General features: G+C 46.0%; 1 protein-coding gene across 3 annotated transcripts; it reads left to right on the top strand.

Moving 5' to 3' along the window:
- The first annotated feature begins 5,456 nt into the window (after nt 1–5,456).
- On the top strand, nt 5,457–119,806 carry LOC119437328 (thiopurine S-methyltransferase). Of its 3 annotated transcripts, none has more exons than XM_049660442.1 (9): nt 5,457–5,584; nt 19,530–19,640; nt 80,174–80,266; nt 80,319–80,466; nt 81,593–81,645; nt 100,480–100,557; nt 104,903–104,988; nt 106,057–106,101; nt 119,249–119,806. In XM_049660442.1, the coding sequence occupies exons 1-9, from the start codon at nt 5,574–5,576 to the stop codon at nt 119,347–119,349; spliced, it is 726 nt and encodes a 241-aa protein (XP_049516399.1). In that variant the 5' UTR covers nt 5,457–5,573; the 3' UTR covers nt 119,350–119,806. The 3 variants fall into 3 exon arrangements, with proteins under 3 accessions (XP_049516399.1, XP_037560305.2, XP_049516400.1); XM_037704377.2 differs by having other exon boundaries at nt 80,337–80,466; nt 119,249–119,626; XM_049660443.1 differs by lacking the exon at nt 5,457–5,584 and adding an exon at nt 19,282–19,374 and having other exon boundaries at nt 119,249–119,805.
- The last annotated feature ends 24,373 nt before the right edge of the window (nt 119,807–144,179 follow it).

Below are 144,179 nucleotides of genomic sequence, written 5' to 3' on the forward strand. Positions count from 1 at the left end.
TGGACGTTAGCTTCAGGCCTCGCAGCACACCGCACATCGCCGAACCAAGAACTAGGAAGAGCGACGTCTGGCGCACCGCAGACTACAAGCCCCTTTGTTACCATTGTGGCGAAGCCGGGCACATCTACAGAATGTGTCCTTATCGTCATGTGGGGCTCCGAGGATTCGCCCCAAATACACCTCGTCCACGACCTGGTGAGCGGCCGCCGGAAATAGAGAGTTTCGTCGCGAATCGTCGCAATGGTGATCAACGATGGCACGAGCCCCGTTCGTCATCTCCTGCTCGTTACAGGTCACCATCACCAAGCCAAGCCTTCTCTCGCGGCGCTCTCAGACACCGCTCGCCTAGCCCGGCGGCTCGGGAAAACTGAGTTCAGCGACCTCCGGAGGTGAGGCCGCTGACGTCGACTGTGCGCAAGATCCTCCACTACGACGACAACGACGAAAACAGAACGACGCAGACGTACAGACGCAGTCAAACACAGTACGAGAGGGAATAACGTCGAACATTCCCGTCACCGTAGACGACGAAGAAATAACAGCATTAATCGACACTGGAGCGGACACCTCAGTTATGAGCATGGACCTTGCCTGCAAGCTGAAGAAAGTTTCTACCGAGTGGACTGGGTCGCAGATTCGCACTGCAGGAGGCCATCTGCTAACCCCGGTAGGAAGATGCACAGCGCGAGTGAACATTCGTGGATTTACGTACCTCGGAGATTTGGTTATCCTCCCAAGCTGTTCGAGGGACCTAATTCTGGGAATGGACTTTCTGCAGACTAATGCAGCCGTGATAAACTTACAAAAGTCGCTGGTAACGTTTTCAACGGCACAGGCCTTAGCAGGGAGCAGCACTGACGACACGTATGTCAACTCCTTGAGGATTGTCGGCGAGAACATCACGGTACCGCCAAGGAGCAGCGTATTGACCCTCGTAACCTGCGACGCATTCGACGACTATGAGGGTATTGCCGAGGCAAATATCCCGCTGTTGCTCGAAAGACACATCTGCATCGCCCGGGGCCTTGTTCGAATACAGAATAAGTGCTCGCAAGTTTTGTTGACAAATTTCCGCCATGAGTATCAGCACGTCCCTCAAGGTACAGCTGTGGCCTTTCTGAACGACATTGCTGACTTCTCCGACGTCGGCACGTTCCAAGTGACTTCACCGGATGCAACAGCTCACGCCAGCCTGAGTACCCGCGTCCACATTAATGCTGACTTAGCAGATGTACAGAAGGATCAGCTACTGGGCCTAGTGACAGAATTCTCTGGCTGTTTTTCCACAGAATCTAAAGTCCAGCGCACCTCCATTACGCAACACCGGATAGTTACAGAGGAGTCGGCGCGGCCTGTTCGTCAGCACCCGTACCGCGTGTCACCTATGGAGCGGGAGGCGATTAAGCGTCAAGTTGAAGAAATGCTCAATAATGACGTCATCCAGCCGTCGACAAGTCCGTGGGCGTCGCCTGTCGTACTAGTAAAAAAGAAAGACAACTCGCTCCGCTTCTGCGTTGACTACAGACGGCTTAACCGAGTCACCAAACGCGGCGTTTACCCCCTGCCACGGATCGATGACGCTTTGGACCGTCTGCGTCATGCTGAGTTCTTTACTTCATTAGACCTAAAGTCAGGGTACTGGCAAATCGAAGTGGACGAGAGTGACCGTGAAAAAACCGCCTTCGTGACTCCCGACGGGCTATACGAATTTAAAGTCCTGCCTTTCGGTCTCTGTTCCGCTCCTGCTACGTTTCAACGAATGATGGACACTGTACTCGTCGGACTAAAGTGGCAGACGTGTCTAGTGTACCTAGACGACGTTGTTGTGATTTCCAGCACGTTCGATGAACATCTCACCCGACTACGAAGTGTCCTTACCGCAATACGCAAGACAAACCTCACCATCAAGCCTGAAAAATGTTACTTTGGCTTCCGCGAACTCAAGTTTTTAGGCCACGTGGTCAGCTCCCAAGGAGTACGACCAGACCCAGAAAAGCTCGCTGCCGTTGCCGAGTTTCCTCACCCTAAAGACAAGAAGGCTGTTCAGTGGTTCCTGGGCCTCTGCGCTTACTGCCGCCGTTTCGTTGAAGGCTTCTCGAGGATTGCTGAACCTCTCACGAGACTGACGCGACAAGATGTGCCCTTTGCCTGGACGGAAGACCAAGAGCAGGCCTTCACCGAATTGCGCAAACGCCTTCAATCCGCTCCAGTGCTGGCGCATTTTGATGACACCGCGGCAACTGAAATTCACACAGACGCAAGCAACGTAGGACTCGGGGCTACTCTGGTTCAATGGCAAGACGGAGCAGAACGTGTAATTGCGTACGCGAGCCGTAGTCTCACAAAAGCAGAAGCTAATTATTCAACCACCGAAAAAGAATGTTTAGCAGTCGTATGGGCCATCAGCAAGTTCCGACCTTACTTATACGGCCGGCCATTTTGAGCGATCAGTGACCACCATTCGCTCTGCTGGCTTGCCAATCTACGAGACCCGTCAGGTCGCCTCGCTCGTTGGAGCCTCCGCCTCCAGGAATACGGCATGACTGTTGTCTACAGATCTGGCCGTAAGCATAGCGACGCTGACTGCTTGTCACGTTCTCCTATTCCCTTGACATCCTCCGACTTGGAGCTAGATTTGCCGTTTCTTGGTGTAGTCGACGTGGTGCGCATGGCTGACTACCAACGAGCAGACTCTGAACTGCTGCCAGTCATCCGATATCTCGAGGGAGCTGACATTGTTGTCCCACGCCCACTTTCACGAGGATTGACATCGTACTGCCTGCGGAACGATGTCCTGTACAAGAAAAATTTCGAGAACAGCCAAGAAACGTTCCTTCTCGTCGTTCCGATGGCGCTGCGCGAGGAAGTTTTACAGGCGTGTCATGACGATCCCTGTGCCGGCCACTTAGGCTTCGCGAGGACATTAGCGCGCATACGGCAGAAATACTATTGGCCACACCTATTTTCGTCGGTTCAGCGCTATGTGCGAACGTGCCGTGATTGTCAGAGGCGTAAAGTCCCACCCGTCAAGCCTGCCGGCCTCCTTCAGCCTTTGGATCCGCCTCCGGCGCCGTTCCAGCAAGTGGGAATGGACCTTCTTGGTCCGTTCCCCACGTCTTCCTTGCAAAACAAGTGGATAATCGTGGCAACCGATTATTTAACTCGCTATGCGGAGACAAAAGCTTTGCCGCGGGGAACTGCTGCTGAAGTCGCCAGCTTCTTCGTCCACAACATCGTGCTTTGTCACGGTACACCCACTGTGCTCATTACTGATCGCGGTGCAGCGTTTACAGCGGCGTTGTTGCAACAAGTCGTCACGCTGACGCATACTGACCACCGAAGGACCACAGCCTATCATCCCCCGACTAACGGCTTAACAGAGCGCCTGAACAGAACATTGGCTGACATGCTATCCATGTACATTGATGTGGAACACAAGGCATGGGATGAAATTTTGCCATACGTGACGTTTGCTTACAATACCGCTGTACAAGAGAACACCGAGTTTACACCATTCGAGATCGTTTACGGACGTCGCGTTACAACCCCCTTAGACGCCATGCTCCCGGTAGACCACGGAACCACAAGGAATGACACCACTGAAGAGTTCGTCGAGAAAGCAGAGGAAGCTCGCCAGCTTGCTCGGAATCGCATCCGCACCCAGCAGAATACCGACGCCGGCCGTTACAACCGGACCCGACGGAACGTCCAGTACTCACCATGCGACCGCGTGTGGGTGTGGACATATATCCGACACCGTGGGCTCTCGGAGAAATTGTTGCGCCGCTATTTCGGCCCCTACGAAGTTGTACGCCGCCTCAGTGATGTGAACTATGAGGTGGTGCCTCAAAGCTCGGATCCTAGTTCGAACCGACGCCGTCCCCGTGCTGAAGTCGTCCACGTAGTACGGATGAAGCCGTACTACGCACGCGAGGGATAAGCAACCCTCACAAACCGCTTCAGCATTGTGTACATTCCTGTATGTTTTTTTTTTCTTTTCATGTTGGCACTCTTGCCCATATTGCTCGCCCCATGCCGTTGAAGCGACCGGGTCGGTCTCTTTTGAGAGGGGAGCAATGACGCGAATTAAGTTGGCACATGGTGACACTGGCCCCTTGAGGGGAGAACGACGAAGTTCGTGGTTGCGCGCGCGCTCTCCGAGGTCCAACCATTATTAAAGGCTGACGTGTTTTTTGCCTCTCTGTTGCTGGTCAACTATTCTAGCTGTACTAGCTGGGTGACAACATCATCCGCGTATAGCGTGTGATGCAGTCCTTAGATTTGATGCAATTGGTCGGGTAACGCCATCAGGACGAGATTGAAGAGCATCGGCGAGATCACCGAGCCCTGCGGGGTGTCCGAGCTCTCGATGTTGGTTTGTTCCGAGTCTAGTTGTCCCACTTGCAAGCGAGTGGTTCTTCCCGTGAGGAAGTCTCTGACGTAGTTGTACGTTCGCAGTCCGAGATTTAGCTTGTATATTTGTCGCAATATGGCATCTTGGCGAATGTTATCGAAGGCCTTCTTCAAGTCCAGCTCGAGGATGGCTTGCGTCGAGCGCCCCGAATTGTCTATGATTTGATGTTTTAGTTGCAGAAGGGCGTCTTGCATGGAGAGATGTCTTCTGAACCCATGAAATCATGATGTGTGGAAATAATTCGTTGTCCTCGAGGTAATCCGTGTGTCTATTAAGAAACGCATGCTCCATCAACTTGCCCACGCAGGACGTGAGGGAGAGGGGGCGCAGGTTCTCCAGCTGTAATTTCTTGCCCGGTCATGGTATCAGTATGATCTGTGCTTCTTTCCATTGCTGGAGTAGCTTGCCGTGCGCCCAAAACTCGTTTATGTATTTGGTGAGTTTCGCGATCGATCCGTAATCGAGATTGCGTAGTGCCCTGGTGGATCTTCGATCGGGGCCAGAGGCCGACTTGGTGTTGAGTTTGACGAGGGCCGCCTGGATTTCGGCAACGTAGAATTGGATTTCGGCAAAGCAGGTTGGCGTTGCTTTCTTCCGTGTAGTCCGAATGTATTTGCGGTGGCGTTTGGGATATGTAAAGCAGTTCTGCATCCTGTAGGAATTGTGGCTCCGTTGCCCCATAAGCGTGTATGATTTTGTATATGCCTTGACTGTGTGTGGTCTTGGTGTTGGCGGGATCTATCAGGTACCGCTGTATCTGCCACGTGAAACACATGGTGAGTTGACCGTCCATCTCCGCGCATTTCTCTTCCCATTTTTGGTGTTGCCGGGTAAGCGCGTGTATTTCTATTTCCTTGTTGAGCTGCACAATCCGTTTACGCAGTTTCCAATTCTGTCTGATGTTTCCATCGGTGCTGTAGGAGGTTTTTCGCCTCCCACATGTGCAGTAACCGGGAGTCAATTGTGTGGAGCCCAGCTGTCGACGGGTTCCTTTGCGTCACGCGCTCGATGTCCCGCCGCAGTTGGCCGGTCCATTGTTCTATCTATGTCTTTGATGTCTACCACCTGTTGCTCGTCCCGATGTTTGCTTAGCTGATTCCAGTTGGTGATCTTCATTTGGTGACCGGCATTGTGTTCCTGCGGACCGCCTTCTGCTTCTATGGAAATAAGGTAGTCATCGCTTCTCAAGTCTTGCATGGTGTTTGTCCAAGTGACTTTGCGTGTGTTGCACGCGAGCGCGGATCCAGGGAGGATGTCCAGATCTCCTGATCCCCCCCCCCCTCAGATTTATCCATGACCCCTCACTGACAGGGTAATGGCCCTGTCGCGAAAAATATGGCCACCAGCATTCTTCAAAAGTATTTTCGCGGCTACCAATGGTAGCATCCATGTAAAGCTAGCTCGCTCACAAGCTTAGCTGTTTTCCATAGGGGTGTGGTGTCGCGAAGTTGCCGTAGTTATTTTTTCTCATGAACTTGGACCTCCTGGCGTCGGCCGTGCCTTACTCGTCCTGTCGGCGGCGTCGAGCGTACGAGTGGACGTCCCTGTTGTCAAGCACGCCGACGTCCGCGCGAGCGCCTTCGCGCCTGATTAACTTAGTCATCCTTGGGGTCTCCTCAGTTGCCTCTTAAGGCATTACCGTATTTTGGCCTGCCGACTGTTGGCGACAGCGTTTTCCTTCCGTTAAACCGTTGGCCACAGCGTTTTCCGTCCTGTAAACTGCTGTCGCCAACAGTGGGCAGACCAAAATCTGTGTCGTGTCTGCCTAGTGTGAATGAGCCTTTACCGTTACCTGGAAAAGACAGGGGTGCGGCATAGCGCGTTCGCCCTGGAGAAAAAAAAAGTCGCCGCTTCGCCCGAAAGGCGAAGCATCGATTGCGATAGCAAATTAGTGGACAACTGTACTAAGTACGAATAGTATTTTATCGGCCGTGTAATCTAGTAAACATAAGCACACTAACTAAATTAACAATCATGGTGTCACGCGCGCAAAATCAAACATGAACGCATCTCACTCGATGACCGCGGAAAGTCGATGTCAAAACGCTGGAGTGAGTCGGCGCAGCAGCAGCAGCGAGCGAATTGAGCTTCGTGCCGGCGCTCGCATCAACGCGATCTTAGCCGCCAAAACAGCGGACTCTGCCCCCGCCGCAGATGGCTTCCAAGATACAGCCGTGCGGGTGGGTGCTGGTGGCGCAGGATACGCCCCCCCTCCCCCGGAGCCTTGCATCCCGGCTGGACCGCGCGGCCCCTCCGCCTGCCCACCCGCCTCCCAGAGACTTCCGGCCCGGAGGGAGCGCGCGGGGTCCCTCCACCTCCCTACCCTCCTCCAGAGCGTTGTGCGTGTCTCGAAGACTGCTCGCTTCCTTCCCGCTTCCCGCCCTTTTGTGCGCGAGCCGCGATTGCCGGCTCACTGCCGCATGCATTCACTCGCACATATCGCGCACGGCGCGCTGCGACGACATTATCACCCGTGGCCTTTATACGGAACCTCACGGTGACGGCGACGGCAGAAATTCGCCTAGAGTGTCCATATAATTGCTATCGCAATAAAAAGCTAACAAAGCGGAGAGGCGTCGACAGCAGAAACGTGAATATAGAAAACGTGAACGGAGAGAGCGAAAGCGGGACTGCGCGAAAGCGAGAATGCGTCGAAGGACCATGAGTCCGAGGGTGAACGTCACCGTCTGCAGTCGCTCACGCCAGACTTCAGGAGGAACGTCTAGCCGCGCCTCCTCTCGGCGGCACATGCAACACATCAGTTCGCGCCCTCCTCTGAGCCCACTACAACACCTTCAAGTACACTGTAGCCGGACCAAGTAGAGGTGCGAAGGGCCGGACCAAGCTGAGACCACGCCGTATTTGAGTTTTATCTTGTCTCCTGTCAGAGTGCCCCAGTGTTGTTGCGACAGTCGACGGTCCGCGCGTCCACGAAGGTTCCCATGTATGGTGCCGTGCCAGGTGCCAAGAGGAGGAGTTATCCATGGTGATTAGAAAACTGTTTTATAAACACTGTACATGGTATATTACAAGATGGGCTCCATGATATTGGAGCCGTCTACGTGCTAACATATTTGCATGTAGTAGCGTTTACATCTCCGAGCGTTCTACATGGTCGAGCGTCTCTACATGGTCAAGCCTCCAGCGTCTTATCCCTTCCGCTTCCCTCTTTCACTCGACGAGGGAATGCACTTTAGTTCCTTTAGCCAATGACAGTCTTTGATCAGGTGGCCATATCCCGCACGTGATGTGTCGTCGTTTCCCGCTGGGCTCCGCCTCCAATCTTGCTAGGTCGCCCCCGAACACAGGCAGCGGTTGACACCTTGGGAACCGAACGTTGATGTCGTTCCCCCGGGATTGCCACACACGTGCCCCTTTCAAGATTCGCCTCTCCATAGCGGTCAGTTCGCGGAACCAGGTAGGGCGGTGGCTGTCTCGAAAGGCAGCAGTCGGCGTAGCGTTGTCGTGGTTCGGGCGGCGCTGGTAATTCACGGGACCGCACCAAGGGGCGACGCTGCCGTTTAGCCACGCATGAGGTAGCCCGGAGACCAACTGCTAATCCCTTAGTCCGAGGTGACAATTCTCGGCCGCGAGAAAGGGGCGCCATTTTGGCGCGTCTGAGTCGGCGCCGGCGTCCTGTGTCCCGAAGGACCGCCAGACACAACAGCACCCCCGCCGCCAGATGATGCATCGGGAGGTCGAGTTGTTTCATGCAGCTCGGCCGGTTTGATGCCTGCTTCGCTCAAAGCCATGGGGCCGCTGCTTCCAGGAATGATGATCTTCCCGCCAAAGGCCTCTTCATAGGTGGGCTCTGATTGGGCTGCAGAAATGCAAGATGACAAGCTCCAAGGAGCGACCTTTGTCAGCCACACACAATGCTGCAAGCGCCACTGCAAGCCACTCTCATCGCCAGACTCTACCAATTCCAAAAAATCTGACAACCCCCTATCTAAAGAAAACCCTGAAACACAAGGTGCTCGTTGATCCGGACAAGTACCAAAAAAAAACTTCCAATGATGTGTCTTCGGAAACAGACACCATCTGGGTTAATGTAATGAAGCTAAGTTATTATGAATTAGAGCTTCCACAGATCAGGAAGGCGAAGGGAGAACTGGCCTTCACTAATTCACATTCCGTAACACTTGCCACAAAAACGCTGCATAATCCTTACCTAATACCGAAATTGCCAAATAAACAGATGGGCAAACTATTTACGACTTATTACAAACTCGTGCAAAAGCGGAGCTCATTAACTTGCGCAACTTGCGCGTGACATGCCAAACTATATGCAAATGACATTTTGCATTTCACTTCTATAGCTGTCGTCGCGTAAACACTCCCCTTTGAATAGTTGGTCTAACCTTACTCAAAGAGGTTAACAACATAACAAAACTGCGGCATTCTTTACACCTGTCAAACATTCAACACCCATCTCCCGCAAAATGAATACAAAAGAAGAAGAAAATGCTACCCGTCTTCCTTGTTTACTTATGCTCGGGCCCCAATGGCACCCCGTTTCTTTCAAACGCACTCGAGGGGGTCGCGCATTCCGGGGATTTCGCAAGGCGCCGTCGCAAAGAAGGCAAAAGCCACTAATTCACCTGACACACCTTGTAACTGTGACTTTAAGACAACTGCCTCCAAGTACTGGGAGGGCGATACATTGACAGACCCGTGCGCGCACTTTCCAGTTATCTGCTCGGCAGACTCTTTTCTTTTCCCCTGCGAGTGATCGGCCATTGTAACAGCCTACAGGACGCTTCCCTTTGTCCCTCTGCTTACAATGCACTGTACTCGATGCGGTTAGGCGTCTGTTACCACGCCTGGATCTTCGCGAAACCCTCTTTTTCGTGACGTGCGTCACGCCGATCCCTGATCTCAGCAAACGCCTAAGCTTAGGATTTGCTCTCCGCTTTTTCACAGTCTCTGGCTGGGACTTGACCTTTGCGCATTTACCGCTGTCGCCGTGGCGCTTCGCAAGTTTGATTCTAAGCGCCTCGACCGCGTCCGCCTTTCTCGCCTTGCGCTTACGTTTTTTCTTCACCACTTGATCTGACCTATTCGAAAAATAGGCGACTTTCTCCGGCAGACTAGCTGAAATTGCCGCCTCCGTACACACTTGGCCTAAAGGGCCTTCGATATCTGATGCGGGAAAACCGCTGCTCTCTTCAGTAATTGTCTTCCCCTCGCATTCGGCTACTGACACGTATGGTTCGTTACCGCTAGCAGCTGCCTCGGGAATCGTCCCATGGTCCTCTGACCACTGCTCCATAGGGAACATGCCTATCAGTCTCCGAGTCTCTTTACGTGCTTCTGACTTTGGAGCTGCCTGACTGGAGAAAGATTCTCCTCGCTCCTTCAGAATTTGCTCCGACCTATTAGAAAATAAATAGGGGAAGTTATCTGGCAGGCTGGCCGAAATTGCCGCCTCCGTACTCAGTTGGCCGAAAGGTCCTTCGATCACCACCCTCGCTATTGGAAGGCAAAAGCTTTGCTTTTCGGCCACTTGCCGAATCCAAGCGGACTCTCCTGTGAAATCGTCGTGAGATACACAACTTGGGCGAGCTACATCCATCGTTGCCGCAGAGTCTCTCAATACTCTGCACATCCGACCATTCACTGAAAGCTGTCGTATATAAGGCCTCAACAGATGCAGGTTCTTATCGGAGTCCTGAATTGTGGCAAATACCACCTGCTTCTCACAACTCCTGGCCATGTGGCCTTTTTCTCCACAGTTGTAACAGACAACTGTTTTCCGCGTCTCAAGTGCGCGCGCACTGTCAGCGGCCGCCCTCGTATCTTGCTCTATTTTAGGTGCGTCACCATCTTTGTCTTGATGCGTGCCTGGGGAATTTGAAGTCTCCGGTTTAAATTTCGTACGGAAAGACTTCCTACCCTCTCGCTTCCCAAAACTGAATCCCGCTCTGTCGCTTCTCTCTAGTCGTCGCGGCGTACTGCGGAAACTTCGGCGCGTGCAGTAATCCTCGGCGAGTTCTGCCGCTCTGTCTACGTCTGAATTTGTCATCCGATCTTGCACGCAAAGCCTTACTTCCTCGGGAATACCTCGATAAAACTGCTCGAGTGCCATGCACTCAATTACCTTGTCGTGATCGCCGTAGACCTGTGCGCCTTTAAGCCACTCCACTAAGTTGACTTTAATCTCGTAAGCAAAATCCGGGTGAGATTCGTTTCCCTTCTTCGTGTACCTAAAGCGCTGGCGAAAAGCCTCTGCCGACAGGCGATATCTGAGCAACAATGCAGCCTTCACCTTGTCATACACTTCATAGTCCTCCTTACTCAGTCGTGCAATCACATCTGAAACTTCGCATGGTAAAAGAGTCAACAACTTCTGCGGCCAAACATCTTTACTGAAGCCTACTCTTTCACATGCCCTTTCAAAGTGTACGAGGTACAGGGCGATGTCTTCGCCCGTTCTGAAGGGATGCAGAAGGTTTTTCATCTTGAACTCGGACCTACCCTTACCCATGCGACGACCATCGTTCTCAAGTTGTTTAAGCCTGATCTCATGCTCTCTTTCTTCGCGCTTTTCTCTTTCTTCGCGCTTTCCTCGTTCTACGCGCTCCCTTTCTCGCTCTTCCCGCTCGCGCCTCTTGCACTCCTCTGCTTTTTGCTTTCTTTCAACAGTGGTTTCCCAAGACTCGTCAGCTTCCTCGACCGTCACATATTCTGCCTTCATGACGTCGAGAACTGCTTCTTTTCTTTTTGCGGAGTCGGCCGAAATGCCCAACTCCTCGCAAATTAGAAGGAGGTCCTGCACTCTGAATTTCTCCATAGCGATCTCGTTTGCCTTCAAAATTCACCCTTCCTAAAATTCGCTATTTAAAGAAGAGAAATTCCCCAAAGCGGTGCCCGCCAGAAAACACACAGTTACTCTCCTAGCAACTACCTACTTGTACTAGAGAGTTCTGGCGACATGAAGGGCAAACTCGGGCATTAAGCCCGTACTTATCGCGGCCACTTTGGGAGATTGCAAAATTTTCTCTCTTCGCTTACCAAACAATTTTCCTGGCCTCTCCGCCCTTTCCCAACTCACTTCCTCATTCTGTAAAAGCACCAATTGTTGACTTTTGCCTACCGCAGGGACAACCAAAATGCCCATCGGCTCACAACTTTTTAGGAGTTCCTGGATTTCAAACTTATCCGTATTTACAGTGCACCCTGTGTTTCTTCCCCTAAGTAACCTAGCCCACGAGACACTGTATTCTTGGTCTGCGAGATGAAATCACTAACAACACCAAACCACCATTACCGACTTAGTCACCTGCGCTAATGAGTCTGGCGAAAAGAGAAGCAAACACGTAGCACTCACCACACCGATGTAGCCAACGCCGGCCAATCCCATAAGCTGCCAGCCACTGTTGCGACAGTCGACGGTCCGCGCGTCCACGAAGGTTCCCATGTATGGTGCCGTGCCAGGTGCCAAGAGGAGGAGTTATCCATGGTGATTAGAAAACTGTTTTATATACACTGTACATGGTATATTACAAGACGGGCTCCATGATATTGGAGCCATCTACGTGCTAACATATTTGCATGTAGTAGCGTTTGCATCTCCGAGCGTTCTACATGGTCGAGCGTCTCTACATGGTCAAGCCTCCAGCCTCCAGCGTCTTATCCCTTCCGTTTCCCTCTTTCACTCGACGAGGGAATACACTTTAGTTCCTTTAGCCAATGACAGTCTTTGATCAGGTGGCCATATCCCGCACGTGATGTGTCGTCGTTTCCCGCCGGGCTCCGCCTCCAATCTTGCTAGGTCGCCCCCGAACACAGGCAGCGGTTGACACCTTGGGAACCGAAGGTTGATGTCGTTCCCCCGGGATTGCCAGACACGGGTCCCTTTCAAGATTCGCCTCTCCATAGCGGTCAGTTCGCGGAACCAGGTAGGGCGGTGGCTGTCTCGAAAGGCAGCAGTCGGCGTAGCGTCGTCGTGGTTCGGGCGGCGCTGGTAATTCACGGGACCACACCAAGGGGCGACGCTGCCGTTTAGCCACGCATGAGGTAGCCCGGAGACCAACTGCTAATCCCTTAGTCCCAGGTGACAATTCTCGGCCGCGAGAAAGGGGCACCAGGTTGGCGCGTCTGAGTCGGCGCCGGCCTCCTGTGTCCCGAAGGACCGCCAGACACAACAGTGTACAGTCTAATCTTGATCAACTTAAACAGTAAATAGATAAAATTATTATGTCCCCCTGTCCTTCGGAGTTCGTCTGCCTGCTCTTCAATGCCGGGAATCGACGGCGGGGAATTTGGCGCTACAATGTGTGGGGTCTCACACGGGCTCTTGGGACAAAGGAACGACAACACAGTAGTGCAAACAATCAAAAGGGCATTTATTGCGCCTTTCATACACTAATGCACACTAGCCGAATTACTACCAATTGAACATTCACACGGGCGCGCGACAAATCAAGGAAGTCCGACTCACCGCGACCCGATAGCGAGCGAATACGTTCGCCCCATGCTATGACACTATCGCCTAGTCGTTCACGTGTACGGTCACGCGAACGGTGGCGCGCTCGAACGATCCGTGTTCGTCCATACCGGTGTCCCGCTCTTAGCCTCGCGCGACGGTCGCGCGAAGCGGGCCGGCGCACGCGCGAAGTGTTCGTGCGTGTTCGCCGCCGATCCCAATCCAAAGAGAGAGCGCCTCCGACCTTTTTCTCCCAAGTGACCCCGCCGTTCGGTGGCGTTAGCATCGCGACACTAGCGCCATCTCTCGCAACGCGCCGCAACCACCGCTGGGCTTAGCCACGCAGAGAAGCCGGACTACAGGAGACATGCGGGGAAAACAATATCAGGGGACGCGTGAGAGTCGCGCATCCCCACAAATGTCACAGAAAAAGATATCCACATTTTTAAGGCGAACCCCTTAAATCTCTTATGTTTCAAGGTCGCTGAGAGGTACAGAAAAAGTGAGCGAGCTCGCCTCGCGCTCGTGCCACTACTCGCGCGTTCGTCGTCTTCCGCAGCTGGCTCCGACGCTGCTCATCAAGCCAGCGTTCCCATACTGCCCCTCGCGCTCAACAGAGGGCGTTGAGGGAAAGGGCAACAGCTTCACTGGGGAAGAGGAGGGAAATCTCAGCAGCAGCGCATAGGGGCGTTGAGGGCAACCGCGGTGGTGGCGCTGGGGGGAGGGTGGAAATGTCAGCGGCGGCGCCCGTAGAACGTTCCAGAAACGGCGGCAGCACGCTCGCAGCGCGCTCACGCCCCTTGTATGCATCGCCGCGTGGTCTCAGCGCTTCATTTCACATCGCTATGGGTACAACTAGGCTTCTGCCTTGACATTCTTAGAATGTTCTACGCATCCCCCGTAATTTTTTTTCTCCTGTGTCCAAGCGTTCGTTTCAAGACACTGAAGCCAGCAAAGGTAAATATGCTTACCAAAAAACCGTATAACTACGGTCTTTGTTTTCCCGATTTTCTTTTCTTTCATGTAAGTCCGCATGAATGTAATAAAAAACCAGAAGGACAAGTTGCCGTTCTTCATTTTGAATTTCGCGTCTCGATCTTCTGTCGTAGTAATGGGGAGGCCTCTGTGTTGTGTGCTAAACAGCTTGTTATGTTTCAACCTGGACCAGGTCGATCATACCTTGGACGTTTTCCACGAGGCAGCCCCTTTCATCAGCGTCGCCCAGACGGTGACAGTGCCCGACACCGACGGTGACGGGCAGACAAGCGCCCCAAATCGGCAGTGCGCATCTTTTGGCTGTTGCCCCGAGGCAGCCTTTTTCATCAGCGCCGTCCAGACGGCGACAGCACCCGACACCGACCATGACAAGCTGACCGTCACGGAGATGCCACGGATTGACGCCAGATGCCAACTTCGAGGAATTACTACCGTGGGAACAGCAACGATCTCGGTTTCCCAGATGGCCACTCAGTTGCAGCAAATGCGAGGATGCAACATTAGAGGCGGAGTTCTGTGAACAATACAGCCCTCTGATTGGCCGCACCAAGCTCATCAGATGCCCTAGTCGGTTCAACTAGAGAAGACGACTGCTTGATAAGCGGACACATTTGGTTGAGCTTCGGTATGACGTGTCCTGAGGCGAACTCAGATGTTTAGTATGCTCCTGATGGAGTGGGCTTCCGTACCAGAGGCCAGTGTAAATAATGTAAAAAACATTTTCCTTATGCCTACTACTGGACGTACTCATCAATGGGCTTGGTGGATTCTTGGCCCAAACGCCACCTCCAGCCGCGACAAGCTTCACTCGTTATCCACCTTCACAGTGCGAATGGCTCATGACTTGTTTTGGTTTACGTGAGTTCTAGCCAGTTTTACGCCAAAAACTTCATACCATGTTTTTACGCAATTTGTATTTGACATATAAATAGTATCGTGTGTTTGAGAATAATGAACGAACTACCCATCCCGTACCTTAAATCTATGACGAGCCTTTGTCAAATAAAAAACGTCGCAGTTTCGCCCGAAAGGCGAAGCATCAATTGCGATAGCAAATTGGTAGAGAGCTATTCGGAGTAGGGATAGTAGAGTAGTTTTATCGGCCGCATAAACTTGGACACATTCGCTTTCTAACTGAATTGACAAGCGTGGTGTCATCGCGCACAAGCAAACATGAATAGATCACACTGAATGACTGCAGACAACGACTGTCAAAACGCTGGCGCGGCCGCTGCAGCGGGCGAAGAATCGTGCGGTCTATCGCTTCAACGGAAACTGAGCGGCGAATGGAGAGCGCATAAAGGTCAGAGCCGTGTGGAGACACGGCCGGGCTCGACTGGTGCGCGCGCTCGCTTCTTATGAAGCGAGTGCGCGCGCCAGTCGAGCCTGGCCGTGGTGGAGATAAAGAGACGGTGCGGGCGACGGCCACCACAGCCAGTGCAAGCGTGTTTGTTGGCAGAGTAGAAGCTTCTCCCCCCGTCCATCCCACGCTGCCTCCCCGCTTTTTTTTTCTTTTGCTTTCGCGTGGGAGATTGCGTTGCCAGTTCTCCTTGCGCTGGGTTGCAAGATAAGCATTTGGTGCCGTAGCACAGCGTCGCCCCGCCTCCCTCCCCCCCACACCCCCACGGCCTTTTGGGCAACAATCGCGTTTGCTTTCCGCCGTGCGTTGGCTCTCCGTGATAGCGCGCGTCCCCCGCGCGCTTTTACTCGCGCATACGGCGCGCGGCGACGATTTTATCGCCCTTGGAATCTATACGGAACCTCACGGCGACGGCGACGGCAGAAATCCCGTTGAAGTGTCCATATAATTGCTATCCCAATAATATAAACGAAGCGAGGTCCACTCATCAGCTCTCACTGTTGCCCTCCGTGGATTGTCAGGGAACTCAGGGATTGTCAGGGAGAAAGCAGTGCACAAATGCAGCAGTAATTTTTTTATACGTTGTTTTATTCCCGTGTTGCTTTCATTCTCCGTGATAAACCGTAATAAAATATTAAACTGTTAAGCTGTGCACTGTTTATTTTTCAGAGTTGAGCATTGTGTCCGAATTATTCAAAGGAGTAACTCTCCCCGTACTCTTTTTATAACTCATCAGTTCTTCGGGAGGAGTATTCAGCTTTCAGTTTCACAAATAATGAGGTGGTTCCGTGACCAACCTGCTCAATGAAAAACATCTCTCGCTGAAATGTTCATATATAAATAATAACAACTGACAACTAAACTAAGAACTACGCATATGCAACTTTTATAACTGTAATGCTCATTGTGATCACAGTTATACACGTTGACAATATCCAGTACAAGCACAGTACCGTTCATACGCTACAAGTTTTGCATTATAACTTCGCACTGTTTTATTGTCGTACATTATAAGCATAGGCTCAAACCCACCGAATCTTTTCGTCAGAGTGGACGTTCTCGCGGAGCGGGCGAAGCCTCAAGCCGCGGCTGCGCAGTGGGGGGCGTGACGTCGGTGGCCAACGCCAGCGTGCGGTCCTAGGGTGGCGTCGCATGGTAAACAAAAGTTAAAGACACCGGAACAGATGCGCGCCTTGTGTAAAAGGATTACGTCGCGTGAGAAACAAAACACGTAGAAAAAATGTCGCAGTTTCGCCCGAAAGGCGAAGCTTCAATTGCGATAGTAAATTAGTAGAGTAAACTACTATCCCTATTTGGAATAGGGATAGTAGTTTTATCGGCTGCATAAATTTGGACACATTCGCTTAGTAACTGAATTAACAAGCGTGGTGTCAGCGCGCACAAGCAAATGTGAATAGATCACACTCGATGACCGCAGACAACCACTGTCAAAACGCTGGCAGCAAGCGCAGCCGCCGCAACGAGCGAAGGTTCGTACGGTCTATCGCTTCAACGGAAACTGAGCGGAGAATGCACAGTGCATACGAAGGTCAGAGCCGTGTGGAGATCGCTTTCAAGTTCCGGTGCGGGCGACCGCCGCAGCCGGGTAAAGTACAAGCGCAGTTGTTGGCAGAGTAGAAGCAGCGCCCCCCCTCCCTTCCGCGCTGCCTTTCCGCTTTCCTTCTTTCACGTGGGAGACTGAGTCGCCAGTTCCCCTTGCGCCCGGTTGCAAGACACGCATTTGATCCCGCATCACAGCGTCGCCCCCCCCCCCTCCTGCACTCCCATACCCCCACAGCCTTTCGCGCGAAAGTCGCGTTTGCTCTCCGCCGTGAGTTTGCTCTCTGTGATAGCGCGCGTCCCACGAGTTCACTCGCACGTACGGCGCGCGGCGATGACTTTATCGCCCTTGGACTTTATACGGAACCTCACGGCGACGACGACGGCAACGGCGACGTTAGAAATCCGCTTGAAGTGTCCATATAATTGCTATCGCAATAAAAGACGCTGACTCGCGCTCTCGGCTACTACGCCACGTCGTCCTTCTTGTAGGTGGCGCCGCGAGTGTTCATACGCGGTGCTTCGCGTATCGTAAACAACCAGCGTAGTGGTTGGCGCGTTGGAGCGGAAGCGTTAGTCCTCCAAAGCAAACCAAGGTGTCTCAGCCGAACACAAAGAAGCTGCTTGAGGAAGTCAAGGTGTCCCAACAGAACTCCTAAGACAGACCCGTGCTTAGGCACCTATAACAAATCTGCAACAGATCATCCCAAATTTTATTATCAGAAACAATACCGACTTAGATATATTATCAGGCACAGCCGCCAAGCACATGGCTGTATTGGACAACGTTCGTTTCCTATAAGTTCGGAGAAACCGATACCTGGCTTCGCTACAGCTGTTGCACTAGCCATATAAGAGGCGGGTTTATTGTGAGAAGAAACTGTGCATTTCGGTAAATAAGAAAGGCTACTTTCATCATCATCATCATTGACAGAAGCTGACCCCCCCCCCCCCTCAGAAAAAAACCTGAATCCGCCCCTGGTTGCACGTAAACTAAGTTACAGCGTTGTGTCGGTGTTGGTGCCGCGCGGCTGGTGACGAGCTCGAGTCCTGCATATTGCGCCGTTGTCCACAGATGCATGCCTTTGGGGTGATCATGCTTGTAACCCCATGCCGTGTGCACCGCGTTGTGCCGGTTACCCACGCCGTGCACCGTGCCGTGTGCAACCACGGCACACTTTGTCCTGAGGATTGAGGCACACGTCCCTGCGGTGACCGAGTCTCTCGCAGCAGTGACACATGTCGATTTGCTTGCGATACAGGGCGCAGCGAAGGAAGGCTCCACCGTACCTGACGTAGGAGGCACTCGCGGTCCTTCAAGGCCCACTATGACCATCTTGGTAATACTGAGCCGTTTGGCTGCCAGGGCTTGGGGGTTGCCTCCGTGAAAAGATGTTGGTGTGAATGGACTTGGCGTCCTCCTCCAACGGGATTCCCCTGATTATTCCCTTCACCGAGTAGTCAGCGGCCGTCTCGTAGGCACTGACCTCGTAGCGGCGATCACCGATGGTGTTGGCTTCTAATCGTCTGTACTTAGCGGCGTGAGTAGCGTGGGGTGTATTCATGACTAGGATGTTTTGGCGGTTGTTGGAGCATACCATGTCCTCCCCTGCTTCTTGCGCCGGTACGTTTGCCGCCCAGTGAATGGCCGATGCGAGGCACGCAGTTCCGGTTGTGGCAACGTCGAGGCCTCCTCTTGGTCATATCAAAATCTTGAAATCGCTTCGTAGGAGTAGAGGCATTTTGCTGTTCCGGATGACTTGCTGCTTGAAGTTACGCTGTTGCTGACGCGAACGCTGTCGGTTGCCGTTCGCTCCCTCGCCGGTGCGGAAGTGGGCTCCGTTCTGGGTGTTGCTCTGTGCGGTCGCGCGGGTAAATTGGGTCTTGGATCCGATGGTGCACCAACCGTTGCCCTTGAGAAACTCTTCGGGGAAGACGTATTCCCCGTTCACTTGGACGTGAATCGTTGATTGGGCGAAGCGAGCGCCCCCGTGAGCGAAGGGGCTCGGCGCGTCTCCTCGGGTGGCTGGTGAGCGCCTAGGCCATGTGTTCGGCCTAGTCCGGTGAGGGTTAGCGTGGAGCCGGTCGGGTGCGGGTGAAAAACCTCTCTAATTGGGAATGAAGTCGTTTCCCACCTTGAATATGGTGTCAGTAGAATCTCCTTGACTTCGTGCGTGCGCTGGTGTAAAGTTCATGGAGTGAATGACCGATAATCACTGCGAAATTGTTCTTGGAAAACGGAGCCGACGTGAGATGTGTCCGCTGCCTTCGGCGACGCTAGCGCCCCCCTTAGTAAGCGAGCGATTTTTGTATTATTAGTGCAACTACCGTTAGAATCACGGCGCCGCTAGCACGGCCTTCGAAAACCGTCCCCATTGGCTCTACGGAGAGGTCACGGGCTTACCCTCTCTGTCTTGAAGTCGCGTCGTGTTGGCGATTGATAACCGCTGCCGTCAGTGGACCGACGGACGCGCGACGTTGTTACTTTATCTGGTCGATCGTGCCTCGCAAGCAAGCTGATAAGTGTCCCCACCTAAAGAATATATATCTTACATGGTGCGCTGTAGTGAGCGACAGGTGCTCTAACCTGAAACTGGTTTAGAAGACGCCCTGGAGGTATTGCAATACAGCTCTTTATATTTCCCATAAAAAGTTATGTTTATGCGTTAGGCTTCGTTAACGTGGCCGAGTTACGAGCTGACGCGAGCGTGTGTCTTACTTTTCCTTACATGAAAGCCGGCTGATTTTGTTTGTTTGTTTGTTTGTTTTAGTTGTGCTGCGCAGACCACCATGTCACCCGAGGAAAAGAGCACTGGCGCGGAGTACTGGAGGCATCGCTGGGCAAACCACATCATTCCTTTTCACAGGCCTTCCCTTCATCCGTGAGTGAAGGGCTTGTACTGGGTGTTTCAGCGAACACTTTCAAAAAATTTTAAAGTAAGGTTACAGTTACTTTCGTGTTTCAATGCATAAAACGACGTTTTGTTAAGAAAGTAACTGGAGCACCAATGCATTTCTCCGCTAAGTTCGGGAATTATTCTCTCGAAACTGGTGGCATCCTCATAATTCGTTACAAGTGCATCCACCTTGCCAACTCCAAGGCTAGAATTTGTAAATTGCTATATGGGCCCATAAGGCGATTAGTTAAAAACATCATTACTAAATTTTTATTAATTAGCCGATTATGCATTTCAATTTTTTGCGCAAGTTTTGTCCGCTGCTTCGAGTAGACCAGCTCATGGACTAGAATTGCTCTATCTGTCACATGCAACCTTTAATTTTTTAAAGTGTTCGCTGAAACACCCGGTATATTAAGCCGGCAATGCCCTTGCCTGTCACATACAGGGTGTTTCAGCGAACACTCAAACATTTTTAAAGGTAGCCTGTGGCTGATAGCACAATTCTAATTCATGAGCTGGTCTACTCGAAGAGGCGGACATTACTTGCACAAAAAATCGAAATGCATAATCAACTAATTAACAAAAACTCGGTGATAAAATTTTTAACTAATCACCTTATGACCCTTATTTATATATACAAATTGCAGCCGTGCACTTCGCAAGGCGGATGCACTTGCAACGATTTCTCAGAATGACACCAGCTTCGAGATATTTATCCTTGAACTTTGCGGAGAAATGCATTGGCGTTCCAGGTACTTTCTTAACAAAACGTTGTTTTGTGCATTGAAGCACAAAAGTAACTCAAACGCCAATGCATTTCTCCGCAACGTTCGAGGGATAATATCTCGAAGCTGGTGTCATCCTGAGAATTCGTTCCAAGTATATCCGCCTTGCGAACTGCATGGCTACAATTTGTAAATTGAAATATGGGTCATAAGGTGATTAGTTAAAAACCTAATTACCAAGTTTTTGTTAATTAGTCGATTATGCATTTAAAGTTTTTGTGCAAGTAATGCCCGCCTCCTCGAATAGACCAGCTCATGAACTAGAATTGTGCTATCTGCCGCAGACAACCTATAAAATTTTTTGAAAGGGTTCGCTGGAACACCCGTTATATACGCTGTCTTAATAACTAAAATATAGATTTAAACACAGAGAACTCGGTGCATTGCCTATCGTATCGTTTTTTATACGCTGGAGAAAGTTCTCAGTTGTGGATACTTTAGCAATGCAATCACTAAGTATTAACTGTTAATTATTTTCTTAAAAATTAGGTTGTCACTCGAATAACATCTCAATGCTTTTTCGTACAAATGTCTCCTTGCCCATAAATAAAAGGGAGCATGTTCTAATTTTCCTTGATGTGGAAGTGTGTTCAGGCATTACAGGGTTAACCAGCGTTTCAATAAAGTCCTTAGGTCACAGCTCTTTGCCGCGCATCTCTTTGTACACTTAAGTGCGCGGTAGCATGTAAACGGAGTTTTGACGTTTTGCATGGAGTTTGTGTAAGTTTTCGTAGTTAGCGATCGTAACCGGTCTCACTTGAAACACAACGCAAAGTGGGTTTTAGGTTGTACGAAAAACACAATTTAAGCTTGTCGGCTGCCAATCCAGGGGTTCCAAGACTTAGTTTTATTTGTATTTTACTAACCACTTACAATAAAACAAACTAATTGCATCGTACAAGTTGGATTGTAAATGCAGAACAAAGCAAAACCGTGCTATTATTCTCCGCACTTAATGCTGGCACGCGAACGTGAGATGAGTAAAATATCTGGTTTCAAGAAGTAGCATAATTTGCTTGTAGCAATGTGCTTGGTGCATAGCATACGACATAGCGGCGCCAAGTTGCACGAAACAGAAACGATCGCTTCAAATGGCCGGTATTTCATTATAGCAGAGCATGGTATTACACGCAGACACCGTGCACCGTGAAAGCAATATTATTGAACCGTGTTTTTAAATAACTGATCCATGACAGTGAAACAGCTGTCGAGCTTTTACTTTACCACTACATGCATAATCATTTTTGCGGAGGATGGACATTATGCAAGGTCGCACCAAGGCGTTGACACAAAAATCAGCATTGCCCGAAACACAGCGACGGAAGCGTTGGCAAATGATATTCAATGAACTTCAATTCAAGTAACAGCACTTCAGTTCAAGGGAAACAAGCAAAGGAAATTCAATACCCTTGGTGCGCCAAGCATGCCGTACTCACAGACGAGAAAATGCAAAATATGAAAGGAAAGAAAAACAAAACCGCAGTGTGCACTAAATACGCGAACAACACGGAACAAGTACTATTGCCCTCAGTATGAGCTACAACGCGAAAGCGTATGGCAAAGCGACGGAGCTCATACTGAGCGCTATAGTACTTGCATTCCGTTTTTGCACAGCTAACACACTGTCCACACAGAGCAGATATTCCCCACGAGAAACGAAACCGAATGCAGACATAAAAGCTCTTATGAAGGTGGCGGGTATCCGCCGGCTGAGGATGATTCGTTACAAATTCCCCAGAAGCACGGCATACGCTTGGGTCATGTCGCACGTATTCGTTCGCAAGACGGTTCCACGAGCTTCCTAAGAAAGCCCAAACACAAGTAGCTCACAAAACGGTCTTTTTAGACCCCTCTTGGTGTCGTATGTAGCTTCGTCACATGTGCGCGATCAACGGTATACACGTTGTCGATAGCAACATTATTTCCTCGACGCAGACATCTCTGGGGATTCGGTCGATCAGGTGTTCTGTGGTTCGACATCTTCGTACTGCTCAAAGGGCTCTAAGCCCTACGAACTGCTTTCTATGGTTTCCCAGTATTGGCTGTATAGTCGGTCACGAGGCGTTGAGAGAGTGTATAGTGCTCTCGCCTTCACTTTTACTCTCCCATGTTTCCACTGGAAAAAAAAAAAACGTTCGGAGATGTAGCTCGCCCGTCGCATGCTCTTTGAAGGGAAGTGTAAAGTGAAAAGCGGCAGAGAGAAAAGCGTATCGTGCGCCCATCGTGTAGTTCCTTGCTTGCCGTGGCGAGCAGAAAGGCATCCCTTATGAAAAAATTTAATGTCTTTCTATAGAGAGGCTGATGTCTTTATGCAACAGAATCATTTGAGTGGCTAATGACTGTCTAATGCGCTTTCTGATGTATTCCTAATGTGAGTCTATTACAAATTGGCCACCGTATTTCTATAGAGTACCTGATGCATGAGTTTCTGATGTGCACCTGACGCATGAGTTTCTGATGTGCACCTGACGCATGAGTTTCTGATGTGCATCTGACGTACGAGTTTCTGATGTGCACCTGACGCATGCGCTTCTGATGTGTTTCCTAATGACATGCAATTGAACGTTAACATTAGGTTGACATTAAGGGCCGCAATGCAGATATCTCTATTGCTGGTCATGCAAGCGAATGTTTGCAGTACACAGGTCAATAGATTTTTTTTTGGTTCATTGCTATTCTAACACAGTGCATTAGTAACCCTTCTGAATGCCTGCACACTTGGCTTTCTATGTACTACATTAACATTCCTCAATTTGCATGGCACAAATTATCAACATGAAAGTATGGCCACTACAAAGAGTTGTAATGTAAACTCCAGCAGACCATTTCTGGCAATGAGTGGCTATCCATCGTTCTATATATGCAAGTCTACCCATGCCCATCAATCTTGGATGCCTAGCAATGCAGGCATTTGGATACAAATGCTGCACTGTTGAGCCAGCTATAAATTAAACAGGGTAATAAATGAGCAGATGTATATATAGTTGAGTTGGTTCATATTTATTTAAGAATGTGCTGACATAGAAATCGCAAACATGACTAGATAGCACATACGGGGTGTTTTCTTTAGTTGGACCAAATTTTTGAAATTAGAAAGATGTGAATCTTGGTCACGTTATCTTTACCATTCAAGTGTACGGATTGGCAGCCTCTAGATACATAGCAATTTCAGCACTTACATGCATAATTACCGAAGTTACACTAATTAATTTTCTAATTATCAACAATAGGTAGCTACAGCAAATGAGTACTGAGTACAAATGAGTACTACCTATCCCAACAGTCAAATTTTGAATAGCGGATTTCATGTGGGAGCTACGCGAACAATTAGTTCCCCTTGGCAGGCTCCTTGAAACCGAAACTGGCCGCAAAAAGAGCGTCTGTGTCGTCGCCCCCCCCCCCTTTTGTCACGTCTCCACCGGTCCAGCTCAACGAGCAGCTTGCATTATTTCCTGTCTGTCTGCAGCGGTGGCCCAGCGCTTCAATGACGGTGGGCCACCAAATTTACTTCGTCATTCTGTTGGGCATCATGTTGCGCTGTAGCGCCAACCCTGCTCCTTAAATTGGGCTTTTAGATACTGCAGGCACGGCATCATATCAGTCTGTAGCGTCGACTGCGAACACCGCAGATAGCAAGGAAATAATGCAAGCTGCTCGCGGGGCCGGACTGGCGCTTACCTCGGAGATGTTACGAAAGGCAGGGGGGCGGTGACATCGACGACACAGACGCTCTTTTTGCGGCCTAATTCGGTTTCAAGAAGCTTGCCAAAGGGAACTAATTGCTCGTGTAGCTCCCACATGAACTCCGCTATTCAAAATTTCATCGTTGGGATAGGTAGTGTCGACGTCGGGCCCCAAAGTACTCATTTGCTGTAGCCACCTATAGTTGATAATTAGAAAGTTAATTAGCTTAACTTCACTAATTACACACTTAAGTGACTAAATTGCTCTGTATCTAGAGGCCGCCAATCCGTACACTCGAATGGTAAAGCTAACGTGACCAAGGTATATATTTTTCTAATTTTAAAAATTTGGTGCAGCTAAAAAAAACACCCTGTATTTACAGGACCACCTGCTTTCCAGGCTACTTAATCTCCCTGCTTAGCATGGAGGACAGGCTGCTTTTGAGCTGCACATTTGTCGTCCTGAACTTGCTGGAGGATGTAACCTGCAAGAAACAAGATGAAAATTTAGCATAGCATTGTAGCACACTAGCAGAACAATACTAACTTTCTATATCATTCGGTGGAACGTGAACGAACAGATGCTGAACTTCAATCAGTCAGATGCATGGTGCCGCCATTATTTATGGCTGTGCACACGAAGGTAGCGAGAGTGTGTCCCCTGGTGGTCAGACGTGCGGAGTGCCTTAACGGGAAGAGGAATGGCGCATGGCAAAATTCCCGAACGACCTGCTAGTGTGTGCATATGTTTGTGAATGACCAGGTGCGTGTATAGCCACTGTGTGTGTGGGTCCACTTGCGCAGCCCTGAAAAAGCAAGGGGTGTGCGATAATGGACCAAGAGGCACCGCAATGGATAGTAGCGTGCAATACGAGCTAATTGAGTGGATGTGCACACATGAAGTGTGTTGTAAATTACACCTTTTTTAAAAAAATGTATTGTAATGCTGTTCTAATTACATTTACACTTTTCTACTTACTGTGCACTTATTTTGGTCATTGCTAACATTAACTAGCAAATAATTATAAAATTGCAGCACCTTTCTAGACACTATTTACAGAAAAATGTATAGCTAAAATTTCATTTTTTACGAACAATATTTTGCATAGGCCCCAGTAAACAATGCGCTATACAGTGTTTAATTTAGCTGCACCAAAATTGGCAGATAGCACAATTCCAATCTTTGACCTAAACTACTCAATTAGACAGCCATTACTTCCATGAGAAATCAAAATACCTAATTAAAAAATTAAAACAATTATGCTAATTAACATTTTAATTAATTCCAATACAGCACATATTTCTATATACGAATTACAGCCCGCAGGTTCGCAAGTCGATCCACTTGGAACGAATTTTTGGGACTGAACCAGTTTCGAGATAATTTTCAAAGTGTCCGACGAAATGAATGGGCATTCCAGTTAACTTTTTAAAGAAAACGCTGTTTTCTGCATTGAAGCACAAAAGTAACTGGAACACAAATGCATTTCGTCAGACACTTTGAAAGTTAATATCTTGAAACTAGCGCAGCCCAGAAAATTTGTTCGAAGTGGATACACCTTGGAAACTCATTAGCTACAGTTTGTAGATTAAGATATGTGCCGTAAATAATTAATTAAAGTTATTTATTGTAATTTGGTTAAATATTCAAATCAGCATTTTGATTTCTTACGTAAGTAATGGCCACCTCATCGAGTAGTTTAGATCAAGGATTAGAACCGTGTTATCTGCCACAGGCATTGTTCTTAATTTGATGCAGCTAAAATAAAACACCCTGTATATAAATATAGTAGTATTCTTACCAAAGTTTAGGTGCTAATAGAGCACTGTAGCAGCTACTTGGTTCATGACTTCAGGACAAAAAGTACTGTGCTAAGCAGACGAGGACGAAGTTAGACAAGAAATGACATTACAGGCGCCAACTTCCAACTGTTTATTCGGCAGAAAACACGCCGTTTTATACATGACACCGTCCAAAGTAATCATAGTAAAAATAAACGAACAGGAGTGAAGGGATCCAACAAGTGCTCGTGAGGCAGTGATCATCACAGTAGAGAGGAATGCAAAGGTTACAGCAGGGACCTAAACTGAACCGACAGGCAAGCACATAGGAACACGCGTCCATTACAGGCTCAAATCAAGTGGCATACAAACACGACAGCTGCATGTTCTAATCTTGGCGGTGATTACAGGCTATCATTAAGAACGACAATTCTTTGTCACTTAATATTATTGACTGCGTGCTAACACACTGACTGCCTGCTCTATTTATTAAGAACGCCTCGATTATTTCCATTTCAGTGCGGTTTCTTGCTTTCCTTGGAAAGGGCATTTGCTCCAGTTGTGGCACACAACCACAGCACCTGCAGTGCCCGCCCGTGTTGCTGTTGACCACCAGCATGTGTATTGGACAAATAGGACGATGCTTCAACGATCGTGCAAGAGCACTGGTTGGTGGTCAACAGCAACACGGGCGGGCACTGCAGGTGCTCTGGTTGTGTGATTTGAGCCTGTAATGGACTCGTGTTCCTATGCACTTGCCTGATAGTTCAGTTTAGGTTCCTGCTGTTACCTTTGCATTCCTCTCTACTGTGATGATCACTGCCTCACGAGCCCTTGTTGGATCCCTTCACTCCTGTTCATTTATCTTTACTATGACTACTTTGCACAGTGTGATATATAACACAGCGTGTTTTCTGCCGAATAAACAGCTGGATGTTGGTGCCCCTATATGTCATTCTTTGTCTAACCTCGTCCTCGTCTGCTTCGCGCCGTAATTTTTGTCCTCGAGCTTATGGCAATAATCACAGAGAATGACAAGACTATTTGAATAAGAAATTTAAGAAAGGTACTTTTTGTTTTAAGCAAAAGAAATCTTTAAGTTAAGAAACTGGATTGATGTGCACTGCGCTAAAATGCAGGAGAGTCACTCCACCAAAATTGAGGGCACAACTATGCAGTTATAGAATGCAATATTGCGGTTTGGCTACACTTGGTCTTGCCAGCACGCTTTTTTGTATGAACACTCAAAGAGATGTATACAACAAACATCAACACACATTTTCCCACAAAACTGTTTAAGTCATTGCATCCAACTATTCCAGATTTCTGCAAGAAACACCAGGGCTGTTTATTTCGAATAATTAAAATTACTGCTGAGTGTAGAGAGGCATATCATTCCAAATAGAGGTGGGATGGTTCATAAGGAATACATTAAAATCCTCATTCCTGCACATTGTGTGCACTGAGGCAGCTCAGGTAAAATTGTGCGTATACATCACGAATATTAAAGCTAGTTACAGCCGCACCACACTACAACAAATGCTGCGATGACAAAATTTCCGCCATAAACATTTTTTATTCACCATCAGCTGCCCACACATGATAGAAAGAAAAATGTATCATTACAAATAGCTATCAGTGAGCCATGTCTGCTTCGACAGTTCTCACAAACACAACCAGTTAGGGAAGGGGTGCTCGTTCAGGACTTCGCCAAGGATCAATGGACCATGGCAACTCGATAATTTAGCAAGGGCTGATGATTTTGGGACAGTTGGCGTGGAATGACCCACACAAATGGTGGCTTTCCTTCATGAGAGTGCAAAGGTGATTTCTGCTTGTGAGCCTCATCTACAGAAATTATGAAAGTACGCTACACTGCCCGAAAGTGCAACTTTCCCATGCAATATTATTCAGTCATCACAATGAAAATAATACATACCAATTACAGCATTCAGATGAACTGGATCCAATCCCTCCTTCACTGGGTCCTTCTTGTGCCTGTTACTGCCCTTTCCATAAAGGCTCTTGCCCTGAACCTCAGCCTCCCCAATGCGGTCGTGCATTGCCGCCATAGGACTTCAGGCCAGATAAGATTGTTCACCTATTGTCACCCACAGTGGAAAATTGACACGAGAAATCAGTGAGGCATACCGCATAAATAACGCATGTGTGAGCCAGACCCATTATTAATGCGTGAAAAAGGCCATCCTTCGTAGATAAAAAGGGATAGAAATTAGTCTATGTCTGCTTACTTTTTTCTATGCAAATACTGTTTTAATGCAAGCACACATCCAGTCTTACTTTATTTAATCCTTCCATCAAAATGCCAGTTGTTAACCGAGGTCAAGTTGTATATTTCCCTTCCCCTCCCTGTGTATACATATATAGAAACTTCATTTGACTGGAAAATGTGTTAAGGAGCGGTGTTCAAAGCCCTCAGTCCAGGGCCCCACTGGCCTCTGCAGCCTGCCTGTGTAAATTTTGTCCTGAAAAGTTAAATGAACTGACCGGCATGCTCAAAAGGACACTACAAATTTGACCTAGTGGACACGGGTGGTTCTCAGAAAATGTACAAATACAGTGATGGGTATCCGTCGGCATACTGTAGTAATAGTGGGTGCAAGCTAGCTTTGACATTGCTGGAGTACTTCAGCTGTCACACCGGCTGCACCTTCATATTTCAGTTTCAGAGAAATTCAAGCTCATCAAATGTGTATTTGCCAGTGGCAATTATTCTGAGAACAAGACAGAAATAATTGTAAATAGCAATGTTAAACAAAGGTATGCACGCTGTATGCTTAGACCTGTGGCATATTTGACACACTACACTTCGAATACTAACATGCACAAAAACTGCACATGCGTGTAGCATAAAAAGAGAAAAAAATACAGAAATAAAAGCTACAGCATCGGAAACAGTTTCAAAACAATAAAACCAAAATAAGAAGTAAAATATACTGTACGCAAAGCAAAAATAAAACTTAATTTGCAGCCAAGTGATCAAAGAGAAAAAAAAATAAATACTCAACATCAGGACATGTTACGTTTAGTTTTATATAGAACACGATAATTTGTGCATAATGTTACGAACACAAACAAGCAGCAAGTTTAATATACTTGCATAAATATTTAGCCTATTTAGTGCTCCGTTATGTAATATGTCTGTTAGCTTACACACAAATCATACCGAGATCATACTTTCAGGTACACATACACTTCATACATACCTGACGTGACATCCAGATTACACGCTGTGCTGCTGTAGCCAGGGCCACAGGTTCCCTGCCATCATGTGGACACTGCTGTGGGTCACAGCCTCACCACTACAAAATGAATTCTGTGTCAACATATATAGCACTGGCACAATAAAACTGTCATATTGTGAACACATGCAAGGTGGCAACAGAGCACAAGGTCGAGTCATTGATGAATGTTATGATAATAGGGACCCCTTCATCAAAGTAAAATTTTGAAGACGCACGCAGCAGCACATTAAAGAAATGTTTGTTTACATAACAATTCTAGGGTTTGCTTTCATGATTTGGTTTAAGCAACTTTCCCCTATCATGTTTAGATACGTCAAAGTTATGGAAACATCCCTTGTCTTTAAAAGACAGCTCTACTAATATGGCAAGCTGTGACTGCTTACTTTCCCCTAAAACTGCTCGTAAACCGAAAACCTGGTAAGCACATATTATTTACTACGTTGAAGAGTTTATAAGCGAAGAAACATAATTGCAGTAAGTATTGGTGAAGAGACTGATGGGTCGTTAAATGCAACTTCAGCAGAAAAGCGGGAGCGCACGTACAGGTGCACATGATGACCACGATTATTTCAGAACGTAATGTCTTCTCCCCCCCTCATCGTAAGAAAACGCTCATCAGGATATTCAATTGCACATCGAGGCCGAGATCATACCGAGATCATACTTTCAGGTACACATACACTTCATACATACATTTGCAAAACTAAATTCTGACAACCAGCACGCAACATGCATAAGCACAGGCGTCACTGTTGTTTCCTACGTTCGCAAGGCACCCTATGCACACACGATGAGTACGCACAACACGTGTAGTTAGCAAGCACGATTGCTTACCTTTTCAATGGCACGACGCTCTCCAAGTTGCCGGTGCTGCGTCGACGATGTTACTCCCAGCATACATGCCGCTGCGTAGTGGACGATCTGAGGCACGCTACCAATAGGAATGGTTTCTTTGCGATGTCCACCCAACTTTGCACGACAACCCGACACAAAGGCCACGGCACAAAAATCGTTGGTCCATGTTTGCCTCGCGCGCCACGCATACGGCGAGCTTGCAACGAAACACAAGGTATCTTCTGGCACTTTTGTGCACGCTAACTACGTCCCATTTCATTAAAGCAAACACAAAACCACACGATCAAGCAGCTCATACAAACGAACGGCATGCGACCGGCACGTTGAAGACGCAGGAAAAACAACAGCGCCACCTGCGTACTTGTGAGGTTGTTGTGGCCTCCGTGATGCCAAATATATTAACCAGTAAACTCGTATTTTGTGTCGTGTTGCGCCCAACTACGTATATATGTTGCGAGATAAAACAAACCACCGAACACTCCATATTTTACGCTATTGTTTATCGTAGAAAGAAATTTTATGATGTATTTTAAATTTTGAATTGCTTCTGCCGTCTGCAGCCAGCAAAAGCATGGCCTTAGAGATTGGGGTTATGTTGTCCTTTGAAAGCCATCGCTGGGGCGTGATTTGAATGATTTGTGTACCACCTTCCTTCTAGATAACTTCCTGATGTCGTTAACGTCAACTTTAGCCCCAGAAATTGTTGGAACGATCTCTGAGGTACACATGTGCAGTGTGCGATGTTTCAGTGCGCGTTGTAACTGTCGGAAAGCATCAAAGCTACGATATTCCCTCGCTCGTGTGGCGCAGGTTACACCCGTGTCGTCCGAATCTTGCTTTCGTGTTTGTGTGCGTAATGAGCATGGGATGCGCGCCTGTCGTCCGTGCCTTCTATGTTTATGTATCGTGCGACGCACGCAGATTCCTCGAAAAAGCAATGTCTCTGCAGCTTCCATGTGTCCTATGTCAACAAGAATAGCTCTTGTACTCCTGCAAAAAAAAAAAAAAACTAGATATGAAATGTGGAATACTCATTTCTTATCTATTGGTTGTTCAATGAACTATCAAAAATAATTATCGTACAATGTTCGTGCCATGGAGCTTGGACCCTTTCTGCACTATCACCAGGGTCGGCCCACTTGTTTTTTGTCAACATCTCGGATATATTTTTTTCTACATCGTAACCATAGACAGTTTTGCTGTAAAAGAAAAAAAAATGCGCGAGTTGGCGTCATACACATTTTTATGTAATGTGCTTTGACATTAGAAATAACAAAAAAAGCTGTCTACTTTTTTCATTAGAAACCTTAAGGTGCATTGTCATTCGAGTTTCTGATGTACTTGTAATGCTAAACAACATTAGACGATGCATTTCTAATGCCTGTCTGATGACACATTAGAAATGCATCAAGTCCTAATCAGAAACTCATTGTTCATTTTCATAAGGGATAGCGGAGTGCACCCGTTGCACAACGAGCGAGGAAGGCAACTACTTTTGGGGTATTGCACCGGCAACTTTAGAATAATCAATAAATACTTTACACATGTAAATGTCTGTGCAAAAGAGCACACAGAACAGGCAAGACTAGCGCTTACTGTCATGCAAACTTTATTTCAAGAAAAAACTCAATATACCTTCAGGATGAACCAACTCAACCAAATCAAGCTGTCGTTAAACATAGTAGCTTTGCGTGTGATGGGAGAAGAAACCACAGCCTCGATGAATTCTTAACTGTGCGTGACAGTTTAGAACAGATCCTCTCAACTTCTTCGTTCCAATACAAATTTTCTTGCAATGGAGCTCCAAGACTCTGTACGACAGGCGCAATCTCAACGCTAAAAGAGCCAAGAAAGGTAAAAGCAAGAGTAATTGTCTTGTTCTTGGCGTGAAATATCGCGAATTTTGTATTCGCAACGTTTATTAACAGTGAGTTTGCTAAACTACACTTATCTAACTACGCAAGTATATCAATAAATCAATTTATAAATATCGAAAGGTAAGAACGCGAGGAATAAACCAGTATCTTCGGCATATAGGGTGCATTTTGTATTCTGTCAAAATTCATTAGGTCATTTACATACACAATAATGAGCAAAGGCCATGGAATGCTACCCTGACGAACGTCTTTACTAAATTTATTAAATAGAGATATAAGTTTTTTTGTCGCATTTGCTGTATGCAGCAGCTTAGATAGCGGTTAAGAAGATTCTGAACACTTCTTCGAAAGCCGCTTGTTAAACACAAAGCTTGTAAAAATAAATCCTAAGGTTTTAGGTGCAGCTACAAATCCCGACCTGATTATGAGGCATACAATAGTGGGGGACTCAGGGATAATTTTGACCGCCTGAGCACCAAAATGTAAGCACACCTAAATCTACCTACACAAGCGTTTTTGCATTGGTACCCCATCCAAAGGCGACCGCCGCAGCCGTAATCAAACCAACAACCTCGACGTCAGCATCGCAACGCGATAATCACTTGGCTACCGCGGCGGGTACAAAGCTTGTTAGGAAGTGTGCTAAGACTGATACGGTCGAAAGCTTTGGTATAATCAATAACTACTTTAAACGGGTAAAGAGCACATTCAAACTGGCGTATAATATTTTCTTTCCGGGATAAAATTGCACTCTCAGTGGGACGTTTTTTTAGTGAAATCAAACTGCAAAGGTGTCCTAAGGCTACGCTGGGACGTACAACAAATTTACGTCACTTTACTAAGGTGGATCCACGCAGAGTCGAGATGGAATGAGACGGACACTGGGCTCTGGTAACAAAAACAAATTCAATACTTAAGGCCGGTGCCGATGTGCGAACCCAGCGTTGCAGCCCTTTGTTTACCGCGGCCGAAATGCGGCTTGGTGTCGACAACGTCGACGCTTCTCTGCAGGCAATGAAGGAACGCCGTTGTTAGTGCCTGGCGGTCTGCGTCGCCTGGGAATGAGCCGCTGCTGCTGGGTTTCGTAGTCGTCGCTCTCATCACTGCCGGAGATGGTGATCGGCTAGGTTACGTCACCGAGGGTCTGCGTCACTCGGGAACGGGCTCTTGATGCTCCGTCCAGCTGCTCCCGCCTTCGTCACTTGGCAGGGATGGATATCGGCTGTCCGTATGTTAGCCAACGAAGCGTGGTTAAATCGTCAGTCCGAGGTAGCAGCGGCGAAAAGCTCCCACGTCTTGATGTGGAGGCGCGTTCGGAGTTGCTCCTGCGCCGCTTCTGTTTGTCAGGTCCCGCGTTCAGATGGGGAAGAGGCCTGTAGCTTGTCCTTTTATTTCATCCATGAGTGAGGACTGCTTTCATCGAAAAACGCTGCACGCAGCTCTGTTCAGGTTCAACGACCAGTCACTCACTACTAGGTTGCCGGCATTATGGGGTCGCGCTCGAAGATACATAGGCCACGTGTCCCTGTGTGAATTGTCTCCGACTGTGCTCTCTCTGCTGCCGTTACAACGCTTTGTAAAGAAAAAAGGTCATTCGCGTGTGCATAACTTTTCCTACATCTTTCGAGGAACTAGAGAGAATCGATAATGATCTGTAATTCGTTTTGTTGTTTCTATCACCCCCATTCTGGATCAGATACACTCTGGAACTTGTAGACGCCGAGCAAGAGTTCCGTACAAAAAAGTTGGGTTGAGCACTCAAGTTTATCAGAGAACCTTATCAATAACGTGCTAAGGTGTCTTGCATTGACGTTTACGTTTTTTCTTTTCTTTTTTTCTGATAGCAATTGTTGTACACTGCTTTCAATATGTCATTAAAAATGTTGTAAGACAAACTCGCGTCATTGCGGTAAGCAAGACTTTCCCACTTTGGTTTAACGATGCCATTGCTACATGTTGTCATATGATCTTGTTTATGTGCTTAAAACATTTAAATTACTTGTAGAACTCCTAAAATTGAAATTCCTTTATTACAACGTTTGATTACATAGGTAGGTCGCTAAAACCCCGGTTTAAATTGGCTATATCCTACGGTTAGTAATAAATACGTCAATCACAATTAATGAGTTGGGCTGGTGTTAGGGGACCTGTATCCATCGTGAAGTATTACTGAACGAAATTTTAGCACACGAAAGCAGTGAGTCTATCTTTTCAAGCTCATTGGGGAAATGAATTACAGCAGAGATCTGTTTTTGGGACAAACATTTCCCCCCTCGGTCCATGCTTAACGTCTGTTGCTTTTTTTGCGATCGTCATGTCTAAGAAGTTTTTTAACTGCGGTTCAGGCTATGAACTGACATAAATTGGAGAGAAGTCTCCTGTCGGCCAACGTAGATAGCGCACAGCCGAAATCACCATACTTTGTCATGTTGCGTTTAGTTATAGATTGAGCTGAGGGGGTATGTCTTTTTTTTTTCTAGCACACGTCGACATCATTCGCCGACATCATAGCACACGTCGACATCATTCGCCGTAGTAGGACATGTATGGCTTCCCCGAGTATTTCAAAATTTTTCGCCAGGCTCCAATTCGAGACAAGAGCCAAATATTTTGCTTGTGTTTCTGTCTGAGAAATCTGCTCGAGGGAAGTAGTTCTTTTGAAAGTGTATGCGACTTGCTTCTTCGATTGGCGGCATTTATTTCAAATAATTTGTTTTTGTCATTTAAGTGCCGTATTTTCTTTCTCAAGAAACATGCATTGCGAGGTCATCACTTGAAACATTTTTTTTGTTTTTAGGGAAACGCTCATGTCGTGTAAATGCTGCCGTAGCTCCTTGGTGAACGTCGCCATGCCTGTGCGCGCCATGTAGCACACAGTATGCTACATACTCACTGCGGCAGCAGCAGCTACATTGAGATAGCTATTACACTAGGTAACATGACGTGTTTGTCCACCTTGGAAAATTCCGATATAGGTTTCTGTGTGCGAGCACCCAGGGCTGCCGCTGCTGCCAAAGTGCTGTTGGCATCATTGCCAAATAATTCAAACAGGTGAGTTAGCAATCTGTGAGAGGCAGGAAGATTGGGCTGATACAAAAAATAAATTGGTCTTAGCAGCTTCGACTGGAAAAAGTCGGAAGAAAAAAGAACTCAAGCTGTGCAGGAACCGGACTGCATGGAATACCGATGATGCTCAACTGGGGCCTGAAAGAATAGGAAAAAAGACAATAGAGAACAAGCAAGTCCTAAAATATTTTTTGACAGAGTCGAATAAATCAATCTGACAAAGTAAAACGAAACAGAACCAACGTTACATTCTACGAACTGATTACAAAATATGATAACTACATGATTTCAGAATTCAAGCGAAGTTGAAGTACAAAGATTGAAGTTCCAAGTATGGCCAGAACAGAATGAAAAAGTGGTAGATCTGCAGAATGGTTTTGTTCTTACATTCTATCATTTTCAGAGCTAATTTTGTAGGCATACACAAATACTCAAGAAAGTGGATGAGAGTTTGGTGCCATGGCAGCCTAATTTGTAAAGCACTGCCCACATAATGCGATAGCTGTGCGTTCGACTCCCACCTGTGACAAGTTATCTTTGCGTCCACTTTCAATTCACATTATTTTATTATCTACACATTTAAAGTAAACATATAAATAAAATTCCTTTATGATTGGATTGGCACAATTTAATGCATATGGTTGTAACTAAGAAAATATCGAGCCCCTCGGATCTTCTCATTCTATAGAAGAAGCTAGAGCAGGCAATATAATTTTACAGTTAGCTTTCTTGGAGATTAACCGATTAGGTAAACACTAATCGTAAACACCAATAAGGTCAGTGCCTCAAGGAGCGCCTGAGCCAACACCGGAATTCGATGAAAGGTAAGCCAACTTCCAACTTACCTCGGTATTGTCGGGAGTGCGGCTTCCCCCCAAGGCTGGACGAAACCAGGATTTTGTATAAACAGACAGATTAGAGCACTGCACGGGCCCGTTTTTACGTTGGGAGGACCGCCCGAGCCCGATCAAAACTTTTATGGCGAGACCAGGGCCCGGCCCGGGCCCGGAAATAATCTACGTTACCCGCCCGGCCCGGCCCGCCACCCCTTTACCTTAGGCCCAAGCCCGGCCCGAGCCCGACTCGAAACCGGCCCGAACCCGGCCCGAGACCGAAAAATAATGTTTTTTTAGAGTTCAGACACCCGAGAATAACTCGCTGCACGTCACATGCACACCACCAGAAAGCCCGAGCCTGGCCCGGGCCCGCGTCAGAAAACCCGAGCCCGGCCTGGGCCCGGGTCAAAAAGCACACGCCGTGCCCGAGCCCGGCCCGGGCTTTCGGGTAAGCCCAAGCCCGTGCAGTGCTCTAACACAGATCACCTAGCGCGGGAAATTGTTGAGACATTCTTGATAGACGACACCAAGGACACCTGTGTGAGCCAGATTTATGACTTTGCACCGTTGTGAATTAGATTTCTTGAGGCGGGACATGCGCAATCACCGGTAAATTGAGGTCTCGTAATCTTGCCTTGTCCGTTTGCTGACGAGCTGTCACTTGACATGCGTATTCATTGAGGTCTTGATATATATTTGAATTTCTAATTAAAAAACACTTTTCGGTTGTTAGTAAGCGCCTGTACTATTTCCATCAGGGTCCGTTCGCGCTTTTAGAAATAATGAACGCTCACCAAATCGCCCAGCTGGCAATTTTATTTAAACACCAAACTTACACGAGACATCCTTAAGAGTGAAAGACTGGGGGAAGGCAGCATTGCGCTACTAAAGCGAATACAGTCGAACACCTGTACAACAAAATGACCTGTATCACCAAGAATTAATTATGTCCTTGCCAAATTTCCACCTTTCATATGTAATGCCAAAAATTATACAACTAACACCACTACAAGAAATTACCCTGTGCAACGTAGGAATTTGGACGTCCCTGACGTCTGCATTGTTGCTTATCAACGAACGCCATGTAGCCGTGCTGCCTCTGCCCTCCGCAGACGCTACTCAGCTGAACTCTGCGCTATCGCTAACGGCGACGTCAGCGACGCACTTGACCAACGTGCCGATATCGGCGACAGTGCCCTATCTGGGGGGGACCTGGCGGAGGGGGCTTATCCGGTCCTGTCGTCGTCTTCATCTAGTTTTGTTGCATTTACCACTGTTTACTTTTTAGTTCAAATTCTTCATTGTGAGCAGTGCGGTGCGCGTCCTTTACGACGGCGTGACCTGCATAACGAAGTATTTCGTTCGTCCCTAACACTTCATTGTAAAGCGTTCCATTGAACTATTCGAGACTATTGCAGTAGAAACAGCATAGGAAGGACTAACTAGCAGCGAAACAGTAGGTATTCAGAAAGGCCTGCGTCAGGATTACTCATTCATGCCTCTGCTCTTGACCTGATTTTGCCGCGGACTCTTCTACTATTGAGCTGGTAGACGTACTCTTAGCAGCTCGATGGGCACGCGAACATTATACAGCCTACAATGCGAACAACAGCATTCACATTTATGGCGAGTCGCAAGCAGCATACAATGCCAGCTATAGCCCACAAAGAATTTAAGAATTTGCGCACAAATCATTGAAAACACGCTGAACTCTACTCCAAATAAAGTGGGTACACATGCCTGAAACACTAAAGGCAATCAGGGTTTTTTTTTTAATGCGTAGAATTATTTGGCTAGGGGCCTGGGGTCATTTTCTGCTCCGTTGGTCCTTCCGTTTCGTGTCCCCCCCCCCCCAAAAAAAAAACAGCACCGCCTTCTAGGCGTAAGTAGGTGAATACTTGTGGGCGCACGAACCTCCGACGCGATATTTTGTCAGCCAGAATGGGAGTGATGGTTAGTGCATATATTTGCCTAAACTTCGTCCTTCTGGCTTCAACCTGCTTCGTGACGTTGTAAACACTCATTAAGAAAAATATTGTGTCATAAATAATTCAACACCATTCAAATTGTCCAAAGCCAGGATTCGAACATAGGACGTCTATAGTACAGAAGCCGGTTATTGTTCAAACAATTACTCCACGGACGTATGCATCGACAAGCGGCATAGAACACCCTTATGAATTTCTCCCGGGCAAGCGAGTGCGGTGAGACCCTTGGCGCGTTTTGATTTGGCCTTACCGAGGCGCAGTTAGAACGCGGACGAGAGCTTGCGTGGCCAGGGAACGCGCGGAAAACATAAGCAACCAGAGAATTGTGTACGCAACGACAGGGAGAAAGAAGCTTTTGAAGAGGATGCGTTAGAACGCAGGCGAGCGTGTTGGCGGGCAAATTGTGCGCGGGAAAAGAAAAGCACTACAGCACCATTTCTATCATTTATCAAGCGCAAGATTGGTAGTAAAAATGAGTTTATTGGGAAGATCCTCATAGTGTACATGGTATTCTTTGGAGTGGCCTATATCTTAAAATACGGTAGTTTTGGTTCCGAGGGTAGAGTATGTAATGTAATCATAAGGAATGATCAGAAAGAATGGTACGCCCTGTATGGCAATTTACCATTGGGGGGTTTCTGCCTTAATTTTCTTAATCCTTTTTTTGAAGAAGGCGTGACAAATCAAACAAAAACATCACATGATAGGGTTCTTGACATATACTGAAAAGATCTTCATCTTCTGGGGGATTTCTTAAACATGCATATGCTATAAATTACAACATGTTATCGCTTCTCACACCTACAACCATGTGGAACGAAATGGCGTTTTCTTTTCAAATAATCATGGCTTTAGGAAAGGCAACTCGTGTGATACCCAGTTATTTTTATTTACAACTGACCTGCGTTTTAACATGGAAGAAAACCAGCAAGCAGATTGCTATTTTTTTTAATTCTCAAAAGCATTTGACAGTTCCACGCAGTTGGTTCTTTACTAAATTATCCACCCTTTGTCTTGATTGTCTCACAATATCTTGGTTTCGTAACTTTATCTCATTCAGTCAACAATTCACAGTTGTAAACGGCTTTTTCTCTCCACTATGTAACGTAACCGCTGGTGTACCACAGGGAAGCGTGCTCTGACCCTTACTTCTTCTAATTTACATTAACGACCTTTCCAATTACATTTCATCCCGTTTACGTCTTTTCGCAGGTGACTGTGTTTCGCAGATGACACAGATGACCATAATATCACTTCAGGGGCTGACCACCTGACCCATCAAAATGATGTTAACACAATTGTTGATTGGTGTAAAAACTGGCTCATGATTCTACACCCTACTAAATGTAAATATATGACTTTTAGCCGCAAGCATGATATTTATAATTTCCACTACTCTAATAATAACACATTCCTGTCCAAGCTATGTCGTACAGATATCTCGGAATCCACTTCCCGCCAAATCTTTCATGGTCTTGTCGCATTTCAACAATCTGCTGCAAAGCATCGAATACATTAGGTTTCATAAGCCGCAACCTGCGAAACTTGCGTAGCTCCGTTCGAAAACTAGCGTATCTAACATTTATTCATCCACACTTGGAATTCGTCATCTATGTACCATATTTACTCGCGTAATTAACTGACTCGGATAATGAACGCACCCCCGACTTTAGTCATCAAAACTTTGAGTTTTTTTTCTCCCGCGTAGTAAACACACCCTGAAGTTGCTGCCCTGAAGTAGGAGAGACACGATACGATTTGGTGTCCGATATGGCATCCGGCGGGTACGATTGTATCGGACGCCGTATATCAGACGCCGAATCGTACCGTGTATCTCCTACTTTATTGCGATAACAATCAGATGGACACTCCAGGCGCATTGCGCATTATTGCCGTCGGCGCCTACGATCGCGGCTCTATCTCCCGCGTTCCAGGGAGGAAAGCGGGGAGGAAACGCGCCGCATTCCGTCGCGCGCATGGCGCGGGTGGAGTGGAGGGAGGAGGGCGGCGCAGCAACTGCGCATTGCGTGGCCGCGCGCTCCCTATCTTGAAAGAGATCTGCGTCGGGGGCTGAGTCTAGGTACGACGCCGGCTTATACCTTTGTGCGTGCTCCGTGATCACCGTTCAGTTTGCGTTGAAGTGATACACGGCATGAAGGTAACGAGGGTCACTTCGCTCGCTGTTGCCGCCGTGCTTCCTCACGCCAGCGTTTTAACAGCGAGTGTCAGCGGTCATCGAGTGTGATGTGTTCATCTTTGTCTGCGCGCACCGACACGATGCCGGTTAAATTGCTTCGCAAGTTTATGCGGCCGATCAAACTACTATCCTTACTTCGTATAGCGGTCTGCGCATTTGCTATCTTAATCTATGGTTGCGAAACTACGACGTTTTTTGGAGGGGGCCGGGGAAAAATATTGCTCAAAATTTTACCCCGCATAATAAACGCACCCCCCAACTTTGCGCATATTTTTAGGAAAAAAGTGCATTCATTATGCGAGTAAATACGGTATTTGGTATGCCCATCAAAAATACCTCATTGAAATGCTTGAGTCCATTCCCGGTTCACTTCTAACAATTATAGTCCCCTCGCCAGTGTCTCCCAGATAAAGTACCATAATGATATACAGATACTTGAAAATCGTCGTTCTATTTCACTTTTGTGTTTATTGCATAAATATGTTCACACCCGCACTTAATTTTCGCCTCTGGAATTGCCTCCTAGATCTTCACAGCGCTTATATAATCATCTCTGCTTTAACCGCATCTACGAAAAAACTCAATCATTCAATTCATCTGCGTTATCTCAAGCAATTAAGCTCTGGAATGATCTTCGTGACAACTTAATCTTTTTATCTGACCCCGTAGAGTTCAAAAAACACCTCTGCCTGCATTTATCGCTTTAATACTGTTCTAAATGTTGTTTTCTGTTGTACTACTCTTTCAGTAGCTCTAAATGTTGTTTTATTTTGTACTACGGCTTCACTTATACTCGGTTATCACTTGTTGCCATTTTCGCGTTTGTATTGTGTTTTGTTTTGTTATCTTCTTGTTAATATCTTATTTTTACGCCAATTTTGAACCAACTTTGTATTCATTTTGTGTATTTGCTTTGTGCCGCGTTCGTTAATTGTACCGTTACTCTGGCTTATTATTTCTCTACGGTATTTCTATTGATATAGAAATCAATAGAAATACCGTAGATCAATAGAATCAATAGAAATCAAACCTCCCCCAATGCTCTTCAGGCCCTGGGAGGTGTTACTGAATGAATAAATAAATAAATAAATATATAAATAAATAAATAAATAAATAAATAAATAAATAAATAAATTCCAATAGGCCACGCAAAGCTCAAAACACAGCGAAGTTGGCCGATTGATTGCGTCTCTTGGTTGTAGCAAGGTTATCTCTTTCTTTCTCTCGCTTTCTTTCTTTCTGCCTTTCTTTCTCTCTCCTTTCTCTTTCTTTCTCCTCCTTTCTCTTCCTCTCTCGCTCATTTTCTCGCTTTTTCCCAAAGGAAGTTGTGTTGCAATCGTCAGTACAATGCAACCATCATAATCATCATCACCATCAGCCTATATTTATGTCCACTGCAGGACGAAGGCCTCTCCCTGCGATCTCCCATTACCCCTGTCTTGCGCTAGCTGATTCGAACTTGCGCCTGCGAATTTCCTAACTTCATCACTCCACCTAGTTTTCTGCCGTCCTCGACTGCGCTTCCGTTCTCTTCGTATCCATTCTGTAACTCTAATGGTTCACCGGTTATACATCCTACGCATTACATGGCCTGCCCAGCTCCACGTTTTCCACTTAACTTTCCACTCGAGCTTCTTTGTTAACTTCCAAGTTTCTGCCCCATATGTTAGCACTGGTACAATGCAATGATTGCACACTTTTATTTTCAACGACAGTGGTAATCTCCCAGTCAGGATTTGGTAATGAGTGCCGTATGCACTCCAACCCAATTTTATTCTTCTATGAAATTCTTTCTCATGATCAGGGTCGCCTATGAGTAATTGACCTAGATAAACGTACTACTTTACAGGCTCTAGAGCCTGATTGGCGATCCTGAATTCTTGCTGCCCTGCCAGGCTATTGAACATTATCTTTGTCTTCTGCATATTAATCCTTCAATCGCAGTCTCACACATTCTCGGTTAAGGTCCTCAATAATTTGCTGCAATTCGTTCCCATTGTTGCTTAATAGGACAATGTCATCTGCAAACCGAAGGATGCTGAGATATTCGTAGCTGATTCTCACTCCTAAGCCTTCCCAGTCTAAAAGCTTGAATACTTCTAAGCATGCAGTCAATAGCATTGGAGGGATTGTGTCTCCTTGCCTGACCCCTTTCTCGATATGTAACTTTCTACTTTTCTTGTGGAGAACCAATGTTGCTGTGCAAACCTTGTAGATATTTGCCAATATATTCACGTATGCATTATGTACTCCTTGGTTACGTAATGCCTCTATGACTGCTGGTATCTCTACTGAATCAAATGGTTTTTCATATTCTATGAAAGCCATATAGAGAGGTTGATTGTACTCCACAGATTTCTCTATTACCTGGTTGATGACAGGGATATGATCGATCGAAGAATATCCCTTCGTGAAGCCAGCTTCTTCTCTTGGTTGGCTTAAGTCATGTGTTGCCCTGATTCTATTTGAAATTACTTTGGTGAATATTTTATACAATAATGGGAGCAAGCTAATGGGTCCATAATTCTTCAATTCTTTAACGTTTCCATTCTTGTGGATGAGTATAATATTGGCATTCTTCCAGGGTTCTGGTACACTTGATGTCGTAAGGCATTGCGTATAAAGGGCCAAAAGCTTTTCAAGTATGATATCTCCTCCATCGTTGATTAAATCGACTGTTATTCCATCTTCTCCAGCAGCTCTTCCCATGATCATGTCTTTTAAGGCCCTTCTAACTTCATCGCTCGTTATAGAAGGGGCCTCTGGATCCTGTTCTTGACTACTTCGAATGAAAATAGCTTGGCTGCTCTCGGAACTGTACAGGTCAGTATAGAATTCTTCCGCTGCTTTTACTATGTCATTGAAATTGCTGATGATATTACCCTGCTTATCTTTCAGTGCATACATTTTGCCTTGTCCTATGCCTAGTTTTCTTCTCACTGATTTCATGCTGCATCCATTTTTTACAGCTTCTTCAATCGTTTTCACGTTATAATTTCGGATATCCCTCACTTTCTTCTTGTTGATCAGTTTCGACAGTTCAACGAATTCTATCTGACCACTCGAGTTTGACACTTTAATGTTTTGCCGTTTCTTTATTAGGTCATTTGTTCCTTGGGAGAGCTTACGTACTGGTTGCCTTGGTGTCTTACCTCCCACTTCAATTGCTGCTTCTGAGATGCACCTGGTTACTGTTCCATTTATTACCTCTATGTTGTCTTTATGTTCCTGTTCTAAAGGTGCATATTTGTTTGCGAGCACCTGCCTGAATTAGTCTGCTTTTACCCTTACTGCGTCTAGGTTGGGCTTTTTCTTCTTAAATAATTTTGTTCTTTCTTTCTTCAAATTGAGAGAAATCTAAGACCTCCCTAACCTATGGTCACTGCACTGAACTCAACTAATACTTATTCATCCTGCACTATACTGGATTCGGCCGAGAGTATGAAATCCTTGCTTTTCCAGGTCCACTTCCTGTTGCTGCGCTTCGTGAAGAAGGTATTCATTATTCGGAGCCTATTCCTTTCCGCGAATTCTACCAACATCTCTCCTCTAGTGTTCCTAGAATCGATGCCGTAGTTGGCAATTGCTTGCTCGCCAGCCTGCTTTTTCTCCACTTTTGCATTGAAGTCGCCCATGACTACAGTATACTGAGTTTGCACCTTTCTCATTGCTAATTAGACATCTTCATAAAACTGTTCTATTTCTTCCTCATCGTGACTGGAGGTTGGGGCGTAGGCTTGTACAACCTTCATTCTATACCTCCTATTCAGCTTTATTACGACAACTGCTACCCTCTCAATAATGCTGTAGAATTCATCAATGTTGCCCGCTATGTCCTTATGGAATAGAAATCCTACTCCGAATTCTATCCTATCTGCAAGACCTCTGTAGAAGAGGTCGTGCCCATTAGTCAGCACTGTATAAGCCTCACCAGTTCTCACCGCACTAAGGCTAATATTATCCCAGGCAATACCTGATAATTCTTCAAATAGCCCTGCTAAGCTAGCCTCACTCGATAGGGTGCGCGTGTTGAACGTTGTCAGGTTCAGTTTCCATTGGCGGCCTGTCCGGACCCAGAGATTCTTAGCACCTTCTGCCGCGTAGCAGGTCTGACCACCGCCTTGGTCAGGTGCTCCGCAGCCGCTGGGGACTGCGGGCCATGGGTAAATAGGAGGAATTATTTTGGAGGTAGCGGCCGAATACTGCACCAGGGAGGCCAATTCCTGGTGAGGGAGTGACTTTGTTGAAGCTTAGTGGGCTTTCTAATTTGATTGCACCTTGACCTGTATAGCCCTACTAGTGCTCGGCGATCTTTTTTTGCCGGTGTCAGGCGCCACTTCATGCCGGAAAATGCGCTGCACTGGTGGAAAATTCGGACTTACGACCGTCAGCTTAATAAAAAATAAAAAAAAATAATAAAAAATCGTACAGAACATTACACGTGTAGGTATAGAACTCCGTCATGCTCTAACGTCACTGCAGGATGACCCTAAATAAATGATCATTGAACTATCATATGCGGCACAAACGCCATGAACTGTATGTTCGTACTCTACATCCATTATTAACCCACATAATAGTGCAACTGAGAGCTTCGTGGACTTCGCGGAACTACTATCAGCCTCGCTCTCACTTTTCGGTCAAAACTCTTGCGTGCGACCCACGAAAAAACCAAGAAAAAAACGAAAAAAAAACGCGCAACTTACGCGTGCAAGCCTGCGCGCAGATTCGCGCTTATTTATAAGTACTTCCGCGAATTAAATGAAACTCCAATGCTGCCGTCTTCTAAATACTCGTGTGAGACACGCACAGCCTTAGACATATCCTTACATAATACGTCGAAGAGATGAAATCTGTAGGGTATACCATTACTAAAAGCAATCCACGCAGCCCGTTTATCAGGCGCGGTACTCTCCATGTGCGTGTGGCAACAACCATCCGGCGATTTCTAAAAATCAGCTGAAGTAGACTACAGAATAACCAGTATCTTACCTGATACAGCGTCATTTTTTTATAACTCGCGAAACCAGAAAGTAAAGTCTTAGTTTAACAGAAACTCATGCGAACTATCTGTATATCTCTGAGAAGAAAAACCACTGACGCTATTCTTTCTCGAGCGTTCCGCTGTCACGTTTTCCTGAAAGCCAACATCAAATTAACTCGAAATTTAGTTTTTACAGAACGTTCCTAAATTTACAGAATTATTAAAGCTTAAAGTTGTTCCAAAGTATCCTCAGAGAAATGAATAATAATGAATGCGACTTACCAAACGTGTCTCGAAAGAAATGCACTACTGTCAAACAGAACACGACTTGTCAGGGACTCGCGCAGAAGCGTCACTCCTCCCAAAAGTCTTGGCCGCGGCCCTTTCAACCATATGGTTCCCATAAATGCATGTTCTGCAAGCGTTGGTGTGTTGCGCAGAAAGTTGAAAACATCCTATGAAAACGTTTAATGTACAGCCTTGCGCAGTGAAGAACGTGAAAGACATGGAAAACTTTGGTTTCCAAGAACATTTTGCAGGCTTCTGCTCTTCCAAATATTGACAGACGGTGCGGGACAAAGGTATTTGTGTAGCGCAGGAGGGCTGGAACGCGCTCTCTCCAGTACTGTGCACTGAACTTGTAGGCATGCAGCGGAACTCCTAGATATTTAGGTGGCACACAGGACCACTCAATGCCAGAATAATGTGACGGTGTAATGGCCCAATATCCAAACTATAGCAATGAGCTCGTAGTGCTATTCATCCGCGCACCGGAAACAGAACCAAATTCTTCTACGATAGAAAGAGCTTTATCGATGCTGGGCCTGTCTTTGCAGAATAATGCAATATCATCAGCGTATGCTAACACTTTTATCTCATAACCAAAAACATTAAAACCACGAACACTGCTGCAGTTCAAAATGCTCAAACAGAGTGGTTCCAGGTAAAAAGCACAAAGAGGAGCGGGAACATAGGGCATCCTTGTTTCACAGAAGAACGGATGTGGACGGGCTTTGAGAGGCTACCATTCACAACAAAGTGGGTTGTACAATGACTATAACAAAGTCGAACGCTATTAAGCACTGTGGATCCTACATTGGCGTGTTCTAGAAGAGAAAATAAAAACGAATGCCGGACCCGATCAAATGCCTTTGCGAGGTCAATCTGGAGCATTGCAAGTTAATCATAAGAAGTCGAACAGCACTCAAGAACTGTGCGAGCGACGTATATGTTAGTTTGTATGGAACGGCCTTTGATACCACATGTTTGATGAGGACCAATAAGAATTGAAATCGTTACCTGCAACCGATTGGACAAAATTTTAGCAAAAATTTTGTAGTCAAAGTTTGACAATGTAATCGGTCTATAACCATCAACACAACATAATTTTTGTTTTGAAGTTTGATATGGTCTTCCAGTTTTAAACCTATGAGACGCGACATTTTTCGACCAGTGAGTGCTGGAGGGTTAGGGTTGGTGCATTTATATGTGCGACAGTTAGTCTAGCGATTTTTCTTTTTTCGGGATAGCTCTCATCCGGTATTACGAGCTTTCATGCAGGTTAACCTGGTTCATGTCCTGCCAGAATTGGTGGTGTCCTGAAATTTAATTTCTAGACCTTGTTTATGGGGGTTTATGCATGAGGTTTATTTTTCTATTTGTTTTGCTGACTGTTCGCTTTTCTAAAGATTATTTGTTTACTGTGTCACGAAAGAATCTTTACAAAGATTTAATATCGATGTTGTTCCCTCCGCCGTTTTATCGATCCGTACACATCCCATTACCTGGACATGATGAGCTTGCGAGAGTGCGCAAAATGCCAGTTCCCCCTTCTACAAATACGTTTTTTTTTACAAATTACACACCGAAACATTGCCCATTAACACTTGGCTGCATAAAAAGAATATTTTCGTTTCGTCAGTTAACTGTCGCTTATGTGACGTGCCTGAAACCATTGAACACTGTTTTATTGTTTGTAAAGGTGCCATTTTATTCTGCGATGTTATCCATAGAAATTTGCAAAAATATTTTGATCTAAATTCTCACAGTATCCGATACCTTGTGGTCTCGTATGAAGATGTTCCATTCGATATGTTTTTACTGATAGGCCTGCATAGCCTATAGAAATCTCGTATGCAAAACCGAAATGCAGAAAAAACAATTTCCTCAAGATCACATTTCGTTCAGATGATGATACACTTAAAGGACATTTACGACCAAGAAGAATGTCAGCCGGCTTGGTATCCACTTTTGGTTAGGTGTTTAACTTCCCCTTACAAGTTTTTGCGGTGAAGGATGGTGTTGCTGTGCGTGACGCTATCTTCATATGGACTGCTCGTTGAGTTATGTCCACCTGGTGCTCATATTATTGTAAATAGTTCCTGTAAATACAACATTTAATTCATTGTAATAAACACCATGTTCAAAAAAAAGTTGGCGCAGTGGTTATGACGCTCCGCTTTGGACCGTGGGTACCCGGGTTCGAATCCTGCCTTGCCAATAACGCTCATTTTGTTTTATTTATTTCGGGCGTCGGGCGCAGAGGCGCCAGGATGACGTCACGGCGCATGGGCAGTAGCGCGTAGCTGGCGGGAGCTCGGCGGAGCCGTGTCTGTATGGCGTCGCCTGGTTGCCATGGCTACGGCGCTGCTGCTTCAAGCCACACGCACAAATTAGAGGTAGAGCCTTGGAGTTATTGGCACATACCCACTCTGGGAGGATTGGCCAAGAACCGGATAGTTTGAAATAACAATCAGAAAGGAGATGTATAAAACAATACAAACATAAATGTGGGAATATATACGCATCTGAGAATGAATAACTAGAATATATCAAATGACTTGAATAGAATAAAGGAATAAATGATGACTAAAAAAAGTAGTCATCAAATTTGAAGTAGTCCTGAAATTTGTAAAAATATTTCGGAACCCTAAGCCCTGATTTTGTCTTTTAAATCTTTCTGACCCTGTAATGTAATTCTGGATGGCATCGACAACCTTCCCGTCGCTGTGCCCAAGGGTAGAGGCCCCCAATGAAAGTAAATTTTGAACATTTAATTCTAATCTAAGAAGGGGAAACGGTGTTTCTAAGGTTCTCTTTAGCAATTCAGAATATCTTTGACAGACAGTAAGAAAATGATCTAATGTTTCATGTTGTCCACAATAGGGACAGTTAGGTGAGGTAACCAGACCAGCTCTGTGTAGGTAAAAATTTTAAAAATGGAATTATGCAGCGTAGTCTAGTGATTTGCGACTTCAAGTGATCGCGTTTGACAGATTTTGCTATTCCAATATTGCGACAAGTGCTGAAAATATGACGAGTTTGTTAAAGAAGGGGCGTGAAATTCACGCAGCATCATTTTTCTCCGAAATCTAGCCCCTGTGATGAAAGCTGAAATCGGTAGGATATGAATTACCGGGACATTCAGGGACGCTTTCGCCAACGAATCTGCCATTTCGTTTAGAAATAGGCCCTTATGCCCTGGTACCCACACCAATCTAATCAAAGCTAAGTGAGGGGGCACTAACGATCTGAAAGCTCGCAAAACCGGGGAATTATCGGAAGCTGTGAGGGAGGAGCAAAAAGATAAATAATCCGTCACGATCACTGTGGAACGTGTTGATGTATTGAGTTTACGGAGGCTAAACATTGAGCTAAAAATTGAGCTATTGAGCTAAAAATTCCACTAGAAAGATCGGTACGAAGTCTAAGAGGCGAAGAGAGAATGACCAATCAAGAATAGGAGAAAATATTCCAATTCCACACTTTCCTTCATTTTGAGAAGCGTCAGTGGCAATAAGGCAGAAATTACGGCTGGCTTAAACTGCGGAAGACGACGACATTAGAGCCAATGCTGATGATGATAATTTCATGGCACACGCACAAATTACGGGTGGCTTAAACAGCCTCGCTGTTAATAAATAAATATTTGATGAGAAAAGTGCTCCGTTCTAGGATTTACGTTAACTAAAATGAAAGCAGGCATTGAATAATGAAAATGGGCTCTTACGTGCCAAACCCACGATAGTGTCCCGGACAACTCCTCAATGACATTAAAGCAACGTTCCTGCAAGGTTTTGGTAGTCCTCTTCCTGCGCACAACAAAACCATTACTTGGTCGCTGTCATGAGCTAATAAAGGAACAAAGAAAGAAGAAGAAAAAGCAGAAGATAAAAAGAGAACAAGAAGACACGAGGAGTCAGGAAAGTCTCGTTCCAGTCTCGAAAGTCTCGTTCCAGTCAGCTGCAGGCTGGTCATCGCCTAGACTCGCCTGGTCATCGGCGTCCCGACGTCCACGCTGAAGTCTCCTGGCAAGCTAACTGCGCGGTGGTTTTGCTGAGTTTTGGGTGAATTTCACCTACTCATCTTAACCATGTCATATTTACAGGACTTACCTAGTGCTTGAAGCAGCACTGATGTCTAAAAACTCTCCTGGGCAAGGGCCCAGCCCTTGGTCAGCCTCCTTTTCTCCTGATGATTTGCCTTTGGAATCTTTCTTCCGCAGCGGTGTTAGCAGCATCCCTGTCGCGATGGTGCCCTCGAGTGGTGGATTCATCCGGCTGAACAACCCACAGGTTGTCCAGGCCAAGCTCCAAGCCATGACGCGTCACTTCCAAATGATAAGCGATGTCCGACAATTTGGAAGAGGTGGGATAGTTTGTAGGTCATCAGATCCGACCTGTGTTGCAGACCTCCTAAAGAGTAAGATTTTTGCATCTGTGCCGGTGAGTGCGTTCATTCCTCCCCATGTAGCATGCACTAAAGGCATTGTCCGGGGCGTAGACTCTCGATTGAGCCCAACTGAGACTCTGGAGAAGTTGTCTGATGCTGGTGTCATAGCCGTATACCGATGCAACCGACTCGTAAACGGGGAAAAAGTTGCCACTGAATCGGTTATTGCTATGTTTGCTGGCATGTCCTGCCCATCTGAACTAAAAGTGTGGCCACTTATTTTTAGAGTGGATCCTCTCCCTTCCCGTCCACTACAGTGTCGGAACTGTTGGCGTTTTGGCCATAGTGCAGGAGGCTGCAAATCAAATGCACGCTGTCGCGTCTGTGGTGAGGATCATTCCCCTAATGAGTGCACAGCTGAAACCAAAACATGCTGCCTATGTGGAGGAAACCATGCGGCTGACTATGCAAACTGCTCGGCAAAAGCTAATAAAATGCAGGTACTCGAGGTAATTGACAGGCGAAGATGTTCGCGGCAAGAGGCTATTGCAGTCGTCAAGGACAGACCTTTTGGATACGCTGGCGTCACTGCGAGGCAGTCGACTTTAAATGAAGACAACTTGTCTAAACTCATTGAGTCAGCAGTGGAAAAAGCGATGACAAAGGCTATGCAACATATTGTTCAAACTGTTACAGAATGCATTTCCCAAGTGTTTACCGCTCAGATGACACAGCTGTTGCAAACAGCCGCAACACCAATCACCAAATCGCTTGCTTGTGCTGCAGAACAGGTAGCCAGCTCAGTCCTAGCGCCAAATACTACATCGGACCCAACGTTTGTTGGATCCGATCCTTGTTCTTCGCGTCAGACAGACTCACAGGATGACATGGAAACAGGTCATGATACCAGGCCGCATAAGCGCACTGGTTCTCCAGTAACAGCGTCTTGTCCCTATTCCAAAAACAAAAAGGGTAATCCTATTTCCCATTCTGGCATCCAAGAAAGTACATTGCGACGGTAGTCGCTGAAGTAATTATATCAATTAGATCATCACCATAGCTTCTTTAAAAGTGCTACAGTGGAACTGTCGTTCCTTGATTTCTGCTTCAATAGACTTAAATGGCCTAACAACACATCTTAACCCTGACGTAATAATTTTACAAGAAACCTGGCTTACTCCAGAGAAAAATTTTAATTTTAAAGATTTTCAACCTTTTCTATTAGATCGCCTTTCACTAGGAGGTGGTTTAATGATTTTGTTGTCATCTAAATTCTGTCATAAGGCTAAAATAGCTTTCAAGTTAATGTCTCCGGAACGTGAAATTTTGGCAGTACACCTTAGCATACCAGGCTACCGTACTTTTTCGATTATAAATGCTTATTTCCCTACGGGCGTACACAGTACATACCAATTGGATAGTGCGCTTGCTAGCTGCAAAAATCAAGTCATTCTTACTGGTCACTTCAACTCGCATCACGTATCATGGGGTTACAGAACAGATGCATGTGGGATGCGTCTATGGGACTGGACCATAGATAAAAGTCTTTCATGCCTAAATATGAGACGACCCACATTTGTCCGTGGCCAATCTCGCTCAGTGTTAGATTTCACGTTTTCTAACACAAGTATTGCCGTGACATCTTGGACTACGATTGATTTCTCTACAAACAGTGATCATCTCCCAGTATACTTCGAAATTGCATGCCTATTAACATCAGTTGAGTGACCAGACAGAATATTTGTTAATTGCAAAAAATTTAAAGACTGCTTACACTCTTCCATTGCGTTATTAACTAATACTAATGACGAAGAAATTGGCTTGAAAATTTGTTCAGCGTTACAGATGTCCCGACAAAAGTCTGAATTCGTAATTCAGACAGCTAAACGTACATCTAGTCCCTGGTGGAACAATGAGTGCTCACGAGTTTATCGCAGAAGAAAAGCTGCTTGGAAAAAACTTCTACATAATCAGAGCCCACAAAATTGGAAAGATTATCAATTTATTTCGGCAACCTTCAAACGCACTGTCAAACACGCAAAAAATGAGTACGATAAAAACATTTTGATTATCTATCTGAATCCAACAACAAACGTGCTTTATTTTATTTCCTTCGATCTAGAAACAGACTCCCACTGAGCGTTAATGTAGACTCAATTGTCTATACCGCACAGGAAATGCAGGAGTCCTTAGACCTATTGGCTAAAGGATTGGAGAGCCGGTTCACAACGCGTCTTCAAAATTCTGTTCTTACTCCTACATTCTCGGACTACAAAGAGATATCCTATTCGGAACTAGCACAGGTCATGTTACGGTTACCAAATACAGCGCCTGGCCCGGATGGAATAACAAATGTAATGTTAAAAATTTTCTTCCAAGAAGCCCCACGTGAGCTTCTGAAGTTGCTAAATTACTCTATTAGCAATGCATGGATTCCACGTGAATGGAAGATCGCCAAAATTATTCCATTACTTAAAAAACAAGGGGCAGGGTATACTATCGACAACATCAGACCAATTGCGTTGACATCAAACATAGCAAAACTTATTGAAAGAGTGCTTCACGGGCATATAATGAAGTTTATTGATGAAAATCAATTGTTGAGTCCTTGTCAAATTGGATTTAGATCTGGCTATTCAATATGGCACGCGCATGTAGACCTTGAAAGTCGCATTAACATCGCCAGACAGAAAAAACAATATGCGGCGTTAGTTACTTTAAATATATGTAAAGCCTATGACAGCATTGAACATGCAATTTTAACAAATCGTTTACAGGCCATGACTTTCCAGGATATATTGTAGCATGGGTGCATGGATTTTTGAAAGACAGGGAATTCTTTTGTTTTCGAAGTGGCTATTCATCTGGTAAACACAAGCAAACAAGAGGTGTGCCTCAGGGATCGGTACTTTCACCAATATTATTTAATATTTTACTGAGCGGAATCCCCGTTCACCCAGGTGTCAGTACCTACGTTTATGCTGACGACATTGTTTTTTTTTTCGGTATGGCTAGTGACCTATACTCCCTTTACAAAATTTTGCAGTCCTATCTAAAGAAACTGGAAGGCTGGCTGGATAGCTTACACTTAAACCTGAATGCTAATAAGTGTGCTATCCTTGCTTTTCCCGTTAAAGACCCAGTATACATATCGCTTAACTATCATCTCGAAGATAGCCCACAGGTACAGTCACAGAAGTACCTTGGAGTTATCTATAACGGAAATCTTAACTGGCGGCCGCATATTGAATATCTTGCAACAAAAGGAGCTCGTACAATGGGCATTTTGCGCAAGTTAAGCAATCGAAGAACAGGTATGCGAAGAAAATCCCTTTTGATGCTATATAAAATATACGTTCGTCCAGTATTAGAATTTGGCTGTGTTTTATTCTCAGGTGTTCCGTCATACAAGCTTCGACCGCTAGTTTTATTAGAGCGAGAGATGCTACGTCTGTGCTTAGGCCTTCCAAAATACGTTGCAAATGCCGTATTATATCTGGAAGCGAGAATCCCACCTATTCTATGCCGATTTCACCTTCTGATCGTTCATACTTTCTTACGACTATATGAATCACCATTAAGCCGTCCTCAAATAATTTTCATCTCCGATCCACAATTATTTTTTCCCGTTCATTGGCCAAGGTTTCATACACCACAGATTATATTTGTGCAAAAATTACTTGAACCACTCAATGTGCAAATTCGCGATGTGCTTCCTAACAATACGCATTCAAATTACCTGGATATCAGGTTCGACGATATTTTCCCAAACCACGCAAAACTACTACCTTACAGCATCTTAAACGCCATGTTACAAGACCACCTAAGCTCCCTAGGAACAAATATTATCATTGCAACAGATGCATCACCGAGCGAGGAAAAGACTGGCATTGGGATATTTTCTCCTGCACTCGACTGGTCTTTTTCTTTAAGATTGCCCGATTTTGTGCCTATTTTTCTGGCCGAGTTTTTAGCAGTAATCCTAGCTCTACGTAAATTAGACCAAACGACTACAACAGCTGCTATCCTTACTGACTCCCTTTCTGTATGCTCTTCCGTTACCGCCACTAATGATTCACCTATGCTAAAACTATTTTACTTGCTAGTTCCTGCCCATGTGCAATGTGTTCATTTGATTTGGGTACCTGGTCATAAAGGGTTGTTTTTTAATGAAACTGCCGATTCACTGGCAAAGACCTCACTTTCCGGCCCTATTCTTCCCATTCTACCAGTGACTGCACACATCACGGCGGCTAGATTTCGGATGCGATCAATTAGAAAAGCCTTATCAAACCCAGTTCTGACTGCTTCTCCAGATTATAAGCACCTGATATTTCCCTGGCGTAGCGAATCCTGTAACACAAAGATGCTTGAGGTCTCTCTCACCAAATTACGTTGCCGTATACCCTCCCTAAATTTCTACTTACGCAGGTCGGGTTTGGTTCCCTCCCCCCTCTGCCCGTTTTGTAATGAGGAAGAGACGATACACCACTTTCTTCTATCTTGTCGCCGCTTTACTGCGGCAAGAAAACGATTGTTGGAAATACTTTTTCGAAGGCTTGGCCTGGACTTAACAGAACCTAACAGAACATTCTTTCGTTCGGGGCGTCCACTTTGGGATTCAGCCACAGGGATGCTTGCTTCGCCATCCAAACGTTCCTTACAGACTCCAAACGAATACCCTGCTAAATTCTATCCTTTTTTGTACTTTCAAATTAATGATTACTCATTCGATATGACTTTCTTGATTTACTTTAGCATATAACTCTACGCTGTTCAATACTAATTTCATACATATTCGGAAATGTATCCTCCAAATTAATTTGGAATAATCCACCCATTTCTTGGCCAATCCCCCTCCGTGGGTAGGAGCCACAGGCGTGATAGGCTACAACAACAACAACAACACGAGGAGTCGGTGGCAGAAATACAGAAGAAAGAAGTTAGAAAATAAGAGCGTCCGAATAAGAACCGAACATGAAAGCAAAAGAAGAAGCGCAAAAGTGCACGCGCAGCTACGTGGCCAATGGGAGAAGGGACGCGTAACCGAAGAGAGCAGCCCAGCTACGCTCTGGGACGACGAGGGGCAGAAGGAGCTGGAGGCCGAAGAGGACGGGTGGATCGCGGAGACGGCGGCAACCCAATGGAAGCTGTACTTCAGCTGCCGCGGCCACGACCCGCGAGCTGAGCGAACGCCCCATCGCAAGCCGCAGCTACGGGCTGACGGCGCTGCTTCTCGGATTCCCTGCGGCTACGATCCGCAGGCTTGCGGAGTTGACCGGGCGCTCCATGCGCTCAGGTCACCCTACCATCCTGACCTCCTGACCAGCTCAACCGAGGGCCGAACGTCGGAATCAGCGACGCCGACTCTACGACGACGCATCAGCGGGCCCAACAACGTGTCGCCGGAAGCAGCGACGACGACATGACGTGGCCATGTCAAGGGACTTCATGTAAATACTTTGAACTGTTTAATACATCGTGTGAGAGGACTTAAAATACTATAACCAGTTTTGTATATAGTTTGTCATATGTTAGGGTTTGGATATTGGATTGATAACGCGTGCTTTCTTAATATTTGTATTTTTCATATGATCATACCCCATAAAGGCTTTTCCTAACCCAAACACTCCTTGCGTCGTTTTACCACCCTGAGACCGTGACAGTCGCTGCAAGTAACTGTCAGAGGCAGTGTTCAATGTTGTCCACAGTGGTGTGGCATTACTATTCTCCTTGAAAGAAGCATCAGCTCGATGGTAAAGGGACATACGTAGTGCAAAAGAGACCCAATGTGAGGGAAAAGAAATTAGAGGTGGTGAGCGAGGTGCAGAGCGGTGTGGTCAGCGGGATGGTGAGACTGAACGTTCTTGGCAAGACTGGAGACATGAACGATGCCTGATTCACGTCATCCATGGGAACGCCGGGTGGTGCCTTCCCGCTAATAAAAATAAACAAAAAAAAACGGTATAGGTGACATCACTGAGTAGTTCGTGAACCCGGTAGCGTATTTCCATTTGCGCCCAAGCGCAGAGCCCGACGACTGGCGCCGCCATGCGCCGCTCGCGCGTACCTTGTTTTTAGCCCCACGGCCGGGCTCGACTCGCGTGCGCCAGTCGAGCCCGGCCGTGCTAGCCGCCGCCGTTGGAACGGACAACACGCTGGGCTGGTGGCGACTAGGCACAACTGTGGCTGCTGTTAAAGGATCGATGGTACTCCTAAATAAACGCATCACTGTTTTGGTGATCCAAATACAATCTCACTATCAGGGAGGGAGCAGTCTACCTGACAGGAGCAGTATTTTTATTTGGGGTGTTGCTACGCTGCGCTCCGCAACACCCCAACGACCGCCGCTGCGCGTCGGCGCCCGGCACCGGAGCTTTCGCCGCGGCACCGGGGTTCCACCGACTGCGCCACCAAACAGAGAGGGTAAAAAATAAAAGCGTGATACCAAGAAAAAAAAGTAATTTCTAGCCAAGGCGGGATTCGAACCCGCGTACGCCTGATCTCAAAGCGAGTGCCGTAACCACTCAGCCATACAACCACTTTTTTTCTTTAATGCATGGAAAATAAAACTGAAGGTATATTACAGTGCGGACATAGCTACATACTTAAAACTCGGGCAAACACACACATGCGTCTAAAAAGTGCATCCAGTCAGGCGGAGGTTCCTGCGCAGCGTAGACACGTCTTATGTAAGCTGCACTTTCTTGAAAGAATGATCTTGTAGATCGCTGGCTTTCGGCATGGCGATCACACATTCTAGCTCTCCATAGGCTATACAAACCCAGTACTATGAACATGTCATAGGGAGGACCGCCAGTATTTTAAAAGGTAGGAACCTAATTGCGTATGGAGCGATGTCAATGTCCTTTTCAAGCGTCCGTTGGAGAATGTCCCAGAAAAATATAGCATCCGTACACTCCATAAAACAGTGATCTATGGTTTCAGCACGTGGACAGTCTACAGTTCGTGGACCATGGCACGAAGCCGCCCCTCGCGTTCAACCAGGTTTTAACAGGATGTGTTTCCGTAGCAATTTAAAGAAAAATGTTTTAGCTCCAGGAGGTATACACATTTTACAAACCCGCCTAAGTACATCCTGAGATGGTTGATTTAAATAAGGTGCACGATACAAAGGATCTGGGAAAATCGAATCCACCAGTGCAGCAGAAATTGCTTTTCGACTCGCAGTGAAAATGTACTCCAGGCTGAACCTAACTTTCAAGAAAAGGAATGAATCAACGGCCTCCTCGAGAAAGCCCCACGGAGCCTGTGTGATCACATTGCTTAATTCACATAATCAAGTATAGATAGAAGCAAGTCATGCGGCACGCGGTCGAATGCCTTCTCAAGATCAACCTGCAGCATGGCGACACTGCGTTGCATTGCGTCACAGCATTCAAGGATTGATCGTGCTATGAGTATGTTTGTCATAATTGTCCTTCCTTTTATTCCGCACGTTTGGTGCGGACCGACTAAATCTTTCATTACTGTCTGCACCCTGTTAGCCAATACTTTCATTAATATTTTATAATCTATATTTGTCAGACTAATGGGTCTATCGATGTAACATCCCGCAATTTGATTGGGTCTTCAGTTTTTGGTATTAAGACCGTGTGTGCTGACAGAAATGACGGCGGAAGATGTTTTTTCTCATAAGCCTCGTTGTATATTTCAGTCAAAACTGGTGCGATAACCCCCTTAAACCGGGGCCGGATGGCTTAGGCGCTGCATTGTACAAGTCTGCTTTTTTTACATGCTTTGTGTACGTGCGTACGATCTTATATAGGCACGAAATGCGACCCCCCAATTGTGCCGCTATGCACATCAGTTTTCTGCCAAGTTAAACAATTGCTGGTAAGAAAAACCTAAACGTATTAGGTGGTATGACAGGTACAGCCAATGCACACAGACCTTTTAATATAAAGATGCAGAATTTTGAACGGTTTAGTTACAGGGTTTTAACGTAGTCCCGTGGCTACGGCGTTGCGACGCTAGCCACCCAACCGCTGGGCTCGAGGACGTAACGGCCGCTTTTAGGCAGAAAGTAAAAACGCTCGTACAGTGCATTGAATGCACTTTAAGAACCTCGAAAATACATTACATAATTTATTTCTACGCATAACCGTTTTGTCTCGCAACATAGTTGGGCGCAAGACGGCTAGTTAATATTCATGTATCACGGAGGCCACCACAGCCTCACTAGTGTGCGGGTGGCGCCGTTGTGATTCCTCCGTCTACAACGTGCTTGTTGGATGTGCGAGCGTTTGATCATGTGTTTTTGTGTTTGCGGTAATGAAATGTGACGTAGTTAGCTTCAATAATAGTGCGAGAAGATAGCTTGTGTCTTGCTGCAAACTCGCCTTATGCGTGGCGCGCCAGGCAAATGTGGACCAACGATTTTCGTGCCGGGTAGTGCGTTGCCTTTGTGTCATGGTTGTGGAAGTTGGGTGCATGTCGCAAAGAAAGCATGCGAATTATTAGCGTGCCTAAGCTCGTCCACTACGCAGCGGCATGTATGCTGCGACAGCGCCTCCTTTATTTTTAGAAAAATAGAGGAGGCGCTGGCTGGGACTAACATCGTCGATGCAGCACCGGCAACTTGGAGAGCGTTTTTCGACCGCGTCGTACCGTTTGAAAGGTAAGTAATCGTGCTTGCTAACTACACGCGTATTGTGCGTGCTCCCCATGTGTGCACAGAATGCGTGAACGTAGTAAATGGTACTCTCACGACAACAGTAATACCTGTGCTGATGCTTGCTGAGCGTCGGTTGGCAGAATTTAGTTATGCGAGTTTATTGCCTCAATGCGAAATTGAAAATCTTGATAAGCGTCTTCTTCCGATGAGAAATATTACGTTCGGAAATAATCATGATCATCATGTGCACCTGTGCTTTTCTGCTGAAGTTGCATAATAGCGACCCATGTGCTTCACCGATTCTTAGTGCAATCCCGTTTCCTCGCTTATAAATGCTTCGACGTCGTAAATAATCTCTGCTTATGAGGTTTTCGGTTTACGAGCAGTTTATCAGAAAAAAATCACAGCTTGCTACTAGTACAGCTTACTTTTTAAGACAAGGTGTGTTGGCATAACTTATACGCAACTAAACATGACAGGAAAGTTGCTTATGAAAAAAAAAAATGAATTGTTGTGTAAAGAAACATTTGTTTGTGATGTGCTGCTCCTGCGTGTGTTGAAAAATTTACTGAGATGAAGGGGCCCTATTATCATGTGCACTGTTGCCACCGTGCACTAGTGCAAACATTGTTTTCGTGACTATTTTTAGGGGCTCCTCGCATGTGTTCACCATGTGACAGCTTTAATGGGCTACTGCTATAAGTTAACACAACTTATTTTGTAGTGGCGAGGCTGTGACCACATAACGGAGGGGACTCCTTGGCTATGGCTGCCGTGGTGCACCGTGTAATCTGGGTGGTCGAGGCAGGTATGTATGAAGTGTACGTGTTCCAAATAGGATATCGGTATCATTCGTCCATAAGTTAGTCGACGTATTACTCAACACAGCTTACTAAATTGACTAAATATTTATGCAACTTGCTGCTTATTTGTGTTCATAGCTGTTTTGCGCACATTATCACGTTCTATAAGAAAACTAGACCGAACATGTTGTGATGAGTATTTTTTCTTTCAACAATCACTTGGCTGCGATTAACATTTCATTTTTGCTAAGTACACGGTGTGTTCATTACTTTTTATTATTGGTTTCATTTTTTTGAAACTGTTTTTCATGCTGTAGCTTTTATTTTCGATTTTCATCTGTTTATGCTACACGCTCGTGCAGTATCTGCGTATCTAAGAATTCAAACTGTAGTGGGCCAAATTTGTCCCAGGTCTAAGCACACGGCGTGCTTAGCATTGTTTAACATTTACAATTATTTGTCTTGTTCCCAGAATAAATGCCACTGGCAAATGTACATTCGACGAGCTTGGAACTTCTTGAAATGATACATGAAGGCCAGTATTCACTGTGCGTAGGTACTACACCAGTGAGATGTTTTCTAGTAAGCTTGCTATTTTATTTTATATTCATGCCGAGCTATTCCGATGCATGCAAGTAGGCATTGTAGCGGTTGTGAGTCTGTCCAGTTACATTGTTTTTCACTTTACGTCAATACAGCATAGACCGCAGAGTTAGCTGGTAAATAGTTCAGTGTATTGATACTGTCTCATTAAAGAAGCACACTACTTCGCACATAGTGCTTAAATGTCTGCTTGCTCTTATGGCATTTGCTGGTTATTGCAATGTTGCTCATCAAATGCATTTGATTTCAACATGACCACACAGAACATTCTGATTGACATTAGCGTAATTTTAATAGCGATAATCAACCAGACAAGGCTTAATTCTACAGGTCTCAAGAATTATTTCTAATACTTTGGGTTCCTTTCCATGTGTTCTGTTTCATCCTGTGTTTCAACAGCACAGTGGGCAGTCCTTTAAAATTATTCATTCTACTTGGCGCTGTTCAGGTAGAAAATGTTAACCAGCAAGTCCAAATTATAACGCTATCGGTAAGACTTCTATTACTGGGTGGATGAATACAAAGTGCTATATGTAATTGTAAAAGTATTCTTGACAAAAATACCGGTGTCTAGAACAAGCACCATATGCACTGCAACTCTTATAGTGTTAAGTTGGCTGGGCAAGTATTTATGCCAAGTATACTTGCACATATACTTTCTACTTATTAGCTAGTATTTTAGCTACACGAAAGAGCGTATGTTGTGACTGCTGAAGTCAAATTTATGATTGATGTGCCTGCCTGTTTTTGTTGTGCACTTACTGCTGTGGTGTCTTAAGCATTGAAGCCATGTGACAACTGAAGTATTGCAAGCAATGTGTAAGCTAGCTTGCACCTACTATTGCTACAGTATGCCAACAGATACCTATCACCATATTTGTGCATTTTCTGAGAACCAGCTGTGTTGGCTATGTGCAATTTGTAGTATCCTTACGAGTTTGCCGGTCAGTTCACGTAACTTTTGATGACATAATTTACAGAGAGGGAAGGGAAACCGTACGACATGAATGCTGTTCTAAAGGGACTTTTTATTTTGATGGAAGGATTCAAAATAACAATAAAACTGGATGTGTGCTTATATCTTATGCAAGTCCTATCAGAGGGAAGGCGGAAGTTGTAATACAAAGGCATAAAATCACGATAAGCAGTATTTGCATTAAAAAAGGTGGATAAGCACAGACTAATTTCGTTCCCTTGTTATCAAGAAAGGGTGCTTTTTCATGCATTGATAACGGGGCTGGCTCACACGTCCCGTTTGTGTGGTATGCCTCACTGATTTCTCTTGGCACTCTTTCCCCGTTTGTGAAAACCGATGAACAATCTTAATCCGGCCTGAAGCCCTATCATAACAATGCACGGCCATGTCGAGCGAGCATACTGGCCTTTCGAGTGAAATGTGATGATTAACGTGTTTTCCTGGATGCATGTTGAGGCACCAGCCGGCCAGTCTGCCCCATGTACATTCGACCAAATATACAGATGATCAAAGGAATAGACCACACTAGCACTGACGGACACAAGACAAATTTGGTGGTATCTCTAACTAAGCAAGCCTCGCTTGCCTGGGTGCCTTTCTCACTTCACCTGTGGGCTGCTATGCACAACAGTCCACAAGTGAATTGAGAAAGGGGAGCAGGCAAGCGAGCTTTGCTTGGTTAAGGATACCACCAAATTTGTCTAGTGTGCGTGGCAGTGTGCTGCATTCCTTTCACAGGTGGTCAAATATATACAGGACAGACTGACTGTTATCTAAATACGTGCCAAATAAATCATCACATTTCACTCGAAAGGCCAGTATGCTCGCTCAACATGGCCGTGCATTGTAATGATAGGGCTTCAGGTCGGATTAATATTGTTCATCTGTTTTCACAAACGGGGAAAGAGTGCCAAGCGAAATCAGTGAGGCATGCCACATAAATGATACGTGTAAGCCAGCCCCGTCATCAATGCATGAAAAAGCAACCTTTTTTGATGACAAGCGAACAAAATTAGTCTGTGCTTATCCACCTTTTTTAATGCAAATACTGTTTATCGTGATTTTATGCCTTTGTATTACAACTTCTGCCTTGCCTGTGATAGGACTTGCGCAAGATATAATCACACATCCAGTTTTATTGTTATTTTGAATCCTTCCATCAAAATAAAAAGTCCCTTTTTAACAGCATTCATGTTCTATGTTTTCCTTCCCTCTCTGTAAATTATGTCATCAAAAGTTACGTGAACTGACCGGCAAACTCATAAGGATACTACAAATTGCACATAGCCAACACAGCTGGTTCTCAGAAAATGCAGAAATATGGTGATAGGTATCTGTTGGCATACTGTAGCAGTAGTAGGTGCAAGCTAGCTTACACATTGTTGCAATACTTCAGTTGTCACATGGCTACAAAGCTTAAGACACCACAGCAGTAAGTGCACAACAAAAACAGGCAGGCACATCAATCATAAATTTGACTTCAGCAGTCACAACATACGCTCTTTCATGTAGCTAAAACACAAGCTAATATGTAGAAAGTATAGACCTACACCATGTTAGTAAACAGCGGTAGGCACTGTCGATATATTTTAGGGTCTATAGCGACGTCGCGTAGGCTCCGCCCAACGTTTGGCTCCGCCCACGTTCGCCGCCACCGCTTGCACGCGCGGACGGCGCATTTTTTTTAATGGGGTGGGGGAGCTAAAACCACGATTTCATTATGAAGCACACAGTAATGGGGGCGCCGGATTAAGTTTGACTACGTGAGACTCTTTAATGTGCACCCAGTGCACGTTCTTGCATCTCGCCCCCATCGGGATACGGCCGAACGAGACGCTAGGCCTAGCTCGTTGACCGCCGCAGTGACGGCAGACAGCGCTTGCAGCCTGGCCTGCTGCTCATCATTGTGCGCTTATTTTCGACAACACGATTAATGTGGGCTTAAATGAATCGGTTTTGTCGGTGTCGTTGGTGCGAATAACAAACGAAACTTAGTGCTTGCAAGCCAGCCGAGCCGCCTCGCTGAGACGGCCGGTGCTTCGGTTTCCGTCTGCGAGACGAAATGCCGTCGCGTCGTTGCTCCGGATCGCGCCGGTGGTTTAGTACTGGGCGCTGCTTTACGAAACACGCGCAAATTCGAGATAGCTTTTCTATTAAGAACTATTTTATGTTAAAAACAAGCTGTAGCCGATTTCTACGTCGCCGTGAGCGGCGATAGAAGCGATCGCCTCAGCGATGGGACCGGCAAGGTACCGGCCCTACGGCGACGCCGCCTGTGTAGGCCGGGGCCCGCGCAATGTGAGCTAGCTGTTGTACGCGGCCGTCCGATCGCTCCAACTCTGTGCTAACACTGTACATCTTGTTTCGCGCTCGAAATTTAACTGACACGTTTAGGCGCATTTATGACTTCCACACTGCAATAAACGCAGCTGTGACCCTGCTGCCTGCGTATGTGAACATGTGATAGGATATTTACACTGCTGGTGGCTCAATTCTTTGAGATGAAAACAAATTCTAATGTGACGTGTTTTGTGGGGCATCTTCTCGCTCGACCTACATTCAAGGCTAATCCTAATCTAGCTTTCCCACAGTGCGGCAAGCAATTATAATGGCACACTAATAAGGATCCTAAAATCGTATATGATCCTAAGATCGGCTAATGCACGCCAATCAAAATAAATGAGAAGCTTAATGGTTACGAAATGTTTTGCGCATGATGGATGATCTGGTATCATAATCCAACTTTCGCTTTTTACCGCAGCGGCCCATTGCTTGCGACTGTTTTCATCAACAGGAAACCTATGAAAACTTTAGTCTCTTGCGTATTTCGACGCAACTCAGCTCATCCACATACTGCGTTTCTTTCATTGTAAAATCGTAGAATAAAGACCTCACAGATGGAACTGCACAACCACGCGTGAAACCCAGCGGCTGCTGTGGTAGGCGCGACACAGGTGGCGGCTCGGCGGCGGAGTGCCTACCAAGCGAAACTAAATTCCGACGACAGCGCCACCGCATTTTCGTGACGTAGCGCCGTGGTGTAGGTCTATATGTGCAAGTATACTTGGCATAGATACTTTCCTACCCAACTTAACACTATAAGAGTTGCAGTGCATATGGTGCTTGTTCTAGACACCGGTATTTTTGTCAAAAATACTTTTACAATTACATAGAGCACTTTGTATTCATCCACCCAGTAATAGAAGTCTTACCGATAGCGTTATAATTTGGACTTGCTGGTTAACATTTTCTACCTGAACAGCGCCAAGTAGAATGAATAATTTTAAAGGACTGCCCACTGTGCTGATGAAAAACAGGATGAAACAGAACACATGGAAAGGAACCCAAAGTATTAGAAATAATTCTTGAGAGCTGTAGAATTAAGCCTTGGTGGTTGATTATCACTATTAAAATTACACTAGTGTCAATCAGAATGTTCTGTGTGGTCATGTTGAAATCAAATGCATTTGATGAGCAACATTGCAATAACCAGCAAATGCCATAAGAGCAAGCAGACATTTAAGCAGTATGTGCGAAGTAGTGTGCTTCTTTAATGAGACAGTATCAATACACTGAACTATTTACCAGCTAACTCTGCGGTCTATGCTGTATTGACGTAAAGTGAAAAACAATGTAACTGGACAGACTCACAATTGCTACAATGCCTACTTGCATGCATCGGAATAGCTTGCCATGAATATAAAATAAAATAGCAAGCTTACTAGAAAACATCTCACTGGTGTAGTAGCTACGCACAGTGAATACTGGCCTTCATGTATCATTTCAAGAAGTTCCAAGCTCGTCGAATGTACATTTGCCAGTGGCATTTATTCTGGGAATAAGACAAATAATTGTAAATGTTAAACAATTCTAAGCACGCCGTGTGCTTAGACCTGGGACAAATTTGGCCCACTACACTTTGAATTCTTACATACGCAGATACTGCACGAGCATGTAGCATAAACAGATGAAAATCGGAAATAAAAGCTGCAGCATGAAAAACAGTTTCAAAACAATGAAACCAAAAGAAAAAGTGATGAACACACCGTGTACTTAGCAAAAATGAAATGTTAATCGCAGCCAAGTGATTGTTGAAAGAAAAAATACTCATCACAACATGTTTGATCTAGTTTTCTTATAGAACATGATAATGTGCGCAAAACAGCTATGAACACAAATAAGCAGCAAGTTGGATAAATATTTAGTCAATTTAGTAAGCTGTGTTGAGTAATACGTCGACTAACTTATCGACGAATGATACCGATATCCTATTTGGAACACGTACACTTCATACATACCTGACTCGACCATCCAGATTACACGCTGCACCACGGCAGCCATAGCCAAGGAGTCCCCTCCGTTATGTGTTGACTTAGAGCAGTAGCCCATTAAAGCTGTCACATGGTGAACACATGCGAGGAGCACCTAAAAATAGTCACGAAAACAATGTTTGCGCTAGTGCAGGATGGCAACAGTGCACATGATAATAGGGCCCCTTCATCTCAGTAAAATTTTCAACACACACAGGAGCAGCACATCACAAACAAATATTTCGTTACATAAGAGTTCATTTCCTTTTTCTTTCATAAGCAACTTTCCTGTCATGTTTAGTTGCGTATAAGTTATGTCAACACACCTTGTCTTAAAAAGTAAGCTGTACTAGTAGCAAGCTGTGATTTTTTTCTCATAAACTGCTCGTAAACCGAAAACCTCATAGGCAGAGATTATTTACGACGTCGAAGCATTTATAAGCGAGGAAACGGGATTGCAGTAAGAATCGGTGAAGCACATGGGTCGCTATTATGCAACTTCAGCAGAAAAGCACAGGTGCACATGATGATCATGATTATTTCCGAACGTAATATTTCTCATCGGAAGAAGACGCTTATCAAGATTTTCAATTTTGCATTGAGGCAACAAACTTGCATAACTAAATTATGCCAACCGGCACCCAGCAAGCATCAGCACAGGTATTACTGTTGTCGTGGGAGTACCATTTCCTACGCTCACGCACTCTGTGCACACACGAGGAGCACGCACAATGCGGGTGTAGTTAGCAAGCACGATTACTTACCTTTCGAATGGTACGACCCAGTTGAAAAGCGCTCTCCTAGTTGCCGGTGCTGCGTCGACGATGTCACTCCCAGCCAGCGCCTCCTCTATTTTTCTAAAAATAAAGGAGGCACTGTCCCAGCATACATGCGTATAGATGTTGAGACAAAAAGAACCATTGAACAATCTATATCGTACATTATAGTTTAGCATAGAAAGAAATTCTATAATGTATTTTCGAGGTTCTTAAACGTGCATCCAATGCACTATACGAGCGTTTTTACTTTCCGCCTAAATGCGGCCGTCATGTCCTCAATGCCTGAAGGCGAGAAGCGAAATATCACTGAAGTGGAACGTTTCAGAAGACATCCCCAGTTTTTAGCCGTACTTCTGCGTATTATGTGGAATAGAGAATTGCGCGGCATAATTTCGCCGTTACTTCGCCTACAAGAAGCACGTGTATCGCTTTCACACAAAGGCTGCTGGCATTAGCACCGATGAGCATACACCTGACTTTGGCTGTGGTGAAGCAACTGGAGAATATGCATCGTAACTGATGCCTGAACTTCATCAGATAAAAACAGTGATGACACTGCTTCGAACTTTGACTTCATTGCGACAATCAGGGAAGCAGATAGCGATGTTCTACATCAGAATCATGGAAAAGTTACAGCTACCGTTGAGTACCACAGATGAAATTTTCACCCTTGTGAAAGCCCTCATTTATGATGTCATAGAAGGGATGTTCAAAAAAACTGCAAAGCTCCTAGCGGAAAAAATGTGGCACCGTGCACAATAGAAAACCTGGCATGCCAACTGAATGCTGCGGATATTATTGTCAATATATTTTCCGACTTGACAAGTACTCACATGAGAAAAAAACATTTCGGAGCATTTTATTTACACTGAAGCTACTCAGATGCCACTGCGGATTGGCAGTTAGAAAGACTTTACATGATATATTTCTATCTCTAAACTGTTAACAAATTTCCTGAAATGCGAGGACTTGCTAGAATGCATTTCACAGTCCGTGTCAAAATCGCAAGATGTGCTCTATGACTTTGCTGATGGCAATGCATTCAGTCAGTACCGTCAGCTTGCACAGGATGCCAGTCATGGCACTATATTTCTGCTTTTGTACACTGATGAGCTGGAGCTTGTAAACCCTCTAGGTGGTGCTGCTGGACGGCACAAAATTTTACCAGTTAACTTTTCTATTTTGAATCTGCATCCTCGGCATCGGTCAAAACTCAGTGCCATTCACTTGCTTCTAGTTGTGGAGTACCGTGTCATGCTACGACATGGCCTCGCCTAAGTGCTACTGCCACTCGTGCAGGACATAAATTTAATACAAAAAAATGGAGGGGGCACTGGCAGTCTGCCCTTTAATGTTGTAACTGTGGCATTCTCAGGAGATAACCTCTCAATGCACCGCTTGGCAGGTCTCCAGTGCTGCTTTAGCAGCGGCACAGTCTGCCATTACTGCTTAGCTCAGCACAGACAATTGCGGATGCTGCATAATTTGGATGACTGTATCGAGAGGACAAGTGCAGCACACAAGAGCCACCTTAAAGCATTCACACTTGACCCAGCTATAAATGGGCCCTTGTACGGCATTACAAATGTATCGCCATTGCGAGGCCTGAACAATTACCTCCTGATGCCATGCATGACATACTTGAAGGGGGTATTGACTGTGTTCTTCCCCACGTTTTGGAAGATTTAGTTGCTGACGGAGTGATCCGCAAGCAGGACCTTGGAAAAACATTGTCCTTCAAGTATGGCTTTCATGACGAAAAGGCCATACATCCTGCCATTAGGGACGCAATTCGTAGTGGCAAAGCCAGCCTTAGGGGATCAGCAAGCCAAAAATGGTGCCTCTTTCGGCTGCTTCCCCAAATATATGCAGAGTACATTCCTGAAGGCAACCCTCATTGCATGGTGTACTTGGCATTCAGGCATCCCAAAACCACTGAGAAACCAGCACTCTTCAAAGTTCACTTTCATGTAGGCACAAAAAGGCACTTAAAAGCGGATCCTAACGGCATATATTTCTGTTGGCATTTATATGTCACAGGCACCTTCCCTTCAAGATGCTCAATGGCTGGCTTTCGCATCGTTTCTGCACATTGAAAAAATGGCTATTTCGCCCCTGTTTTGCTTATTTGTCAAGATATAACTTCTGAACAATGCTTTGATGCACACATGCCGAAACCCATCTTTTCTTATGGCTGCTGGTGACATTGAACCCGGGTTGACGAGGTGGAACGCATAGAAATGCATGTGGTGCGCTGTTGAAGGCTGTGGTTTGTCATGGCCCCTTTAGGTGCCGCGTGCTTTCTATTTATGTGCCATATTGCCTGCATCTTCGAGTGTTACAGATGGATAATTGTCACCACGGTCGATTTTATTTGTAAGGCAAGTTGCAATAAAGAATTGCTATGTATTGATTTGCAGACATCAACTGTGCCACTGTATGTATTACTAGTTGGCTTTGCATACAATGTTGTAGAAGTGTACTTTTTTGTTTTTTTGCTTCTGGAAGAACCATAATGTATTTGATCAGACTATTGTGATGCCTTATTGAAACTGTGGCAGACACCTGCTTATTTCTTCCACAGAGTCTTAAAACAGTTTCTTGCTCAGGTAATGTGCTTTTGTTCATCATAATATATTTGTTTTTACTTTTGTTATATGTTAATTACATTACTTTCGTTTTTAATCATTGTAGTGCGATTCTTTAAAAATCATTGGATGGCAGTACTTTTGAATTGTGCAGATTTATTATGTTATTAGCTAGTAAAAGGTGAAAGACTCTTAAATGGCAATTTGGGCTTGTTGATAATTTATTACAAGCAGTAGATGTATAACACAACTATGTAGAGGCTTTTAAGGACCGGCACGGCAAAGTAAGGCTGATAATTATGTGGACTAGTGGGAAAGGGGGATTTCATGAAGGAGTAGCTAAAAACTAATTCAGGACAACAACGATTCGAAAGCATTTTTGATGCATAACACCTAATGCTCGTGACATCTGAACATGCAACATCTCACTTGTAAAGCTTGCCAGTTTGGCTGACAACACGTTAAGTTTGCTTTCGTTTAAAAGCAATTTTAAACTAAGATAGTGACGGAGGCAAGAGTAAATAAATGCGCACTTTATTACAGCATGGCAAGATTGCTTTATTATCACACACCTTTGCCAGCAATCTCGGTAATTTTTAAGCAGTCAAGATTGGTGGCATTCAACAACATTGATGGAAATTCATGAAACAATTAATTATTGCAAGACATCACAACAAAGCAGCAAACACAACAAAATCGGCAATTGTGTCATTTATGGTTGGCTCTGGCGTCTGTATTTATTTTCAGAAGCCATGCAGGGTATATAAGCAATTAAGTCGCGTCTTTTGATGTGCTGAACTTCCACTTCGATGATGTACATATAAAGGTCCAGTGCTTGTTCCAGTTAGCCATGTATTCTAAAAGGGAAAAAAATTGAATTGTGAAAATGTCATTCTCAATTGCAGTAACGCATGACACTGAAAAAAGTGGACAAAGTTTTTTTCAAACCGAATATGATGTAGCATGGTGCATAAAAAACAAATCAGATCACTTGGCCTTGTTTGTTTTGAACCACGTAAACAACATAGTTAAATAGCTGTAGAATAATATGTTACGATTTGCATAAAAAACTTGACATGAGACTACAGTTGCTTTCAAATTCCGCCCCCACCGCAATCGGCCACAGGAACCGGAGTCGAAGCCGCGACCATAAGGAAATAAAGCACCATAGCCACTGCGGCCATAAATTTCAGTGGCGATCGATTTCTGGATACTATCGGTCACTTTCTGCACCGCTTTCATTACACGTACGTGTTTCCACATATTTGTTTTTGTTAATGCAACTTAATAGGCACTTTCGCACGAATAATAATCGCACGACAGCCGCATGTACCGCGAGAATAAAGAAAAGAAATATCATTAAGCATTATCCCCTACATGAGGAAGAAGATCTAGATTACCAATACATTTTAAGGTCTTGTTTGCATCTCGGTGCAGTAAATACTGTCTAACAGGACTGCGTCTAAAATGTATAGCCTATTGCCGAGAGCAATTCGTATGCGCATACCAATGATCGAGAATAAAATAACTTGCCTGTTTTGCGATCAACCTTCCTCCACCGACGTTCATGATATCGCGTGCGCATCGTTGCGCGATGAAGTATCCATGCAGCACATTGAAGGCACTCAAACACAGTCAGTGGGTGAAGTGATCGCCTATGGTGCTCGTAGAGATGGAACCAATCGGTCGCAGCCGATGAAATCGCAATGCGCTACACGGGATCACTGCGCAACTCATTTTCAGGTCCCGGGGTGCTCGCACTAAGGGAGGAAAGTTCCTCCATTTACGATTGCCGCAAGAGGGCGCAGCGCGTGAGCCTTGCTCGAAGGAGGAACTCGCTGGCCTGAAGGAGGAACAGAGCCCGTTGCTCCATTCTCACTCCCTTTTATTTTAGAGTGTAGGTAGCCACTTCTACTTTTATGAAAAAACAAATTCCGAAAGTTGTGTCCGTAGCGCGGAATCGAACCAGGGAACCCTCGCTTCCGAACGCGCGGCGCTAACCACTACGCCACGAAGCGCACATGGACACACGCACCACGATGACAATAAATACCCAACATTAACGAAAGACTGCGCGTTTCTAACGCGTTTGTGCTAGCGCGTTACGGCCCGTGTAAGAAGCTGGTGTAAGACGCTGTGGCCTCTGCGCCTTACCCCCGTATTCATAAACGCTGCTCGACTTGAACGTGACTTGCCAGCGCCTTGGGCAGCGCGTTCGAAACGCGTTGAAGGCGGTGGCAAGTGAAGTTCAAGTCGAGGAGCGTTTATGAATACGGGGGTTATACTCTCTCAGCAGTCATGTGACGGCGTCGGCAAACGCGGTGCACGTTCCGGCATGTGTAAACGGCTGCGTAAGACGCTGTGGCCTCTCCCCCTTACTAGAGAGTACTGCACGTTTCTAACGCGTTTGTGACAGCGTCCCCTTAAGCGGGAGATGGTGCAATTATAATGAAGTGCGCTGTTATAAAATAGGAATGACGTCACATATGGCGCGTGTCATTGGTGGAAGTCAATCGTTCGATTTAGTGCGGCGAGACTGGGCGAATTACACGGAAGATTCACGGTTTACCGATGATTCCCTCCGGAGCTTCGCCCACTCATCATCATTCACCCCGTGGATATGCGGTGTTTTTTTTTTTTTTTTGAAAAGTGAAGACGCTTCATTTCAGACAACCAACATACATAGTTGCCTAGGGGCCAGTCATGCATAAAATATAAACTTAAGTTCGACAAGAAAGCACATCGTGATTTTTTACATACGCAAACACAAAAAATACCTTATACACAGGTCTCGCTCCGTGTGCTGTTTGACTGCCTTCACGGCATGGCGTTATCTTGTCCTGACAGCCAGAGAAGATCGCAGTCCTAGTGCTAGTGCGTCGGCTACATCAAAAGCGGAAGCAAAACATGTGCATACATCCTCACTTGCGTTGTCATCGTCCACGGACGTTGAGAAAGCCACAGCCGCGCTTTCACTACGAGCGCCGCAAGCCGCCATTTTGCTTTCTGCCCACTGCCTAGAGTGTACTAGAATACGGTCGAGTGGGACGAGCGGCTGGGGCAGCGCATGCTTTGCAGTGAGGCGCCCGACGTGGAAAAATACTGGGGCGGCGCTGCGGTCGAAGTGGATTGGGCCGCATCAAGGTCGCGCCGTTGGAAACTGCTGGCGATACTGCTCGCCAGGGTCATTCGTACTACTTCGCGCGCTGGTATTTGCGTTCAGACCGCCCAAACGGGGTTCATAATTGCATATAACATGTATTTATGCCTTAAGAATAAATTTCTTTCTTTTATTCTTTATTTTTTAATGCCACTCAGTGATTGCGCGTGCATTGCGGCCGCAATGTCGGCTTTCATTTTATGTTATTGTACGGTTCCCTTTGGAGAACAAATATTTTTCTCGTTCTTCAAGCAGCATGTATCTCTCGTGGGTATTGTTGCACGTATAGGTTTCCATCAGTAGGTCTTGCGAAACGCAGACGAAGAAACACATGTAACCTTCCTGCTTGCCGCTTCAAACAAGTAAAGCATATATCTGCCCCATCCGACGCCTTGTACTCAGATTTACGGGAAGCATTGTTATAGATAAAAAAGAGTAAACTGCAGCGCAACATTCCATTCAAGTTTCCGTCTTTCTCGCGTAACAGAATGCAGAGTAATTGGTACGGGGTCATTTATTGTGGTCGGACCTCGAGCACCGAAAACGGTTTTAGTTAGTCATTCTATATGCTAATCTTGGGCCGTAGCCGAACGAAATGGAAAAAGACTCCAGTACTTCTATTTAGGCGCAAGTTAAAGAACCCCAGGTGGCGAAAACTAAACCGAGTGCCTCAAAATCATATTGTAGTTTTGCCACGTAAAACCGAAGAATTTGCTTGTATTAAAAAAGGAAAAAGAAAAAAAAAGCAGGTGACTGCGTTCTTCGGCTTATTTCTGGGAGTGTAAACAACATAAATTATTCTCGAGTCTGATTTATGAGAAAAAGATGTTACGATTATCCTATAATTCTTACATAAATGTAATGCCGTTCCCAAATGTATGACCGCTCAACTCAGCAGCTTGTATATTATAAACCGCTGCTTTCAGTTATCTGGTGCACTATCATAACGACCATAATGAAACAAGTAAAGGAACGGCATGTCTCACATACACGTAGAGATATGTGCTGATCTGTTGCGTTCATTGAAGAAGGAAGATAAGTGTGGTACAACATGGGGCACTCAGTTTTAATGGATTGCAGACATGGTGAGACTGTCAAAAATCCTTGTCTGAATCAAGTTAGCAGATTTACAGACTGCCCCAAAATGGGGCGTTTATATTGAATGAGAGCTAGGAACTTGTTAAGCAGGACTTATTAACACCTGTCGGTTAATTCTCCCAGGAACTGCGCCTCTGCGCAACACCCACGACTCTCCGGCAGCACAACCATTCGGAATAACAGTCCTCACTTACATGCAGTCACTCACCTTTGAGACTTCAATACTGCGGTTATGCGTTAAATTCGAATGGAAACGACTATTCGGCGACGTACAGTATATCAGTAACACTTGCACACACACACACACACACACACACACACACACACACACACACACACTATATTATATATATATATATATATATATATATATATATATATAAGGTGGTCTGGCCTGCTATGAATGTTATTTCTGTAAATGGGAGTTTTATTTGCAGTATTCACTAATAAGTGTGTTTGTTACAGCAAACACCTGCGCAGTAATTGAAAAAGTAAATAGTAATTGAAAAAGTACATGCAGTAATTGAAAAAGTAAATGCAGTAATTGAAAAAGTAAGAACTCCCGAGGGAATAACCCTCGGGAGTTCTTACTTTTTCAATTACTGCATTTAGAATATGTTATTTTTCCCTTACAAATCTATCGTGAATATGTATCTCTATGTACCCTTTGATTTAATTACCTAGAAATACATTGGTCATTCTTCGCGCCACGCAGTTAATAAACCTGGTATTATTAATAAACCTCTAATATTGTTTGCTTCGATCATTGTCCCTGATCAATATCCACTAACAAGAAGCGCACGTAAAATGACACGATATCAATAATAAAACGTTCTTACGTAGCCTTCATGGTGCTAAGATACTGCAGTTACTTTTAGAGGACAGAGGTAAAAACAGCAGTTCACCTGGGTAGAACTACATTTGGTACCGGCCGTCAAGAGTCATGGGCGCACCAAAGCAACTAAAACATTAAAAAATGTACTGCACAGAGGTTCTGCGAGAAAAACTGGGCGTCCGCCAGCGTCCGCGTAGCGAATGCGCGCTCGCTAGCAGACGACGCACTTGACAACGACAGCAAAATTGAAGACGTCGCGTTGTATAATCTATGTCTCAAATATATATCTTTGGCAAAATGGGGTAAACATAAATTTTCAGCTAAAATAAAGCACTATTTTAAGAGCGTACTATGCGCAATCGGCCTCGGCGCCCGCAGCGAAAGTATGTTGAAAATGCCGCGGAGCGCGTCTCTGCCCCAATCCAGTTTGCTCGCAGCGTCCTCGCACTATTTTTCTACACGCGGCGCCTCAGCGGGAAAGCGCCGTTCGGCCCACTCGACCATTGTCTAGTACACTCTACCACTGCCCCTACAGCGCGCAGTGTATTCTGGTCTAGCCGCAGCCGCCTGAAATAGAACATGTTCTATCTCCGCGCCGGCGGCGCTGAGCGCGCCAGACGCAGCTGGGCACGCCGGCTACGCCGTGATTCCGGACTGTAGATTGTGCACTTTTCACCGGCGTTGCTCAACCGCGCCGGTCGGCGCCGTCGTAGAGGGTGCTGCGGAATGCGGTCCTAGCCTCGTCGGCAAGGCGCGTGCTGCTACTGCTTCGTCTTCCGGCTTGCATGTGTGGCCGCGCTGTTTTGAAGGCACGCTTTTTGTTCGCGTGCATTTCATGAGCTTGTGCTTGTGTATTGTCGCCATGGTCCCTCGACAAAAGTGGCAGCGGCCTTCTGAGGGGTGTTTGAAATGGCTAGAAAGTGCTTCGTTGCGAACTGCAATTCTGGATACCGGACTTGTGCGGAGCGTGTGCCTTTATTCAAAGCGCCGTCCGACAGCGGTCGTCTAGAGCAATGACGCCGTGCAAATCTGAGGGCAGACCGAACTCTAATGCCTACCGACCATGTCTGCGCCAACCATTTTTCAGAGGATGCGATATCGACGGCATACTACGCGGAGCTCGATAAAAGGGTTCCCACCTTATTTCCGAACGGTCCAAAGGACCTCATACGGTCAAATAAACGTGGAAAGCCGCTGCGGAAGAGATAACCTCCTGTGTGCCACAGCAGTTGGTGCAAATTTTGCTGCATGGGCAAGATATATACTGGGTGGCTTAACTATCATGCACGAAGATTTAAAAATATGCAAATGGCACGTAGCTGGACATAACCAAGGTAATGCTGTCTGCCGTCGCTTGGAGATACTCAGATTATATTTTTTGCATTCCGCCTAATTACATAATTATTTTCATACTTGAAAAATCAACTTTTCTAATGCTAAAATTGGATAGAAAGTGTGAACGAGAGAATTGTACAGCAACATGGAAAACTCCCGATACAGCTTTCTGTTGCTCAATATGTGATACATAAAAGTGTTTTCCGAGCGTGAAAGAAACCCGCGAACACACGCAAAATTGCCTCGCGACTTGCCGCTCAAGGCACTTTGCGTGTATTCGTGGGCTTCTTTCACGCTCGGAAAAACATTTCTACTAAGCGCGTATTCAGCAATAGAAAACTGTATCGGGAGTCTTTCATGTTGCTCTACAATTTTCTCATTGCCACTTTTAATCTAATAATATTTGCGAAGTGGAATAATTAATTAAGTCTAATGTAATTAGGGGGAATGTAAAAAAATCTGAGTATCTCCAAGGGACAGAAACAACATTACTGTGGTTCAGTGCAGCTACGTGACATTTGCGTATTTTTTAAATCTTTAAAAAAAATTAAATTATGGGGTTTTACGTGCCAAAACCAGTTCTGATTATGAGGCACGCCGTAGTGGGGGACTCCGGAAATTTGGACCACCTGGGGTTCTTTAACGTGCACCTAAATCTAAGTACACGGGTGTTTTCGCATTTCGCCCCCATCGAAATGCGGCCGCCGTGGCCGGGATTCGATCCCGCGACCTCGTGCTCAGCAGCCCAACACCATAGCCACTGAGCAACCGCGGCGGGTATTTTTTTTATTTTTTTTTTATTTTTTTTTTAAATCTTTGTGCACCCTGTAAAATACTGCTGTTATCTGTGCAGATGTCTGCCTGATTTTCAAATTTGTTCCATCCTGGCTACTCATTTTTTTACAATGCGCGTGCGGTGTATATAGCATGCTTGCATGTTTTTATTAAACATTTTTTCCATTGTGAGAGTGTATAAGAGCGTAAGCTTCTGGGATGGTTATCCCCTATTAAAATTATCGAGCTGCTTCATGCACAATTTTTTTTCGTATTGTGTCTTTGCAAAAAAAAGGTCTGTGGGACGACTATGTGGTGGGTCTAAGTGTATTTGTGGACAGGCTGTAGCATGCATTATCAAACACGCTTACATTAGCACATTCTCATATGCAATTTAATGAAAAAGAAAGTAACCTCTTTTTTTAGATCTTGCAAGAGCCACTCTGTCCTCAATGGACGAAAGCCAAATGAATAATACACCGTCTATGTTAAGTGGAATTGGAATAAAAAAGGCATTTGCTCAGGTTTTCAACAGTAAACTGTATTAGTGTTGTTGTAATCCAAGATAAGACGCTTGCCTTCGGCCCGCCTAATAAATTCTCATTTGAAAGAGTTTTTACATAGCTGATGGGCATTCTCATCTTAAGTTCTAGCCATGCGTGAACAGCCACTTTGTTCTAGTGCGTTGCATATCGCAAGCTTGCGCCGTTTCATTTCTTAATTTATACCGCGGCCACACTGCTTGAACCATTCAAGCAACAATGCTTGAATGGTTTTCAGAGTGTGAATGGAAGCAGCGATAAGCAGGAAAAACAACAGTTTCCGGTGCAGTCACTATTTTCATCTGATCGAGGTGTAGCACACAAGCCAATGCTTTTTTTTAAATGCTTGGGTGAACGGCTAGCTCGGACGAAAGAAATTGTGCGCGAGCGGAACTTGAGTGGGCTTTGAGTGCTGCCCGATCCACCCGTGTTCACGTCATTCACGCCCTGCGTAAGATACCTTCATGTTATCGAAGCATTAAGCCTGGTACACTTATCACTGTAATCTGAAATAACGAATTTCCTGCGCGCTTTGAATTTTACTCACTCCACTATGAACGAAAATTTAGGGGAGGCAGAGCAATGTCAAGCCGCCGGCGCCGCTAAGCAGGGACCGCTGAAAGCGGCGCCATCTATCTGCTCGCAGCAGAGCTACTTGGTGCGCCTGCGCGCTGCCGAACATAATCTGGACGCTCGCGCGCACGCAGTGTCAACACCCAAATGTTTTACACCGTGAGCCGAACCATGAAGCGGAAAGTGGAGGTGGGTATGGGTAAAGGGTGAGGAGGAAAGCGGAGTGCCAGCGCGGAAACTAAGTGCTGGCGGGGGCTTCGGACCCACTGCGGATGCGGTACTTCGCCTGCGGCGCCGCCGCTGCTTGAGAGTGTGCTCCACGAGAGCCACGCGTGGCCGTGTTCACGCTTTCTTTCTGAACAATGAGCGTCGCAACCGATGGGAATGCTACATCCAAAAGAGGGCCGTACTGCGCGCTTTGGAGGTCGCAAGACGCTACCTCACGGAGCTTCAACGCCAGGACAAAGCCAGTCCCTAAGGAAGCGAGAGGCTTAAGATGTCTGGGCAACCGCTCTTACTCTTCTAACAATTTTGCCGAAATAAAAGTTTTCATTCATTCATTCACTTGTCTGCCGCTGCCGCTATACGAGCTGCCCGAGCAGAAGCTCAGCACGACCGCCGAGAGCACCCTGCAGTTCAGAATCAAATTCTTTGCCACAATAGACAGCGAATTCAAAACACCTAAACAGCTGCGCTCAAAATTCGCATTAAGGAGTCTCGTAATTGTCGGTGAAATTTTCTTTATTTTGTTCGCGTCAACATACATGGAAACATGACCGCTACCGTTTTTCTCAATCGTTCTGTAAGCTCGTTCATATGGGAATCGTAAGCTGGGGCTTTTCGGTGAACAGTGCCACTGAGCTTTGTAATATGACGGATGAGCTGAGAAAAAGAAACTGAGCAGAAGAATCGGGCGCCATGAAGATGATCCAATGAGTTGTCAGTTCGGGGAAGGGGATAAGCGTCCTTGTTTGTAACGTTGTGCAGCGCAGGGTAGTAGTGTACTGTCTTCCTTTTTCACCAGGACAGGTGACGTCCAGTGACTCGTCGAAGGTTGAATGGTGTCGTCGAGAAGCATTTGTTGAATGTGGTTCCGAATGGAGTCTTTCCCGCGGCGCGTAACGCGGCAAGGACGTTGGCGCGCGGGTCAATGATAATTCTGTTTCGTAATCGGCGTCTGTTTGACTTTTGATGTTGAGGCGAAGCAGTCAGCAACGTATTGTAGAAGCCTTCGAATGCCCTGTTGCTAGATAGCCAATAGTTTAGCATTGACATTGATTTGGATGATCGTCAATGGGATATGGTGGGAAGCACGGCATGTAAAAAATGTAAATTTTCGACGAGAACAAAATGGGGGCTTATTTGGACTCTCTCTAATTTTTAGAAAACACTTAGGATCAATCGGTTTAACTTCAAAATATTTCGCTCATTGTTCGTTGCATGCTACACGACTTACAAAATAGTGTGTTCAGCAATGTCTTGTCTTTCTTGAAAATGTCTTTTTAATAAAAACAAATTCAGAATATCACCTATTATTGCCCTTTCAATAACAAGAAATCTTTTCCGATTTCTATAAAACGACTTGCGGTTCAGCTCTTGGGATCAGTTTCCTGCAACATTAGGTTGCTATACTTTGCTACTAATGCAAATATGTGACGTATGCTAAGATATTGTGCAACACTCTTCAACAGCGGGGGTAGTTATCAAGGTCAACGGTGTACTTAATCTGTTTTTGTTTCTGAAGCAACGATTTTCACGGAGGCTGGCGTTGGCGGCAATAATGCATGGACAGCCCGAATCATTGTGATAAGGTGTTGTTCAGAAGCTATGATGAGGCTAATAAAGATTCAATAATTAATAATTCATAACTTGATCTGAGAGGGCTGGTTTGATGAAGTCCTATGAAAGTGAAAGAACCGCAGCTTCAGTTTTCGGACTTAGCAATGTAAATATTTGTGCTATTCACGCCTAGTAACAATCAGTCAGCGAAGTAAGTTGTGCGAACTGCACATTCACAGCGACTTCCAATCTGTGCTTGAGCACCACAACACGTACAAGGAATTGCCTTGGTGAGATTTTACGTTCTTCCGCATATGGAATGACAGAATTCCTTGCACCAACCTGACACGTTCTACACAATTCTTGCCTTGTCACTCATCAAAAAGAAGTTTAGCCGATTTTGTCCATGCCGTGCTGCGAATAACTAAACTAAATCCAGCTTAATTCGGCGAGAAAGGCTCTATAGGTGTAGAGTAAAACGTTTAATGTGTGTAAAACTATATTGTCTATACCACGCGACTTTTTAAGTTGCGCCATTTTTCGACCGCATAACGAGATTTTTGCACTTTGTCTCAGTTCAGTTTTTTGATGTGTGAAACAAAAACATGTGTGGGAAAAGTAGCATCGGTTCTATTGTGTGGAAGGGTTTTTCTGCATAATATAAAATGTCAGTAAATTATGAAAAATATTTGACCTCTTTTGCCACTGTCCTTCTCTGAACACACCCAGCTGATTCCTCCACTGAAGTGGCATCATCGCGCTTTCCCACTAGGCTGGCGCATCGGTCATATAAACGGGGAGTATTTCAGGTGGCAGGTGTTATTACAGATTAGTACCAGAGACAGATTCCCCAGGCAAGCCTTAAACAACTCACTTTGCGTGCTCTCGCGTTCTTGCTACTATAATGTGCCGTAGAAAAAATACGGATACAGAAGCCCTAAAAGCCAAGCTGCACCCATTTCCTGGCTCAGAAGAGACAAAAGACACACTGTGAGCCACTCTTTTTTACTGCCACACAATCAGCTCGGAATGGAATATGAATGTAATTTCGATTTTGATATTAGAACTACACACCATAGGGATGACCTTACAGAGTTTTAAATATGCGCAATTTTTTTCTGCATAAAATAAAATAATGCGACAAGTTTTTGCAGTACTAGATTTATCCCTCCAGCGAGGGCATTCTGCAAACTTTTAATGCAAATAGCCTATTATAGCCTTTTATGAAAAAAAAAGACACCCGGAAAATTTCCCAAGCAGGGCGACACAATAGTCGCTAAGCTACCGCGGCGGGTGTGCGCGCTGTGGTGCCGCCGCTTAGTTCGCATTGAAGCGGGAGGCAGCAGGAAGTCCAATTCGCTCGCTGCTGCTGTCGCGCTTCTTCACACCAGCATTTTGACTGCGAGGATCCCCGATCATCGAGCGAGATGTCTTCACGTTTGCCTGTGCGCGCGTGGTACCATGCTTGTTAATTTTGTTAGTAAGCGAATGTTTAAAAGTTCACACGGCCGATAGAACTACTATCCTTACTTCGTATTGCTAATAATTTGTTATCGCAATCGATGCTTCGTTATATACAGGCGAAAACTCAATCAGAACATCCTGGTTGGACTCACATTGTATGACTTATAATTTTATCAGTAAAATTAACTGCTTCAGGCACAGGATGGGTGAATGGCGCGGCTTAATACAGCACTCTGACTCCTTACTATATCATTTTCTTACATTTCAGGTACCTTAGAGAATTTGGAGATCACTTCAGAACGTCCAAGAAAGAACTTCGTGTCTTTTTTCCCATGTGCGGAAAAATGCGCGAGATGAAATGGTGAGCCTGTAGCTTCAGCTTTGTTTGCCAGTGTAAATGTTGTTTCCCTTAGTATTTTGTTTATTCACAGGTTCTACGAAATTGGTCACGCTGTCATCGGTGTAGAAATCACGCGACAAGCGATCGATGAATTTTTCTCTGAAAACAACCTCACGGCCACGGAAAGTTATTGCTCCACCACCAAGTGTAATATTCTTCAGGTAATTCATTAGGTTACGGCGTGTTTAGTTAAGATTTTCAATTAGTGAAGAGCCGGCTCTTCGATCAAAGCTTGTTACTAAAGTAGAAAAAATATTTCACAAAACTATTGAATATTCTAAGCAAGAGTCCCTTCACAGAAATATAACGCAAGAAGTTAACAATAGCAATGCCCATTGGGGGCGTCATAAATGAAACTCCTAGCAAGAAATGAAAAAGGAACCAACCATGTCACGGCAATCGCGTCCAATAAAGTAATAAAAAACTAACAGCTTAGTAACATCTGAGAAATTGAACTATTCTTTTGCAGTCTGGCGTCTACCATTGATATTCCTGAAGTACACGTGGACGAGTTGCATTATCCAGCTGTCGACTGCAGCCCTTCCTCCTCATTTTACCTCAATCCGCTCCCAAACAATGAAGTAGCCGATTATCACTAAAGAATCCGGCGTAATTAGACCATGATGGTGCGGGAACGAAAATACTTAAATCTGTCGTAGATTACTTATCTGCTAAGCTGCATGATTATGTAAACACTATCTTTGCGTTAGGAAGATTCTCTGAGTCCTAAGGTGGCAAAAATAATTCCAGTATTTAAAAGAAAAGTTAATAAATGTAGAAAACTCTGTCAGCCCAGTGCACTTTTTTCCCTACTATCTAAGGTACTTGAAACACTATTGCTTAATCGTAGAATTTTTTTCCATAATGAAGAACGTTATTAATGATTCCCAGTACCGCTCCGTCCAAGGCAGATGTAACTCTGCAGATTGATACTGCTGTTGGTTTCACTTTTCGTACCTTTCACATCAGTCTAATAGCTGACGGCAAAAGAAGCAGCTGCACCACTGTTGTGAAATTAAGAAAAAAATAATTATCCGCAGACATAAGGCGGAACACCAGTTTTCTAAATGTTTGCGAGTGCAAGTGCTAACATGTATGCTTAATTTCAAACAGCGTTATAGCGCAGACAAGCTTGAAATGTAGCAGAACTACCATCACGTAAACAAAACATAAGAAATGGTGGTCATCAAGGATAACCACAGAGGTTGAAGTAGATAAATGTGACCCAAATGCGGTACGTTACAATTCTGCAATGTTAAAAGAATTAATACTTTTCTTTTTTTTCAGACACTGGACAAGCGACTGACCGTGTACTGCTGCGACGTATTTGATTTCATGCAGTAAGACCCCTGTGCAGTTAGCCTTATCTTACGTACCTTAATAGAAATCTGGGCGATTTGGATTTCTTCCATTATGTAGCCGTGTACAGAGGAGATGGATGCAGGAAAAATACACGCCATAGTGGTTTAGCGGCTATAGCGTTGCACAGATATAAACACGATGTCGCGGGTTCCAATCCATTTCGACGAAGGCCGCAATCCAGAAGGCCTGGGTACCGCGCATTGGGCGTACGCTAAAGAAGCCCATCTGGTCAAAATAATCCTCAGTGCTACACTACGGCAGGCCCTAACGATCACATCCTCGTTTTGGCACTAAGATCCCAGGATTCAATAGGCAGGAAAAGAAGCTACGACATAAGCGCTATTTTTCAACTGACGGTTGATTACACACAAACGACAATCATTGGATTATCGTACAAGTCAGACAGCTGAAGCATTTCACGCTCGTAAATACACGCACGTGTGCGTATGGCATCCCTCTGTTTTGATAACAAAGTATGAATGTGCATGTCTACTTAACATTTTTTCACGCGGGTTTGGTCGGGTGCTGTTGTAAAAGAGGGTTATTCGGTTATTCTTTTTTTTAATGCGCAAGCATTCTTAGGCTACTCACCCAGGAAATCTATCCGTAGCTCAGTCCGTAGCGCGTAACACGATGCGCTCCATAAAGAAAAAAAGAACAGAACAATTTCGAAAGGAAAAAAATGCAGCAGATCCAACGAGTTGGAATCTATATACAGCGACGTTTTGTGTGAGTGCATAAAGAGTTGAAACACGAGTTTGTGTTTACTGAATGTCCGCACAAAGTGAGCATTGTAGAGAGGCTCATGCAATGCCGCCGGCGCGGCCATGGATTTCTGATGCTTACTTTTTCTTTCCCCTGGACGGTGGGCGTCATCGCTGCAGCGCATGCGAGCGCCACCTGGTGGTGGTGCAAGGAGCCGCGCGTGCGCCACGTGTACTCTGCTGGGATTGTTTGGCCAGCGCCTCCTCTATTTTTACAATGCTAGTGCAATCGCTCGCTCCGCAATGGGAGTTGTTGGTGTGCCTTAGTTCAGTGAGTTGCCGCGATGTGACGCTACCCAGAGGTTACGGCGGGCTTTAGGTACGGCTGGTACGGCTAAAGTGTACGGCTGCTTGTGTCACGCGTGCGTCTGAGCCACTGAGCGCGCGCCGCTGCCTTTCCGAATGAGATGCGGTAGACGCTTCACGCGTCTGTCAGGATTACTTCCTCAGATTTCCGTCGTGAGGCGCCACCGAAAGGGTACTCTCCCCCGCGACCGTAAAGCAGGCGCGAACGCTAGTCGACGGGGGGGGGGGTAGGAAAGAACGATCGGAGAGGGTGGTGAACCGTTGGATCGGCCGCATCTGGCTGGCATTGAAAAAGAGAGGAGGCGCTGGTTTGGCCTATTCGGCAAGAGCACAGCCAGGCGGCAGCACCCATGGTCACGAAACCCGGTGAGGTTCTCCAAGAAAAGCTTCGCTTTTAAAATTCGAAGTAAAACGTTGGCGGCGGTGAGTTTCGAATCTAGGAGTTTCGAAACTAGGAAATGGTGCGGCGTGCCGCGTGCATCGGAAATGGTGGGATTCGCCGTGGCGCCACACGTCGGGGGCTGTTTGGCATCGGCATAGCAAACGCGTCTGGAACGCGCTTGTAACGCCGTCGCGCGTGCAAGCTGACGCATTCCATCGCCGATGGCTAGCGCCGTTGGGCCCAGCCAGGCGGCCGACAATGCAGTTCCACCAGGTGGCGCCGAGGAGTGCGGACGCATGCACATCGGCTCCTGACTGTTTTCTTTCCTGAGTTTGATAAATTCCATGGATTTTCACCACTTTTGCTACGGTGGTGCATGAAGTCATTCCGGATCGACTGACACCAATTTTTGGCCAAGCGGATCCAGAATTTTTCACTGCGAGCATTGAAAGCCACGCAAAATTGAGTGCAGGCAGCTAATAAGAAAGCAAACAACGGGCACTACTATTAGAGAGAGGGCAGAAAAGTCCTATAATAGGCCCGGACTGCACACCTTCGGACAGGACCCCTCAGTCAGTCATGGCTAGACGCCACAGGGGCCTTGGGGAAACCACAGAGGTCTGGCAGTGGAACTGCAGAGGGTTCCGGCGTAAAAAGGGATTGCTGGAGCAGCTGGTTAAGTCCCAACAGACGCCGCCGGCCGCAATAGCACTCCAAGAAGTGGGCACTGTACCAAGTTTGCAGGGCTATGAAGCATTTACTGCTTCGGAAGAGCACAGGGTAGCAACGCTAATACACAAATCCGTAACGGTAATCAAACACGATACTGGTGTCGATACGGACATCTCCCACATATTAGTAGAAATTCTCTGTAAGGGCCCAGGACGGCATGGTGTTTTTCTCCTAAACATCTATAGCCCCCCCCGCCAAAGGACAGCGGATTTTACCGGCATAATAGAAGGAGCGCTTCGAAAAGCGGACACCAAACCGCTACTAATCGCCGGGGATTTCAATGCAAGGGACCGGGCATGGGGTTACCCCACCCAAGACGTCAAGGGAAGACAGATAGTACAACTTATGGACAAGTGGGACCTACAACTACTCACGGACCCCACAATCCCTACAAGGATAGGGAATAGCGTACAGGCAGACACTAGTCCCGATCTAACAATGGGAAGAAATCTCGTTGGCGCAGTGTGGCTGAACACTCTCAACAACCTGGGGAGTGATCACTACATACTCAGCATCTCTTTTAAAACCCGCAAAATTAGAAGGCAAATTGGTACCGCTGAAGTCACGGATTGGCACGCATACAGGGAACGCACAACAGATGCGGATCTCGACATGGGAACTTTGGACAAATGGTGTGACGACCTCCGCAGCCACAAAAATATGGTCACCAAAAAGGTGGCCACCACAGAGGAAGCTCCAGGCGTCGATCCGCATCTGCTCCACCTATGGGAAGCCTGCAGAGGGCTCACCAAACGGTGGAAGAGGCAAAAACTAAATAGGAAACTCAAAATCCGCATTGCTGAAATCACCAAGGAAGCAGAGGACTATGCCCTAGAATTGGCTGAAAGTAATTGGAAGAAATTTTGCGACAGTCTGGACGAAACGCTGAGTACGAGCAAAACATGGCGAATACTCAGTGCCATCACAGACCCGACCAAAACTAAGGGCGAAAACAATAAGGCGTTAGAACGCCTGCTCCATACGTACACAGGCACGGAGGAGAAATTCCTGGCCGAGGTGGAGGAGAAATGTTTTGGAGGAGATATGGCCCCGCGCCCCTACGACGCAGAATATCAAGGAAAGCCCAACCATGCGTTGGACGCCCCCATTAGCGAATTCGAGGTCCGCGCAGCCATCGGGTGCATGACAAAGAATACGGCAGCGGGAGCGGACAAAATCACCAACGCAATGATCAGAAATATGAGCGACTGCTCGATCACGGCCTTTACAAAATTCATTAACGAGCACTGGGCACTTGGCACCATCCCGCAACAGTGGAAACATGCCCAGGTAATTCTAATCCCAAAGCCCGGTAAGAAACTGGAAGTAGCAAACCTGCGCCCAATCTCCCTCACGTCATGCCTAGGCAAATTGTATGAGAGGGTGATAAACAAACGGCTGCAGGACCATCTCGAAAACAATGACCTAATGCCGCACAACGTCTTTGGCTTCAGGCCCCACCTCTCAGCTCAGGACGTCCTGCTCCAGCTGAAAGAGGAGGTGCTGATACAACCCGCAGCAGGATGCGAGCACGTAGTTATGGCTGTCGACATAAAAGGCGCCTTTGACAACGTGAGCCATCAGGGGATCCTGGACGGCCTCACCGACACAAAATGCGGGGAAAGAATCTACAAATACGTTAGGGCATTTCTAAGTAATCGCACGGCTGAAATCAAGATCGGCACCCTACAATCGCGACTAATACAAGTGCCACATCGCGGAACACCACAAGGAGCAGTAATCTCTCCAACCCTCTTCAATGTAGCCATGCTAGGCCTAGCTAGGACACTCCAGGACCAGCCGCATATACGGTCCGCTATGTATGCGGACGACATCACGGTCTGGACTACCACAGGCTCGCTGGGGCAAAAGGAAGAGAGACTGCAGGAAGCCGCAAGCATCATCGAGGCATACGTAGTGGAACGCGGCATGCAATGCGCCCCACAAAAATCTGAGTTAATTAGAATATGGAAAGGCAAGGGCAACCAATCGGTCCCAGCGGATATGCAACACAAATTAGAGGTACACTTGGCTGGGAAAAAGATAGAGGAGAAAACCACCATCCGCATCCTGGGCATGTGGGTTCAGTCAAACCAAAGATGCACCGTCAACCTCCACCGCATTCAGACATCCGTAAAACAGGTGTCTAGAATGATCAGAAGGGTCACTAGTACAAAGGTTGGCATGAGAGAAAACGACACAATTCGTCTCGTCAAAAGTCTTATCGAAAGTAGAATGCTATACAGTCTTCCTTACTACAACTTGCTAAAGACTGAGATAGACTCCATAGAAACCTGTCTGCGGGGAGCTTACAAAACGGCCCTGCAGCTTTCCCAAACGACCTCAACGGAACTCCTTATGGCCCTTGGGGTCTCGAATACTTTCGACGAACTCATGGAGGCACAGCTCAATGTACAAAAGTTAAGGCTCACCCAGACAGCAACGGGACGAGACACCCTGCGCAGACTGGGTTTCCGAGACTGCACGAAACTCCATAACAGACAGGCGGACCTCACAACCGCCCAGAGAGAAAAAATCACGGTTTCTCCAGTCCCACAAGGGATGGACCCTGTCCTAAACCCGGGACGCAGAGAAGCTAGGGCTAAGCACTACAAGAAAACATATGAGGGCCGGAATAACACATACTACACTGACGCCACAGTACACAGAACACGTACACCATGGTTTGCAGCCACAGTGATAAATAGCAGTTACAAAGAAGTCACGAGTACCACAGCGCGGGCCCACAATATCTGCGAGGCCGAGGAGATAGCCATCGCTATGGCTATTGCAGCGCACGCAAACACAAACGAGGTAGGCCACATCTTGACGGACTCCATGCAGGCGTGTAGAAACTACCGAAACGGTAGGGTCTGCGTGGCAGCCGCCAAGATAATAAATGAACACAAGGACCTTGGCGCAATCAAACTCATCTGGATACCAGGTCATACTGGCATAGGGGGAAATGAACTCGCCCACATGGTGGCCACTGCGCACGCAACATACCAGTGCCACCGCGACAGTGAGGCGAGCATCAAACCCGAACCGGTAGACTGGAGCCGATCGGCAATCCTCGAATATTACAGGAGAGCTCGAATGAAATTCGCCCCACCCCATCGGAAACTAAGCAAAACGGAACAAGTCACTTGGAGAAGGTTGCAAACTAAAACTTACCCGCACCTGCATCTCCTACACAAAATAGATAAACAGAGGTATCCAGATGAGTGCCCGTGGTGCGGGGCCGAGCCCACGCTGGACCACATCACGTGGGAATGCGCCAAGGCTCCTCAAGACAACATACACGAAACCACAACGCGAGAGGGATGGGAGGCCCTGCTCTCCAGCTCGGAGGAGGCGGCCCAGAGAGCTGCCACACTCCAGGCCAGCCGCAGAGCACACGCCAGCGGAGCCCTAGAATAGGGGCCCCGACCAACCTGAAGACCGCTCGTCCTATATTTTTTACAATAAATGTTTTCTACTACTACGACAATGCAACTACGGCTATCACGTTCGCTCCCATTGCAGCGCGCCCGACGCGGCAGGCCGCAGCTTTTTTATTGCGATAGCAATTATATGGACACTGTTGTATAGTGTAACCAGCAGGGGTTACACTTCAGCGCCACCATTACAGTATAAATAGCCTACCCAAGCAGGGGGGCGTGTCTTAAGATATGTGTTTGTACCGGCCAGTCGTCGTCAATAAACCTCTTGCGCAACTGTCGTCTCTTTAATAATGGCGACGAGGACGGGATGAACCACCGGCCCTGATTCAAGCAGTAGCAGGCATCATGGACAACGATCTGCCACCGTCCTCTAGCCACCAATCGTTCGTCGGGCGCCTGACGGAATTCTGTACCACGACAGGTAACATGACTATCTACTTCGAGCGGTTCGAGGCTTTTGCGAGAGTGAATAAGCTGGACGAACAAATCAAGACGGACGTTCTTATCACGATAGTCGGTGACAGCGCGTATGCCACATTGCTGAACACAATGTTTCCGGACGCTCCTGAAAAGAATACGTATCAAGAGATAAAACAGATGTTTCTGAACCATTACGCGCCAAAGCGGTCGATAGTCACGGAGCGTTACAACTTCCATAAACGCACATAGGAATCCCGGGAGGCAGTTGACGACTTCATCGTGGAATTGAAGCGGTTGGCAACGAACTGCTCATTTGGAACGTTTTTAACTGAGGCGCTCAGAGACCAGAGGTGCTATTTTGTAGCTATGACTTTCAAAGTCACAATGCCTTTTTGCGCGACGTCACCGCTTCTGTAAATGGTGTATACGTAGCACGATGTTTTTTGAATAGTCCAATCAACAGCTCCCTCCGTTGGGCGGATTAAAGTGCCTAGATTTTCTGCTCTTTTTTTAGAAAGCAAAAATATATATATATATATATATCTAGGGACTTTAGGGTGGATGTGTCTTTCGTGGTCTCTTCTCTTTTTCTGGGGCCTTTGTAGCAAATTTGTTTTGTGAGAAGACATTTAATAAAAGCGCACGTCCATCCTTTGTAAAGCAAATTTGTTTTGCAACCTTACAACGTGAAAGCGGCTGTTGCATAAAGAAAATCGAACGAAAGTGCTCCTATTTTTGAAGCCGTAGCCACATATTTGTCGAATGTACATCCAATCCATGGCGTTGAGCGCATGCAAAATGGCGGTTTCTGTTGGAGCCGAGCAGCTGACTGTCGCATCACCGTGGGTTTACGCTAGTCCATTCCGCAATGTGGCATACGCGCTGTCACCGACTATCGTGATAAGAACGTCCGTCTTGATTTGTTCGTCAAGCTTATTCACTCTCGCAAAAGCCTCGAACCGCTCGAAGAAGATAGTCATGTTACCTGTCGTGGTACAGAATTCCGTCAAGCGCCCGACGAACGATTGGTGGCTAGAGGACGGTGGCAGATCGTTGTCCATGATGCCTGCTACTGCTTGCTGCTTGAATCAGGGCCGGTGGATCATCCCGTCCATGTTCCATAAGTGATTTCGGCCCACGACTGTGTACTTTCGTCTGAGAAGAAATTCAGACGTGGCTTCCGGGAAACGTGAGATAGAAGAAAGAGGTGAGTAAATATTTTCGTGTAGTGCTTGCATTGTTGTGTGGTTTTCGCTTCATGTGTTGAATGGCGTGTGATCCTTTCTTTTTTTTAGGAAGAGCCAACAAGAATTATTCATAGCAGTGCAGAACATAGTGTATCGAGAACTGTCAAGACACCGCTACGACAGAACAATAGCTTCGTCAAAGTGATTGCAGCGACGGCAACTCTTCCTCGGTCAGGCGCCCCTGCACTGACGGTTCCGCTCCGAGAAAGGAGCTGCTAGAACGGTAAATGTGAGTAGCGACGTTAAGTTCTTTTACATTAATAGTGTAAAAAGGTAAAACAGAGTAATCAAATCGAAGTGAGTGTTTTATGCAGGCGATAAGTTTAGACAAAATGTTTGCCTTACTGTGTTGTGGTCGGCCTGAGATTCTCTTTTTTAGAAAGGCTTCAAAATGTCTGCGAAAGGCCCACGCGTGTCGTAGGAACAGGCCGCTATTCTGTTTCACTTTATCGAGCAGCATCCATGCCTGCTTCTACTAAGTTCTCGCCCCGTACGAGTTCTGCTCGAAAAAACGAGCTGGGGGAGGAGGTAGAGCCCGTCTAAATGAACAGCGGTAGACAAGCCGCTGGCTAGGCCAGCATGTGCTGACCTCTGTATTAATTGTATCGATCAGTAAACAAGCGTAGTGCTGTGATGTACATTTACAAATTTACATGTAGTATCGTGATGATCATTTCTTGTACACATTTGCAGGATATAACTGGCAATATCTAGGCACCTATGTGGCTAAAAGAAAAAAAGTCAAGTTCAAGTAGCCATGTAATACATTTTGATGGGCCACAAATATATTTTCGGTGTCTCAATCTAGAGTGACGATAGCATTATTGCAGTAACTCCAAAGCCTGCAAATGCAGACTTATACAACAACATACCAAGGCCTTGTTTGTGAGCTTCTGTAAGTAAATTTTAAGTTATTTTCTTGCAAACAGCACCATAAGGCACAGATGGCTGGCCTGCGGCAGCTAACAGAAGAAGTGCGCAGCCTGTGGGACATACAGCAGCAGTGCCTCGAGGAGCAGTGGCGGTCTCAGGGGATGAATCAACACCTCCCAGCTGTTGCTGGCTGCACTTTCTCATGGTGCAAGCCAAGCCCCTCACCCATTTCAGGCCCCCCATTAAATGTAGAGAAGCATAGGCAAGGAATTTTTCATCACATTTTTTAATCACCTAAAAAAATTCACTGATGTAGTAATGATGGTATGAAGTCAGACTATGGCTGGTTTGCATCAAACAATTGCTTATGTCACCCTTTAATGCAACCACAAATAGCATAGCAGATGCAGCATGATTTCATGCTTGAATTGATACTGCAGCAATAGGCGTGTCCACGCCATCAGGCTCACCTGCACAAGTGCCAGTAAGCCTGGTGCTGCGAGCATTCTGACTGTGGAATTGAAATTTCCAGGCGCCTGATTGCTGTCATGTCAATGTGCGCATGAGGCCGCACCACAATTTCATCCTGTCTCACCAAATAGTGGCGATCACTTCTTGAGAGGCGGGAGAATTCGGACCTTGATATAACATTGAAAACAACCTATGAACACACACACACACAAATGTGATGAGAATCCCTTGCCTACACTCCTTCATTTAATTTGTATATTTGTGACTATCAAAGTATGACATTTTTTTTTTGTAACTCCACGACAGCATGTTCCTTTCAAATGTGGTGATGTGCTTACACATCTGGCTGTGATAAGTATGGTTCTGTGGGTGCGTGATGATTTATGCACCTCTAAATTCTTTTCTGGTACAGTTTAACCTGGGTGCTATTTCTGTGTAACTATGGTTTGCACAGTAGTTTTATGAAACAATGTGTGCCGTTACTTGTAATATTTTAGATGCATGTGCAAGGGGATGTGATATTTATACAAGGTGATGTGATATATACTGCATGTCTCTATTACTGCAGCCTGGTGATTTTCACGGTTCTTTAATGTAATTGCTATTGCATGTGATGTGTGCATAAACACGTTTAACTTTAAAAAAGGGCTGTAGGTTGAAGAATAAAGAAAGTTGCAGTTTTGTTTGATGCTTTTATTGACATGTCACTGCTACATTTGCAGTGCTAGCTTGCACTATAAAAATGTTACTGTGTAACATTTCAGTTATTGACTACTATTTACAAGTGAGGGCACTTGGCAGAAATCTACGTGAACACACTTCACGGCAGTCACACCGCTTGAATGTTGGATGACCAGTTGACAGCATTTTCAGGAAATTTTCCTGTTGTTGCGAGAGAAAAGGGTGCAGGACCTAGAAGGTGTGCGTGTAACAGCACATTCGATGGAGCAGAAGGTGTGATGTGCACTGTGCATTTTGGCTTTTGTGAGCTTCACTGCCCGAGTAGAAAGCGAGGAGACGAACGCTAATGTCCTTCATTACATAAGGGGAGCGGAGAACTGTCAGGGGTACCAGCAAGAAAAAATGCTACAAAATAAAACTGCACGCTACATCCATGGCACACAGGGCATCTACATGACGACAGCAGCAGCAAGCAAATGACAAACACTTGTAGAAGCCACTTAATTTTAGTTTGCTTTCAATCTTATATGTTACCACTATATAGTCTGTTTTACTTATTATAAATGTAATGTCTACATAACCCTCGACTACACAACTTTTACATTTCTCTACAAATCGTTAATGCTTTTCATTACGTAGACATCAACTACAACTGAGTATGGAAAAAGTTTTGTCAGCAATTTCACAGCATTAAATGCACAATGCAATTATTTTGTATCTGTTAGACCACCACATCTTGCTGACACTACAACAGCGTGTACGCACCTAGCAATGCTCACAATGCTTTTGACGTCGCAAATGCAGTCACACACTCCTCAAGTAATGCATGTGCTGCGCACGGGTTGTGTCGAACAGGCCGATTACACTGTCTCGGACAGCCCGCCCTCTCAGATAATTCAATCGAGACCCGCTGTTTCGGGGCACACCATGTGGTATGGGGTCGCCGTTGTTATCGAGCTCGCTACTACTGCTGGTGCTGCTGTCATCACTTTCATCATCGTCGTCTTTGTCGCCCTCAGACAGCCGAAGGTTGTGTGTGCAACACAGCACATGCAGCGACAATATTGGCCGCACGTTCTGGCTCGTAGAGGAGGGTTCGGTACGGCTGCAGACAGCGGAAACGGCTCATCAAGAGCCCAATACACCTCTCCACTATGGAACGCAAGGTGGCATGTGCTGTGTTGTACTTCCCCTCGGCTGTTTGCATAGGAGGATGGCCGGGAACCGGGGTCAAGAGCCACGAATCCAAGGCGTAGCCGCTGTCACCTGCATGAAAATGGAAATGGTGCACTGAGTACTGCTCTGACGAGAGGCAAGTTGACAACTGAGGAAAGTTACAGCATCATTCAACAAAGGTAGGGTTCAGACGTAGCAGACCTCACATTGTCGTGAGTCCCAAGTAAGAGCACGAGTTGGGCATGTCCACCCCGACACAAACTGTTAACCAAATTACAAGCATACTACTCGGTGCCCCCCTGAAGATGAAGAAATCAACACTTAGTGGTGCTACCAATGATAAAGTAGTAGCACTAATACGTGTTGCTTTCTTCTGCTCCTGGCAGGTACTTGGTAGAATGCTTGTAACTTAACACTTTTAAAATTGTCAGTGCTAGCACTAATTGGTTTGATTTTTTCTACTTAAGCAGGCACTTACTCGTGTGCATGGTATTTAGTTATAAGTTTGTGTTGAGGCGGACATGGCGTTCTATTCCCTAATGAAGTGTGATTGCGACAAAAAATGTTTTGTCTTACCGATGAAGTATACACCCGGGTTCGCGATGCGCCCCGCCTGGAACCGCCGGCGCAGCCATCTCGTCCGCCAGACGAATGAGTCGTGATCTGACCCTGGTCACATGGGATACACGGTCAGGATCCTCATGTCCACGTCGCAGATCTGTGGAAAATGTGAGCGGATAAAGTCCGCGTTGACGAGTGCAACACAACTGTCAAAAGAATGAGCAGCACTAGAGAACATGACGTATACTTACGAACTTGCAGTTTTCGGCGTAGTAGCCCTTCCGAGACATGAACGCAGTATTGCGCTCACCCTTGGGTGCGATAATGGCAATGAGGCCACCGTCCGTGCATTCGATCACGCCGGGAATAGCGCCGCGCCGAAGGAAACCCTCCTTCATGACTGCCTTTTCTTCGGACGTCTTCGGAAAATGGTCACACTTGTTGCAGACCCCTGCGTTTACGACAACCTCGGCCAGGCGTGGCACGCACTCCATATGCGCACTCACTCCCGGTCGACTGCGACACCCGCCGGATCGTCTCCTCGCTCCCTACGGACGCTTGCTCCCGGTGGCAAAGAAGCGCAGCGCGCACAACACCTTCCGCTCCACCGACAGTCCCGTCGGTCGCTCCGCTTCTAGTTACCCCGCCAGTTCCTCGCACAACAACCGCACCGTTTCCTTCGAGAGAGGAAAATGCCGTCGAAAATGGTCATCCGGCATGTCAAACGCGCCGTGTGGCTCTCCGTGTCCGCGTCGGCGACGGCGAACAGCCACTGCAGGGGGCAGCCATTTTTTATGCGTTCTGAAACGACCCTACCTCCAGCGGTGCTAAAAACTTTTGCTGCGCATAATGAGTACGTCAACGTCATTTTGACGTAGCGGGTTTCCGCGGGCACCTGACGTCGCGTGATTGACAGACAACATGGGCGCGGCCCGGCCATTTTCGACCAATGGCAGCCGGGTGATGACGTCAAAAGTCATCGGCGAAAGTAATAGAATTGCTAAAAAATAGCACCCCAGCTTGTCGTGGGTGTGCGCAGTGAGGCGATTCGATGCAAGCTTTTGGCCGCTGAAGATGACAAGGGCCTAACATAGGACAAGGCGTGTGTCATCGCCACGTCCATGGAAGCCGCGGAAAACCACGCGAGGGAGATGCTACGAGGACTAGGTGCGACCCGAGAACAAGAGGACGACGTCAAGTGGCAACGCGGCGACAGCGCAGCGACTAGGTGACAGTGCAGCGACTACGACCACGCGATGGATGTGTTATCGGGACGGGACGAGATGTGACCCGAGAACAAGAGGACGACGTCAAGTGGCGATGCGGTGACAGTGCCGCTACTACGCGATTGACCATCGACTGTCGACGACGTGGTACGGCGGCTGCCAGGAAAAGGTCCGCTGACAAGGACAGGATGCGGTCTTGTTTTCGTTTTGGGGGTCGCCACCACCAGCAAGACTGTCGGCATATCAAGGCAAGGTGCTATAGTTGTTCGCAGACGGGACATTTAGCTATTATGTGTAAGAGAAGGCAGAGCAATTTCACCGCGGAAGAGTACGTGTCTAGCTTAGAATTGTACGCGTTAGGAGAGAGTTCATGCAGCCGTACAAAGTTGATATGAATGTAAATGGGCAAACCATTGCCATGGAAATAGACACAGGCTCAGCAGTATCTATTATGGCGAGAAGCGAATTTGTGAAATATTGTGGACATCTGCCATATCAACCTGTGCAGTTTCGCTTAAGGACATACAATGCCTCAAGCATTCCCTTGAAGGGCAGTGTCACTGTAAATGTAGCTCATGACGGCAATTCTTTTAGACTGCCACTCGTGATAGCTGCGAATGAACAGGGGCGCACGGTACCGCCATTGCTTGGCCGAGACTGGTTGAAGCATATTCGCCTAAACTGGTCACATGTGTTGCGAGTGAATACAATCGCTAAACAGGAGGGGTTGCTAGACAAGTACAAGGATGTGTTCACGGGCCCAATTGGAACTATTAAGGGGTTTGTGGGCTCCATCGTTTTGAAGCAGGGAGTGCAACATGTATTCTTTAAAGCCAGACCAGTGCCGTACGCCCTGAAAGACAAAGTTGAAAATGAATTGAAGGAGTTGGAATCGGCAGGTGTGTGGTACCCGGTGCGTGAAAGCCAATGGGCAACCCCTGTCGTAGCAGTACTGAAGAGTGATGGAGAAGCCGTCAGGCTCTGTGGTGACTACCATGTGTCTTTAAACCCCTGTATTACGGTTGCCCACTACACGCTACCATTGCCTGAAGATGTGTTTGCGTCGTTGGCAGGGGGAACTTGTTTCAGTGTGCTTGATTTATCGAAAGCGTACTTGCAACTTCGAATGGGTGATCTTTCGCAAGAGTTGCTAACGATAAATACGCACCTTGGCCTTTTCCGTTTCACGCGTTTACCGTTTGGTCTCGCGCGCGCACCTGCCATTTTCCAATAAGTGATGGCTCCAGTATTGGCTGGCTTGGAGGTCACAGTGTGCTATCTCGATGATGGTCTCATAGCAGGAAAGACCGAACACGAGTGCCTGAGACGCACCGAACAAGTGCTGCAGAGACTACGGAAGCATGGGATACGTGCCAACGCTGATAAATGTCAATTTCCTAAAAACCGCGTCTGCTATCTTGGTCACGAAATTGACGCGGTTGGCATGCATCCCACGAAAGATAAAGTAGAAGCCATATTGAGGGCCCCTACTCCGACTGCTGTCTCTGAATTGAAGGCTTTCCTAGGGTTGGTGAATTTTTACGCTAGATTTCTTTCCCAAACAGCCACGACCTTAGGACCGCTCTGTAAGCTCCTCAGAAAAGATTGTCCGTGGGAATGGACAAAAGAGTGTGAAACCAGCTTTCAGAACTCCAAGCTGCTTCTGAGCGAGGACTCAGTGCTAGCTTTGTACGATGGAAAACAAACCGCTGCGATTAACATGTGACGCATTGGCATACGGCCTTGGAGCGGTGCTCGCGCACACCGAAGGTAGCTGCGAGAGACCTATCGCATTCACGTCACGCACGCTTACAGCGGCCGAAAGAAACTATGCACAAATTGAGCGCGAAGCTCTTCGCCGGTATTTTGTAATGATGCCTTTAAAGTAATAATGCCTTTTCGCGCTTATCGCGCTTTGTCAGAGGTCAGAGCGACGGTCCGCTCGCGTTATCAATGGGATCAGCTGGCTGTGAGCCGTGGATGATAAGACAAGTGTAAAATGTGTCATAAGGCGTCGCTAGAAAATCGCGGCCCTGGCCTATATTTTTGGCATTAAAAAGTTTCATAAGTACTTGTTTGGTCGGCAGTTCGAAATAGTGACTTATCAGCCGCTGAGGCAGTTGTTTGATCCGAAGAGACACAGCAGTCAAGTAGCGATAGCAAGAGTGCAGCGATGGAAAAATGTTTTAGCTTGTTATCAGTATGTCATCAAGTACAAGAAGGGCCAACAAGTGGGCCACGCAGATGGCTTATCGAGGCTCCCGTTAAAAACACCTATGGGGAAGAACAAGAAATAATTTTTTTTCGCCTTTATCAGAGGTTCCGTTTACAGCCCAGGAAGTGGCTGAAGAAACAAGCAGGGATGAAGTTCTGAGAGCGGTAGTAGACATGACGTGGCGCGTTTGGCCTCAAGAAACAGAAGAGCAATACCGCCCGTATTTTAATCGTCGACGGGAGTTGTCGATAGAGCAGGGTTGTTTGCTGTGGAACCTTCGGTTTGTTATCCCGAAAGCTCTTAGGCCAAGTGTTCTATCTTTATTACACGAGAGCCACCCAGGAATGACGAAAATCAAAATGCTGGCGCGTAGTTGGATTTAGTGGCCAAATCTTGATGCAGAACTGGAAGACTGGTACGAGCGTGCGAGGTCTGTCAAAGTGTACGGAATTCTGCGCAATCCGTACCGGTGCAACCGTGGCCAATAGCTCAAACGCTTGGGAGAGGGTTCATTTAGATTTTGCGGAAGTGGAAGGGAGATCATTGCTGCTGATGGTAGACGCATACTCAAAATGGCTCGAGGTAAGAGTAATGCACGGCACATCAGCCTTGGCCACGGTGGAGGCGGTAAGGAGCAGCTTTGCGGCGTATGGCCTGCCTAGTGTTGTTGTGACCGACAACGGTCCACAATTTAGATCCAGGGAATTTCAACACTTCTTGGAACAAAACGGCGTAAAGTCACTTTTCACGCCCCCGTATCACCCCCAGTCAAAGCGTGCAGTGGAAAGGTTGATGCAGACCACGAAGAGGGGGATCTTGAAATTACAGCTAGAAGATGAAAGAGCCGGACGGACGCGGTCGTTACAACACCGCATTGATAATTTCTTGTTTTCATACAGGACGACGCCGCACTCGTTCACAGAATCAGCGCCCTGCGAGTTGTTTCTTGGACGAAAAGTCCGAACCAGACTGTCCATGCTGAAACCGTGCAGGATGAAAGTGTGGAAAAACAGAAAAGAAAAAAAATAAGCTCACGGCAGATGCAAGAAGGGGTAACAGCCGGGACTTTACGCATCGCAACGAAAGGGTGAATTGGTGGCCAGGGAAAATTGTAAAGAAGGTGTCAAAACTGACGCTCCTGGTGCGCGTAGATGGGGTTCTTAGGTATTGCCATGGCGATCACTTAGGATGTAAAGTGGAATCGCCAACGGCTCCCTGGTCCGAAATAACGCTGTCGGAGAGCGCAGATACCCATGCGAGGTACTCCCCGAAATTTTACCGAGGGAGGGGGCATTAGACGCAGTCACGTCCACTCAGCAGGCGGCGCCATTAGCAGAGGGCCAAGCAACCAAACTCCCCCTTCCCCACAGCAGCCAGTCGGACTAGTGCCCCTGCGGCGATCCACTAGGATCCGGCTCGTGCCCGAAAGGTACGGGTACCAGTTGCCAAATAAAAGGGAAGAAAGGTGGTGTATATTGTAACCAGCAGGGGGCCACGCTTGTGGGCACTCCAGCGCCACCATTACAGTACAGTATAAATAGCCTACCCAAGCAGGGGGGTGTGTCTTAAGATATGTGTTTGTACCTGCCAGTCGTCGTCAATAAACCTCTTGCGCAACTGTCGTCTCTTTAACAGACACTTCAACCGGATTTCTGCCGTCGGCGTCGCCGTCGCCGTGAGGTTCCGTATAAAGTACAAGGGCGTGAAAATTGTCTCCGCGCGCCGTATGCACGAGCGAAAGATCGCGGGAGACGCGCGCTATCACGGAGAGCGAACGCACCGCGGAAAGCAAACGCGACCGTCGCGCGAAAGGCCGTGGGGGTATGGGAGGGAGGGAGGGAGAGAGGCGGGGCGACGCTGTGCTCTGGCACCAAAGGCGTATCTTGCAACCGGGCGCAAGGGAAACTTGCCACTCATTCTCCCACGCGAAAGCAAGAAAGCGGGAAGGCAGCGCGGGAGAGGGAGGGGGGGCACAGCTTCTACTCTGCCAACTACTGCGCTCGTACTTTGCCCGGCTGTGGCGTTCGCCCGCACCGTCTGTTATCTCCACACGGCTCTGACCTTTGTATGCGCTGTGCATTCGCGGCTCACTTTCCGTTGAAGCGATATACCGTACGAACCTTCGCCCGCTGCGGCGGCTGCGCTTGCTTCCACCGTTTTGACAGTCGTTGTCTGCGGTCATTCAGTGTGATCTATTCATGTTTGCTTGTGCACGCTGACACCACGTTTGTTAATTCAGTTAGTTAGCGAATGTGCCCAAGTTTATGCAGCCGATAAAACTACTATCCCTACTCCGAATAGCTCTCTAGTAATTTGCTATCGCCATTGATGCTTCGCCTTTCGGGCGAAACTGCGACATTTTTTTATCCAGCAGCCGTTACCCCACGCTCAGAAAGTCGAGTGTCTTACCCACTGGGCTAAACACCCATGTTTGCAGAAAGCAAATATATCTGAGCCATATGAATGTGTTGTACCGCGTTGTCAGTGTTGTCGCGCAACACAGACAGATAAGCAGCTAATCAGTGATCAGGACGAGGAGGAATGATGATGGGTTATACGGGTCTGATCGGGGTTGACAATGATTCGACGCGGATGGATAAGCTGCTAAAGAGCGATAAGGGCTCATAATGGTCGGAGCAATTCTGATAAGGTTGACAAGGGTCGGATCGTGATACAATCTTGTTGTACTATGACCGATAAATTTTGATAAGGGTTGGATCGAGTCCCATAAAGTTGACAACGACCGATAAGGGTTGATAAGAGTATGATTAAAGCCAGTAAGATTGAAAACGACCGATAAGGCTTGATAACGGTTGGATCAAGTTCGATAAAGGTTGATAAATGTTGGATCGAGTCCGATAAAGTTCATAACAGCTGATAATTGTTGATAAGGGTTTATACTGGTCGGATCAATAGCCAAAACAAATTATAAGGCCAACTAAGCATCCTTTAATGAGCCACCATCTACTGCTTCTTCAATCGCGGTTACCGACATATGTCGCGTCTTATGCGTGCAGCGTGGAGATGAGCAAGTGGCACAATGCTTACGCATACTTAGACATACTTACGCATACTTAGTGGAGCTTCTGCATAATTCTTTCTCTTCTGTTCTCGTTTTGGTGTGGTCTAGCTGCTTATATACATTGGTCACTTGTATGTAATAAATCTTTAGTTGAAAGAGTGTTTCTGTTTTATTCCTCCCATTCATGTTTGTGTCTGCTTTTGGTACTGGTAGGTTATGAAATTATGGGAGCTTGTTTTGTGAATACTGACAGCAAATCACTTTCTGTAAGAGAAAGTTTAAGCACCTGCCACCCAGAATATCTGTACTTCACTAAACAATAATTCTGCATAGGGATATCAGGTGAAAAAATTACGGCCGATGCTCCTTTCAGGAGGTTTATCGTCGTGGTGAACATTATATATTGGCTCCTTATTCGCGCGTTTGCGAGCCAAACGTTCTTCTCTTCCTCCGAGGGTTAGGGTAGCTCTGCCAATTCCTTGAAGTTCTGGCGCATGACGCAGAAGCAACACTCACCTTCTTTGGTCGAGGAACGTTTGCAGTCCGAGAGGAGCAGCAGCTGTGCAGAGTGGCGACCGGCGACCGGTGTCCAATTATTGCACCAATGAGCGTGCGCTTCCGCGCCAGGTGCGCGCCAATTGCGCGGTAGCTGAACCTCTAGTGCACGAAGATGGCGGAGCTTCGGAGTGCTGCGGGTATTGTGGCCTTCCTGACCAGAGGACCCTGAAGTTCCAAATTATCATATGATCACGTGACTCACCTTAAGTCAACGCTTAGTGCATAGATAACACAGATTGGCTATTTTCAAACTCCTAAAGTTATCTGCTCGCCCAACCAAGAAATGCAGTTTTATTTTAAATTTCACTAATTAGCTACTGCATATATCCTCATGACGTTTTGTATTAGAGACAATATTTGGTTTAGATTAAGATTGTGGCATTATTTTGGTGTATTTGAAAGTGGGAAATTGATTTTTAATGTTAATTATAAAATTAAAATTGATCTTACATGGCCTCGATGAGCGCTTCCTATATAACGCTTCCCATTGACAACGCAATAAGGACACAGAAAAACACAACGTAAACAGCATTTTCAGTTGGACTTGTTGCTTGCTCATCGTTACAGGTGTACACCGTAGATATCTCAGGAAGACGAAAGGACGCACAAAAAAGGCACTCGCAGCACTGCACTTTAAACAAAATATTTACTTTGCCGGCAATCGCTCTCTTTTGTCGACGTTAATTCTATCTCTTGTCATCATGCATGTTGAGCATGTTCTCTTTTGACTTTCAGCTCGAAACCCAGTCTGATGGACGTGGTGTTTGATCGGGCATCACTGTGCATCATGGAGTCACAGGTTGATCGGCAAAGGTACGTCTAATTGCTATGTCTAAATGCTATGGTGAACTTTACAACCACTTAAAGTTGATCAAGTTGGTGCGGATTGAGGTTATTGAAAGGCTAGCGGGGAAACACCGATATACAGATGATTATGATATATGGGTTTTATTTCCGCAAGGGCCAGGGATGGCCAAAGAGCGCCACACGGATACAGAAAGGAATAGAAACCCCAGAAAGGCCGAAGTATCAACTGAAAAGTATGTAGTAAGTGATCCTTTTCGTTTTTATTGCGATAACGATTATATGGACACTCTAAGCGCATTTCTGCCGTCGCCGTGAGCTTCTGCATAAAGTCCAACGGCGATAAAATCGTTGCCGCGCGCCGTCTGCTTTGTGTGCAAGTGAAAGCATATGAGGTAAAGCCCCTCAGTAAAAGAAAAGTAGCGCCATCTCCTCTCTCCTCCACCTGCGCTGGCGTTCACTCTCTCTTCTGTCGACCGTGACTCCCACTACGCGGTGCTGAACTAGCAGACGCTCTCCGAATGAAACGCTGTGGCTACGTGTCGCTCGCGCTTTGAACTCGTATTTTGATCGGAATTTTGATCGGAACTCGTATTTTGATCGGAACGAGAGCACGTATAAATGCCGTTCCGCTTAGATGGCTGTACTATTAGCGGTGATACAGTGCGCCTAAAACATCTAAGTCGGGCTTTAACTGAGCCAGCCAAGTCTTCTATACCGTTTTCCTTTTTTAGCTCGCCGCCAGCACAGGTACTTATCTCTTATTCTGCTACTTATCGCCGGGAAATCTTGTATACCGTTTTCCTTTTTCAGCTCGCCGCCAACACAGGTCCTTATCTCTTGTTCTACTACGCGATACCCGACTAGAATAGTAAGCACACTTTTCACGCGTAGCACTTTCTACCATTTTCGAGATAGTTATCGGTCCTCGAGGATCTAGGACGATTGCGACAAGTTTTAGCGACAAGAACATTGATCTTCACCGACCACCGAGTAGAGTTTTTGCTGAAGGCACAAAGTCGCCTTAACTAAATAGCCCTAATAAGTTCGTCTTTCCGCATGTAAGCGCCCATTTTTCCTATACGTACCGTCACCGCTTCGTAACATACTGTGATACTCAAAACGTGCCGTTCACATACATTCAGGCCACACAAACACAACGCCATGGATTGTATAACAGAGTCAACAAAAACCACGTGCGTTTGAAGACATGATGAAATCCGGCCACGAAAGTTGCAAATGCTGCGCGAGCATGCAGCGCGAACAGTGCGGCACTTAGGAGGGAGAAAAACTAACGAAGCCTCACACAGCAAGTGGCAGCATGTGAGATTAGGGATCATTGAAGAATCGCTCGCTTACCTCGCACAGCCGGCACCATTGTGTTGGGTTGAAATCAGCCCGGCTGATTCTTTGAAGCCAGACCTTCCTCTGCGCCGCGTGTCGCTTCGCAGATGGAATCCGGAAAAGTCTCTTGCCGTCTGTTTCGCGTGTTCTGCACCCGAATGCCGAGCAACACGGCATCGCGAACACTACACCTTAAAAGCGCAAAGGAGACGCGATGCGTGGTGCCTCCATACACCGCTCGCAATGGTCTGGCACCGCGATGGCGGCGGGAGCAAAAAACAAGCAAGAAAAAAGCGCGCGAGAGCACGTGACAGCATTTGGCCAATCGGAGGGCCGAGCGCCGTGAGAACGGGTAGGAGAGGAGGAAAGCGGCGATCTTCAAAACATGGCGCAACTTTTTTTATTGAGGGGCTTTAATATGAGGGTGAGCCAGCAATCGCAGCTCAATGAAGCGCATGCGAGGGAGGAAGGCAGGCTGGAAGCGCACGGTCTTCTTTCGCACGCGAGGCACGGGTGCGAGGCGACGGAGAGGGAGGGGGGTGCGTACTGCGCCGTCGGTTGCTGCTCACAGCGCGGCCGCCCGGGCGCCGCATCTTGAAAGCGATCTTGATTTGGGCGAAGTGCGCACCCGCTCTGGCCTCATCTTCAAAGCGATCTGCGATGGGGACAAAGTGCATGCGCCGAGTGCCGGTAGTTTCGTATGCTTTGTGCTTTCGACGTTCACGTTGAACCGAGACGAGAGACAGCGCGTAGGTCAATTTACCTGCTGCTGCTGGCGCACTTTCTCACTCCGACGTTTTCACGGCGAGTTTCCGCGGTCATCGAGTGAGATGTGTTCATGTTTACCTGTGCGCACTTGACACCCTGCTGGCCTATTTAGTTAGTAAGCGGATGTTTACAACTTTACACGGCTCATTGAACGAAGCCTTGCTTCGTATAGCTATCAACTAATTTGCTATCACAATCGATGCTTCGCCTTTCGGGCGAAACCTTGTTTGCACGCCTGCGTTTCAGTATGGACTCGAGGTAACTAGCGGTGCGGCGCCTTTCCGCCTGCCGCTTACCGCTCTCAGGTTTCCGCTTCTCGGTAGTTTTCTCACGTAGCGGCAAGTTTTCGCTGCAGTCGAGATAATCGGTTTTATTATAATTTACTTATTTACAATACCTAAAGCACCTATGTGGGGCAATAGCGTAGGAGGGAATCATCATCATCATCATCAGCCTGTGTTTTATGTCCACTACAGGACGAAGGCCTCTCCCTGCGATCTCCAATTACCCCTGTCTTGCGCTAGCGTATTCCAACTTGCGCCTGCTAATTTCCTAACTTGATCATCCCATATGGTTTTCTGCCGACCTCGACTGCGCTTCCCTTCTCTTGGTATCCATTCTGTAACCCTAATGGTCCACCGGGTTACGTGGTGGCGTGGAGCAGAGGCAGAATACCCGGCTTCAAATCTGAAGGTCGTAAGTTCCAATCCTACTCCAGTCCACCACATTTTCAGGCATGGAGTGGTGCCTGACACCGGCAAGAAAAACAAAATATACTGCCGAGAGCTAGCGGGGCTATACTAGATCAGGTGCAACCAAACTAGGAAGGCCACTAAGCTTCATCAAAGGCACTCCCTCACCAGAACAGGAATTGGCCTCCCTGGTGCAGTACTCGGCCACTACCTCCCTTATGTAGGAGGGAATATTAACATTCAAATACAAAAAATACAAATACATAACACAGCGCAGATTGGTAACACGTCATTGGTAACATGTCAATTGGAACAACTCTGAAATGGCGTTTAAAAATAATAACAGGCAACAAAGTGCCATAAAGAGCCAAGCACAAATGACTAGGAAGAAATAAAGAAAGCATAAACAATAACTTTCAACTCTGCCCAGGCTGACATGAAATATAGCTCTTAAGCACATTGAATAATTTTAATAATAACATTAGGCACCCTTTAAATGCAGGAAGGCCCCTGGAGGTGGAGAAGAGAATCCCGGGCCGAGGAAAGTACGGGGGAGCGCGCTGAGTGCGTGGCAAAGCAACGCCACCTAGGGGGAAGTCTAGGTGACGCTGAGTGAAGAGGGAAGGAGAAAGGAGGCGAAGCGTCGCGGACGAGGGGGTTAGGCAGAAGCGCGCAGGGTTGACCCTCTCTGGCAGTTGCCACGGGTTCCGTGTGCGCTATGGATGTACCGAGTTCGTCTCGTGATAACTCGACCCCGCGCGCCGCATGGTGTATGTGCGAGTGAAAGCGAGCGACGGTGAGCCGATGATGTTGGCTCAATCTCGCGCGCGACGGTGGAAAGCGGGGAGGAAGTGCGCCATCTTCCGTCGCACTCAAGGCACCGAGGGGAGGGAGAGGGGGCGCCCTACTCCGGCGGCTGCTGCGTATGGCGCAGGCGCGGCTGTGCGAGCCCTATCTTTAAATTGAAACATTGCTTCCGGCAATGTTTTTTGCCGGTGTCAGGGGCCACTCCAAGCCTCAATTTGTAGTGGACTCGACTAGGATTCGAGCTTCCGGTCTTCAGATTAGAAGCTCGGTGTTCTACCTTTGCTTCACGCCACCACCACTTTTATTTATTGTGGTAATGCCTTAGTGCTCATTGTCGATATGTATGTTGGGTGAGGCCCATGAAGGAATGGTTTGACACTGCCTTTATATCACCGTCCTCAGATTTTTGTACAGAAAAACTGAAATAAAATGTTTATTGATTGAAGCCGCAGGCGGTAGGAATTGGTGACTGAGTAGGGATCACTACCTGGCGTCGACGTCGTAGAGAAGTCTCAGGCAGGGTCGAGCGCCACTGTCACTACACCGTGTATGCCAGCTCTAGTTTGAAAGTATTCAAACATCTTTTAGTGCCGAGTGTACTTTCCACGAATAGAGTATCCACACGGAGATATGTGTTCTGCTTACGCGCGGCGAGTGCCTTATCAACGACGTACTGTTGTCCCAGTCAGCTACTCTATAGGCCTCCTGTCTCAGTCGATCACATGTTGTTACTCTACTCGCAGGTACGCAAAGCTGATGAAGTCTGTGCTGGCGCCAGCGTACACGTACGTCCTCATTACTTTCAAACATGATGACCAAAGTTACAAAGGTGAGAATGTGTGCACTGAGCAGGCGAGTTGTGTTCAAGAGTAACAACGTGGAGAACTTTATTAGTTGGGTGCACCATTTACCTGGCTGGAGGAAACCAGTGGCACCAAAAGAACTCGATGGCAAGCTATACATGGCATAGGTTGAGAAAAATTAAATAAAAATAGAAACGAATGGGCAGCTGAAAAACGAGGCCACGCAAGCGGTGCTGAAGGTATAGTGAATGCTGAAGCGATTGCATTTGATAAGCGCACATTCAGAAACGACCAAAAACGAAGCAGCATGGCATAAATGATTGGAATCAACATAGTACGCGACTAGATCCAAATATGCTGCAACAAATTTGTTTCATATGTTCTAATCCGTGTGTAACATTGTAGTCCTGTATATAGGATGTACAAATTTAAAGAAAATGTTCACCTAAAAGTGTCTTGCGCCCTCTTCAATAACTATAAGTTCTTTCAGCTCAGACATTGTACTACTCCCGTCGCATCTCTACGAGCAATGCGGCCCTCTCAGCACTTTTGCTACCGGACACTTCCTCAATTCCAGGCTCTTGTTTCGTGTGCGCTTTCATAGCAGCATTTTCCCGTATTCCTTTATGTTTTACGCTCTCCATCCTTTGAGGCTTCTCTGATGTTTGCAAAGCAGGAACGCCCCATCTAAACTCCTGATATAATTGTCTACAACGACTTTAGGAATAAACAAAACACAGCTTGTTTCTGAAATAAATTTAAAACAGCTGTGGCAGTTTACCAGATCGATCACCTTTTCATTGAAAACTTCTGCAGTCATGAAATTACACTAAGCTGCAGCTACAGCATCGGCGCTTTCGATATGGTGGATGCCGAAACTGTGTATCAACGTCCGCAGCAGGCCGTGGACGAAATTTACATTTTTAAGTCTTTACTCCCAATAGCAGTCGCGTTTCACAATCGCTGTAACGTTTGATTATATATTTCCGAATCTTTCCACCTTGTTTGCACACCGTAAACAGGTACTGGCAGAAATTTTACAAATGAATCTACCTTAGGATACAAAATTATCAAACATTTTTCTCCTCTTTCAGGTGTACCCAGAAACGTGAGCGACTGCCATGTGACGGAACTTTTCGGTAAGGGATTGTATGTTATTTTTGTCTTGTGTACTACACGCAGAAACCATGAAAGCTTGAAGACCCGAACACGCCAGCTGCCTGTAGTTGGTTCCTCCCTAAAGGAAAGCTACGGTGCGCAAAAGCAAGAAGATAACAAAACGGTGCATGAAAGTACTAGACGGGGCAATGTCTGCTAGGTTTATTGTTAGGGTTAACATGTAGCAAATTCACAGTAAGGTAATCACGCACGCAACGATTCAGCATACCAAAGAAAGAGTACGCAGAACGTAAACCTAATTAAGTAGTCATTATGCCCATATCTTCGTTCAAACTCGCGCAATAAAAAGCACAAATAAAGCATTAAAATAACAAGACAGGTAAGTAATATTGCAAGGGAACATAAGACTTAGGGAAATTGCAGAAAATCACAGAACAGGCTACTGCGATTCAGGAACTGATAAGCGGTTCACTGAGAGCCAGAGGTGAGAAACAGAAAACCACCGATAGAAAAAAAAGAGGCGAAATGATATCGTGGTATTAAAACCTGGAGCTGTTATTAAAATAGGTGTATTTATTTTCAGTTATTGCACCCACCCTATCACAACCCCCCACAGAGGGTTAACAGTAGGGCTTAACAACAACAACAAAAAAAGAACCTTAAAAGATCCACATGGACAAATAGATCTTAGCAGAAAAGTTATATTGGTTAGAACCAGCTGGTGCACGAAAAGGAAACTTAGAGATATCTTCGTTCAGCAGTAGCTGGAATAATAATAATAACAATAATTATAAACATCGCGAAAAATGGACACCGACAGAGGAACAGTTGACAAATAAATTCTGGCAGAACCCATCTCACGATGACAGTTGACGTTAATGCGATTAGCATTTCCGCAATGTAGTGACACAGCATATGGCCGAATTCTTCACTTTTGTGTTGATTAACTTTCCAATTTTCTTTTACCAACATCTGCTTCACTTCTCTGTAGCTCAACGCTGTTTGTTCAATGCGCGTTTTTATTTCATTCTTTTCACATCAGGTCTTTCTCTTTTGATGCAGACTTTCTCAGTCTGTTTTGCAGCTGACTTCTTCAATTTTTTTTGTTGCCAACTTCTTCATTTCTTTCTTCTTCTTCTGCTTGTTTAGTACAGCCCCTACCAAGCAGCGCATACGCGTTCTTGAGGATTGGCAAATAATGTTCACATACCTTGTGTCAAAGGCCCAGTTGCGCATAACCGATGGCCCAACTTGACTAATCCCAAGTTGTTTATTCGGGCACATACACAGTGGCACACATCCAATGTCCCAAGTTGGCGTGAAAGGGGTTAGATGCGCACATTATACCAAAAAGGGTGTGAAGTTCCCGAAACATGCTCATCATGTAAAAGGACATGCTTGCGTGACCCTACATAATCGCAACCGAATCTCCAGCGAAGCTGTTTGTTTCGAGCCATTGCAATAAGAATTTAAAGTGCCTGTGACTAAATCGCTTACTTTAAAATGTTACCTGTATATGACTGGCCAGCTTGTGAGAGAGCGAGAGAACAACTCTTATAGTAAGCATAAATAAATATTAATATAAAAGGTAACGCCTGTTTTGAATGTTGAGTATGAAGCCCTGCCCCGCATATAACGCTTTTATGTACTTCTTCATTGATTTTTTTCTCAAAGGTCCAGTAATGCATCCACATACATTATATAGCTTCACCAGAACACTGGCAATAAAGACCCCCTTCCTCCTTCTTTTTGCTAAATAGGATGTAAATTGCGTCCGTAGCTCTCTCAGGGCATCGGCATAAATCTTGCGTTGTTAGACACACCGATGACGCTGCGGATCTATTGCGTACATTAATCACTGCGAAGGCCATAATCATTCCACGCACATTGAAGTTCGTCTACATATTACCTTTAACCCGCCCCATATTCCAAACTAATATAAACAAGCTAGCTTTTCTAGGAATTTAGCGGGGAAACCGACAACGGGGAGCCTCGCATAACGCATACGGAAGAGAAAAAAACAATGGTTCGTTAGGTATTTGCAGCACTCCTAATTACCCATACAGAAATATTATTGAGAAGATGTTGCAATAGTATTGGTGAATGAGGAAGATTGTATTGACATCACATTATGTGTTTGTTGAAATTTCATTGAGGTACGTTTTGAGACATCGCATTGAGGCCACAGAAATTTTTTTGGAAGTCAATTGTATTATACATCTGTTCAATATTTTTTTATTCAGCCATCATTGACACACCACTGAGAAATGCATTGTGCTTTTATTGAGATGGCATTGAGATTTCTTTCAAATCAACTACCGAAATATAGTTCAACTTTTAAAGCGCTTTTCAATTTTAGTTCATTTACTCTTGAAAATGCATTCCAATCCCCCATTCTATGCTCTGATGCTTACTAAAAGCACGTACGATATGAATAAAAGCATGTACATTGCGCTTGAGAACGGTACTGGTAACAATATTTTGGAAAATACGGACCCTGAGGCTCGTTCCTGTAAAATATGGACAAGCACCTAACTAGTAAGTAAACGACAGGAAAATAACAAAGCCAAGAGTACACAATTAACAAAGAAAACACACACGGGTGCAAACCCGTGGTATTACTATTGCACGGGTGCCCTGTATATTGCTTCAAGGTTTGCTTATGTGTTGAGTGAAGGTTTGGTTGAGCTGCAATGAACTTTCTCTTCGTTCATTATAATGCGATTAGCCATATTTACCTACATCAGGCGTTTTAGCCTACTTATCTATCTATCTATCTATCTATCTATCTAACCTATTACCCAGACCCAGTGGCCCAAGTTGTCTGCCAGCTTGGGCCACTAGGTATGTCATCTTGGTCATGATGCCGTCATGGCCGTCGTATGGTCGTCATTCCAGCTTTGTCATAACTATCGTCATGTCGTCGTCGTGACGCCTTCTACTCCGACCAACTGGGCCGAGTTGTTTAACAGCTTGGGCCACTGCGTATGCGCTCGTGGTCGTGATGCCGTCGTGGTCGTTGCATTGTCGGCGTTTCTGCTTTGTCAATCACTCTCGTCAAGCCGTCGTCATCACCCCATTGTCCTCATGAAATTGGCGCCATACCGGTTTCATAATGCTATCGTCGTTACATCATTGTCATTCATCATCATCATCATCAGCCTATATTTATGTCCACTGCAGGACGAAGGCCTTTTCCGGCGATCTCCAATTACCCCTGTCTTGCGCAAGCTGATTCCAACTTGCGCCTGCTAATTTTCTAACTTCGTCACTCCACCTAGTTTTCTGCCGTCCTCGGTTGCGCTTCCCTTCTCTTGGTATCCATTCAGTAACCCTAATGGTCCACCGGTTATCCATCCTACGGGTTACATGGCCTGCCCAGCTCCACTTTTTCCTCTTAATGTCAATTAGAATATCGGCTATCCCCTTGTGCTCTCTGATCCACACCGCTCTCTTCCTGTCTCTTAACGTCATTGGCATTGTCATTACACAGTCGTTTTATTCAATTGTCCTCACACCGTCGTGTCGTCTTCCTACAGTCATCCTCATGCATGCGTTGCCCGAGCATAGGCATTCGATCCACGTCATTTTAACTTTGCCATCCGACTGGCGTCATGCCATCGGCGTCACGCTATCGTTTTACCATCGTCATCACTTCAGTAGAGTGATCCCATTGTCGTCGTCATACCATCTTCGTCCTTCGAACGACGTCAATCCTTCTGCGCTACTCTATCGTGCATGAGTGAAAACAGCTATGTAAACCACGTAAATACTGTAAGCGTAGTATCATACGTGCAAACGATGAATTAACATATACAGCCAATACATTACTAAAAATGCAGTTAGCGCTTTTATATTGTGTATACAATGTAGATGCCATAGCACAACAAGCACGCCTATCGTAAGTCAACACAAAGGAAACAAAAACATAATATGTCGCAAAGTACCCAACGACATGAAGCACAGAGTAGGGTTTTTAAAAGTCTGCCAAACATCCAGAAAAAATAAAACAAACGCAGACAAATCATCAGGTATGTAAGCCAAAAGTAAAAAATGAGCCTGCACTATATGAAAGTTACCCAAGAATGATTTGAGGGAAAGAAATTGTACGAGCAGATAAATTTTTAGTTTAGAAATAATCGTTAAGGCGATCACGAAATTTAGAGGCATTATGCTCAGATACGATGTAGTCTGAAAGGTCATCCCATAATCGGATTGCTCCTGCTAGGGCCGATGAGCTAAAAGCATAAGTGTTTCTGTAAATGCTTGCGGAGCTGGTGTTATTGTGTTGTCTGTGTGATGACCGATTGGAAGGTTTAAATTGAACAGATGACGGCCTTTGAAGAAGTTTGTTAAACAGTGATAATAGGGCAGTGCACCGGCAGACGGTTAAACCGACGAAGTGAAAGATAAAGTTTAATGTATGTTAAGTTTGATTGAAAGCTGCTATTACCTGAAATAAATTGACTGACTCTAGGCTAGGAAGTCACATACAGACGAGTTTACATCTTTTCGTTGGGCAAACCGGGAGCGTCTTCTCCAAGTCCCAACAACGATGAAGCTCTGCGCCTCATGGAGGAGTCAGATGCTGAGTAACGACAATGTTGTGTGGCAGATCCGTATAGGTTACATATACTAAACCCCAGCGCGCACATCGAGCGCACAGGCCAACCTCCCTGTCTCTACCACTCTTTTTTTCACCTCGAGCAAGTTTTCAGTGTTACTGGTGATGTATTCACAACAAAAAATCGTATACGATGACCACCGAATTATTTAGAAGCAATTGTTATAGAGATAAGCAAAATATGAAATAATGCAGAGGACGCACTGAAAGTACCAGCTAGGCAAGCTCGTTTTGTTTGCGGTATCTGTGGAATGTTGTGAAAAGTTTGGAGGAAAGTAACCTAGAAGTAATCTATTAGTATTGGGGTCGTTGAATGCCAAATCAACCAGCGTTTTTTCAGACATCACAGGTATATCTGAAAAAAATTCCGCATGTTTATTGAAGTTGAAAACTCGTTTTCTTCGTTTATTTATTTTTGTCAAAATTATGTGGCATTTTCGCAACAATTTATTTTTACTGCCCACCTGAGCTAGAAGGCGGCACTCAACATTTTTTTTTTCAAACGCACATTGCACGATTCAGTCGTTCAAATGGTGTGTATGGCAAAACAAGAAAGTGATGCGAGTGCCAAAATAGCCAATTTTTCCAATATTTGAACACTTCGAGTGCTTTTGGCTCCGGCAAAATCTAGTAAAATTGCAAAGTTTGAATTCATTTCTCGGAACGTAGGAAAACCCAGGAGGCCGAAATTATTTATAGAATGGTAGCCCGGTTAACAGCCGAAAAATATTTGAAGCAGTGGACGTTGGCCGTATACAACATGGCCATTCTTGGCCAGCCTCCCCTTGTCGTAGGTCAAGCGTGTCCTTGCTAAATGTAATCATTCTTAAAAACTTATCACCTTAACCATTGTTAATGGGCTGACTAGTACAATGGAGTAAATTTACTTAACTCCTGCACTGAAAGTTAGCGAGTTAAATCTATTAGTCACTGTATCTAAATGGACATGAACATTGTAACGAAGAAAGGTTTCCACGACATGAGAAGTGCATAATGAGTAGAATACAGCGTTGTTTATAATTACCAAGGCAGAGGTAGCCACCTTTAGGTAAGTACTGAAATAACCGCATCGAGTAAAAAATCAGAAATGCTATAAATTGCCCAAGTCTTATTTAGATTAACGGAGAAGTTTACTGGTTTTGTAGCGTTGCTTAAAAATAATATTAAGTGTTAAAGAATATGTGGCCAGCCATTTCAACTTCCATTTCGGTATGTCGCTCTCGCATTCCATTCCCATTCCATGTGTTTGAAAATGTGGTACAATTCCGGAATCATTCCAACAACGGAGTTGCTATACTCCAAAACTCTGCCCTCAAAACAATCCGATCAATTGCCCGTTAACACGCTTCAAATGTCTAGTTGCTGTGGCGTCTTCAGTACACTACCATAGCGACTGCGTGCCACGAAGTCTCGAACGTTTCGCGACTACTCTGTCCGACCCGTCCTGTCGGGCGTTCCTGATTGAAGATACGAAACCGCAGACGCATGCGGAGACGCCTGAGTGTCAGAAGCAGCATGCGTGTCTTTTATCGGACACTTGGCATCTGAACCTCATGTAGGTCGTGTACTAGGGAGACCGGTGAGTTCGTGAGATCTGTTCCGCGCAAAAGAATAATATGGTGGTCCTTGAATGGCGCTTCCCACGTTTGTATGTCTTCTTTTCGTGTGAAACAATTGACGTCTCTGCCACCTGTCATCCTTGGTCGTCAGTGAAAACGACCTCTAGCCGCTTTTTTCAACTATTACAGCTGGTAGAGTTCTCGGCAGACAGCATCGCGTAATGGAAAGGGCACGTGACAGCACTTAAACTTTGACGTCACGTTTACCGTTAGGTCAATGCGTACAGGTTGTCCTGATTTCCCAGTGAGCACTTCATCGCCACGTGACTGGCCACTCGAGACACTTTGCGTGTATTCGCGGGTTTCTATCATTCTTGGAAAAAAAATTCGTCGGCCCTTCTATTCCATGAAGAGGGTTAACCAGCGAAGCTGAAACGCGCGGCCCCGGTGTTTATCACTGGGTTAATCCTGAGGGTTCATTAAAGTATTTCTCAATTGAGGTTGCAAACACGTTCGGCTGTGACGGAGAGAACGACGTCACTGACAGTATGCCCGCAGTCCGCCATTGTCGCTAGCATTCGATGTCTCGAGTTTGCTCGGCGGCGTGGTTAGCAGCGTTCGCCTGTCCATTGCCGCTTGCGATTCTTCGAAATTAACTTGCTTCAAAATTAAATCTCTCCGTTACGTAAGACAATGAATGGCTTATACCACCTTAAGCAATGGCTCATACCACCGTAAACGCGGCCTCCCCATTATGACGACAGAAAAGTGAAATTCTATGGTGGAATTATTAGCGGTAACGTAGCCAGCTGTGGAAGAAGACGACGACACTCGAGCCAATGCTGATGATGATAGTTTTCTGGACACAGGCGATTTCGCCTAGCCATATACGATTTCGCGTAGAGATAAAGCTTTGCTTTAAAACACTTTTGTGTCGCACGTACTGAGCACCAAAAAGGTGTATCTGAAGTTTTAAATGCGACGCATTTCTTGCCGGCGGCTCTGTCTGTTGTCCCGCGTCCCACACACTCACAGCGCATGCGCGTCCCCTCCCCCCCCTCTCTCCTCTCTTACGCTCCCCCTTTCCTCTAGGAATCCTGTACGGAGCGGCGCCCGCGCAGTGTTGCCAGGTTTGGCTATATATAGCCAAATTGGGCTACGGGAAACATTTTTTGGCGTCGACTTGGACGAGTTGGCTATGTGGCTATATTTGGGCTACTGAAAATCTGCGGCTTGCTGTGTTTGGGCTATAAGTGGCGCCCTAATCCACGCTCCAGAGGTGGCTCTGATCGCGTAGGAGCAAATCTCGAAGGCTAGTGTTTTAGCTGACGGAGCCGGCCGCGTGGCTGTGCGTATGAGCGTGCGCGAAATGACCCCTCCTCCGCCTTTCCTTCCCTCTCTGCGCTGTTGTCTGAGCCGGCGGCTTTGATCTTTGATGCACTTAAACTTACACCCTGCTTGACCGCTATAGGCACCCGATCCCCGGGCATCGGGATGAACCTGGGAGTAGTGAGTTTTTCACAGTACACTGTACTAACATGGCTATGCTCAGGAAGGGAGAGCAATAACATAGGGTCGAGGCCGTAGGGCGATCATGGCGCCGACATGAAAGAAGGGAAGCACGGGTGGATGACACGCTCCAGTGTGTTCATTGCCATGTCTTCCGGATGAAGTATCTCGCCGGGCACAGCTTCCGACCTACCCCACGTTTCTGGCGCGAAGCTTTACTGCCATTTTCCTTTTCCTGCTAGATGAAATTTTCTTCGTGCTTAGATTCGAGATTCATTTCGATAGGTTGGACGTAAGATCGGATCCTCCTCAGGGAGGAGAATCCAAACAAGGGGAGATGGGCCAAGTATGCGAGAACGTATAAAAAAGAATGGGAGCAAGACCCCGACCCAAAGGTGGGTTCTGGTGCTTTTACTTCTAGATGGTTTGCCCGTAACGTCATGGATGCAGATACTCATTTTGCTAATATCGAAACATGTTTGCCACGATGACATCATTGCACCACGTCACATGAATTTCACCCACCTTGTTAGCTTGTGAAGTGTCGTGCTGCTGGCTCGATGACGCGGGTTTGATTCCGGCCACGGCGGCCGCATTTCGATCAAGGCGAAATGCAGGAACACCCGTGTACTTAGGTGTACGTTAAAGAAACCGAGGTGGCCAAAATAATCCGGAGTCCCCGGCTGCGTCATGCCTTCCAATCATATCGTGATTTTGGCACGTAAAACCCCAGCAATTATTAGAGTTTTAGAATAGGGCCTCAAACGTATTGGGGCCCGAAAGAAATTGCGTCGAAGCCGCTGCGCATGCGCAAGACGAAAACCGTGTTTTGGTTTTGCGTCGGGGACGTTATTTCATCGATTTAGTGGGAACCCCAAAAGCTACCCCAAAAGCTACCCCAAAAGCTTTCGTCAACAAACATGGCGGCGCCCATCGAAGCGACGGCTCTAACCTAGTACAAAACTGGGCTCGATTCGTGGTAACGCGTGAAGTTTGTAAGCTAGAAGTGATTGCGGTTATCGCGTTCTCTTAACTAACATGTGTAATGAAGATTGACTCATTTTACGCCGCTTATTCCGAATTCAATTGTCAATTTCATGGCTCCTAGGCCTATCATGAATTTACTTGGCTGGTTGGAAGTACGTAATGTTGGTTAGTCAAAACTAAGCGCAACAAGCTGCATGCTGCTAATTGAATAAGTTCTAAATTAGCTCTAAATAATAATAATAATAATAATAATAATAATAATAAAGAAGTTCCAAAGGCGAAAACACGAAAGTCTAAATTACTTTTCTTATCATAAAATGGTGTATTTTATTTTAGCATTTATAACAGTTTTTTTTGACGCCGTAGTGACGCTGCAAACGCAACACGCTATCCGCAAATGCAAAACGCCTATTCCAAAACTCTTCATTCCTGCATGCCCCAATGCTAACACCCGCAAAGCTCTTTGGGGCCCCACACTTTAGGGGCCCCTATTCTAAAACTTTATTAGTAAATAGTAACCGGTTTTCACAGCATTACCACTGTCATCAATTTGTTGTTTACCATTGCTCTTTGTGCGCCGTCGCGGCTTTTACCATATCGAGCGAGTTAGTTCGGGACGTGCTCGTCGCCGAAAACGACTGCGCGCTTCTTACACCAGTGTGCCGGTTTGCGCTGTAATCTTTTAAAGCTCCCCTTACACCGAAACAGACAATGAGTGGCATCTGATGCCTGTCCCTTTTCTTAAAGGGCAACTCCGGCGATTTTTTGACCATGTCGAGCTAATAAAATATTTAGGTTCCCGAGACCCTCCTGTGACGCACCTGATAGCAGAATTGTTCCGCAAATTCGAAAATAATTTTAAATAAGCAAAAGAGCGCAAAAAAGAAACCGAAACCTGAGCAAGCAGCCGAGCCAACCTCTGCGTGTGACGTCACGAATGTATCCCCGGCATGGAAGGCGCGCAATGCATGCCGGTCTCGCCCGCGGGGTGAACGAAACCGGCGAAGAGCAGACGCTCAGCTTATTCGTGACCGCGCCGGACCTTCGGGGACCTTCGGGTGACATTGCATGTAAGCTGCACCACCTATTAGGATCTGTCAAACAGTGGCAGTTATGATTCAGAAGAATTCAATAGCCACGAATCGCCGTCCTCCACCACTAGAGCCAGCACCCATGCGCAACATATCGCGCTGCGACATGAAGACCAAGGGTAGCCCTAACCACTGATATACGTGCTGCTTGCTATTTTAGGTGTTTTACCCCTCTCAGGGAACCGCTTCGCATGCTCACTGTAAGATGTGGAGCACGACTTTCCGCATTTGTATCCCACAAGAACGCCGCTGACAGTCCAAAGCACCGACCGGTGCATTTCTTTACATCGGCAGGTACAGCGACCACTCGTACGTCGTTCGCTTGAGATAGCCGCTCATCGGTGACATCAATTAATGTAAGAACACATCAAAACACGTCAATTTTGTGCATGTAAGCACCGTTACATCACTCTGAATCGCGCCGATACCACGCACCTTCGAAACAGCGAGCGGGAGACCGTATAGTAGGGAAGCGTTGTGCAGCCTGCTTATTTATTCTTCATATTCTCTTCATGCACACAATTAGTGTTCCGTAAAGTAGACATAGATTGGGACATTGCGCGTATGATCGTTCATTTAGAGAATCTACAGTTTTCTCGCGGAAACGCCGATGTAATGAAGTACGACATCGTTGGCAGCTGAACGAGACGGTTGTTTACGCATATGCTGTATCGAAGGGGCCTCCGCTTGCTGCCCATTTGGGATACGAGGCAAACAGTGCACCTCGTAAGCTAAATAATGTCAGCATAACAATGGGTAATAATACACCCATGGATTTGCGTAGTCACATTTTATTTAGGGAAGCTCCGGCGAGTGCGACTGGCTGCATTCGAGAACGGCAACGTATACGGATATTGATTGCGCGTCGTGTTGTCGCTTTTAGCTTTTTGCGTGTGCACTGTACGAAATGAGGAATGGCTTATTTCAAATCCGTATAGTCAAAACTGAACTACAGAAGCAGCTTTCCTCATCCTAATAGCTTAATTAGCTTCATATCAGTGGGTCTGGTCCGCCAGCAGCAGACGCACGAACTTGGCCACTGTGATAGGCTTAACCTCGGTTGAACGCGATCGGCATCGGCTCAAACTGTGTTTGCGGATGGCGAGGGCTGAAGTTCGTGCAGCCAACAACGCAACACCGCTTGCCACCCCGCATCACTTGCCCGTCCACAGGGAATGCAACTTCTCGCGACAGCAACATCTCACGCCAAGCGCTAGCTAACGATCGTCGACTCCTGCACGCTCTCGTTGCTGTCGTCTGCATGATCCCGGCATGCGCATGCATGGACCATTCCTGACGTCATACACAATGTGGCCTATAACTGAGGAGGGGGTAAGGTAGGGTGCTCGAGGCAATAACCTAAATTCATTTGTAAAAAATCTGTGCAACTCTCAAGCCTGCTTTTTTTAGGACATGACGGAGGTATTCAGAGGAACAGACCCAGCGAATGTCATCGACATGCGTTGACATCGAAAAATAGCCGGAGTTGCCCTTTAATGCATGTTTTTGGCGTACTAAAGACCTAAGATGGCGGCCAGGTTGATGTAAATTGACACGATATAGGTAGTGTGTGTCCCAGATAATCCGGGCCAAGCTAATTGAAAATAAAAACAAAAAAAGATAAAACAAGATTGGACGATGAGACAAATAACGCGAGATATCATAGTGCGAAAGACTTGTTTTAGCTCATCAAAAAAGAAGCCGTAAGCACGTCGCCGTCGCAGATCGCTGGACAGCTGAACTTCTACACCGTGGGCAGAGATAACGTGAGAGATCGATGAAGCTGAACATTATTTTGTGTTCACGACAGCTAAAAAACAGAGTTTGTAATTAATATTACTGTAATTGACTAAAAGTAATAACTTAGTACTACCTGTCATAAAATAAAAGCACTGATTTCGCCCTCTGCAGCGATTCGCTGGAACTTAAGACCTTCCGGGGCCAACCAAAAAGTGTTCTGCGCAAGCATGATGTCGCTGTTGATGTAAAAGGCCGACCGTCACGGCGGCACGGACATTTTGTTACGACGGGTTGTGCAAAAAAGGATTGCTGTAGCAGAACGTAAAAATGTATACACAAATAAAATTGCAAATAAAGATGGCTATATTTGGCTACGAAATATTTTGCACTTTTTTTCTGTTTGGCTACATTTGGGCTACAACTTCTCTAGCTTTTGGCTACGCCGCCTCGTCGGACCTGGCAACACTGCGCCCGCCTCCCACACCCCCACAGCGCATGCGCGTCCCCTCCCCCCTCTCTCCTCTTCTACGCTCCCCCTTTCTCTCCTCTAGGAATACTCTACGGAGCGGCGCCCGCGTGCCACACCCCCACAGCGCATGCGCGTCCCCTCCCCCTCTCTCTCCTCTCCTACGCTCCCCTTTCTCTCCTCTAGGAATCCGCAGCGGCGCGCTCGACAGGTGGTGCGACAGCTGCATACTCCACTGGGGGCGCCACGGTAGTTCCGCGGTATGAAAAGGACGGAGCGCGCGCACCTCATTCTCTCTGCTATGCAGCACCGCGATTAGTACTCGACCGGGAAACCATCTCCCGCACAAGCTGCATACTCCGCTGGGGGCGCCATGGTAGTTCCGCGGTATAAAATGACGGAGCGCGCGCGCCTCATTCTCTCTCCTGTGCAGCGCCGCGATGAGCGCTCGGCCCGGTGCAGCGAAACCATCTCCCGCTCGAGCTAACCATCTCCCCGCTTCTTCGCAATCAACACATGGTTCCCTTTAGCGGGAGATGGAGTAAGTTTCTTCATGTTGCTCTATAATTTTCTGATTGACACTTTTCATCTAATTATAATGTTTGAGAAACTGATCAAATAATTGAGGCCAATTATGTAATTAGGCGGAATGCAAAAAAATAACCTAATGGTCTCCAAGCAACGGCAAACATAACCTGGGTTCTGTCCAGCTACGTGGCATTTACACATTTTTTAAGTTTGGTTCAAGCTTACAGAACGCTTGTTTTCAATATATTGGCTTCGCGCAGAAAGAGCACTTAACAATTGTAGGAGAGCTACTTCGTAAGAACAGTTGTGCTCGAATGTTTTGTTACTTCGGACTTAAACTTTTTGTTATATGACATATTTAAAATTTGAACCAGATAGTCTTTTATGATTCTGATGCAATTTTCCATTAGTGTTAGTGGCTTATTTCCTCTTATCTGATCACACACTTCACGAATACCAGCTGCTGCATGGCTGATAGAACGAAGGCTGTTTGAACTGAAACACTTAAAGTAAGATCAAACTAGATGCAAAACATACGTATATGCGCAAGCTTTATAAATGAGTTTTAGGTACAACAGACCTACATGTCGAATAACAAATGGTGGCATGTGCAGGCGACTGCTGTGCGCTCATGTCTGTGCAATAAAGCTTTCTCTTTTTCAGGAGAGAACACAACGCTGAAGAAACTTAGCGAACTACAAGAAATCACCGTCCCAGGCATAAAGAGCCCTGTGATTGAAGTCACATGGCTCATGACAGGCTAATCAGGAAACCCCACATCAGATGTGATCCGGATCAAGGCTTTCTGCACATTGCCGTTTGAGGAAAGACCTTTGAATTTAAATGACTTTTTTTTCGCACAACATAGCGTTAACTCAATGGGAAAGTAACATCGACAGAATGCTGTAAAAATAATGGACAGTGGACATAGGCTAATAAGAATATGCTTAAACATACCTTGCGTAAATTACGTATACAGCGAAAAATAAATGGCGAGCAGCGTTATACGGAACTACCGTTGACTTTGTGTACTTCTCTCATTTTTAATACCTTCTCGATGGTGATGAAGTATCTTCAAAAGCTCTTCATTCATTGACATCCACGGAATGCTTTTTTCAATTCTTTGTGGTGTAGATTAGCAGGAGCACCTGTTTGTTATTTGTCGTTATTTAATTATCTATTCTAAATAACCTTAAAGTCACCCGTGGGAGGCAGTTCAATAGGAAAAAGGGGGAGGAGTCACGCACTGAAGACATGATTTTCTACTACAGAAATGAACGGTATCAAAAGAAAGAGAAATACATGATATACCAGTACATATGTGTTACAGCAAAAGAAACAGGTAACTGGTGAGCAGTCCACCATAATATTCGAATGCATTTTGCAATGCTGCATCTGTCGGCTACTGATCCGAAGTTGACACAGTTAAAGGCACCAGACTTAGCTGACCGCTTTTGTGCAGTGCTTAAACCAGGATGGCCACCAAACCAGAAGCCATGAAACATCTATCCGAGACTGATTATAAAGCCATTCCGACACACAGCACTATCTTTTCCTCGCAAAAGCCTCTGTCACAAATGAGAAGCCAGTTGAACTCGAGAGCCGAATGTGAAAAAAAAAAAAACAAAGAAAAACACCCACCAGCCAAATGATACTGATACGAGGCGCTGCAGTAGTGAACGATGATGACAGGACTGACGAAGACGACGATCGCCGATAGTCGCGCGCACGGGCTTCATCTTGTATGCCTGTCTCCTACCTGTTGTATATATTTTGTAAATAAATTGTCAAGCGTCTTATCTCCCGGGTACATTTTGTTGGAGGTGCTGGGTATCGATCCTAGTACCTCTCGCACATATCCTCAAAGGTATCGCGGATGACGCGTTTACACTCCTGGTTTTCAAAACTCCGACTGCGCAAGACGTCATCAGTGAATGTCGATGCTTTGAAGAAGCAAAAAGTCGCCACAGTACTCCGACCTTTACCCGTCTTCCAGACACGGCTGCGACGTCTTCCTGCTAGGACCTTCGTCTCCCACCAGTTCCACCCGTTCCTGCTGCATCCGACAATATTGTGCGCATCATCCGCCGCGACATTGAAACTGCCTCCCCAGTTCCCCTTCGGGTGCGCTACCCTGACGAGTCCCATACAACCATTTCTATTATGCAGACCGTTGTGCGTCAAGAATTAGCACACGCAGGATTACAGACCTTTGTCCAGTCAACGGACCCGACTACCGCACACGTGCAGCCCCTGAGCTATCCAGAAGCCCATACGTTCACCCGCGTCATCAGAATTCCGCAGAATGACGCACTTCCGATGACAGGTTATGACAGGTTCATCTGCTTCTGTTGTCGACGCGTTGGACACATTTCCCGCCATTGTAGGAGTGCTTAGAGCCCACAGCCTTGGCCGAGCTATCGAAACTTAAGACGTCCAGGTGCTAGTTCCCCAGTGCCAGTACACAATGAAGACGACAGCGCTCCGCCATCATGGCCAGCACGATCAAACCGCTCCCCTTCGCCATCCCGACACCTGCCTCGCTCACCACTGCGTCGTCGCTCTCCTTCTCCCTCATACTCCCACCGCTCATCGGAAAACGGACGGGCGCAGCTCCGAGAGGTGACCCTGCCATGATGACTCGACCCGAAATTGCTCTGCTCACACTACCTGGACATCACAGCCTCATCAACATAGACGTGGAGGGTACACCTGTCATCGCACTCATTGACACCGGCACCCACATATCGGTCATGAACTCAAACCTCCGTACTCGTCTGAAGAAGGTTCTTATCCATGCTCCGATCACTGTAGTCCGCATCGCCGATGGTGCGATTCAGGCTGTATCTAAATTGTGTAGCGCTCTGCCCGTGTCACTGTTACCGGACACTACGCTTCATATTTGTTTTACGTCTTGGATCAGAGCCCACATGCAATCATATGAGGACTTGATTTTCTCTCCACACATTCAGCTCTTATTGACTGCTCAGCAGGTGATTGTCCAGCTTGCCTTACCTCATGCCGTTGAGCCTTCTGATCCTGCGCCGTTTCGACTGTGTTCCGCCGATTACATTCGCCTAGCACATCTAGCCGTGACGTACATCGACGTCTCTCCTGATACCCCTGTGGACGACGGTGATCATATCGTGTCGCCCAACGCTACGGTCGTCTGTTCGCAGAATGCCATGTTCCCGCACTCGGTCATCACTATAAGGGGCAATGCCACATGTCTCCATATTGTGAATTTTGGACTATGCCCTCACGTGATACCCCAGGTATCTCTCTTGCAACCTTAGCTCCAGCTTGCGAGTATCATGTTTCCGTCTTAAAGGATCCTGCACCACCTCCTGCCGCTATTGATTCGGACCCCACGATGTTAGATAACATAACCAAGATGATCGCCACTGACCTTCCGACATGGACGCGCTTCGTTGCCTGCTCATGTCGTAGCAGGACATTTTTGATCTCAATGACCGACCACTGGGCCAAACACCAGTTGTGAAGCATCGGATTCACAGCGACGATGCCAAACCCACACACCAACGTCCCTATGGTGTCTCCTCCGCTGAGCGTCAAGTCACACAGAAGAAAGTTGACAAAATGCTTGTCCATGATATCATCGAACCTTCTTCGAGCCCGTGGGAATCGCCTGTCGTGCTCGTTAGAAGTACAACAGCTGGCGCTTATTTATTTATTTACTTATTTACAGTACCCTCAGGGCCCAGAAGGGCGTTACAGAGGGGGTGTGTACAATAATCGATAACAAAACAACATGGTCAAACAATTAGTAGTATTTAGAGTGATAAACTCAAAATATGATCAGTTATTGCAATCTTGAAAGATGATGCCTCCTCCATGCAGGTGATGGAGGGGGGAAGGCGGTTCCACTCGGCACTGATTTTTGGCAGAAATGAATCGGAGAAAACATTTGTGCAACAGAAAAGAATGAACACTTTCCGATGATCAAGACGCGACGATATGTACGAAGGTTCTGAAATAAATTCTTGTTTAAGTGAGTTATTTTGATAAAGGATTTTTCGAAATAGGCAGAGACGGGAAATCTTTCTTCGAAGCTGCAAATTAACAAGGCCAAGGTTTGCCTTCATTAAAGAAACGCTAGCTGTGCGAGAATAGTTTGATAGGATGAAACGTGCTGACCTGTTCTGAACTGACTCAATGGTGTCTGCTAATGTTTTTTTACCAGGGTCCTAGACAAATGACGCATACTCTAGCTTCGGTCTAATTAGTGTTTTGTAGAGCAGTAACTTCAAATGGGGTGGGGCTTTAGAAAAATTCCTGCGGATGTAGCCAAGAGATCTGTTTGCATTGTTATTGATGTGTTCAATGTGCGCATGCCACAAAAGGTTACTGTTTAGCTGAATTCCAAGATATTTATAGGAAGTCACGTGCTCAAGGTTGGTTTCATTGATAATATGGCCGAAAGGAGTGGGTGAGTTTGAGCGACGCGAGACAGACATAATTTTGCATTTAGTCGGATTTAAGAATATCTGCCATTGTGAGCACTACCTTGAAATGTTATCTAGATCTGACTGAAGCATAAAGTTATGCTGATTAGATATTTCACGGTATAGAACGCAATGGTCGGCAAAAATTTCATTGGAACTATTAATTACGGCAGGTAAGTCGTTTACATAAATTAGGAATAGTAATGGTCCCAAGACAGAGCCTTGAGGAACACCTGACTTCACGGCGCAGTGCGGGGATGCAGAATCGTTAGCTGTTACAAACTGGGTACGGTTGTTTAGAAAACATTCTATCCATTTCAGAACATTAGGATCAATATTAAGAGTACTAAGTTTAAGAAGCAATGAGCGATGAGACACCTTGTCAAACGCTTTCGCAAAATCTAGAAAGATGGAGTCAATGACCTGACCTTTGTCTAAAGAGGAAGAAATGTTGTGTATAAACAATATTAGTTGCGTTTCGCAGGAGTAGTTTTTGCGAAAGCCATGCTGAGATGAAGTGAAGAAAGAGTTGGACTCCAGAAATGAGACAAGATTTTAAAACATGACGTGTTCAAGGATTTTGCAAGGCATGCTGGTAAATGAAATGGATCTGTAATTGAGAGGAGAATGCGAGTTACCTGATTTCAACAGAGGTACCGCCTTCCCCACCATCCAGTCTGCGGGCAAAGTTGAGCACTCAATTGATTGGGTGAAAAGGTACATAACAATATAGAGGAGTAGACAGCAGTATTCTTCGAAAATTTCGAATTAATTTCATCGGCACCACAGGAAGACGATAGTTTTAAATCTTGAATTACCTTCAAAATCCCCGCAAAATCGAGAACAAGCGAATCCATGGGAAAGAAATCTTTGCGCATGTGTGGCACTGTATCAACACAGCAAACAGAAAATGATTTCGCGAAAGTATCATTTAGGACATTCCAACATTCTGCATTGCTCATGGTGTTACCATCGGTATCTGTAAGAGATATGTTATTTTTCTTTTTTATTTGAACAATGCTCCAAAATTTTGATGGATTTGTAGAAAGAAGTCAGGGAAGATGGGTATTAAAAAAACATCCTTCGCTTCTTTTAACGCGGTGCGATAAGCATGCAGCGCATTAGAATAATCATGCCAACGAGTAGATCTTCGACTGCGTTTTGAAATACTGAAAAGGCGTTTTTTCTTGCTTGACAGTCTTTTTAATGTCGTGGAAAACCAAGGAGACCGTTTCTTTCTGGAAAATCTGCGCAGTGGCACATATTTAGCAACAAGTGACGTGGCTTTGTCTTTAAACAAGTTCCAATTTTCTTTTACGGTATGGCTGAAAAATTCTGGCATACAGTCGTCAATGAATACGGCAAACTCATTATTAATTGCAGTGTAATCACCACTCGCATAATCTCCGATAAGTTTTGCATTGTTCTTCTCACATCTAACGGGGCCTGTTACAAAAAAAATGTAAACACAGTGATCGCTTAGTCCGGGGAAACAAGTTAAAGAATGTACTAAGTATGGTTCAGTGACAAGGATCAAACCTAGAGTGTTAGATGAAGTAGTGTGAGCTCTAGTAGGCCCAGAAACAAGTTGCGTAAGATTAAAATTTAGGCAAAAGTTGAGGAAACATTGAATGTCGGCTGATGTACCGACAACGAAGGGCGATAGCGAAGTCCACCTTATTTTAGGGAAACTACAATCGCCTAAAAGGAATAACGGTAAGTGTGGAAATTCTGAGACGAGAAAATTCAGAGGGTCATGCAGTTCATCGCAAAAAGTAGATGGTGCACTTGGCGACCGATAACACGCACAAAGCAATATGTTTTGATGGTTTATAACAATACAAACACAAACCAATTCTAAAGACGGCAAAAGTGAAATCCTATAAGACACTATATTGTCGGCGACGGCAGTTAATACACCACACCTGATTTTAGGTCACGGTCATGATGGTGAACAACGTAATTCTTGTCACAGTGGAACAGCTCTTCGCTAAGAATTTTATCGGTAAACCAAGTCTCCGTCAATACAACCATGTCAGCGGCACACGAATCGAAAATAGACGCTAGGGCTTCACGTTTATTAACTACACTTCGCACATTCGACAATAAAAAACAGAAATCGCGACAAGGTTGGCTGCGTTGCTGGTGTCTAATTTCTGTTAAGAAAAAGACGCGTCAGATTGGCGGTTAGTAGCAGTGGAAGATAATTCAGCAGTGCAGGGAACATTGCCCAATTATAGTTCACTGACACTGTCGTTATCAGGGGAGTAAATATAACATTTTTGTTGATATACAGCTTATTGTATTTCACAGTGAAAAATTGGCCGCTTTCTTTGCCAAATTCATACAGTTTACTTCTGACAGCTCTAGTTGCCTTACAAAAATATTCACTTACGGAAACACCAGTTGTCTTTAACTTATTTTTAGAAGAAAGAATCGTTTCCCTTAACTTAGACGATAAAATCTGACAATAATAGGCCTGGACTTGTTAGGGACAAAACGACCAAGTCTGTGTGCCCTGGAAACGCGGTCGTCGCTCTTCTTTAGTGTCAGGTTTAATGCTGAATTTAAAACCGAGCAAATTTTCTCTTCCGACTTCACCCAAGTTTCCGCAGCGCTATCTGCTACCCCATGAAATATTAAATTGTCGCGACGTGAACGGTCTTCAAATTCATTGAGGCGTTGGTTCAATACGGCTACTTGCAGCACGAGGCTTTCACCCTGTTGCCCTTCAGACGATCGAATGCACTGTTCAACTGCCGAGAGTCTGTTGTCGATATCGGCCACTGAATATTGAGCCTCTTTGACTTCACTCAAGGCAGTCATCACTTCTTCGTGCTTACAATCAAATTTGTCGTGTAGCGATTTAACAAGCTCTAGCAACTACTTGTTAAACAGGGTAGGATCTTCTTTAGGGGGTCCAGGGTTTAGCTCAACGTTGCCGGACATAAATAACAACTTGGAAATAAAAAATAAAAAAGATGGCTGACTAATGGAGTAGCACACGAGGAATAAGGATTATAAACAGGGATAAGGTGCCTCAGAATAGCTGGCCAACGTTTCGATAGGAGGACCTATCTTCGTCAAAGGCGGCCTCGTCATCCTCGCCAATTCTGTATAACGCCGCGACGACGCCTACGGCGAACTAGTGAGGCTAACGTCCCTTGACGGACCAAGCTGCTCCCTGTCAACCACAAAATTACCCGATGCCTTGATGCTACGGTACTCAAGTCATGCTTTCAACTCGTATTGTCACTTGCACACTGACCGGCTCTTCAGGGACCCCAAACGCACGCCGACCATGACAACTCCCAACGCTCACTTGCCTCTCGCTCCCCCAACCCCCCGGACGTTTTTTTGTTTTTTTAATGTTTCTTTTTTTTTTCTTTTTTTTTGCCGCTTTCTCGCTCTCCCGCTCTTGTCCCCTCGTCTTAGAAACCGCGCCTAGCCAGTCAAGCGCCAGCGCTCATTTTCTTTTCAGTCTCTCCCTTCACAGCCAGCCACAGCCGACATCGACGTGACGTCACTCCACTAACCCTTTAAAGCTAACCCGCCGAGGATGACGAGGCCGCCTTTGACGAAGATAGGTCCTCCTATCGAAACGTTGGCCAGCCTTTCTGAGACACCTTATCCCTGTTTATAAAACTTTGAAATAAGAACACATTCACATGCTAATTGGCGATATGTATCGACTACCGGAATCTTAACCAAGTAACAAAAAAAGTCGTGTGCCCCTTACCTCGGATAGGTGACGCCCTTGACTGTCTCAGTGGTTCCAAGTATTTTTCTGCGATAGACCTTCGTTCCTGGTATTGTCAGATTGCAGTTTAGAGCACTGCACGGGCCTGATTTTTCGGCCCGAGCCCGGCCCGGGCCCGCTTTACGAGGCCCGAGCCCAGCCCGGGCCCGTAATACAAAGCCCGAGCCCGGCCCGGGCCCTGGCGTTCATTGCTAAGCTTAGCTAGGGCCCGCGTGTGCATGACCAGGCCTGGCCTGTACGAAAAAAATTCTTTTTTTTACTTACAGATTGTACCGTATCTGTCAGCCTCACCTTCTCGAGGTTTAATCAGCTGCAGTATATAAGCAATAAAAGGCCGAAATCTTTGTTTCTCCCACGGCAACATCAGTAATCCGGCCCGTTGCCTGTGCTACTATTTTCCTGGTGGTGCTCATGCACTTACCTTGATTTGTACGATATGGTTCTATGATGTCATTTAGCATGCAAATATACAGGGCGTTTCATTTTAGCTGAACCAAATATTTAAAGATTGCCTGTGGCAGATAGCACAGTTATAATCCTTGACTTAACTACTCGATGAGGCGGCGATTACTTCCACGAGAAATCAAAACGCCTAATTGAAGACTTACCATAATTACGCCAGTGAACGTTTTAATTAATTATTTTATGGCACATCTTTCAATCTACGAATTATAGCCGCCGAGTTCGCAAAGCGTATCCACTTGGAACGAATTCTCAGGACTAAACTAGTTTCGAGATAATTTTCAAAGTGTCCGACGAAATCAATCAAATGAAATCAATTTATTGTCCAGTTTACATGCTGGACGGTCATTTTGGACTAAAAGCTACATATGTAGCTTGACGTGACCCATAAGACCAGGCAAGGCAATAGTACAGCAAACAGTGTGCACACATGCACAATAATTCGCATATATTTCCAGCTGTCGCTGGAATTCCTCATAGACGAAATAGCTATGAACGGAAAGACAAAGAATATTTGCGTCCCGGCGAGTTAACAGAATTGGAAAAAGTTTTAACAGAATGCATTTTAAACAACACTACAATAACAATACTAGCTATACAAAACAACGCAACACCAGCTATACAACATAGCATGAGACTGAATTTTACAAGAGAAAACGAAACAGGATTTACAATATATACTCAGAACCATACACAAAGGCAGAATAATAATCACAAAAGATACATTACAAGCGACCAAAGTGTCAGCTGAGTTCTTTCTTACTGAAATTACTGTCATTCTTGTATCTGTTCAAAGTGAATGGTAGGTAATGTATTAACGACTGATGCTTATAGAGTTGTTATTCTTTCTGGGGTTTTACGTGCCGAAACCAGTTCTGATTATGAGGCACGCCGTAGTGGAGGGCTCCGGATTAATTTTGACCACCTGGGGTACTTTAACGTACACTAGAACGCAAGCACACGGGCGTTTTTGCATTTCGCCTCCATCGAAATGCGGCCGCCGGGGCCGGGTTTCGACCCGCGACATCGTGCTCAGCAGCCCAACGCCTTAGCTGACTGAGGCACCCCGGCGCGTTGATGCTTATAGAGTGTTCTGAAGTATGGAATTGACCATATCTCAGGATTTCTTGTGTTCGCTTTAATGCGACGACGCTCTAAGGAGTCTAATTGTTTTATGTAGTTCCAAGCTAATTCTGATATGGATGGCCTAATATATGGTCAAAACGCCTTATTGAATATTGAACATAATTACGCGAATTAACTTTTTAATTAATTATTTTACGGCACAGCTTTCAATCTAAGAATTATAGCCGCTGGGTTCGCAAGGCGTATCCACTTGGAACGAATTCTCAGAACTGAACCAGTGTCGAGATATTAATTTTCAAAGTGTCCGACGAAATGCATGGGCGTTCCAGTTAACTTTTTGAGGAAAACGCTGTTTTATGCATTGAAGCACAAAGGCAACTGGCCTTAGCGCTAAAATAATGCCATAGTATCGACACTGGTAAGAGTGCGATCGCAAAAGCGGTAACGTGGAAATGGTTTGAGGAGTGGTTCTTTGTATAATTTATTTTTACTTACGCGGAAACAATGTTCGTTTTTACGGTAAAGAAAAAAAATTAGCGTAGCCAATTGCACTGGCAGCGCAATGCTAAAGAGACAGCGGAGATGATGGGCACCTAGCTAGTCCTGGCTTTTGGGCTAGACTAAGCTCTACCAAGTCATCCCCAGCATTTCCCGGAATTTATTATTGATTTATTATCGATTAGCTATTGATTGGCAATCGATTGTCTATTGCAAGATATTGACCACGTATTTGGGATAGGCTAAGCACTACCAAGTTATCCGAATTTATTGATTATTGATCCATTGATTAGCTATTGATTGGCTGTCGATTGGCTATCGTAAGGTATTGGCCACGTATTTTGGCTAGGCTAAGCACTACCAAGTCATCCCCAGCATTTTCAGGAATTTATTGGTTATTGATCGATTATCGACTAGCCATTGATTTGCTATCATTTGCCTATCGATAGGCAATTAGTACCCACCATTCTTAGCTATACTTAACCAGGCTCAGCTTCGCTAGTTCACAGGTGTGTGTGCCATTGCGCTTGGACCCTTTCTGCACTGCTGTCAGGATTGGCCCATATTTTTGGATTTAGCAGACACATTACGCCCGGCTGAAACAGCTCCGCTGTTAAAAATGAGAACTTCATCTGTTTTACTATTTTCTTTGATAATATATAGTCATGTGATAAGATATACAGTCAAGAGAGCAGTGTGGATCTGAGAACAAACGGGGATAACCGATATTCTAGTTGACATTAAGAGGAAAAAATGGAGCTGGACCGGCCATGTAATGCGTAGGATGGATAACCGATGGACCATTAGAGCTGCAGAATGGATACCAAGAGAAGGGAAGCGCAGTCTAGGACGGCAGAAAATGTGGTGGGTTGATGAAGTTAGGAAATTAATCGCAGGTGCAAGTTGGAATCAGGTAGCGCAAGACAGGGTTAATTGGAGATCGCAGGGAGAGGCCTTCGTCCTGCAGTGGACATAAATATAGGCTGATGATGATGACAGTCATCTTGCACGTGTCACTTCAGCTTGGCACAGAATGCACTGAACCATGCAATGCATAACGGTCGCGTGTGCTCGAAAGCCTCATTAGGCCCTTCAATGAGCGGGCCCGAGTGTGGCCCGGGTCCGTGGCTTCAGGCCCGAGCCCGGCCCGAGCCCGCCGACAAACGCTTCGGACGGCCCGGCCCGGCCCGCGGGCCGGGCCGGGCCCGGGCTTTTGGGCCGGCCCGGGCCCGTGCAGTGCTCTATTGCAGTTAACGATATGGATCGTGAAAAGACGGCGTTTATTACACCTGATGGGCTCTGTCAGTTTAAGGTGATGCCATTAGGGCTCTGAAAGGCTCCCGCTACATTCGAACGAATGATGAATGCCCTCCTTCACGTGTCTTAAAGTCGTCAATCTGCTTGTGCTACCTCGATGATGTCATCGTCTTTTCGCCGACTTTTGACACACACCTCGAGCGTCTCTCGACAGTTCGTTCCGTGTTCCGCAAGGCGAGACTTCTGCTGAATTTGTCGAAATGTCACTTCGGCCGCCGGCAACTTACTGTGCTTGGGCACCTCGTCGACTCTTCTGGTGTTCGTCCCGATCCGGAGAAAGTTAGCGCAGTCAAATATTTCCCTGTACCGACCTGCGCAAACGACGTTCGAAGCTTTGTAGGCCTATGTTTTCGGCACATAGTGCTAACATAAAACAAAACTATCCAATCAAATACTACCGACTCACCATCACAATGCTTAGAGCTAACCTCATCAAGGTTTCGCGATGCACAGTTTAGGAAAACATCGCCCTCAAATGAAATAATTCTGCTCCCCAGCCGGAAGCTAACCACTGTGATAATCGCTTGAACCGCAACAGCTATATGTAGGGCTCTCGAGCCCCCTCTATTGTTGACAATGTCATCTACTGTCACTGCCATACAACAAGATTTCCTTCTGTGGTCGAACAAACCATCGAGCAGGTCTTAGTCCCCATCATCATTAAACAAATTCAGCCTGCAATCATATCGCTATACGAATCCTAATGTTGCCTGGGCACTCGCTTACAAAAAAAAAATAAGCAGGGAAAATACCCATGGTGTCATCGGCAGTGTATATTCCTTCATAGAAATTAGGGTCTCCCTGGGCCAGACATGAGACAACAGTACTTCTGGTTGATGAACATCTAGTCGCATCACTAGTTGCACCATGGCAGTTAGCGTATATAACGACACCTCAACAACACCTTTGACTTTGGGGACTGGTCTCGGGACATCCTTCATTAGTACGTATTCTGTAACTAACGCAGAAGACCTCCCTATTCTGGCTCATCTAACGCCAAGGAAGAAGCAACCTATACGAAGTTGGAAACAGCACAACAGCGTCCCTCAAATTTTTGTGTCTTCACGTAACTGTGTCCCCGTTTATGCTACAGCAATTGAAACTGCAGTTTAGTTTACTGTGATAGTTAACGCACTTATAATGAGGGCAAAAGGTGGCAATGCCTGACTACGCCCTTTCTCCCATGACACGATGCATTGAAGGCATCACAGCAGACCTAGCATTTAGGTAGCATGAGTCAAAATTGCAAATAAGAAGGAAGAAAACACGACGCCCCCAGTTTCCCTGCTCTCGTAACATATATATATATATATATATATATATATATATACACAGGGTGTTTCAGCGAACGCTCAAAATTTAATTAAGGTTGCCTGTGGCAGATAGCCCAATTCTAGTTCATGAGCTGGTCTACTCGAAGAGGCGGACATTACTTGCACAAAAAATTGAAATGCATAATCGACTAATCAACAAAACTTCGCTAATTAAGTTTTTAACTAATTACCTGGTGGCCCATATTGCAATTGAAATTTGTAGCCGTGGAGTTAGCAAGGCGCATCCACATAGAATTAATTCTCAGGATGACATCAGTTTCGAGATTAATTCCCTAACTTTGTGGAGAAATGCATTTGCGTTCCAGTTAATTTTGTGCTTCAATGCATAAAGCGACGTTTTGTTAAGAAACTAACTGGAACACCAATGCATTTCTCCGCAAAGTTCGGGAATTATCACTAAACTGGTGTCATCCCGAGAATTTGCTCCAAGTGGATTCGCCTTGCGAACTCCACGGCTACAATTTGTAAATTGCAATATGGGCCATCAAGTAATTAGTTAAAAACTTCATTAGTATTTTTTGTTAATTATTAGATTATGAATTTTAATTTCTTATGCAAATAATGTCTGCCGCTTCGAGTAGACCAGCTCATGAACTGGAATTGTGCTATCTGCCACAGGCAACCTTTAAGAATTTTTGAAAGTGTTCGCTGAAACACCTTGTATATGTATATATATATATACATATATATATATATACGCAAAAAGATAATAAAAGTGCAGAAAGCTGTTATAAGTGCATAAATGATGATACTGAAGCACACACACATAAAAACTGAACGAATGAATTCAGGGATTTCACGTGCCAAATCCATGACATGATTATGAGGCCCGCGGTAGTGGGGGATTGTGGAATAATGTCGACCACCAGGTCTTTAATGTACCCCCAATGTACAGGTGCCCACAAAATAACTCGGAACGCCAGACCGGTGGCCGCTCGTCGGCGAAGCCCACCCGCGGAAAAATACAGCCTTAGTCTGCGCGTGCGCGGCATCCCTAGCAAGCAAGCTTCGCTCCCTAGTGCATCTAGATAGTTGCTGCCTTGCGCCAAAAAATGTGCGGTTTGTCCCTCTTAGCACTGCGACAACGCATCTGGGGGGAGGGGGGGAGGGGCCTGTAGGCTACAGCGTGCTCGCGGGCTATGCAGCGTAATCTCTAAACGCACGCGTAATCCTTGTGGCGTATTCTCGTCGGAATCTGCATTCATTCTCAGAGATAGTCATGCTTTCTGGATAGCTTGCATGGATGGAAGGAATTCATGAGCGTTTATAACTTTTCATTATACCTAATGTCTTGCATATCTGAGTCAATTATGTCGCCTAAAGAAACTATGAATTCATAGCTTATCTTTCATGCGGGCGAGTGCCACGGCTCGCCTATGATAGCAATGTATAGCGCACTTTTCAACCGGATTATCGTGTTGCGTGATGTATTTTAGTTCTTGCGCAAATATATTCCGAGCCGCATTTAGTACTTGATAATAAGAACAGAACTTTGACTTTGACAGAACACGATGGCTCCTTCAACAGGGATGACTGCATGTAGGAATAAAAGTTTTCAAAATGACATCAAATGGCGTATTCCAACACGCCAATTTCATGCACAGGAATTAATTCTATGCATGCGGCACTATAATGAAGGTCTTTTCAATGCTTCGCACTCACAATGAACATAGCATATATATTGTGCGCTATTTATTTACGAAATCTGGCCGCTTCGCTGCAGTTTTAGTAGGGAGTACTCAAACATTTGATCACGTGTCTGCGTTGATCGGCACGAACAGTCAATTTTTCGTTCAGTGTGGGATACGATGCTAATCAGGGGGGTGTTCAACTGTATGAGTTGAATGTTTAACAAAAAAAAACGTTCATTGGGGTCTTATATCGATTGCTAAGACGACTTTGACGGCGAAAGCTTTAATGTTTTGAAGTCACTTCATTTGCGATTGTTTGCTTATGTAGGGAAATTATTTGAATAACTACCATTTGGTCGTAATTCGGTTTATTGTTTTCTTGATGTTACGGAGTCTTTAATTGATCCTAATTAGTATGTAACTGCTCTTTGAAACTCTTAATTAGTCTTAATTTCGCGTGACCAGTATTAACACGGAGCCTCGAGTTGATGTTAAGTAGTCTCTATTACTGTTCGCAACCCTTAATTACTTTTAATTTATCGTAATTATTCTAGGTTACTTAGTAATTCACTTTAGCAGGTTTTAATAAAGGTGTCGTATGATTTCCAAGTTCTGGTCTTGTTAATTACCCTAATCACATTCAATTACTCTTTGGGACTCTTTAATTACTCGTAATTACTTTTAGCCACTGGGTGCTTAATTCACTTGTACATGCTTTATTGAACGGTAGAGGTATAGTATGCCGCTTTTTGATTTTTGCTACCGCAAGTGTTGTTCACGATGGTCACATTCCGCGACTAATGAGCCAGTTAAGCGTTTCGTTTTAAAAGGCGCTGATGCCCAGTAACGCACACACAGAGCAAAGCTTATGCTCCATCGCGTGCACACGCCCTCGCACAGCGTTTTAGAGACCGCATCCGCACAGCCCCCCTGTGACAACGTCAAAAGGCACCCAACACCTATTTAGATGCACCATAGAGAAACATACTACGTAAAGAGCGGACACTCCCGTAGGGCCTTGCGGCCCAGCTACTGCACTGCTACCAGCACGACCAGCGGCTGGTCAGACCGTCAATTTTGTCTTCCGAGATTCGGGACGCCTGGTTTGGCTCTGTTTTGGTTTCGGTTTTGACAGCACTGCTTTTCAATATGATTTACCTAGCTGTTTAAGTGTTCAACTACGTTGTCTTTAGTGAAGCTCCGCTGTTGTGTTTTTGGCATAAACAGGCGTATAAACTAGCAGATCGCAATCTTTTAACTAAACAAAAACAACCAAGGTTGTCGATGTACCATGCAAAACGGAATTTGCTCATGCGAACAGCATAAAATCATGCGGTCAGAGATTTTGTTGTTGTTTTTGTTCTCACTTTTTTGCCTTTCTTCTGAATTACACACAACAGGAGGCAGTAGTGGCACAGTACAAAATGCTGTATTTTTCCTTGTTTACAAGCGTACTACAAAGATCCTATTGGACACAACTAATTTCAGTACATATCCTTAAAATTGCAGGTGAATAGCAGGCAGAACAACAACAATGGTTTAGCAATGACAGCAACGCGTTATGTACAGTACGGTCCACTTTTAGAGGGAACACGCGAGCGCGCGGCCGGCGCTACGCGGAGCGCTAACTGCTGGCGAGATTTTGAAACTTGGAGCATGCGCATAAAGGCGCAAGGGCGGTGCTTGCCGCCGTTCGTCTGCTACTTACCGCCCCCACGCTTGCCGTGCGCTGGATATCGCGTTCGTTTTTCTGCGGTGCGATTCATGTCCCTGTACTCTTCCTGCGCCTCGTCGGGTAATCAGCGCGCAGAACTAAAAAAAAAGTACCGTTCGTTTGTTGCTGTGGTTTCTCGGCAGCTTTGATGAGATTTCATTCATGGCCAAGGCGGCTGAATTTCGATTACGGGCGAAATGCAAAGAAAAGCCATGTGCTTATAGTATTTAGAAGCACGTTAAGGAAACACTTGCGATTGATAATAGTTCAAAATCTCCCAATACGGCGTGACACCGAATGATATCCTTGTTGTGGCTTGCAATCCCCCCGCAAATGTAAGTTCTCGCTCGCGTGATTTTTTTTTAATCGTTGAGGCAACATCGCCAGAATATGCGAGGACGTGCACTTTTACGAAGATTATTGCGTTTCACCAACACGCGCGCTGAAAAATGGTGTGCGTAGAACGACGCGGAGTAAACGAAGAAGACAAAATATATTCGTTGTATTTGTGTGGCAGATTATAGGTGAGCCAGGCCAGACCTATAGCCTCGAAACATTTAAAAAATGCAAAGCTAATGGAACATGTCTGTGCCCTGTGAAACACAAAATAAAATGCAGATCTGTGCAAGCAAAGTAGGACTAAGAGCGACATACCAGGCACTGAAAAAAAAATTACACTCGTAGTGCCGATGATTACGCTGGTAATCGCAAAAAAAGTCGGTTGTTTAGGCCTCGGGCTTTTGGTTTCATCGTTTTGGGGTGTCTAGAGAAATCTGTGGTGGATCCTGGGTCTTCCATTCTCATATGAAGCTAAGTCGCTTCGTGCTCAAATAGCGTGCCCTAGACTTCGTTCAGTACCGGGTGACGTCACCTTCAGCGTCCCCCCCCCCCCGCGATTACGGCCTTCATCCTTTCAGGCAGAGACCTGTACTGTGCTTCTGTGAAGGATGAGTCGCACTTGAGCCGCTCCCACTCCTCGTTGACCGCAGCCCAGAGGTCATCCGCAGATTTTCCATGAAGACCTAGGCGGGAGAGAGATGTCTTCATCCTTCCCCACACATTTTCTATTATATTCAAATCAGGGGACTGTGGGGGCCACATGATCACAGTCACTCCGCGCTGCTGTAGCAGGCGATCGACCTTTTTGGCGGTGTCCACCGGAGAGCGGTCGTGCTGAAAAATGCAGTCATGCTGCGGTGTGATGTGACTGGTGATATGCGGGAGGCCGACGGTGTACAGAATATTGCTGCATTTGTCCGCTGTGAGGGCCCCTTGTATGCGCACGAGGGGTCCGAGGCCGTCACGGGTGATGCAGCCCCAAACGCTCACCACAGTCCGTCCGCTTGCTGCTACTCGCTGAACAAACTCAGGCCTGAACCTATAGTAGTAACAAACACGAACGAAAAAAAAAGTTGTTGAAGGCTGTATAGTGCAGCAATCTTGTCTTGCAATGCCGATTATGTTATAACGGAAGGAACTGCGAGACGAAACAGCAAACTTAAGATTATTAATGCGGCGAAAATGCTGAGGCCCGTCTACTTAGATTTAGATGCATGTTGAAGAACCTCAGGTGGTCCCAATTTCCGGAGCCCTCCACTATGGCATACCCCGTAATCATATCGTGGTTTTGGGACGTTAAACCCCGGATATTATTAAGATTATTAATACGAAATCGAGTGTTTCATTCACGGCAGCAGATACCTTAATATTTCTGGTGCAGGCATGTTTTCCAACCCACGCATGTGGCACAATGGGCGTATGATAAGTAGCGTATAATTTCTAAAGGAGTTCCGATCGCTGCGCTTGGGTGAAACTTGTATACTTTTTTCGACTTCGGCGCGTTAAAACTCAAATTTACAGTTTGCTTTACTATGGAAGTTGTAGCAAGGTTAGGGAACTGGAGAAGACTTAAGAGAATTCGAACATACCGAGTTCTGTCTGGACGCCAGACACGAGCCCTCTGATCCCATTTGGTCGTGAATGTGCACTCGTCGCTGAAGACCACTCGGCGCCAATCGTCAGCGGACCACGCTTCTTGCCGCTGTTGTTCACGTTCGTCAGTAGCCGTTTTTGCGCTGCCATCCTGCTCTTGAGTCCTGCTTCAGCCAGCCGTCGCTTCACAGTTGTTTTTGAAGCGGTCAGTTGAAAACACTGGCTTATTTCGCTAATGAAGCTCGAGGGTTGTCAGCAACGTATGCAACGATATTCATATCGTCCTCCTGAGTTGTCACTCGTGGCCTTGGTTTCCGAGGGGCGTCCTTGATCCTATTTTCATCTCTGAAAGCCTGGATAATTCTATTCACGGTCTTAAGTGGCCTCTTCACCATGGCAGCGACAGCGCGCTGGCTGTATTCTTTAGTGTAGAGCTCGACTATGCGAAGCTTTTCGTCCTCAGGTGCCCTGGCCATGCCGCTTTTAAGAACTAGCCCCACCGCAAATGCGATCAGCGAAGAAATACGCCCCCAGCTGTGGAATTCTGTGAAAGCGATAACAAAGCCCATCACTTGCGTAACCTAGTGTCAGTGCTCACCAAAAAGTTAATCGTAAGCTTTCCACATGCTTTTCGAACCAGCCAGCCGCTTTTGATAAAGGAAAGGAATCTGATGGTTGATGCAGCGAGCATAGCAAGCTTGTCTTTCCAACCATATAAATATAGAACGGTGCTAGCGCGCGCCGAGTTCTGGGGCGGAGAAGTAGCAGACGACGCGGGTACGAACCGCCCTTGTGATTCTATGCGCATGCTCCACGTTTCCAAATCTCGCCAGCAGTTAGCGCTCCGCGAACCGCCGGCCGCGCGCTCACGTGTTCCCTCTAAGAGTGCACCGTACTGTACAGCCCACGCTTACGAACCAGCCTCGGTGGGCGCCGAAGCATATATTGTATGCTACGCACGCAAAAATACACTCCATCAGCATCAATAAACATGTCTTGAACAATGGTGAACGCAAACAACTGCAAATTCTTAGTGGAGACAAAAGGATGCACCTTACCGCAGCAGTGAACCGGCGTGTTGAAAGCGCGGCGAGGTGGGCGTATCCAGAGGCACATGACCGGAGCAGCCGGCGCAGCATCAACGTTTCTATGAAGACGGGACACCACAGAGGGGACGTCATAGAGAAATATATGACGCGTCGATGCAGCCCGCTGGAGGCATGATAACCTGTCTATCTTTGAAGCGAAGTGGAAGCGCTTCTCGCTACGCCATCCGGCGGGTGGTCAGACCCTCAATTGCTCGGCCGCGAAACGGCCCTTGTGGCCACTCTACGTATTATGTTTCTCTATGGATGCACTGGGGAGCGAGGCGAGCTTGCTAGGGAGACCGCGCATGCGTAGACCCTGGCACTATGTTTTCAACGGCGCGCTCCGCCGGCGAAAGGTCATCGGTCCGGCGTTCCGAGTTATTTTGTGACACTAAAATTTCGTCAGACACTAAAAATTATGATATCACGAAAGCGCGCACACACACAGGGCGCCACTTCCCACAATGCTTAATCAGAAAAAAGGCCACTATTTTATATCCCACATCGAGCTGCGGCGAGTTTTCTTAAGCAGATCGACCGAATGGAAGAGGCAGGCTACCCGCAGTCTGCATGATTGCCAAGCGAGCTAACGTAAATGTGTTTTCTGCCCCGTGCAAGCTTTCCATGCTTTGCAGAATGACCACCCCTTTTTTCCGCAAGGCACCGGCCTGTGTCACAAAACACGACAACAAATACGTAGATTGTCAGGCAGGAGTAGTTTACGAAATTCCTTTAGATTGCGGTAGAAAGTACGTGGGCCAAACCGAGCAGCACCTGAATGACAGGCTGAGGCAACATAACAACAAAGTCAACATTGGGAGAGAGGGCCACCTGGCAATTCATTGCAGAGACTGCAAATGTAAGCCAGACTTCTACGCCTGCGCTGTGGTTGCCAGATGCCCTGACAAATGGATTGGTTTAATAATTGAGGCCAAAAGGGTCATTGAGGCAGGTGATAAGCGCGTAAGTGTTGCCTCAATATCTCTATCGCGCGAAGAACTACTTTATCTGAACGTCAATGCGCACTGAGAACCTGTGATTGCGCTCCCCTGTATAAAATAGTGGCGTTTTTTCTGATTAAACATTGGTGGAAGTGGCGCGCCCTGTGTGTGTGTGTGTGTGTGTGTGTGTGTGTGCGCGCGCGCGCGCGCGCGCGCTATCTTCGTCCGTCATCGTTTTCGCGCCTTCACTTCAGATCATGCTTAACCAACACGCCCAACATTCCATCCTAACCTCAAATTTCGTTCCAACTGAATATGTCTTGCGAACTCACCGGCTGCAATTCCTAAATTGAAGTATGTGCCATAATGTAATTAATTCAAGTTTGTTCAAGTTTATTAACAAATTGTTGCATACATGATAACATCGTTAGTGACGTTATCACATTCGGTGGTCCTATAGTTATGAAGCTGTCAGGGGGACCACCTAATGTTATACATATCAAGTATAGATTGCAGTATGACATAAATCGAATACCTAAGTAATAAGTAGTAACACAAAACTAGGAGAAACACAATAGTACAAAATAAAAAGCAAACAAATGAAATAAAAACGTGATATAAATGTATGGCAATATACAGCTATTTGTGTAAGCTGGAAAACACATGCAACTGAAAAAATAGCGCTGGCTTCATGAAATTGTTTAAAATAACGAATTCGGTAAAACCGAAGAACAAAACTACTGTATAAAGCGGTGACGGAATAAGTGAAAGCAAAATTGATGCTTCCAGGAATAATAGAAACACATACAACTACATTTTACATGATTTACATGCAGTGTAATGAAGAGAAAACTAAATAGGATAATTATGTTAATTGTTAAATAAAGCATTTTTATTTCATCTAGAAGTAATGGCCGCCTCATCCAGTGTTTTAATCAAGGGTTCGCATTGTGCTAATTGCCACAGGTCTTTTTTATTTAGTGAAGCTTAAAGGAAACACCCTGTCTATGTAGAATAAATAGTTCCAGTATTTGATAATTCAACAATTTCATGCAATAAGACCCGTCATCCTTGAGCGCGGCTGATTGTATTACTTTATCCGGACCCCTTCCCTCGCCCTTAGGTTAAATATAGCAAGCTAATTTTGTATTTCAAACATGATTAGGAGGTCCAAAAAAACTGGGCATGATGCAAAAACCACAACGTGAAATTTGTCATCGCGGGAACTGCCCAGCGCGCGCCTTCTCTGCAATACCAGCGTGTATGGCATACCCCGACTTGCCGGCCGAGGCACTTTGCGTGTATGTAGTTTGTACTTTTATGTAGCACGTATTGTGCAACATAAAGCTGTATCGGGAATTTTTCATGTTGCTCTACAATTTTCTCATTTACATTTTTCATTTATATAAAATACTTGAGAAGTTCATTAATTAATTAGAACTAATTATGTAATTAGGCGAAATTAGGTGTGAACTCCCCATGTGTGATTGGCTGGTTTGTGACTCTTTGTGCAACTGAGTGTTTAAAGAGTCGTGTTTTGATGGTGTGAGAGAGAGCAAGGAGACAGCAGCCCACGGCACCACTTCACCACGGGAGACCTGGCCAGCAGGCAGGCCTTCTATGAGCGGGATGACATGATTTTGTGTGTAAAACTATACAATGTGAATTGATGCAATTACTAATTATGTAATTAGGCGAAATGCAAAAAATAATCTGAGTATCTCCTAGCGACGGCAAACACCATTACTTAGGTTCTGTCCAGCTACGTGGCATTTGCATATTTTTAATATTTGGCTCAAGTTCAAACTTGAGCCAAACTTTAAAAATAACTTTAAGCTCTGGCTCAAGCGAAACTTGAGCGAGGAGTACAGGGTGTACACTCTTTATGTCAGGTCGTTTCTGACCTATTTGAACAGAACGATGACCTAGAAAGTCATTATCGACGGAACAACACAATTTTGCACCACCTTGACAAAAAGGACACAGAGAGTACCAATACGTTCGACAGCGTAAGCTGTTATGGGCTTATTCTAATAGCCGTTTCGGTTCGCGTTGTTGTCCGCCGCCGTCACGTAACCACTATGCCCGAAATGCGAAAAAAAGTACCGGGTCTCCGCCGGGATCGAACCCAGGCCCACTGCGTGGGAGTCGGATACTCTACCACCGATCAACGCAAGCGCTTGCTGCGAGCGTCAGAAAAAGGCCCTAGAAACTCGCCCTAGGCAGGCACGCAGGCGTAGACGACCCGAGCCTCCGCCAGTATGGTGGCACCGCCTAGTTAAGGCGCCTGCAAAAACCGCATGCACAGGCGCAGACGACGAGATGCGATTCAGAGGAGGCGCGCAATAAACGCGATCCCGATGTGCGATGTGCACAACGTATTCTCAGTACCTCTTCGGTACACGTTATGGCGTCTCCTCGCAGCGTGCGAACCGCTGCGGAAGAAGCGAATCGTAGAGCTACGTGCGCGGCTACAACCAAGCATCATGGGGCTCAGCAGACTGCTGTGCAGAGAGCATTACAAACCGGAGCTCGCCGTCGACGCCGGGCGGACATTTGAGATCGCTCTCGTCAAAACCAGGCGAAGTGGCTTTGCTGCGAAGACCCTGTTGTGCGTGGTGCCGAAATCGCTACTCTTAAGCCACTTCAGCAGCTTACGCTGTGACTGCTGCGTGTGCTGCGCAGGCCTGTGACTTTTTGGCTAATATACGAGGATTATTCACCGAGATACTTCAACTTGAATGTCCAGTAATTGAATGCTGCCGTAGAATCGCCACCAGCTGTCGAGGTCGCTCGGGCCGGGTTATATTCTGTATATTGTGGTAAAATTTGTACGATAACACAAAGAGCAGTGCCTTGTTATTTGAGGCTCGAGCCGATTACCTAAGGACCGAACATACCGGAGCAAATATTCGGAACTAGATGAGGCATGTGTATGCTGCAGCATAGATCCGGAGACCACTCAACCCATCCTAATGGAATGTGAAGGGTTTCACCCAGTGAGAACAGCAGGTAACGTATACCTTCCAGAAGCGCTTGGGTTTAAAGTATACGGAAGCATAAACCAGTCACAAGTCGAGATAACCAAGAGAAGTTTCGAGTCATCATCATCAGCAGCAGCATATATTTGTCCAATGCAGCACGAAGGCCTCTCCCTCCGATCTCCAATTACGCCTGTCTTCCAATTCCAATGTGCGCCTGAAAATTTCCTAACTTCATCACCCCACGTGGTTTTCTGCCGTCCTCGACTGCGCTTCCCTTCTCTTGGTATCCATTCTGTAACTCTAATGGTCCACCGGTTATCCATCCTACGCATTACATGGCCTGCCCAGCTCTATTTTTTCCTCTTAATGTTAACTAGAAGAGTGGCTATCCCCGTTTGCTCTTTGATTCACACCGCTCTCTTCCTGTCTCTTTACGTTAGGCCTAACATTTTTCGTTTCATCACTCTTTGTGCAGTCCTTAACTTGTTCTCGAGCTCCAAGTTTCTGCCCCATATGTTAGCGTCGGTAGAATGCAAATATTGTACACTTTTCTTTCCAACGACAGTGGTAAGTTCCCAGTCAGGATTTGGTAATGCCTGCCGTATGCACTCCAACCCAATTTTATTCTTTTCTAAATTTCCTTCTCATGAACAAGGTCCCCTGTGAGTAATTGACCTATATAACCGTACTCCTTTACAGACTCTAGAGGCTGATTGGCGATCCTCAATTCTTGTTCCCTTGCCAGGCTATTGAACATTATCTTTGTCTTCTGCATATTATTATTCAACCCCACTCTTACACTTGCTCGGTTAAGGTCCTCAATCATTTGTTGTAAAACGTCCCCATTGTTGCTGAATAGGACAATGTAATCTGATAACCGAAGGTTACTGAGATATTTGTCGTTGATCCTCACTCCTAAGCCTTCCCAGTCTAAGAGCTTGAATACTTATAAGCATGCAGTAAATAGCATTGGAGAGTGTCTCCTTGCCTGACCCCTTTCTTGATAGGCAAATTTCTACTTTTCTTGTGGAGAACCAAGGCAGCTGTGGAATCCTTGTAGATATTTGCCAAGATATCCACGTATGTCTCTGTACTCCTTGATTACGCAATGCCTTAATGACTGCTGGTATCTCTACTGAATCAAATGCCTTTTCATAATCTATGAAAGCCATATAGAGAGGTTGATTGTGCTCCGCAGATTTCTCGATTACCTGATTGATTACATGGACGTGACGCATCGTAGAATATCACTTCCTGAAGCCAGCCTGTTCTCTTGGTTGATTGAAGTTAAGTGTTGCCCTGATTCTATTGGAAATTAACGTGGTGAATATTTTATACAATACTGAAAGCAAGCTAATGGGTCTGTAATTCTTCAATTCTTTACCGTCTCTCTCCTTATGGATTAGTGTAATATTATCGTTCTTCCAGCTCTCTGGTACACTTGAAGTCGTGAGGCATTGCGTATAAAGGGCCCCAAGTTTTTCAAGTATGACATCTCCTAAATTTTTGAATAAATCGACTGTTATTCCATCTTCACCGGTAGCTTTTCACCTGGTCATGTCTTTTAAGGCCCTTCTATCTTCATCGCTAGTTATAGAAGGAGCCTCTGTATCCTGTTCATCACTACTTCAGATGAAAGTAGCTTGGCTGCTCTGGGCACTATACAGGTCATTGTAGAATTCTTCCGCTACTTTTACTGTTATCGAAATTGCTGACGACATTACCCTGCTTATCTTTCCGTGCATACATCTTGCCTTGTCGTATGCTTAGTTTTCTTCTCACTGATTTCATGCTGTGTCCATATTTTAATGCTTCCCCAGTCAAAAAATCCGTTAGGGCTATTTTGATGGACTATTAGGATTCTTGAATGTCAGTCAAGAATTTCTACAGGCACCCTCCTAATACCAGTAGGATTCTTAAAGGTCAGTTAAAATCTCTTACGGGCAAACTTCCAATGCAATAGGATTCTTAAAGGTCAGTCAAGAGTGTCTACATGCACCCTCCCAGTGCCTGTAGGATTCTTAAAAGTCAGTCAAGAGTTTCTACAGGCACCCTCCCAATAGCAACATGGTTCTTAATAGTCAGGTAAAAACTCTTACAGGCAACCTTCCTATGCCAATAAGATTCTTGATGTTCATTGAAGATGCACACATGTAGCTTTCGTGCACCAATAGGACGGTTACAGGTCTGATAGATTTCTACGGGCAGCACGCATATGCAAGGTAGTCTGAAAACGTGCGCGCAGCAAACTGAGTTGAACGTGTAAAACGTCGTGTTAGCTGCAATAATCTGAAAAAAGCTGCAATAATCAAGGTCGCTCAGTCTTTGTTTAGTGCTTTTACTTTTAGTCACTTTTGGTTTTGTCGAAATCAGCAGGTGCG

The sequence above is a fragment of the Dermacentor silvarum genome, chromosome 1 (assembly GCF_013339745.2).
Source record: "Dermacentor silvarum isolate Dsil-2018 chromosome 1, BIME_Dsil_1.4, whole genome shotgun sequence".
NCBI classification, from domain to species: domain Eukaryota; kingdom Metazoa; phylum Arthropoda; class Arachnida; order Ixodida; family Ixodidae; genus Dermacentor; species Dermacentor silvarum.

Coding starts and splice junctions, on each gene's coding strand:
- LOC119437328 (XM_049660442.1), top strand. Junction 19,641..80,173: donor CACAGGCCTTCCCTTCATCC/GTGAGTGAAGGG, acceptor CTTACATTTCAG/GTACCTTAGAGAATTTGGAG. Junction 106,102..119,248: donor CCATGTGACGGAACTTTTCG/GTAAGGGATTGT, acceptor TCTCTTTTTCAG/GAGAGAACACAACGCTGAAG.